Genomic DNA, 144,179 nt, shown 5'->3' with positions numbered 1-144,179 from the left:
ACGAATACAGATTAATAGGTATATTTTCTATGTATCAGGAATCAAAAAACAAATAAAAACCGAAAAAGTATGTATATTCTACTAGTTGGAAGTTTTTAAACCTATCCTGTGAGTTTGATTACAAGAAATATACAAATATTGAAACCAAATATTGAGAACAAGGGCCTATGCTATCTAATTACGTAAACAATTAGATGAAAGACGTTGAGATGTTTATAATAAAACCACATAAACATTGACGTGGCAAAGCATTGAAACAACTAGTGATGTTCCATCACTTTTGAAACTTTATCGATAATTGGTCTTTTGTAAGGTATTTAGTATTTGTAAATAAAAATACAATATAATTAAAAAAAGTATATTTATTTACGATGAAACATGTAAATAAAAGAAAAATAAATAAATGCAAAAACATGAAGGCATTTTATTGACAATTTATAATTAAGTTGTTCAGATGTGTACAAAAAACAATAATTCGTCTTTGCTGTTATGGAGAAGGGCGATGAAGTCTTGAGGAGCCTCGTAACTTGGACGCCAAGCTGACATTCTGTAAAACAAAACGGAGAAAATCATACCTTTCGACACACTTATCTATTCGAAACATTTTATTACTATAAGTAATTAAAAAAATATAACAACATACAATCATCACTAACAAATAAAAATAAATACTATATTACTATAATACGAAAACGTAAATTATTATGAGAAGGTAATAAATAAAAATAAAATAATTAATTAAAATTTTTCAAACTCATTACAATATATAATCATAACTATCGATAAAAAATACTATCTATTCAAAACGTAATATTATCATAAGTAATAAAAATAATTAATTAAAATTATATTAAAGCATTACAATTTTCAATCGACACTATCGATTAAAAAAAAATATCGTACATTTATCGACACACTTCATTCCCTAAGAAAAAAATAAAAAAAATAAACAAAAAAAAATTCACTCGGATTTAGACTTTATAACTAACGGGATAAAGACGAAAATCGACGGGCTGAACATTTGTCAACAAACCGCCATTTTTATATTTTTTTTTTATAAATAACAACAAATTTAAGCTTACTATTATTTTACAAAAAATGGATAAATACATTAATAAATCGCCGTGAAACCTTGCACAAATTACTAAATAGCATATAAATAATGCATTTTACTGTATTTACTAAACAAAATCACAATAAATCACTCGGAATTCCTAAACATTCTAACGGATTTTATCTGGCTTTATCTAATTGTTATAACAATGTATTTCTTACAACTAATTACCTAAATAGCATAATTATAAACAAAATAATCACATTAGTAAGAAAAAACAGCACTAACCTCAGACAAATTTGTGAAATCCGCAAAAAACAACACTGCACCACACTGCGCAACGGCCCGCGCAAATGACAAATGTCTTGATCAAATTTTAAATAATGGCGCGTAGATTACGTTTCGTTTTTGGTTCACGACATAGAAAATGTCACTAACGACACATGTCACTCAACTTCTTTATACAAAAGTAGTTTGTAAACAGTGATTTCAAGTGTTAAAGTCGAGTGGACAGGTGCGGTGCCCGGGCACCGCGCGGGCTATAGGGAAAAGTCGCGTTATGTCAAACGCGGTGCCCGGGCACCGCGCGGGGCTTTATGGATTAAAATCCTTGCGTTTTGCATAATGTCCTAGGTTTTTAGAATATACCGAGTTGAATTTAGTGTATGTTATGTAACCATTGTTTGCTCTAACAGGGATTATAGGACTTTAAAGTTTCACTAATTTATATTAATCAATTGTTTTTATATCTTTTTGGTATCTAATGGTATCCTATTAAGTCAAATTTTCTTCATCCATTTAAATTTTACTAGAACGGCAAAAAGTGTTAATTTTTGGTATCAATGACATAAAAGGGACAAAATTATGAAGGGAAGTGAACGCCATGAGACTGAATTAATGATAAATGCGACAATGAACGGCAACATGGAGAGTCCCGTGGTACAAACATATGCGAACATACTTTTCGATGTAGCACGTAGCGAACTCCCAAAATGCTAATAACATCTACATACCAAGCATTTCTTTTTCAGTCTATGAATATTATAATATTGAAAAATATTTAAGCAATGAATATTTTTTTTATATTAAACAGGTACTTTCCAGTCTAAAGAAATTTGAAATTATTAAATATCGAAGTCAAGGAACCTTTTAACCTTGAGACTTTAAAGGTATTCACACATCGTCTGTCTGTTAGTTCTCTGGGGTCTTACCACCACCGAGGAGGTTTACCACGACATTCTAATGCAAGGCCTGATATAGTACCGCTTAAAGGGGTAGTGAGTAGTAAGTGGTAGACTTGCATTGTTCCAATTGTTCTGTTGTCAAAGATAGACAGAACAGTACAAAACGTAGCGCAAGTCTTTCTTTCTTGCACCCAAATAACTTACTTTAAAAATACTGATGGTAGGCCAAGGTATCTTAACATTATAAGTATACGCGCTGTGGCCAGCGGCTTTGACCGCTACAAAAATGATCCCACGGGAACATAAAATCGGGATAAAACTCACCTATATGTCAAACCTGGGTTAAATTTTGTGTACCAAATACTGAACGAATTTGGACATTTGGTTCTGGCGTGAAAGAGTACCAAACATCCATCCTCACAAACTTGCGCGTTTATATTAGCAGGATACCAATCCACAGGGCATCGTTTAAGAAAAACTTTCGTGAACTTCGTGACAGGCGATCGTGACGGCGACGATACTGCCTCAAATCACGACAGAAATCAGTTAATGAAATATTTATGGCATATCTCCAGTCTGTGTAAATATTAACGGATAAACATCGTGAACATTCCGTGACTGAAAATGTTCACAACTTTATGGAATATTACGTTTTTATTCAAGTTTTTATTGCGTTTTTTTAGAATATGGCCGCTCAATTTGTACGGCTGTAAACTTTAGCAATTAAAGGGTTATTTATTGATGTCCCTTTTTATACAACGTGCGTTTTATGTTTGAGAGCTTTTTAAATGTGTCGCGTTTTTACTTTTTATTTGATAACAGGTTGCTCTAGTATCAAACATTAACAGATGACTTAAACAAAAAAAAAAACAAATTTTTCGTCTACTGCATGCTACAATAGAATATCCAGATCATTTGACAGTCAAACGTACACCGTTCCAAAAAATCCTACTTGAACAAAAATAAATGTCCTTGTCAATTTTCATCACCATCAAATCGACCGCACCAATGCGACTTAACAGCTCTCAAACCAAGCCCGGTTCTTCGGTCACGTAGCGACTCCAACATAAATTGCTAGCAAATAACCCTTCAATCTTATTTTATGATCCAAGGTGATATACGTAAAAGGATCAAAGTGTCAAATAATGTAGTGAGATAGGGTGGCAACACCGGAGTTCCAGCGCATACCAAATTAAATTTGGAACAAATTTGTAGCCGCATTTGTGGAGGTAGATTCCGATCTGGATTTAAATTTTCGTAAAGAGAACGTCATCATTTTTCTGGATTTGAATTTATTTAATGGGTTTTAGTTCTTCCAGAGTTAATTTTCAAGTGATATGATATATTTCCTATCGGAATGTGCAGCGTACAGTCCTCCTGTAATTGTGATAGTTGGCTGAGCAGTATGAAAGGTGGATTAAAGATAACTTTTTATAATGTTTATCGCTTTTTACACGTACATACCTACGTAACATAGTTGGTATGATATAATATAATGAGGACTTAAAACTAATTGACGTTTTAGTATTCGGTCATAAATCTTAACATACAACAACAACTGCACTTTACGTTGTTTCAGCACAGAGCAATAATATCAAGCGGTGCAATAAAAAGGTAGCTATCGTAAAAAGTAAAGACAGTGGCGAAGCTTCTTGTACTTAGAAAATCTCTTTGAAGTATTGTGCTAAAGGTTAGATAATAAAACCTTAGAATGCAGAGGAATGTTTGTGCAAAGAATAAAAACAAAAGAAAGAATACAACGAGAAACAAGTTTACATGCTTAAACTGTTCTGTTCGAAACCAGAGGGTTTGCCGACACGTTTAAAAAAAAATGTTATGGTTGTAGAAGAGTGACAGCGCAATGTAAGGCGTAGAGGGGCATCTCTCTTCCACACTCGCAATAATTATAGGTAGCTAAGGACGTGGTGACATACCTTATGCAGACAAGTTCTCAAAGACGACAGACATTTCTCCAAAGGCAGACAAATCATTCAATTTAATTGAACTGACAAGTCAAAGTCGCGTCGATTCGCAAAAAGAGAGTAATCGTAAATTTGTAGGTTCCTGCTCTGAAGAAATATCAAAACCATTAAGCTTATTCCGTTTACGCAACGTTCACTTGTTTCTTTATTGCCATTCATCCCATTATACCGATCGGATATTAAAAATCTATGGGAACAAGAGTAATTTAAAATTCCAGACATGGCGTGCGTATATTTTGCGCAGTAAAAGGGTTAAAATTGGCAGACATTGCATTTCGCGGGGAGTGGGTGGCGACTGCATGATTTGCGGGGCGCACCAAATTGAGTTTGATCCTAATATAATTTTCCGAACCATTGCAGGGGCCGAATACTGATCGGGTTTTGAACTTTAATAGAGGTGGTACATGGATGTGACTTTATTTTGAATGCTTGTTGGATATATATCTGGGGTATGAATGTTCCGAACTTTTGTATGGATGTCACGGGTTTGGTATCATAGGTATTCGGTCGGCGAGAGTATGATGCTTGGTAAAAGTATTTTCAGATCAGTTTCGCGTAGTATTGTTTTATTGAAATGAAAAAATATCAATCCTAGACCTTTAAGGCAGGAACGAATTCTATTAATACCTGGATTAAAGATCTAAATTTTTTATATATTTTAATTGGGGTTTCCATTAAGATATCTTCAGTGAACTTTTTATTGAATAGCTTTGTTCATATTTGATTCTGCTTTATCACACTACTAGCTGTTGCTCGCGACTTCGTCCCCGTGGGTAGAAGATATAAGTTATGATTGATCCCTGCCCTGTTTTTTTCTCATTTTACATTGTACCTTCGCTCCTATTAGTCGCAGCGTGATGGTTTCAACACAAAAAGAATTTTTCAATTTGGACCAGTAGTTCCTGAGATTAGCGCGTTCATACAAACAAACTCTTCAGCTTTATATATTAGTATAGATATTATACTTAGAACACCTAACTGTACTATAAAGTTCGATTTTCTTTCTGATTCGTGTATCTCAAGGTTACCCAAGTAATAGGTTCCAAATAGTCAGTCAGTGAGTTTCTGCGGGCCGTGACTGCGCGATTTGCGGCGCGCACCAAATTGGTTTGATACGAATTCTCCGAGCGTCTGCAGTCGAACGATTGGTTCATACTAATGGTTCTCGAACCATTCTCTAAAATGAAAAAATGCTCATAAATAATGTTTTTAACCGTGAACTACTACCTAATTGACATTCCCACAGTTGTCCGTAAATAAAAGTATATCAAATGCGTTGAAATGACATTTTGTTTCCTATAACTTCACAATCTGTCCACCATACGCTTTCTATCAACGTCATTGGTTCCCAAAATATTACTTGACTAGAGAGATACGTGATTTTAATTTTAATTTTGGACATAGGTAATGACAAAAACATAGACAATACATAAAAAAGTGCATTTTTTTGACGTGACAGGTATAAGCATAATGTATGATGTTTCCTTGATCGACAAAAAATATATTACAATCCTCCATAGTCAAAAAATAACTACCTATGTGGATAGTAAAATATCAGAACCCCGCACCAGACCCAGACGTATCCTTCACCTTACCATTCCTAATATCAACAAATACATATCATGAAACCATATCGATCAGTTCCTGAAAAATGAGAATCAATAGTATAAGTGATTTTAGAAAGTGAAACCTAAGGGCCGTTACACGATGACTGGCGTTAACTCGGGATCTCCGCTATGTAGGGAACTCTAAAACGTTAACCGTATAGATTGGCAACATTTTTCAAATTCCTCGAGAGATTGGAAGGAGGACGTCGGGAACAAGGTCGTATGTCGCGCTGCCCTTCAAATTGAGGGCTTAATTGGAAATGTTCCTTTTGATTGCTGTTTTTATTAGATTCTACGACTACTTAGTATGTTACTGGAGAAATGTAATTCGGGGCTCTATTTTTGGTCATATTAGAAATTCTTCAATCAAGATTTTTTTTGATGGACCTGTCAGAAAGAGACTCGCTTTTCTTTAGCCTTATATGATAGAGTAGTTTTATTACAGTATAGGCAGGCACAGAGTTAATATTAATCTAGTTAATGGGTTGAGTACTGTTCTCCTAGATAGGCTACAGAATAGCCTGTGTTTAGGAAAGACAGTTCTGGTCCCCAATCTTAGTAGAAGACAAAATTGTTGCACGTGTTATGATTACAAAATAACATATTAAGGATTGTAATAATTAAAATGTACTGCCGGTAATTGTAACAATAGGATACTTTTCTTAATTCTAGCCGGTGTTAAACTAAAGAAAAATAAAATAAAATGAAAAGTGTGCAGTGTTATTATGTAGTGTGCATGTGAGTGTGTGTGTGTGATGTCTGTTTGATATTGTATTTGGTGTGTGATTATTTTATTTGTGTGTTGTGTTTGTTTTGGTGTGTGTTGTGATAGGTATGTGACAATAGGTAGTAAAATCATTTATTCAGGAACACTTCACTTTCGTGATAGTTAAGTTTTTGTAGGTGCGTGCGAACAATCTTTTTGCAGTGTCGCGATACCGACCCACACGTTTTTCTTAACTTGCAAATTTCTAAATAAAACAATTCTAACGTAGACGTACTCGTAGCAAATTGCCAACATACCACAATGTTATTATGTGAGGACATCTCAGAATAGTAAAGTGAAGAGTAATGAAATGAATGTGTTAGAGCTCCTTGTAAACAAGACTGTATGTTATTTAAATTGTTTTGTAGAACTTGTGCTAGCCTTAATTGAATGTTCTTAGAAAGGGTTCAATGGGTACTTGACTCTTTCAATCATTATAAGAGAGTAAGAGAAATGAATTAAATGTTTAAACGATGTTTTAGAGGGACATTTTTTTTCAGCCTATGAATATTCAGATATGATATTCCTACATCTTGGACAGTCGTTACAGGTAGTCAGAAGCTTGAAAAGTTTGAGAACCAGTCTAACCAAGGGGTATCGTGTTGCACAGGTAACTACGTTGAGGGGTCAGATAGGCAGTAGTTCCTTGTAAAACACTGGTACTTAGCTGTAACCGGTTAGCCTGGAAGTCGACCCCAACATAGTTAGGAAAAGACTAGGCCAATTATGATGATGTATGTTACCTCAGAACTCCGGATTCGATGAAAGATTCTGTTGATTCTTGTTTAATTTAACGTATCTACAATAGCTGTATTTTGGTGTCATTAAAATTACATTATACTTTTGGTGTTGTGACCTAGCGGCATTTTTTACAAATATGCAAGAGAATCACCATAAGAACTCAGGTCCCCAGTGCTATTCTTATTTTTGTTCATAAACGCAAAGCTCTTGGATCCAAAAAGCAAGCAAGAGTCGTAAAATTATACCTTTACAAGTAAAATACACAAGGCCTAGATAATTCATTACGACTATATTAAGCAGATAATAGAACTAGAATGAAATATATGATACGTAAGACAGGGGTTATTGCTAGACGTAATATGCCGCCGAACAAAATGAAGTCTCGACGTAATATGCCAATTGTCTGTGACCCAGACGGCACGTAGTCTCGAGTGTTCTGTTTTCTTTAACGTTTATAGAGTCCTGTACTCAAAGGGTAAAAATGGAACCCTGTTGTTTCGCTGGCTCTCTGTTCGATTGACACCAGGCTGTATGTCATGAATCGTGGTAGGTAGACAGTTGAAATGCTCGTATTTAATGTTTATCCGTTGTTATAAATTTGTTGGGAATACCTAAAACTTTATATATTACCGAAACGATTTGGTTTTTTTTTCGTTCTTTTCTACAAAACCCTCAGTGTCCATCCGACTCACGCTTGACCGTTTTTTTTAAAGACTGAATGTTGTATTTTTATATAACTTGTCAAGAATTTTTTTTTATTAGTTTTATATTGAGATTTAAGTACAGCTACGTAATTGGATACCTGAACATTACCTTAATATTATTGGAACAAAAAATTATGTACAGTACCTAATATATTTATTTGTTAAAAAACACCGTAAAGTTTTCCAAGTTAAAAGGGTCACTAATCTTATTTTTTTTTACATAACATCATAAAAATATTTGAAAATACTTACATATATTAGTTTTAAATGTCGAATTACAACAACAAATTTAATAATTACAAAGCTGATGTATAATTTTGTAATTTTCTTTTCATTTTAATTATAATCAGTCAGCATTTTACAAGCATAGAGTTAAAACAAACAAAAAGGCAGGTGTCACTGGCTGCAGTCGGCAGATAGTCGGAACACCGTCGCCTCTCCTAGTTATGAGATTGCCTGCATTTGCATAGCGTCTGCACGAAGCGGGCTCAGACCTAACGAATAGGTGCTCTATTTAGCCATTCTCCTTTCTATTGTTTTATTTTTGAGATTCGAATCTCTTTTCGTCTAATTTCGTATTCTTTTGGTTTTTTGCAACGTCTTTGTTTTATCTTCTATGAAGTGGGATATTTTATAGGCTGGTAGGTTTTTTCTTTATATTACTGGACTTCGACGAAGGAATGGCTATGTTTTTTTTTTTATCTAATTAACTGTTAACTAAGTGAATTCTTGTTTGAAGATAATATATTCTTATATAACATACAATTTATGTGACCCTTTTATAATGTTTTAAACTCTACAACTTTTGTTTTTATAAATAAATAATAAATATTAGACCATATTGCAAGTCTGCTCAAATATTGAATCAAGTTTGCAATCAGGTTTGTCAGGTCTTATACTTGATTAGCTGCTGGCGTTATCAAATTACCAACACCGATCAGGTGTAGCCACATGGTTTCAATTCTTAACATACCCGACAAAATATTTTGCTCGTTTTTTGAAACATAAGCAGATGTTGTTTCGTGTGCTAAATTGAAATTGAAATTTAAACCTCTTTTGTGGAATTGGATTTGGAAGCCGTTAAGATATTTAAATGAAGAACGGAATTAGTTTTGTCTTTTTATTGTGTTTTATTAGGATAAAATTTTAGATAGAAATTTTGTGCCTGTGGTGCCTTAGCAGAAACGCCGATAGATTGCCGAAATGTGATAAGTCAAAATCACGACATTTGTAGAAAAGAAGTCAACCCTGGGCAATTACAAGCTTATATTCTAATGCAATATAACTTTCTATGCATAGTCTATTTACATTAGTAGTCATATTGTAAAGAGCCACTAAGACAATTTTAAGTTATCGAATATTTAACAAACCATTTTAACTAACTGAAAAAATAATCTAACATATTTAAGTCTATCCAAAAAGTAGGCATTTTCATATTTCCTTTAATTATACAAAAATCACAAATGACTCTACAAGGACATTAGTTAAAAATAGACGCGTCAGCGCTTACCAAAAATACATATTTAATATACGTAGTATGTGGGAAGGTACACAGAAACCTTGAACCCACGCATATCGCCGTCGTTTCGTTGAAAACTGTTCGTGTGGGTTGGAGAACCTTTATTTGTGCACTTACATAATGTTTAAAGTTATTTTAAACGCTTTTTAATTTGATGGTAAGTGATTGGTGCTATTTTAAGGTGTTTTATTAAAGTAATAGGCATTTTCAATAAATATGAAAAGAAATCAAATTATGAGAAATAAATATTCTAGAAAAGGAAAGCTGCTGTGGTGAATACCTGGCCTTATTGAATGCGTGTCCTGAGTCTGGGTGTCTTTGTGTATGTAAATTCAATATGTATAATCTCTTCGCTACACAAGGATTGATTCTTGATGCGGCAATAGTTTAAGAAAAGACGAAACTAATTCGTGATCGAAGTGACTCAAAAGCATTTGAAGAAATGTCACTTGTCTAGGATACTCAATATGAAACATTGTGTTTAATCTTGATAATGGTATCCTCATATGCAATAAATATGAAGGTCATATCAAGAAAATTGAAACAAAGGATGCACGCTAAAATATGTAGCAATTGTTTTTGTTCACAATGCCCCTTTATAATAAATGCGTGGATAGAATATTTTTCATGTAAACTACATGTCTTGTAGGCCACCTAACATGATTATTTGGTAGAATAATAAAATGAATTAATAATATTTATTTCTTCAGTGATAAACTTCAGTTACAAAAAAAAACCTAGTTTTTCCAACTAGATAGAAAAAGATAATTTACTAATACGATTATCTAATGGTCACTACACATACTATATTTTATTTTTTAATATGTAAGAGAATAAAATAATTTAAATTTTATGCTGATCCCTGTATTCATTAAATAAAGCAGTTGTATATTGTTTGTTTGATTTATTACAAAAGAAATAATTAATTCCGCAATATTGATTCTAAGGCCCGTCGCACATTAAACGGGGTGAATAGATTTTCAAGGTATGATTAAAAAATTGTGTTTGTATGCAAAAATGCTTAAACACTTTTATTTTATGAAACTATTGATATTTTTTTTATAATCTTTATATTTTGTGTTGTTAAGATCCAAATCTTAATACTATTCCCAAATCTTTAAACTATGTTTCTATACCCTAAAAATACCTCTATTCACTCCGGTTTACCGTACCCGATAACTTTGACTTGAAACTACGTGTGCCTGTAACTAGAGCGGGTATCTGTGACTTGCATTATTCGTTACCTCATGTACAAAAGGGTTTAAGTCCCCACAAAATCTGGAAAGCCACTTATAACAAGCAACCCTTCCGAGTAACGATAATTTTTCTTTTGTTCGTGTATTCTGTCCAGGGTTATATAATACCAGTCTAATATAAATTAATAGTGAAGGTAGGATCTCACGGTTGCCTAGCAACGCTAATTGAATGTACCGGGACTTCCTTATTTACTCTCAGCGTTTGTTCAGAAACAGTTAATTCAATAGAGCTTAAATATGACTAATGACGTAACGTATTTTGTTTGTTTCGTTATGAAATGTCATTCGACTATTGTTGTGGATTTTTCATTTCTATTTCCTTTGCGAATATTTAATATTTTTGACTAGGATAACCAGTTTTTAAATTCCTAAGTAAATTATTTAGAATAAACTGTTACGCCAAAATTATCATAACAGTTATGATATTTGGCTTGGAATCTATTAAATAACGATATGAAAAAAAATAACGATTAAATATTTGTAAGCCGGTCTGGCAATCGAAAATATGTCAAAAATTAGCACATAATATTAAATCAAGAGAAAATACTCCCTTCAAACCCGTACCACACGCATTGTTCTACTCTAATTTCAAAATACAAAAAAAGAATAGCTGAAGACGTCACTAATCCAATCCTGGCCGTCTGCGGTGCAAATGAGATTCTATCCCGAGCCGAGAGCCGCGAGCCTCGCCCATCACTCTCCACTCTATGAAAAGCGGAGGCTTCGCAAATTGAATATGCAACACGACATGTCGATGATGCGCTCTAATTTTGAATTTCATAGAGTTTTTTTTTACCTTATGTTCTATTTATAGTTTGGCTATCTGGACATTTTAACGCTCTCTGACCGAAAATTATGTACCTACTGACTGACAAATTTGCTAAGATGTACGTAGGTATGTACTGATGGATGAAAGTTTTTTAGACTTTTTATTAAGCTAGCACATTTTGACAATTGGCTATTCAGAGTGTGCGCTCAAGGTGAGCCTAATATGAAGTAACGCTAAAAAGCTTAATTTGATATTATCTTCTCTTTCTCTCAGTTTATTAACATCTTCTAAACGATATGTGCCTCTTACAATGTTTCTTCCTGAGCTTTCGATATGTTGCGTCTCTCGTCCAAGTCGATCTTGCCGAATTACGTTTTATGAGTCTTGATTTCATAATTAGATACCATTTTCTATTCCCCGTCAATTCGTAGCACATTTGATTCATAATGAAATTCGAAAAGTAAATTCAATCCACAACCCGAAGTTTGTACACCGCGCTCTTTAATGTATTCTAATTTTAAATTTTATGGGTAAACTTTTTCGTCGATGGTGTTTTCAAAACTTTGGAACGCTATTAGCGTTCGAAAATCGAACGTCAATCTTCATCCAATTCGAAAATAGAGCAACAATATTTTGCTTGCAATGAAAGTACTCATATAAACAGGGTTATGGTGAAAACATTACTCTAGAAGATGCTTGCATTAAAACACCGTACTTCTAGCAACAGATTGATTCGATGTTGCTTTTTTGTGACCATCTAAATGTTTTGATCAGATTTTATTGATGAACTAAATCTGTAATGTTGCATGTCCCAGATATTTGCTACTATTTTAGTCACAATTATCGATGAGTAACAACTAACCTATATTTACTAAGTATACGGATGGATGTATTGGACCATTCAGAATCCACGCGCGGTGACCTGCTCTGAAACTTCTAAGAAGGTAATAAAATAAATAGTAATTGTCGGCCTAACTGGCGCTGTGACAAACATAATAAACTCTTTTGTGTATTTAGAACAAGGTACGTATACATTGAACAGTGCACTCATTACTCATGATCATAACTAATAGCCCATTAACAGCTATTGCATCCAATAGTCATATGTATAATTATTTGTATTTATTTTATTGGATCCGGTCAGATCCGAAACATTTGTGTGATCCACGAATGCTTGTTCTGAGTCAGGGTATCTCTGTGCATGTGACTTGAATGTTTATGAGACCCCCCGCGACAAAAGGATGAAAAAACTTATTGCGAGAATTGTAATTTTTATCGCAAAATATTTTCTTTATTCTGCAAAATAAATAGTAATATATAAATATAATAGTAAAACATTTTTTTTAGATTTTATTAAACAGTATCTTCAGAACAAATTAAAATACGTCTAAATAATTAAAATATGACTATTAAGTACGTATTAAATACATGCTCTCCTTTTAAATTTTAACCGATAAATCTACATATTTTGAAAGCACATTTAACCGCGGTGTTAAGTTAGCGATTACGAAGTTTCTTAGCATCCTAACTTACAAAGAGGTCGTTAATTATTAAAACTTTACACCAAAGACTTAGAGCATACGAGACGAAGTTAGGCTCAGTTAGTGTTTGAAGCGCTATCCATTACTATTTATGTAAGTTGGGGGCTCGTTACACGAAGAACAGTTGCAGCAATGGAAACTGTTTTTGTGAATTCAGCGAAAATTGTTGCATACTAGTTGCTTATTATATTAGTTACATAGCTTAGCCTACATTTACCAGTATTGACGGGCCTGTTGGTCTAGTGGTTAGTGACCCTGACTGCTATACCGGAGGTCGTGGGTTCGATTCCCGCCCAGGACAAATGTTGTGTGATGAGCATGATCATTTGTTCTGGTGTCTGGGTGTAATTTATCTATAATATGTATCTATTTAGAAATATATAAGTAAGTTTATCAGTTGTCTGGTTACCATAACACAAGCTCTGCTTAGTTTGGGATCAGATAACCGTGTGTGAGTTGTCCCAAGATATATATACAAGATATATATATATTAAAACTCGTATTAAAACTAAAGAAAATTAAGTCACGTAAGTTAAAATTCTCTGAAAGATTAGTCGAAAGATCTTAATGTTAAAGACACGCGCATACAAATATATGAGGAAATAAGTTCTAATTAATGAAATAATATATGTAAAGTAATCGGAGTAGTCTGGATAATCGGTCATTAAACAAAAAGAATTGAGTTTCGATGAATTAAAAAAAGTATTGAATGCGTTAATACATACACGTGTTTTTTTCCTCGAAGAGTGTTACATAGGCACTCACAGCACCAGCAATGAATTATTTTGTTTACACAATTAGTGGCCATTTCAAATGACCTTTTGCTTCTCTGAAATGACATTAAACGTTCCGGTTACAGTCGTCCGTTACCCAGAAACTGAGCGATGACGTCACGTTTAACTATATAAACAAAAGGCTATCGCGATCGTTCAGTCATTTAATTAGTTATTTTATATTGACTGATAGTAATTAAATTAGTGATCCTTGTTTACTGTAGTAGTCACGTAGTTTTTGTTAAGAAAATTGGTCGATAAGTACTTTTATGTCACAGTCAAAAAATTGCCGTATTTTATGAGCTATTCTCATTCATATTTATTTATAAGTTACCCTTAACTTTGTAATTCACTATCGCTCCGTCAATATTTCATGTAATCCAGTTTGTAAGAAATATGATAAAGATGAAACAGAATATTTCTTTCTCAAAGTATGAAAGTAGGTAGGTATCAACTAATTGTCATGCTAAATAAGATCCTCCAATTGTATAAGGTAGCTACTTATGAACTAACTTTGACTTTCATCAATAATTTAATTCCCAAAAGACTTACTTAACTTAAAATCTTCACTCAAACATAATGAATCGAATGACGGTAATTTGTCCGTCGTCCAACCTGTAGCGGCGAAAATCCTCCTATTACTTAAAACAGCGCCATCTAGCGACGTTCCACTTCACTTCAACGCCATTTACTAATTAATTAGCAAATTAATTGTTTCATTTTCGGACGGTTGCAAGGAATAAGGTGTTCATTATTGTTTAAAAGGTGGGGGATGTCCCAATGGGGTGATATTGGAGAAGGGAGATTTAAGCTGGAGGTTTCCTTGTCTTGTCTTTGGGGTGAATAGAAAAAAAACAAAAGATGTTAGAGTGAGCAAGAATATCTTGTTTTTAACTCTTCAGGTTTGATTGTAAATATTTTGTTCACGATTTTATGGAAATGAAGATGAAACCACTGTTAATTATATTGATGTTTCTGTTACTTCCTCACGCCTGAACTAGCTAAACCGATTTCGATGAAATTTAGTTTGAAGGTGGCTGTAACCATGGATTAATGTATAGACTACTTTTATTTTATTTGACTTCTACACTGGAATGAGGGCGGGCGAAGCCGCAGGAAAAAAGAGGACCTCCAAATTGAATTAGATAACAAAATAGTAACTAAACAGTGTATTCATGCTTTATTAATATATTTGGTACCTAACCACAATATTAAATTTATATTCATATTAACATAGTTTAGTAATTAAGTTGCCTACTACCACAAGCCATGTATCATCGAAAAATATAACATTGTAAGCTGTCTTACAAGCTAAATTCTCTACATTTACAGTTTTCGAAACTATGTGTATATTTCAGGCAGAGTCTCATTAATGAACACTAGTCCTAAACTTAGAACAAGATATTTAAGTTAGTACGGCGTTTTATAGTACCTACCTATCAACGTCTTGAAACCTTACTCTAAGCTCTTTTATAAGGAATATGACAGACTAAAATGAAACGTCATATGCCACAATTAGTGACATTGGGAATGCATTTCAGAATCAAAGCGAACTTTGAAATTTTTTTTTTTTGAAATTTTCAGATATGTAACTAAAAATATTAAACCATGGATTGTCGTACGAAAAGTGCTAAATAGACTGTTAAGACTTTTATTTCACCCAGGTAACTCCAGTGCAATCTAGCATCAAGTCAAGAATATAAAATCAGTATGTATCCATAAACAAATAATAGTATTCGTTGCCTGAAACCGCATTACGCCTCATACCAGGTAATATTTTTTTGGACAACCGCCTATGTCAATCAAACCGCTGTAATGTATGAAAATGACATTTCCATTCTCATAAGTCATGTGACTATGACCTGTATTCCCGAATCTCCATAAACTTGAGCATTTTTATAGACTTTATCGATTGTAGTAATGTCACTTGAATAGGCTAATAATATTACAGGCACAAAACAAAATTATTTGTTCAACAATCAATATACACTATAATAAAATCAACGCGAAATTAAAACAAAAGAACATCAAACTTCCAATGTTCTATTCAACCGAAATGAATTCATAAAATACAAAAACAATTATTTGTTCCGGAACACCAGTATTGTTGAAACAGAACGGTAATTCCTGCAAAATAGTACTTTATAGGGAACTACGGAAGTTTCACTATTTATAATTCATAACGAGTTTTACGAAGTTCCGATGTGCCGTGATGCTATTTTAAAGTCAATCATGCAAAAACTGTTCGGGATCGGTATTAGTACAGTGAGATACAAAATTGTTACATTTTTACTAATTCCCACTTTTTTATACACTCACTATCTTGTTTGTTTGTCGCTTTGGTTAGATTTTTGTAATTCAATGTTGAGGCACTTCCCGATAAGCTGGCAGGCTAAAATTTTCAGGGTAGCCTCAAACCGGATGACAATATAATTTATAATTATAAAACGGCTGGACCGATTCTAATAAAATTAGAATGGACTGATATTTAACTATTTTTTTTGTAAACCGCTGGTAGTTTTTTGTTTAAAAAAAAAAGCTGATTTATACCTACCTATTATTTATATTAACTACACAAAAAGAAACATAAACAAAAACTACATAAATTATTAAAAGACATTGTTAAAAACAGCGACAAAATTCTTCTTTAACGAACAAACGAACTTCAAATATTGTACTAGCAATTTACATTCGCCTTTCCACAAAATTCCTAGAGAACGGGACATAAAACCCATCATACTAATTCCCACATTTGTAGGGCGTCTGGACTCGACTGTACGTATTCAACGGCAGATTTCCCCAAGGAGTTGAGTACAGACATCAACAAAGTGCAACAACTTGTCGGCATGTATCTGTGCTACGTTTTTGCTCGAGTTTTATTTGACCGGATTAAGGAACATTTTGAATGTACTTCTATTATAATTTTGAATTGATTCGATTTCGTGTTCCTTCTTTCGAATGAATCGTTATTTATGTTTTATTTTTAAACACGTTATTTAAATATAAGTTTGTTTCTTTTTTAATGAAACTTAAATATGCTTTTTTTTAATTGAATACTGGTATCAACAACAGTTTGACCTTCTTATAATAGGTACAGGTAGATATATAATTGTGTGATATATAATTGACCACTCTAAATGTGATATTTTTAATAATCTCTTTTATCAGTGATTTCATTACAACAAGATTAATCAGAATCAATTGTGTATTAATCAGTGCGTAGTTAATTAAACTAGGCTTATTATTAACTAGCTGTTGCCCGCGACTTCGTCCACGTGGTTAGAAGATATAAGTTATGATTTATACCTGCCCTGTTTTTCCACATTTTCCATTGTTTCTTCGCTCCTATTAGTCGCAGCGTGATGTTATATAGCCTAAAACCTTCCTCGATGAATGGTCTATTCAATACAAAAAGAAACCAATTTTAACCAGTAGTTCCTGATATTAGTCATTCAAACAAACAATCAAACAAACAAACTCTTCAGCCTTATATATTAGTATAGATTGGATATCCAGGTCCCAATTCTGAAGTTGTAAAGAATAAGAAATAAAGCTTTGAGGCATTTTGAAATATGAAGGACTCATTTAGATGGATAACTTACGGTTGACATTAGAAATTTACCGCTTTTGTGCTTGAAAACTATTGGCTTGTGCATGGAAACTAGTAAATGCTTAAACATTTGTAGTGATTGACCACATTTTCTTTCAGTACAGTCATACTTTTTCTAAGCAGTCTATCTGTATTTAAGACCCAAGAAAAGGTTTTCAACGTACATTCAACCTTCTTTGAAACACGTTGCTGAATAATGAAATCATATATTTTGATGGAAAACAGAAAAACGAAAAGCTTATCAAAATTGACAAGTCCTGATATACAAATTTCGAAGTCATCTGAACGTTAGGTTCGAACTGGGTGAGTAACTAATAACATAAATATAAAGAGATTACAATTAATTCTTAATACAGTCTTGCGTAATGCATGAGTATAGGAAACGGGATTATAATTACTGATCAACATTAATACAATACGCCTACATTATACGGAACAAGAACATAATCTCTCTTTCAATTAATTATAGAATTACGAGTAATAAGTTCTTACTGGTGTTTTTTTTTATACGAATCTCGCTCTAAGGAATTGAATCCTTGTATCCTGGGGAGTCCTCGTATTAAAGTCATATACCTAAATTTGTATTTAAAATTGAATTGAAATATTGACTTAAAAAAAATTGCAGTAAGAAAATAAGAACTATTCATTATTTGCAGAGGGTCAAACATATTTTAGTTATTTAAATATAAGCTAAAGATCTAATACAAAAAAAATATGTCAAAATGGGAAATATATTTGTAAATTTTTTGATAGTAACTATCGTGAGAATAATTAATTATTAAATGATGTAACGGTTTACTCACGCGTATTTATCGAGGTAGCGGCGGGATCGCGAGTCGAACTGATCCCGCCGCTACTGCTCATGATTAAGGACTCCGGTTGGGTCCGAAACTAGTCGGGCTACCCCGATAAATACGCGTGAGTAAACCGTTACATCATTTAATAATATTTGACAATGGAAACAAAAGACCACTTAAAACATCGATTTTGAATGTCTACAAATACTTCATCACAGGTGTGAACGAGAAACAACACTATATGCCAAACATCACGCTGTCAAACATCCACATCTGCAACACTACTTAAAGAGCTGACAGTAAGCTCTCTGAAAATCCATTCACCGTCCCATTTATTAAAAAACCGGATTCTCTCAAACGTCGACGATAATGACTTTATTCAATAAATCAATTACGGGTACAATAACCGGGCATTACTGTTGCCTTTGGGACAAAAGCTGTGCAAGTTAGTATAATGCCCAGGACAGGCATTGTTACGACGCATTACATTTTTACACGCAATTTTGATACAATGGAGGCACGAAACACCGTGTTTTGAATTGAAGTACAGCATTGTCCATATTCGTTTATTTGGATTAATTGCGTGCATTCCTTTCTATTGAACTTTTTTGTTGTAGGTGTGTCTGTCGGTCTGTTGCATCATAGCTTATGAAAGGATTGAGCGATTTCGGTTTAGTTTGTTCTGAATAACAGGTTAAACATGTAGTTTGATTAAAATCGGTCGAGTCGTTTAAAGCTGTTGGGGGAGAAAGTTTTATCTTTACATTTTCTTAATTTTTACAGCAAAAGTAAATACAATTGTATAATTTGCGTCATTCCTATCAAAATCTAGAGCGTTATATTTCATATTATTTATTTATTTCTTACATTTCATGCATGTTGTTTTCAACTGCATGATTACTGACTCAAAGATTCAGGAGTAATTAATTGTGAAAATGAGTATTAGCGCATTTCTGTCTTGTTTTCTAGAAAACCAATTTATACCACGCAGTATATACGAAGGAGTTTCTTAGTTTTTATTTATTTATTTTAGTTAACCATAATATTGATCAAAGAAGCCAAAAAGGTTTTATTTTCAGAATATGTTGCATTCACTGAAGTGAATAGAACTAGGTCGGAGCATGGTTTAGGACCCTTTAATTCTCGAAGACCTATGTATCCAAATTGTGATGATTTTAACTCATTTATTAGAAGATCATGAAGTAATGTTTTCTTTTCATAGACTCCGCACCGTTAGATCAACAAGTTTTTAAGCAATAAGCAATTTTTTTTAAATTTATTTATGTTTAGATGTAAAATATCAGATTTATTTTTTTCTACTTAGATGTTAAAATTAAAAAAAGGTAGTCCAAAACTAATAAAAACAAATCTACATTCAAAACTGCTTACAAAGCTCGCAATTATAACAACCCGCTATAAACGAAATTCGCAAAGTGTTATAAACAATATAATTACTCTAGGGCCATGAAAAAGAGCATAAATTAGCATCGAAAAGGTCAGATAACATGGACCATTTCATTTTCGTTTGGGACATAGAATTTTGACGCACGCAATAAAAATTCGGGCACGTACCACGTTGTATTAATATGTATGAATTTGTGAAGGCTACATAAAAGATTGTGTAATTGTAGAAATACTTTAGATATAATGTAGGTGTGTAGGTATTACGAGTAATCCAGTTGTGGGTTAACGTCGAAACTGTTTAGGCGTTTTTGAGTATGTGATTGATTTTTGTGTGATGATTTGATTATTAATTTTCGAAATAAATTTAGCTTAAATGCTCACACGCACTGTTCTTGTCGCGGGATCGATCTCCGCATAGGACAAATATTTGCGTGATCCATGAACTTCTGTCTTTGTGCATGTGACCTAAATGTTCGTGAAATGCGATACATTTCAATTCCTTACGAAGGACGAAAGGCGTTTTTTGTATAAAATCAAATAGTGTAAACCTTGTGGCCTTTGCCGAGGTGCGGGATAGCAAATTTAGACAAAAACTGAAGTTAAAACTCATGAAGCAACCAATATTTAATGCATCATTTTCTGTCTTCTTATAAAGCTCATATTATGATTCCAAAAAGTCCTTAAAGTCTTAAAGTCCACCCAAACATACAACCTGAAAAACATTTCACACTAAAATGTATTGATTTAATTTAGTATGTTGAACAAATATTAGTTAACTTTGCCAGTCCCAAATATTTACGGAAGTTGCCTCATTATAATTTGAAGGACACCGATAATTTATAACACATTCATTACTCCACACTTGAACATTAGTTTGATCATTTAACAATTTACGTGCAATCAAATTAAATGACGCTCATAGAAAGTTCGTTGGATCTTTCACTCAGACACTCTAAAGTAAGACTCTTACCGCTGTGAAAGAGAGACGGTAATATGCGCAGGGTAGCGTTGTCTCTTTTCAACTATGGTAAGAGTCATGTTTAAAGAGTGCTTGGTACAGGGTCTGGTCACAAACGGTGATAAATTTGAAACAATTGCTTTGGGAATGGTTTCTGTGACTTGATATAAATAGACTACGTGAGAAGCATCAAGTTACCTCATTTAGTTTTTAATGTCCTTACGTTCCTTGATTAGATTTTGTGTTTATTGCGTTTTGTGCACAGAGATACGATTAACGAAAGGACAGTTTAATGAGCAATTACTCAATGCTGCGAACGTTAATGTCAATAACTTTTGTAAGGTGTAATTTTATTTCGTCTCATGCTTACTGTTTCTAGAAAAGTTCTGAAAAGTGATAGATAAAGCTTAACCTTTTAAATTGTATGCATATTAGATTGATGCGTATGTATGGTATACACGTTATGTTATGGTAAGTACAAATTTGAGGGCCCGGTCAAAAAAAGATAAAATTTTAACGCTTGAATGTTAATAGTAGGATCCGTTTTTTTTTAATAAGAAATAAAAACCATTGAAATGAAACTACTTTTACGGATTTTATCGCGGTTTAATTTTAGATTTTAGTTCCCGGGCGGTTGACGGGCAGACCATGATACCTGCAAAGGTTTCGAACGTCGGGAACTAAAATCTAAAATTAAACCGCGATAAAATCCGTAAAAGTAGTTTCATTTCAATGTCTAACATTCGCGTAAACCTAAAAAATAAAAACTAGTCAAGTGCGAGTACTGTAGTACCAAACCACAAATTTTATATTAAGTAATTGTTGTTTTCACTGCTATCGCTGTTCATGTAATACAGACTGGTAAACAGACGGACAGCAGTGCCATAATAATTATGTTCCGAATGTACGCTTAGAGTACGAAACCCTGAACACATAAATATAAGATACTAAACCAGAATCTTATACTTGAATAATACCCCTGAAATTAACACATGTACTTTAACGTCACTTTCTTAACTCGTAACCTCACCTTTGTATTGAACCTCCATCGATCGGTTAGGTAAGATATTCTGAGACGGGTATAACTGACCGTTCTATCGCAGATCATGGGATATTTATGCAGTTGCGGGATGGTGTTAAACGAACGATGCCCACCCCTGAACATGGCGAGACGCTATCAATATTTATCGAGCTACTTTAGAAATTCTTCCGTTCACAATGTGTAAGTAAAGAAGGAATGCGGTTTTTGAAGTTGGAAGTCTTGTCACGATTTAAAGAAACAAAAAAGAATTCGTGTTAATGTAGATAATTAAGATATCACATAGATTCATAAATAGTACAAGAGAATTAATGAGATGGCGAAACGACAGAGTGGAAGAATGGAAAAGAAACCTTTGGCCTAGGAATAATGGTCAATGAAAATATAACAAAAAGAAGGATTATTTTAATATTTCTAGTCATGCTATATCTGTTCTATAAGTCAAAAGAACAAAATCTATTCACAAGCGTGAAGACATTAAAAATGTACAGACAATTCGTTTTACCATGTCATGCTGCATTATCTTGTAAAATTAGATTGTTACGCCGAATTTCATAAAAATTGATCCCTTGGACAATTGGTGAGAGGAGGAAAACGTAGTTTTGTTATAAACCACGTGACTCTACAATCGTAATAGTAATTTAGTAATTTAATAATAGTATTCCCACAATAAAAGTATATATTTTATACAACAGCTCACTAGAGAACTAATTAGCAAATTAAAATAATTTAACTAATCTGTGAAATTAAGGCTTTAAAAAGGTCAGGTTTAATGAAGCCAAAAATTAATAGTAAAAATAGTCTGCAATGATACTGTGCTATGAAATAAAAAGTTATAGATGCTTAGTGGACTAATAAAAATATTAAAAGGTACTTCATTTCAGATAAGAGAGAACATTGAAATCAATGGACTGTAACACAAGTTAAGGTATAGTTTGGCTTACATTTCGTGATCAATTTAGCTCTATCTACTTAATGACTGATACTGAACTACTGAATGATGTACGAGGGTACGTTTTAAACAAGCAAGCAATAGGGGAGGCCTATTTTTAGCTGCAGAGGATGAATATGACTATGGATGATGATAATGAAACACACTTATTTTTCATAGAAATTTCGTGAAGATTTCTTCATGTTTCATATTTAAATAATACACGGTTTACTCACGCGGTTTATGGAGAACGCTCAACTAGTCTCGGAACCAACCGGAGTCCTTGAATAAGCTTAGGTTGAGTTTCAGGCGATTCACAGCAGTATCAATTATATTTAGAAGTCTTCAATGGACTGTAATTATGACGATGATGAGAGTAAAAATGAAAAGGGGTTTTAATAATTTTGAGATTCGTAGCTCAGCTCCAGACAACGAATTAAAAAAAGCTTTAAAATGCTATTCTATTTGCCTTATATTAAAAGTTTTAAAACTGAACTGGTTGTAATCGATATGTCAATCACACACTTTCAATTTTATACAAAGATTAAAAATCACCTTACTAAAAGCTTTTTTCGTATATAAGCATAAAGCAAAACAAATTATATTTTTGACAGACTGTTAGTACGTGCAACATCTTGATTTTTAAATTAGATTCCACAACAGCTGAGGTAACTTAAATCTTTTAAATTTATGTTGTTTGATAATTTGAATTGATAATTTTGTTTTGTTAAAATTTCATTAGTATTTGTGTCAATTTAAATAATATGTACAGCAACAAAAACAATGGAGCAATATGGGTTATGATTACCTGAAATAAATGTATTTTATTTTATTTATTTATTTAGTATCAACTTAATCTTAGAATTCTGCTATTATGAAAAATTCAGCATTTATTAAATATATTTTTTTACAATATTTTGTAGAGTCGTTATTTCATATTTGATATTGTCTGACCTTTTACTTACTAACCTAACACGTTCAATTCTTATTCCATGCACATTATAAGCATTGTTTTTTATCAGTTACAGGAAATTAGATTGTAAAGTGTGAGTCCCATACAACATTAACGAAAATATTGCATGACACTCAGTTTGTAGAGAGAAAATAAATTCCTACTAGTTCAAACTTAAAATTAAAAAAAAACTAGCCGTCAAGCCGAAATGATATTATCACTACACATAAATTAACAGAAGTATCATTTAATACGATCATATATCTGACAATATAATTGAAAGTTGTAAAAATAAGAGCGCGGCGTCGCGTCGGTTTCCTATCCTATTTATTTTATGCATTCCGCCCGACTGATTCTGGGTCGAGTTAATTTACTGGCCATTATATTAATGTTTGGACCTTAGACCGTCCCCATCGCCCTTTGTATTAAAATCGAATTTCTTTTATTGAATTCGTTGACTTAGCTACAGGTCTTCAAATTTCGGAGGTGACACCTTTTTGTTGGAATAAATCAAGAGCGGCTCTATTTGAATAATTCTTTGTTTTGTTTGATGTTTTAATGTGGAATTGAAATCGAGTTAGATTTATTTGTAGAGTTTCTGAATCGCAACGTGTGCTAAATAAGATATAAAGAAAAACATTCATGGGCTTTTTAAAAAATAGGTCACATTTTATAGTCCCTAAGTTATATTATCACGTGTCAGAAAAACGTAAAAGGCGTTCTCAAAAAATATTGTGATAATATAAGATTGTAACCGTGACCCACGTATCGTGAACAAGTAATCTTGAGAGGCTCGAACACTTGAAACTAGAAAGCACGCACGAGCTTCTGTTATCCCATTACCAGTAGCCCAAATAAACATCTAATTCTTTCCTGCGCGCACCTCTGCATGCTTCCCCATCCCTCTCCCGCAAATGATTCCCTCTCCCTCCTACACAGTTCGGGCTTGGAGCGTTTCGCTGTGAGCTCCTAGTTTCGTCCGCGGGCTCGCGGTGTGAGGACGTGTCCCTGCTAGCCGGTCTCCCGTCGATACGATACAGGCGTGTTTTCACCGGGATATTAATGAAAATTTGATGAAAACTCCGTTTTAACGGCACCGTACATCGTTATACGGGCATAGACTGTGTATCTAATTAAACTTTATGTGGAACAAGGATTTGAGTGTATAATGTAACCGTAACAAACACGGTGAGTGCAACGTTTTCAGTGCCAATTTCAGGTAGATAACGTGGCTGAAAATTGTCTTTCGTCGTTCGTACGTCGAAGACGATTATTCGGTTTCGTTCGTATTCATTAATTTGCTTTGAGTTGTTCTTTTTATGTTTTATATTTAGTTTAGTAGAGCTCTTAGTGTTAACCTACCTGTTGTAGTATAATGCAGGTAGTGCTATCACGCCCGGTACTTTTAATGTCCATTTTAATACATTAAACTTAGAGTATTTTGCCATTTGACGATTGCAAACTGAAACATTTGTTTATCATGCAAATTAATTATTATGTCTCTATTCGTCTGGTTTTACACTCAAGAGCTTTCAACCATATTATTATTTTAGTAACAGATAACATCTTCATTTAGTGCTATTCGTAGAGATCTAGAATAATTTGATTATTTTGATCTAATATCGTTTGATATTATCCTAAACTAGACAAACATTCAATCATTAAACCACTCTACAAGATTCGGACATTGCAGTATGTAGAGATTTGCTCTTCAGTAATTGAGTAGTAAAATCTTTATGAAATTCATAGAAATCTGTTGCAGTTATAAAAGGTTTAATGACATTTGATCATATCTAAATGTTTAGTTCGTTTGTAGTTAGTTAGCTTTTGTAGAGTTTGCCGATAGCAGGATTCTAAGAACATGTTATAAACGAGAAAATTGTGTATCAAATGCGACGACGTTTCTCAAGTCCAAGATCGAAAGATACGTTTGTGTAATTTTGTTCTTATCATTACTAATATTCATCTTACGTGACCATTTTAAGACTTTGTACTGAGTACCAGTTTATTAACCTAATCCAGACTCATATATATTATCTAGATTCACAAAATTATTACGCCCTAAGGAAGAACACAAAATCTTACCAGCTTTATCCAAAATACAATTCAGCCATTCTTTACAATAATACTTACCTTTCCATTCCTCAAAGTCTCTTAAGGACTCGTTTTTCCTGAATCTTCAAAGTAGCCGGTAACAATGTTACATTTTATGTTATCTTTTACAAATTTCATTTCAAAAGGAACAGATGGAATTCAGTTTTATTAAATAAACCTGCGCGTACCTCCAAAGGCTCTTTACCTAAGCCTACAAATTTCCGTAGCACTTGTTTATTCTACGACGCTACGCCGTAACGCGTCGCTACGCCGGAATCTATTATTATTATAGACCTCTACCCTTTTCGTATTGTGTCATATCTCACATTGCTACGCTTTATTTTGTTTATATAAGGTCGTTATACGTATGTGAATAGTTCGTTTTCATGATATGAGATATTCGTATGTATTTATGAGATGTCTAGCTCTGACGTTCGTGTGGTTCCCCGATGACTGCGGGACAATCCATTTTGTTTTATTCCAATCTCGATGTATTCTTGAGAACTATGCATTCAAACAATATGGAGATACGAGAAAACCATTCAATCAATTTTACATCTGCTTTTGCTTTTAGAGTTCTTTTGAAATTATTTGCAATGGTACAAAAATAATGCTTTCTAGTAAATTAAATACCTATTAATCTTTAATATTTCTAACTCGAAATCATTATAAATGTACGAGTATCAGTGAGTGTCCCATTTAGTTCTCAGGTAAACAAACGCAATTCACACGAGAGTGGTATTGTGGTTTCCTCAAACAGAATATTGTTTAAAATGGTTTGTAGTATATTATATGGAATAGACCACACGTTCAAACGTGCGTATTTCAAAAATGAACCTTATATTAATACGGATATAGTATTAATTTTAAAATACTTTTCAGAAGCTCGTGAAGAATGTATTTATTGTTGTACGTATATATAACTCATTTTCATTTGTGAAAATAATTATAGTTTCGGGTGAAATATGTCTAGCATTTCTAGATGCTTTTGTTAAAATATTATGTATTTGTTTGTTTTATTTTATATACCGCAATATAAAATTGCAATTTGGACAGCCAAAGCAAGCAAGCTGGAAATTAAACGCATGTTTGTATTGCCATTCGGTCTAGCTATCATTTGATGATGATGATTGATTGATGACCGAAAATGGATCGCACAGTATCTTTATTAAAGCAGGCACTTTTTTCTTCTAAACCATGTGACAAAAGATTATTTGTTGGCTAAACTCTAAAACCATAATTTGCAGAGGAATGTTCCATAACTTTGTGAAACAACAAAAATGCATACTTTTATCTGCACTAACAAAGATGACTACGTTATAATTATTGTATTGATATGATGCTGACATTATATTCTCGTGTCGCGGTGTTTTAGTTAAACTACTACGAAACGGCTTGACCAATTCTCATAAAATATTGTATGCATATCGTAAAAGTCTAAGAATCTGACAAAGTGTATTTTTTATCCCCCTAAGTTATTTTTTTCGGTCGTATTAAATGTTTTTACTGCATCATTGCATAACAACGTTTGCTTATTCACCTAGTAATAAATATAAACTTTAATAGGGTTAAATAGATTATTGAGTTAATCGGACTGTGAAATGAACCAATTTAATTCAGTTGTCTAACTAGTATCGCATTGCGTATTTCCAATATTATGCCAAATCAAATCGTAGTAAGAGCATAATTAATTTGGTTGGCGGACTTTGAATGCTCTAATATGCTTACTATGTATATTGTATTTATATTAAATGTTGTTAATTAGGGTGATTGGAAAGACTTATTAGATAGATATTATTTGGTAGTTGCTAAAGTTCGGTGGAGGTAGTCTTATGATTTAAGTAGATAACATTGTCTTAAACATATGATAAGTAGTAATGTTATTCTTATCCATTAATGAGGCAACAGTTTTAGAATTTAGACATCAAAATTATTATTAAATGATATAACGGTTTACTCACGCGTATTTATCGGGGGTGCCCGACTAGTTTCGGACCCAACCGGAGTCCTTAATCATGATCAGACGCGGCGGGATCGCGAGTCGAACTTACATAATTTAATAATGAATCATTCTCACGATAGTTACTATCAAAATTATTAGATTGATACGTTTATAAATTGAATAATTATATTAGTAGGACAACTTTTGTACTAGCCGAACCCCGTATTTTTCTCTAAATCTTACATAACACCTTACAATCATATTTAGTCGTCAGTTCAATCTCAATCAATTTTTTTTTTCAGATTTCTTGATATCCATTGTAAGTTATCCTTCATAGCCTAAATGGCCATTATAGTTAACGCCTGTTTGCGCCTGCACAGATATCCCAATGGTTCAGCTCACCATGCCAAACCCACAGAGCCTGACGTGTCGCGGGTTTGATCCCCACGTTAGTCAATCATTTCTGTAATCTGATTCTTTAAGAATAAAGGGTGTATGATGAAGAGTGTCTTTGTGACTTGAATGTTTTTCCAACCTATCGCCTTTTTTAAGTTCTTTTAGTCAATTCGAAGGCAACACATGAAAGCTTCAGAAAATAATTTTACTAAAAAGTTATTTTTTTTATCTTAAAAACCTTTAGAGTCAAAACTCAAATAACTACGTCATTTACCAGATAACCGCAAGGAGAAAGCTATGCTCGAACAATTTAATGTAATAAACGTGAATCGCAGCAATTAGGGAACTGTGAGGAAGCGAATAATTTGTCCGTAATGTTGATGCTTGCCTCTAGAATATATTCTTTTAACGTTCGTCTCATCTGAGAAAGTAATCTGCGTTTTAAGATGAATTACGAACGCTCTTCGTTCTATTGTTAGTAGAGTGTGGAACCTTAGTTTAATGTTCTGGAAATAACGATATTTACGACATTTTATTTACGTAATTTTTTTTTTAAAGAGAGCTGTTTAAGATTAGTATATTCATACATTTTATTGTAGCTGATTTGCAATGCACTAAATATATTTTTTAACATAAATATTATTCTTGCTTTAAAAATTGTACCTATAATGATTGTATCATTTCGACACCCAGTTCGCTTTATTCGAAACTAGCTGTTGCCCGCGACTTCGTCTGCGTGGTTAGAAGATATAAGTTATGACTTTTTCTTCGCTCCTATTGGTCGCAGCGTGATGATATACATAAAGCCTAAAACCTCCCTCGATTAATGGTATATTCAACACAAAAATATTTTTTCAATTTGAACCAGTAGTTTCTGAGATTAGCGCTTTCAAACAAACAATTAGTATATACATAGTACATACATAGTATATACATAGTAATTAGTATATGTATAGTACAATTAGTATATAGATGCCAACGATATCTTCGTTACGTTTCATCGATTTTTAATTTCTCGCGCGGAGATTTTAATATTACGATAACTCATTACCTATTTACGTTTTTGGCGTAGTGTAAAAGGCAATTTGTTCTATATTACATGCATAATATATCTAACTTATTTATTTGGATAAGGATTACTACTGTATTGTTAAAAAGAGGTTCGTAAGTAACCAATAATTTTACTGTATTAAGAAAACACATAAAAATGGTTATTGTGGGTTATCCTTGGAAGATAGACATATACCACCGCGGACTTTTTTGTAGATCTATTAAAGAGGTACAAACTTGCCATACATTGTTTTGTTGTAACTCGAAAGGTTTTGGCAGCGTTCTCGATGAAAGCTCTCGAATGGCTTAATTTTTTCCGACATGTTTAACTAATATCGCTGTAATATCGTCAGTTTACACAAAACCTAAACTTATTATACACTAAAACCTTCCTCAAGAATTGCTCTATCAATCGTTGAAAACCGCATAAAAATCCGTTCAGTACTTTTCTAGTTTATCGCGAACAGACAGACAGACAGACGCGGCGAGGGACTTTGTTTTATAATATGTAAGGAAGGATAAGGATGTAAGGATAGCTGTTGCCCGCGACTTCGTCTGCGTGGTTAGAAGATATAAGTTATGACTTTTTCTTCGCTCCTATTGGTCGCAGCGTGATGATATACATAAAGCCTAAAACCTCCCTCGATTAATGGTATATTCAACACAAAAATATTTTTTCAATTTGAACCAGTAGTTTCTGAGATTAGCGCTTTCAAACAAACAATTAGTATAAACATAGTACATACATAGTATATACATAGTAATTAGTATATATATAGTACAATTAGTATATAGATGCCAACGATATCTTCGTTACGTTTCATCGATTTTTAATTTCTCGCGCGGAGATTTTAATATTACGATAACTCATTACCTATTTACGTTTTTGGCGTAGTGTAAAAGGCAATTTGTTCTATATTACATGCATAATATATCTAACTTATTTATTTGGATAAGGATTAATACTGTATTGTTAAAAAGAGGTTCGTAAGTAACCAATAATTTTACTGTATTAAGAAAACACATAAAAATGGTTATTGTGGGTTATCCTTGGAAGATAGACATATACCACCGCGGACTTTTTTGTAGATCTATTAAAGAGGTACAAACTTGCCATACATTGTTTTGTTGTAACTCGAAAGGTTTTGGCAGCGTTCTCGATGAAAGCTCTCGAATGGCTTAATTTTTTCTGACATGTTTAACTAATATCGCTGTAATATCGTCAGTTTACACAAAACCTAAACTTATTATACACTAAAACCTTCCTCAAGAATTGCTCTATCAATCGTTGAAAACCGCATAAAAATCCGTTCAGTACTTTTCTAGTTTATCGCGAACAGACAGACAGACAGACGCGGCGAGGGACTTTGTTTTATAATATGTAAGGATAAGGATTACCAGTACCTAATCATGATAACTTTCATGTATGTGCCAATGTCATGAATATTCAAGATATCAAATAAAACAAATGACGAGCATATTCGGAAGTTTCCGAATAAAAAAAGTCAAATTATAATGTAATTTGTAAATGTAAATTTATTAAGGCTGTCGTAACACAAGGTAATGCACAACACACGACGGGTTCTGGTAACAATAAGGTTCTATGAGTTTTTATGTACAAAAGGAATGTAAATTTGTTAATTTAATCAATTAATTATGGATAAAATTTTACAAAATGTAATTCATGAGAATTATGGAAGAAATACCAAAGTAGGTTTCAGCCTCGTAACAGATTATGTAACAATTTAATGATTCCAGACGAATTTATCAATACGTTCTCCCTTTAAAAGCTGAATAAATCTTGATAGCTGATGAATATGTATGTTGATGTCAATGACACTGATATGAACGTCATAACCTTTGTTTTAAAATTATCATAACATTGTGTATTTTAATTATATTCAGTTTCAATTGCGTAGATGAATTCGTATTGAGTACAGTTAGCTACAGAAATCAGTTAAAACCATTTGATTTTTGTATATTTGGACACAATGAAATTTAATGACTTGCTGATGTGATATTAGATCCAATTGCGGATAGCCGAGTGGTTGAGGTCGCCATCCAAATCCAAGTCACCACGCTGGTGCGATCCTAGTCACGGGTATGATCCACGAATGCATGTACCAAGTCTGGTTGCATTGTGCATGTGACTTGAAAGTTTGTGATTGCCTCTGCGATACAAGGATTCATTTCTTAGTGAGAGACTAGCTTCCATCTTTAAAAAAAGGTTATCAAAATAGGCTTGACATCCAGTAGTATATTCCAAACATTACTATACTAAATACCAATTATTACATCATTGAAAATTAATAACACTTCTTCAATAAGCTTGTGTGAACCGATTTCTGTTTGAGACTGTACGGGTTGGATTCTCAGAAAGGGTGGGCAGTGGTTCAAACACCCACGTTTTACCAAAGTCATGTAAACTCTACGTAATTGAGTAGTTTTAAACCACTACCCCTCAAATTTTACTATCATTTCTCAGAAAATCTAATTTGAATATCTATTTTCATAATAGGGCAGGCATAATAGGTGTATTAACATTTCGACAGCATATATTCAGTTGTATGTATGTAAGTGCTATCTAATAACAATTTCGATTTTGGCTGAAAAAGGAGATTGTTTGTCCAGTATCTGAAGTGTTATTTATCAAAATTGGTCTAGGAATTTGCGCGGCACTATGTTACGTTCATAAATTGTCGCTTTGCGAAAGTTGAATTCTAAACATTTAAATCTGAAATAAATAAATAATAATAAATAAATGAGGACAACATCACATACATTGTTCTGAACCCAAAGTAAGTTGCTAAAGCACTTGTGTTATGGAATTCAGATACAACGAAGGTACCACAAACACCCAGACCCGAGGCAATGTAGAAATGTGTTTTTTTTTACATTGACCCGACCGGGGATCGAACCCGGGACCTCAGAGCTAGCGACACCTTGAAACCGGTGCGTACGCCACTCGACCGCGGAGGTCGTCAAAATGCCATATGTCAAAATGCTCAATACTCAGGATAACGGTATCAGTCTTCCATATTCAGCCGATACGTTCCCAATATATGTATATTATGTTTATTTTATTACTAAGATCCGAACAGAGTTTTATTGATATTTACTAAGTCAATATATATAACTATAATTTGTAAGTTTACTTCATGGTTCGGTTGTTTATTAATTCGATTCTCTCACAGTAATACGATTATTTATAATTAGTTTTAATGAAGTTAATGTTTATTCAGTTTCATGTTCAGTAGACACGCCTTTTGAGAGTTCAATTATATTTGCATAATTACTTATGTTATAATTAAATTGTAGTAGAAGTACATTATAAAAGAGATTATTAAAAAATCATAATGTTATTATTTCAAGTAGTCAGGTTTTTGGGTATGTACTTTTAAAACTTTGCAATATTGACTGTAAGTACACCATTCCAAAATGGCATTCGTATAGAGAATGACAGCAACGAACTTCATAAGCTACTCTCTAAAATCTATAACCAAATTGTCAATAAGCGCAAATCATGCGCCACCTTTTTTAGATTTTCCAAAGAGTTTTCATTACATTTTTCAAATTTCCCATTCACTTACATACGTTGAACAACGAAAGTTTTATTGTAACGTCAAAACTTAAAGCAATTATGTTCAAAATTGTAACAGTTTTAAAAATGGAGCGCTCTCGTGACTCGTATAATTCAAATCAAGTGAACGTTCGTCGCAAAGGCCTTACCTACGCAATCTAATTTGCGAAAGTCATAAAAAATAAAGCGAAAACTTTTACTCCACGTTTACATCTAGGTAACATCTGTCCAAGAAAAAAGTGAAATAACTTGGAAAGATTAAGAAATTTTATATATCAAACTCATTGAACTTTAGACTATATTTGCCTGACACAAAGTTGAAAATCGCGTGTCATCGGGATTAGGAAATCAGTAAATCTCACGCGCCTTGTACAAGTACATAGATACTAGATAGAGACAAGTTGAAGCTTTCTCTCCTGAGGTTTTATGCCCGTCACGCTTCCACCAAGCTATAAAGCGCTTTACGTTGAAAATTGAAAGTGACTTTAGCTGTAAAACGTACCGGGGAATGTTAAGAGCGCGAGGTAAATATCAATTTAGGGTTTCAGCGGCCGCAGCGCTTTTTTATATACGGGATATATAAGGGAGTAGCCCTTAAGTTTTGTAGAGTTCCAAGTTATAAGTAGTTTCCGATAGCAAGTGTTTAGTAGGTTAATCGAAAGTGAAAAGAGGTTTTATCTAATGCTGAGTTGGGAAAGATTTTATAATAGAAAATGTAGGCGTCTAATACAATCTAAACATGAAGGAGTTTGGCATACGAGTGGGTGTCTCTACCCACCATAATGTTTGATAGGTATTGCTTGAAAACAAAAGGAAATTATTTCAGTATATTTGAATATCTGAGATATAATATTATTATAAGAGATATTTGTATATTTTGGTTTCTTCTCTACAGTGTTTAGTTTATTAGTTCTTTTAAAAGATTACCCTATTTATTTGTAGAAATCATACTCTATAATAGTATTCTAGCATTGTTTAATCGGTTCAAGCTCGTCTGGTGATGGTAATAATAGTTTGTTGTTTGGACATAACTGTATTTAGATCTTGAAATGGAATCTTCAGTGGAGAGGTTTCAAAGCAGGCTTCAGATGGCAAACAGGCTATCGCTAGAAGGGGTAACGAGCAAAACTTGTATTAACCAATCTAGCGTTAAAATAAAGTGATATAATCATACTAGCTAATGTTAGAATATTGCGATTTCACAGAAGGAAAATAGTAATACATTTTAACCAGATGATTAGGTAAAGCATACTCAGTCTGTAAACAATCATTCATTGTGAATGAGGCAAATACAGACGCAACAAAACATGCGGGAGTCGAACGCATTGCACAGCACACACAACTGTCATCAACGTAGTTTCCACTCTGCCTTAGGAATAGTCAAATAAACTTCTCAAACCGAAACTCAAATTGTCTGAAAACGATTCCCCAATGTATTATTATCTCCTCTTTATTCAATGGTCGGAAAAGTTTCCCTAAAATATGACGATATAGTGACAATGTATTCAGAGGTAGGAAATGGGCACAAAAGCCTTTAGAGCACCAAATTCAAGCTACATTTAACGCCAAACACTAGGCCTCTTAATCCCAAAATGGCCTAAAATTCACGAACCGTGAATTACTTGACGGTCGAACGATTTTATTTTCACATAAATAACAAAGAACCCTTTTGGCTACCTCTACAGGCAAACTGCGATCGGAGATGAGATCTTATCTGTCACATAATGGATTGGATGACCAGAATATTGAATATGTTCTCCGTAAGCCTTTGGGCAATTCGAAACATAATCCGCTGCTGATGCATGTATTATGAGGTACTTGGACGAAATTGTTCAGAGGTATTATTCTTTAAGAAGCTTTTTGTCCCGGGTTTTCATAAAATCTATATGTTTATAAACAAAAATTAAGGTTTTTTCTTGGTGGCTTTACAAAGCCAATACTTTCTCGTATGGTACTTTTAGCACCTCTCTCCAGAGTTTAAACATTCGGTACAACATATTTATACAGAAATATTCTCAGCTCTGGAAAATATGTACTCGCTGCCATTTGTGGAAGCAATCTTAGACTTCACTCTTCAATTGGACTACCTCGGTTTTTGAATGAAAATATACAATACCAGTCGATTCATCCTTTCGAAAGCACAAACAGAGACACTCATCTACGTAAAACTTATAAAACGCCATAGTTATTTTTGGGTCAGGCGTTAAAAAATACAACACCAGAACAAAGATAAATCTACAAAGCTTTAACACATCCAGCAAACAACACCGAAACTCACATCAACCTTTTTATACAAAACGATAAAATAATATAAAATTCCAATTATTCGGGCAGGTCAGGCACACTTAAACCGAAAAATTTCCCGCCAAAACTGCGGTTCAGTTGTTAACCTATTTCATGTGGCACTCCATATTTCTGCAGTTATAACTCAGCGGTGAATTTAAATCGGTGATATTTAACTGCGCGCACCGGAACGGAGTAAAACGGAACGTGATTTTCACGCAGTTTTGGACAAATCTTTTTGCTTCTTAGTTTGTTGTGTATGTACCTCAGACTTATTGGGATAGGGAAGAGGCTAAAGTGTTTATTTATTAGTTTGGAATTCATTTCTGTGGGTCAAAGTTGTCTAAAATTGAATTATTGTGTAGTCATTTTAAGTAGTCTATAGGAACTTCATGTATAGGTATTTCTGTAATCAATGTGTATCAGGTAAGTATAAGGCACTTTTTTGTGTAGTCATATTATGCTAGTACCAGTTACGCTATGTAAAAATATACATTCTTTTTTGAAATGGGTTAAAAAACTACAACACTAAAGAACTTTTTGAATACAAAAAGATTTCTCTTTTTTATTCACTACTCTCAAACTCCACAATCCAACATCATAATAAATATATCATTTCAATAATACAATATCTTGCTCCTCTCTTGATATGAGAATAAACTGCTTGGTAACATAAAAACACGTAAGTACTCAATTATTGATGTTACACTCTTTGACATCATGAATAAATCGGATTTGATTTATTCGTTTCAATATAATCCTTTCGCGGGAACCGTGTTCGATAGATACAGGTGACTGATACATATACAACCTACTTGGGCACATAAAGTATCGATTCTGAGTGCTTACCATGTCATTTTGACAGACTGTATACAGTTAAATACGAAATTTGTAATATACGTGTTATGTAATCTGTAATGTGTTATAATATATAACGCAGTTTAATTTATTTTTGTCCTTTTACTCACCCACACTTCATAAAAGAATTTCGCGGGGTATCTCACAGTCATTCAAGTCACATGCACTAGGATACCCAGACTAAGGACAAGAATGCGTGGATCACGTGTCCCGTGCAAGGACAGAACCTGTGACACTACGATTCGGTGTGGTAACCGTTACGATATATGTGCAGATTCAGATTGCGTATTGCGTTAATAAAAGATTGTAGTAATTATTTCTTCAACATATTTTAACCGAAATTAATTAAACTACTAATCAAATGTGACTACTTGTTCGGTTTTCTCATTAAATTTTATAACCTTTTACTGTTGTCAATTTAAAATTAAACTTTTGCATATTTTCCTTACTGTTTTATCTACTAACACAATATTCTAGAACTCAGGTAGGAAAGCAGTTAATGTTTCACAACCCACTGGGACCATTACTCCTTATAACAGACATTAAAGTTAACTTCTTGCTATTATTTATAAACTAAGAAAACTTTAAAATTGTAAAAGAAAGTGCATGTAATGTGAGCACATTTTCTAGAACAAATTAGCTTTAGTCAAAATATTATAAACTGTATTATATCTAATGCGATCGTAGAGTAGCATGTTTAGTCTAAAAATGGGATACTAAGTTTATTTATCAATTGATTATAGGGCATTGAAAAAAAATCTAGAAATAGACACATTCGTTAGTTTGATTATCTATGATTCAATTATTAAATACATCTGTTCTAAAATAAATTGAGCATATACTCATAAACTTTAAGAACAGCGCTGGTTTTTCACGAATCACAAAAAAAAACATCTCAAGAAATTCAAGGAAAAAACGCACAAAATAAAATAATACAAAACAAAAAAACATCGTAGTACTATTTCTACGTCAAATTATTTTTTCCCGGCAACAGCGTACGACATTTTCAAGAATGGAACAGATAAAAAAACGTCTAAACATCGCGTGTGTCACACAACTTTTTCAGGCAGAGGATACTTCACTTGCAGCCAAGTGATCGCTCGATATTCGTGCTCACACCGAAATAGACTTAAAATAGGTCATCGAACGTTGACAACTGGCGATCGCGACCGTTTCTAAACCTCAAAGATAAATTTATCACTCGACGAATTGAATTCCAGTCAATGTTTCGTGTTCCGAACTAAAATTGGATTAGTCTTGATTTTGTGAGGTGCAACGTCATTTTGTTATTTGATTACGATCTTGACGTTTGAGCGCCGGCGTCGGTTCAGAACGATGCTATTAATGTTCGATAATTTGACTTTGGATTCCCGGCTTTAATTACATTTTTATTTTCATTGTTTGAAAAAGCCTTTAATATTCGTAAAACTGAATGAGTAATTCGGGTATAATTTATTGTAGTTTAAAATTTAAATTATACCACATTACGTGAAAAAGTGCAAAATGATATCTCATAAATACCAAAACATACGACACATTTGTACAATAAAACATGATACCAATTAACATAATATACCAAATACAATATAACCGCAACGCAGGCTCAGTAAATTACCGCCGGTAATACTTTCAGGTGTAATATTTTTTACCCACAAAAGCACGTGTAGGGTTAAAAATAAATACGCAGCAGTAATCCGGCGGTTACGTGGCACGTAATAATTATGTTTGCCGGGACATTCGCGTCTGAAATAAACGCTGGAGTTTGTGTGTCACTGGGTTAAAACTGTTCAACAAGGTCGGATGACAATTTTTTTCTTAAATAGTCTTTTGTTCTTCCTACGTTGTTATGTTTACTTATTCAAGCACTTTTTTGAATAGTCAAACTTTTATTGCGGTACTTCAAAAAACATACTGAGGAAATATTTTTCTCATATTTATAAAAAATTAAATAGCTGTCACACAAAGGAGTTTCTATACCAGCGTATTTCGATACAAATAACTTACAAAAAAAATCCTGGCAACCAATAACTCGCAAAATAACAAACACATACCGAAAAAAAAGTTGTCATTCAAAAAAAGAATCTTATCGAATATGGCGGGCATCAATATGGTACTCTCAGCGTTCGCCGTTCAACTGGTGTTATAATTTATTCATGAGCCCACTTTCCACTGAATGAATAGCTGTAACGCGTGGGTGTGCCTTTGACGTTACGTTTGTAAATAGAAGGGACTCAGTTATACGTTCGCTTGTCTAGTATTGTTTGGCTAGTTTCGTTTTTTATTGATTGAGGATTGCCGGTGAGGATTTATTTCGTGGGTTCGGTGCCTAATTGTTTGGCCAACTGTGGAAACTTTTTAGGTTAGAAAATAATGTAGGTACTCACCTAGTTACCTGTCTTCAATAACCGGCTTATTTAATGTTTCTTTTTGTTTTATTTGAACTAAATCTCTTCACAAGAACAAAATATTGTTACTTACAGAGAAAGCCCGAAAGAGAAAGCTTAAAAATTAATCATAAGCTGATAATATTTACTTCTCCAGAGATCGATTTAAGACCGAGAATAATGAATTATTTTAATATAAATAGAACATTTGAGAGTTTGTGATTGATTTGTCACTCACGCGTCATGGGGAACTTAGAGTGCGTCATTATATTGATAAATCAAGCCCAAAATACTGCTAAAGCTGAGTGTAGTAGGTCTATCTTATTACCTCTTGAAGGTCGAACGGTTTGACTGATTAAGATGTAATTTGATAAGGAGTTAGCCTTGCGCTATCACATAGATCCCTTGTTACTCAACTGTGTCAAGAAGGAAGGCTGACGCTTTCGGAAACGCAAGAGTAAATTCAAAGTATAATCCCTACTAATATTATAAATGTGAAAGTATCTCTGTCTGTCTGTTACGCTTTCACATCTAAACCACTGAACTGATTTTAATGAAATTTGGTATAGAGATAGAGTTGACCTTGAGAAACAACATAGGATAGTTTTTATCCCAGACCTCTTCTTGGAAACGCGTTATAACCGACATCGACGCGGGCGAAGCCGCGAGCGAAAAGCTAGTAATTAATAAAATAATCCACTCACTCAAACATAAACCTTTCGCCCGTTCGATTGAATTCCTGTTTATTATTAATATTTAGTACGTTAACTGCTCTGTTAATAATATTGATAAAGTAAATTACTGGATAACTAAATTATTCATTTCGTAACACGGCCTGACTACCTGAACTCCTTTGGGGAATCAGATTATCTTCGTCAAACGAACATGACGTTGCTTTTATCATTGACAGCTTGTGTACCATGGATTAATAATTTGGTAAGATATTCGGTTTGGCGAAGGGTGATTCTAGTTTTGGTTCGTTTAAAAGTCGGTGTGGTTCAGTTGAAGTAACAGTTAATTGATTTGTTGAATAAAAATAGGAATGTTTTCAATTCCAAAAAATCTGCCTCTCATTAAGTGGTCAAAGGAAAAAGTCACAGAAAAAGCGGGTTTGTTTTATAATATGTAGTGATAAGATTTGTCAATAATATCAGTACAAAGATCTTTTGATTGATGTAAGGTGTCAAACCTGTGGTGTTTTAAGAGAAAGTTATGATGCCTGTTATATCACATAAAAACTACTTACAAAGTAACATTGTTTAAAAAGTGTAAAAAATACGGAAGAAATTCGTCACCTCAAACCTCGTTCTTATGACAAATGCGAGTTCCGAACTAAACCGAACATTTGCCTCATCGACTACAATTAACATTTTAAAGAGACCACGAGTTGACTTGAGCAAGTTAACAAGCTAACAGTTTTCGAAGACTCTGAATTATTAAAACTTCATTAAGAGCAGGGTGGTTTTGAAATTTTGCAGCATAACTTTAGTCGCTTATTATATGTATAGCCTGTGTTCCTTGAGAGAGCCTCTTAGCGAGTGCCAATGTTTCGGCTGGTTTAGTTTCGAATTATTTGGTTTTGTCGTAAGTTACGGCACTTTAAAGTAAATGAGGTTTTAGTCGGATACTTGCATCCTTGTTTGGTGATTATGCAAACAATTTTCGTACTTGTTCGATGTGGTTTTTACTAACACATATTCTTGGCTTCTGTGAAGTTGATATTTTTTATGCAATTATCGATTAACGAATAGGTAAATATTTAGAAATGATGTTTCTTCTATATTAATTAAGTGTTAGAGGATGTACATGTACCTACATATAGATTACTAGCTTTTCGCCTGCGGCTTCGCCGGCGTCGAGGTCGGTTATATCACGTTTCCAAGAGAAATTTTCAAAAGTCCAGGATAAAAACTATCCTATGTTCTTTCTCAAGGTCAACTCTATCTCTGTACCAAATTTCATTACAATCAGTCAGTGCTTTAGAGGTGAAAGCGTAACAGACAGACAGACAGAGTTACTTTCGCATTTATAATATTAGTAGGGATTATTCCAAAGAGTGCTAGTAGAAAGTTTTTTTATAGTTTACTCAATACTCAATACTCAATCATTTATTGCATTCCATATGTTACAGAGATGGTAGAAAATAAATAGTAGTTCAATATGGACCCTGTTGGGCACGCAAAAAAATATAGGAGAGAGGAAAAAATATAGTTTATCAGCTAGTCTAGTATAATGACGTTACGTTTTAAATTTTATCGTGCTTTCGTTTATAACCTCTGTATAAAATAATTGCGTTTATGTATATTAACGGTTAATTATCGCCAAGGTTTGTACACAAAGTATGCGTGTTACCTTTCAATTAAGCGTTTAGTTACGTGACATTTATGAAGTGTAAATAGAGCTTTAATTTTCGTTTGGAATGTTAGTAAATCAAAACAATAGAATACATGAGTTTCTTTTATCTTTTTTAAAAGACCTGTTTTAGATATTTGTATGAAAGGAATAACGCTAAAAAAGGATTTTAAAATATTTTCCGTGTTGTATCCGATCTTCTTTTTCATCTCATGTATTAAGTGGCTTTCTGGCGAGCAATTCCCATCCTGCATCACTTCAAAAACCTCAAAATCGAATAATCTGTTGTTTTCCTTGAAATTTCATATATTTCTTTTTAGAGCACTTGACTTTTGACTTGTTTTTTTTTTAATATGATGTATTGTATTTTTACGACACCGCACAGTTTTATTGCAATATCCAGGGCTCAACAACATAAAACAATAACATAATCAAATTACATATCCCCCGGGGTCTGTACGTTGAAAAACAACAGAAGGGGAAGTTCGACCAACTTGGACAAATTCAGGGTACGCTGGGGTAAAACGGGATTATTATAAACTGACGAATTAAAATTATGTTATGGGATAATGTAATGGGTATTAACAGGGTAGATTGGGATTAGCTATGGTTATTAAAATTGAGGTGATTGGTGATAATTTGTTGAGGAAGCCATTTTGAGTTGGTACTTGGTATGCTCCTGTTTTAGGTAGAAATATTATTTATCCTTAGTTTGTCTTTGCAAAACATCACGGAATTTAAAAGATTTGATTCATAAACGACAATAAATTAAATTTAAAAAAAATGATGGATAATGTGTTCAACATCTGTAATAAGTTCTAATTTAATATATATTTTCAATTAGGCAACTGTTTATTTTCATGCAAAAAGTCAATTATTTGAAAAAAAAAGACATGACCCCAGTAAATAATATGTACCCGCACGTAACACGAGTACCTAACACGAATTTCCTTATTCGTTCAAAATTTAAATCCGAAACTTCCGAATACAATTAAGCTCTTAATTTAGTTGGTCAAGTAATAAGCTCCTAAATTGAATTCAATAAAACGCCCATATATTACTGGCCGCTAAATTTATTCGAATCACGCACGTTAATTCCTTTGAAACTGCTAACGTTCGCTGAATGCTGCCGACTATAAAATGTATTGAGAGGTCATTATTATTATATGGACTGCTTTTATAGACGTAGTTCAATTTGTTCCATAAAATTGCTGTTTGTTGGACGGTTTTAAATTAAGTTTTTAGACAACATTGACACGCTTTTGTACTCTCATGGCCCGGTGAAGCTCTAGTCCAGAAATAACTGCTTAACCGTTTAAAAAATTTAAACGTCCTTATGAAATACCTTATATTATAATAATCTTCGAATGATAAACATCGAAGCTCTAGAATTGGAGTTTCATTTTTACCCTATAGATTCAGAACCATAAAAAACGGTATCTAAAGTTAAGTCATCGCAACCTAATTCCTCTTTTAGGACCTCAAATACCTTAAAACGTGTACCAGTACATTATCGACGAACTAATCGTATTAACTCCTCCTGAACTTAGCAGTTTGTACGTGGCGCTCTACAAAACGTCAGCCCAATATAAACTCCATTGAATTTTATGTTATACTGAAAGGATTAATATTAAAAGTTCCATTTAGCTGTAGCAACTTTTGCTGGTTGATTTTCGAAATGTTGGATTGGATTACGTGAGAGCTGTAACAGTTTTATATACTTTTGTACTACATTTAGTTCGATCATTCAGTAAACCTTTTAAGGGGAAATGGTTATGAAAATACATTCAGTGTTATAGTACTTCAATGAGGATCAGTCATCGGCTCTGTGATTCAAGAAATGTTAAGGCGAAATATGTCTAAGTGCCTGTTAAGTAAAAGAAGGAGGTTTTACCTAACTATCCGCTTCATTAGAGCATCGACAACATAAAAAGTAACTATGAAAGTCCGCGTGGTTAGAAGATATAAGTTATGATTTATATCTACCCTGTTTTTTCCACATTTTCCATTGTATCTTCGCTAATATTAGACGCAGCGTGAAGGTTTATAGCCTAAAACCTTCCTTGATGAATGATCTATTGAACACAAAAATGATTTTTTTATTTAAACCAGTGGTTCCTGAGATTAGCGCGTTCAAACAAAAAAACAAACAATCAAACAAACTCTTCAGCTTTATATATTAGTATAGATATTCTACAAATAATTTCTAAATTTATAAAAATTATAGATAAATTACACTTAGATCGTGCCCATCTCACAAACTAGTGTCTTGGATGGGGATCGTACCCACAAACTCCCGATCAAGTCAGGGCCTGTAACCACTACATCAATTGTCAAACAAATAACTTGCTATATTTTAACACTAATATTACTTTAAACATAGCGCACATAACAAACCCCTGATCGGAATAAAGCGCCGTGCTGACGTCAGCATACTCTTTTGAAATATTGGCAAAATATTGGCAGAAAGAGCCTGACGCCCCTCATGACCACGGTCCCACGAGCCAGCGAATATTTATGATCGCTCAATATGATAACTGAGGACGAAATTTTTGCCAAATTCTGAATCTCGGGCGGTATTTTAGGGTTGACAAATTGTTTGTTTAGGTTGTTTGAGACGAGATTGAAGGTCGGGATCATGAGATTTTCGGTAGTTTTTTTGGGATATAAACTGATTTTGGATGGGTTTTAGAATTTTGATCCGTCCATCTCTGCCAGTCTTACAGTTCTATTGATAAAGCACAGCCAATCAAATGGCCAAACAGCCAATGTTCAGGGACGATTCCGCAAATATAAAAAGTTTTGTAAAACTAGTTCGAACAAAGCATGAAAACGAAACAAGTTGTTCCAATACTATAGAGTTTAAATTAACTGAACTGCCAGTTACCGCAGTTTACACAGTTATGGAACCTATAGTGACCGAACGAATATTCTTTTGTTTTTTTTTTGTTTCGGATCGAACATGTGTGGCAGAGTTTTCATTACAAGTCTTTTTATTATATATTTTTTTATTTCTTCCTTTTTTTAAATTCTGGTTGAATTACGTAATCACAATTAGAAAGTCAAATATGAGTTTAAGATACATTTTTAGTCTATAAATTTTCTACTTTTGGACAAACGCCGTTACTCATATAAAAATGACATTATGGTGTAGATAGCTACAAATCATCATCATCATCATCATTCCCCTGCTCTTATCCCAATTATTTTATTTGGGGTCGGCGCAACATGTATTCATCTTCCATGACTTTCTATCTGCCGTCATCTCACTAGACAGCTACAAATATTAAAAAAAAAATCTCGTAAGGTAGTAGACAGGGATTGAAAAACGAGAGCTGAAGATCAAGCTCAGTGGCATGCCATGAGCAGAGCCTATTTCCAATAATGAACTGAGACGGGCTGATGATGATGACGATGATTCATAACCCTTGTCAATACACCTCTTCTTAATCATTTGCTTAAATTCAATCTAAGTACTTGTGCCTTCAAAAGTCAATAGAACAACTTTACAACTCAACTAATACCACTTTAACGTCTCCAACTTCTAAGAAAAAGGTACCTAAGTTAAAAAGATAAATTCCTTTAATACTCACGTCAAAATATCCGTCGAGATTCATCCATATCTCACCTCCGAGGACAGAAATAGACAGGTCATTCACCCTGGACAGGAGAATACTGTATCGTAGTATTCATTCATTGGGAAGACGTTAAGAGTAGGTGTGGTTTAGAAAGAGGATTCAATAGTTAAAAAAAGATTTATGTTTGTTAAAGTATTGGGTAATTTTTGTTGAGAAAACTTAAATAACTTTATGAAGAAGAGTATTTATAATGTATGACATATTGGTAAAAACTTATGTTTTATATCGTAATCGATTTAGGAGAGGTTACAAAGTATGGTAAATAATACCTTGCTAATGATGACAAAAACACGAAATAAAGATACAGTTAGTTAGATTCCCTCTGTATTATGGAATAAAAATGCAATATGTAACGAAATTAATGACAATAATTAATCAAGTATTCATAACGAATTGTATTTACCTATTTTATTGTATGCTAAACAAAAATATTTCTTTTCAGGTACAAAAGTGAAATGTTGTGACATCAACCGCAATGCCATAGTGTTGTGACAGTGTCGATATCCGGTATCGATATGGCCCGGTTACTAGTGTTGTTGCTGGCGCTGGCCGCGGCGGCCGCCGGTGACCCGGACGTGTGTAACCCGGATAAGATGACTGTGTATAAGATGGTCTTGCACACATATTGGACCAGGGAGAAGTTTCCGAAGCATTACCCGGATTGGAGACCGCCGGCGCAGTGGTCGAAAGTGTATGGTAAGTTGAGATATTAACTATTTTTTAATCGCCCTTTGAAAAGTTACTAGAAAACATTTTATATAGAACTGTGTTAACCTTTTTAGGTACTATTTGTGATTAATTTCGTTACGGGATCCAAGATCGTTTTCGAGATCGTTTTTATTTCTTGTTAGAATGGCAGCAGAAATACGTTATCTGTTAAAAAATAAACTATTTAGATATCTCGGTTCTTGAGGTAAGGGTACGGCATATTTAATAGTAATATTTTCGTGAAATTAGCAAAGAACAGAGTGTCTGATAAACCACGGGAAAGATCGCAAGACACACCTTGTTATTAAAATTTCACAGAACTATTCCTTCATATTAAATTATCTAAACTAAGTCAATCTAAGTAATTAAAACTTGAAAACAATGATTAAGAAACTAGATTAGAATAATTAATTAAAACATGTTTTCATTCTAATCATCTCATGAAACTTCAATTACAAAGTTTAAGATTGAAATACTAAGAATGCTTCTAATTAATTAATTAAATATTTGCTTGACTACTAAAATTCTCAAGAAGATTCCTTGAAATAGCAACTTGTATTACAAATAGAAGTAAAAAACATCGAAAATATTTCACTAATTGTTTGCCAGTTTCTTTTCAATACTTTTATCAACTGCTACACAAAACAAAGCTATCGAATGATTGAACATCTGTCCAATAAAAGTCACAAAAGGCGCGAAAAATAATTGCAATCACTTCACTGGGTCTCCGAAGTTGGTGTCAGACGAATAAATTCCAACCATTGTGTGAATTTGTTCGTGAAAACCGACAATGAATAAAGTATGCTTTCATAAATTTATTTTCTTAGACGACTTGAATAGTTACAGTAATGGCCGAAGTTTTCATGTAAGTGCGTCGAAAAATGTAAAGATACCTGCTAATGTTTGTGGCTCAGTCAAAAACTTATTTCTGATGTATTCATTTTATAGACGTTTGATTTTGTTTCTCGTTTTTTTGGCTTATCCGTTATTCTATCTGTTTTTTGCCAGGCAATAAGAACCGGGATTGTTAAGCAGTTGAAATTGACAAAAGTGATTTGATAATTTTCAGATCAAAAAAAAAACGAAGCTAAACAGCGATAGCCATACATGACCATAACCATATAATTATTATACTACTTTAAGGTGAATATATAAAATATAAATAAATCTTTATATTTTAAAAAGCCCCCAAACTGCTGTTTAAAACTTAAATAACAATAGTCTTCATTTCTATTGATTGGCCCTAATGGAGGCAACATTCCGAGAATCAGAACTGGCCACCGTTGAACAAACAAATGACATTCAGTGAATCATTCGCTCGATAACGTGCAAAACAATACTGACTTAAAACTAAATTGTTTAAAATATTGTGTTGGACTAAAAAATATTATTATTTAATATTTCTTTTTACCTATGTTAAGGATCTCTTGAATCAACCAAGTCAACTGAAGAAGAAAAAAACTAATTACAGCAAAGTTTTTTTTTATAATTACCGAAGAATGTGCCAAGACTTAAAATTTAAAAAGTTATGTCATTACAATACTATTTAATTTCAGCTGGCGCCAATTATGTCTGGATTTCATAATTTATAATTTAGACAGTTTTATAGTTTTTGGCAAATCAAAAATACGAAAATAATTTTAGGGCAACCCTATTTACTCTAATGAGAAATTAAAATAGTCTGCAAGAATAATATAATTTATTACACAGCTTTCCAAAACATGTTTTATCCATTTGGAATATAGAACATACGATTTGTGGACAACCAAATTACGTTCCAACAAAATGGCTGCTTAGCATACGAAAACAATAAACCATTTTAATAATTCATGTCACTCATTCATCGTGACACATTACCGAAAACTAAAAAAGTAAAACAGCTCATTTTACTACAAATAGAAACCTAGTTGATGCTCATTCCCCTGAAGGAGGCATAAATATAGTGAAGTATTTAATTGACATAAAAACACGACACGATTAATACAACCCATTTATTATTATGACACGAGAATTATATAAATTACAAAGGGACCATTCATTTTGACACGAACTCGAGTTTGGCGTTGTGCCAAAAAAATATCCGTTGGGCACATATCGACAGTTTCAGGAAGTGTTGTGGGGACAACACTATTATATTACGTAAACCGCTTATTGACGGATGTGGTGGATATATTTACGATGTCTCTCTAACCGGGTGTTAGTTTCCTTTTTTATGTGGTTAAATAGCTTTAGCTCTGTCCGGAGACCACACACATGTTATTTTATATTTGGCATCACAAAATTGTCTTTGATTTATTTTCTTCATGTTTTCTTTTTGCATTTAATACCAAGGTAAGCTTTCAGCCTAATTATATTTTCTTTTAAATAATCTCAGTCCATATTAGCTAATCTATAACATATTTTTTTTGATCATTCAATTTTAGTTATAAGCCACTGTATAAGGCGCTGTGTTCCTTTTAATTTACGCCACCTCCAACCCCATAAGAGAAGTTGAGAACTGAAACAAACTTTCACTTGATCATAATATTAAATTATCTTTAGGTATAAGCCTATTAACTTTAGTTTAATTACAACAACTATGTAATGCTCAACTCGCTCCAACATTTAATTTTAATTAAAATCAAATTAGCAAAATACTTGTTTAAACTTGCGGAATCGACATAAAAGATGAATCTCTGATCCGGTTTGTTGGGAATCTCATAAAATAAAATAGCTTTGATGTTCGTGATGAGATTCCCTAATTACACCGAGTAATTTCCTTCTAACGGCCTTAAAAGGACTGAATGTAGAGTATTTTAATATTTTAATACTAGCCAAACATTTGTGTTGAAATGTTTTGTTCTCTGTACTGTTATAATAATACCTGTCTATATACATCTCCTGGCACAGGTCTCTTTCCGTATAGGAAAGGTTTAGGCATTGATCACTACGCTAGCTCACTGCAGGTTCGCGATTTTAGATTAGATTATTCGTAATCCAGGTTTCCTCGCGATGTTTTCCTTCAACGTTTGTCAGTCTTAGTAAAATTAAGAAAGAACATATAACTAAGAAAGAGTCCCTGAACTCCTTACTGCTACACAGGACATTTCAATTAATATTTCTGCATTATCAGTACCGACGGATACATTAGTCTAGAACTTTTTCTGTCTCTTCCATTACGCTGAGCCAGTCAGGTGCTCATTATCGTAAATAATGAAACGCATCAGCCATTAATCCGGCTTGCGTGAGATTACGCCGGCCAGGCAACCACGCTCAACGTCAGCTATTACTTAACCAACATCTTTCATAACCTGCATGATTTATTAGCCACAGTCTTCGACCTTTCACTTTCCACAATCATGAAAAGAAGGCTCCTATATACGAGGTAACAGACACAGTTTGCGCGTAAGCCCCGAACGTATTTCATTTACACTCGCTAAATAATTCATTCGTTTATCCTCAGTACCCTCTCATCTAGTCTTTTTGTAATTCCGACCTCTTTTTGGGTAAAAGCATTATTTTATTAAATAAGCCGGGTCGGCCCTCAGCTTTGGCCGCGGCTAACTTTCATACTAATAAAATAATTAGAGACCCACATATGAGGTTTTGTGCTAATATCTCGAATAAGATTTTTAATGGGATAAAAGAGCTCCGTAATGTATGAGAACATTAATTTAGCGTTTGTGACAGGTCTGTTGAATAAATTGTACCTAATGTTAGATGTTATCGCTGGACACGTGGAGCTATTACATTTTTTATCTTTTGGACTAATAATTACTAGATTTTTTTCTAAGTATCCAACAAAATTCAAAAATAAAATAGGAACTGTTTATCTGAAAATGAAAAAAGCTTTCGATAAATAGTCGCTAACTTTCTATCTTGAATAGGGCATAAATTGCCTGAAGTTTGGGAGTGCTACGACGCACCCTTGTGGGATACCAACATAGTTACTATACGCAATAAGCGAGAAAACGATATCTAATCTATTCAATACGAAAATGTGAATGTAAATAAAAGTCACATAATATTCTGCTAATAACATTGACAAGGCTAATTTATGGCTCACGAAATTCATAACAATGCAGTTGTTCAAATAATACTATTATATAAACATTTATACAATTGCTAACATTCCTTTAATCACTTTATCAACAACACCCATAATATTAACATGAACAAATACTACATACTTCGTATTCACACAATTTTATTAGCTATTTTTATTAATTGTTCGAAAATTAACAAAACAAGAAATAATCCTCTTTTGTTTCATAACTATACGTAAATTATAAATGCATGTACGTCATCTCTAGTTTTATTCTATCTCAATTTTAATAGCAAGTATAGCAACCTCCCTGCTTTATACCTCCTTTCACCAAGTAGTATTGATACCTACCAAAAAGTATTGATATTATACGAAACTCATGAAAGCAGTTGACACGTGTAGCAGTATTGAGCGGTAAATCGTTCCGAATGAGTAACTATATCACCCCAAACACACAGACTAACTCATACAAACACTGAACATTGGATTCTGAACTGTAACGGGATTGGATAAGGTTCAAAATCGTGTGATTTCAGATTAGTGAAACGTGTTTTGGATCCTAGAATTTAGTATAGTGACACTGAGATCCTAGCGACTGCTTTAATCCTCTTATTTAGAGTTTTGGCCTCCTTTGAAGAAAAGCTTAAGAAACTTATTTGTTTTAATACAAGAGAGTTGTTTTATACGTTCTTTCAGCTCAATAGCTATTAGTATTGTTTTTACATAAATTTTGTAGTAAACCTGACATTACTCGAAACTTTGCTTTTGTGTGTATCAGAACAATGTAACTTAAAATAAATTGAATACATATTGTAAGTTACATTCACATTACAGTCATATCATACTTATACTTACATTTTATCTGTGTTTCGGTAACTTAAATGGCAGTAGGTAGCGGTATTAATGAAGTATGAAATTAACACACTACGCAAAAATATAAGCTTAATTGAAATTAAAACAGACGTTTCAGACGAACTAAATCTTATCTTTAGCCAGAAATATCATAAAAGAGGTTACAAACATAGTTCGCTGAAAACAGTTCTTAATTCAAATTACCTCTTCCCTTTAATTAACAGACGTTGACGAAGGTTATTCTTATCTATGTCATAGGCAAACCGCCTGTCGCCACAGATAAAATACGTAAACGTTCCCCTTAATCCAGGCGACCGCGACGCCTGGCCGAAATAATTCCGCAAAGAAAAAATAAATCACATTTGATTTATAAGTGTTACGCACAATTTAATGTCGCTAAGAGGGAGATATCGAAGGGCCGTTATTCTTTTAGATTTTATTTTTCATTTTCACGGATTACGTGGCTTTTCGTTTGATATGATAAATAGATAGGTTTAAGTGACCCAGAAAGTTCAAATAAATAAACGATTTCGAATAAATTTTTTTTGCGTTTTGTTTATTAAATAATGAAATGTTTTTGGGCGTAGTTATGTTTTGTTTACGAAGAACAATGAAGTATTTAAAGCCATCTATTATTGGTACGCTCATGCATACATTATGCAACAACAGTTAGTGCTTTTAGAGTTGTGTTGCATTCAAATTTTTGAATGATTGATCATATACCACCTGTTGCTTCCGAACCTTTGATTGATGACAATAGTCTTGCACACATACGGATGAAAGCAGAATCGCAGTGAACGAGAAATTTAGTGACTTTTACACAAACATTGTACAAGCTTACCCTGTTCCCAGTCAGGTATTGGCTGAGTGGTTCCAAATAGGTTTTTGGAAATACCTTTTCCATGGAAGTGGTGTAAAGTTAGTGTATAGTGACGTACATACAAAGGTGAAATTAATTATGTCATTGTCACTGACATAAACATTTCACGTACCTATCTACACCCATTTAACAATAAGTGGTGATACAATACGTAAGTACTTAAATGATACAGCCGTTTACTCATGCGTATTTATGCGGATCACCCAAGTAGTTTAAAACCAACCGGAGTCCTTAATCATGAGTTGCCGCGGCGGTGAAACGCGTATCTTCATTAAGGACAAGTCGAAAGAACTTTCATTTCGTTTCTTTAGAACTTTCATCAATCATTACAATAAGTAATCGACTACAATTTTATCGACCAACCAAAGTACCAGACAATTTACTAAAACTGAATACGCAATCATTTATAGTTTTTAATTAAAATATGCAATTAACAAATCCCAACCCTAACTCTCCCACTAGTACACTTCACTTCGTACAAATCCGTCGACACCATCGTAGTCTGCTCGAGAGCTCAATAATATACCAGAAATAACAATCTACGAGTTGTGAGATATTGTTCTATATCCATAATATAACATTCATTACTGCGTATTGCTCGACGCGAGTTATTTAAACAGAACGTAACACGCATTGTTTGCCTCTCGCTTTGAATGAGACTGGTTATTAGAGTGGGTGTCTGTAGGCTGTATTTTGTGTAGCTAATATTATTGTAAACTCTGTACCATTACAAACTCTTCACTTTTTTCATTTGATAAAGCATTTACTTTTACGAGTAGCTGTTCTCCAGTTGCATTAAGGTCGACTTTCAGTACACTGGATTGATTCGTTAGCTGAATAGTACTAAATACTGTATCTTACTTTACATTGCATAGATTCGGACTCGTTATTCTAAGGGTTCTCTACAAATAGGCTGAGGAAAAAATATTTTTTTTGTAATTAATTGGTCAAACATCAAAATTTTTGTCCATACTAGTCATTGCTTACATGTATCTATAGCCATATCTACATATATTAGTCTATGTACGTGTTAGCTAAAAATCCACTCTGCGAATTAGTTTCAGAACTTCATCTATTTAGATAATTTTTGGGTTCCTTCTTACCGTTTGGATTAGTTACCTTAAAAATCAAAAGTGTAGGTATATAGGTTATACTCGTAGCATGTCGGAATGTCGTACAACTGAAAATAATGCCGCTTTATAAAGCACTTTGAAAACTAAACGCCTACTTAAAAGTAGAGTTACTTTCAATTTTTTTTTATTGCTTTCCTCATTCCTCCGCTCATCTTACACATCCTCGTTCATTTCTCGCTCAGCTTCCAAAGCCATACCGTTACCACTACACACGTTGATGAGTTCTATAGATCAAAGGTTTCAAAACTCCAAGACATTTCGTAATAGGGAACACGAATTATGGTTTGTTTTGAAATAAGAGAGCCATGTTGTAACCGAACGCTGTTTTTCCTTCGTCTTATTTATAATACTACGGCTTTATTGTGATGAATGTTTTAACTACTTTTCAGCTGTGAGCTGTGGGTAGGGACACCGGTAATAGCTAAGTATTTGCGGTATCTTGAAATTGTGAAATGAACTTTTACGATATTTTAGTAACTACTTACACATGAAATTTTATTTTGCACTTTAAATTTAACTGGTGTTTTGTAAATTAAATTACGTTAAACAATTTTTGTTGCGGAACAAGTTGACTATGCAATCGAATCAAATTTATAAATATTATGAATATTGCAAAAAAGGAGCCGATACATATATTTGTCAAAAAAAAAATGCACAGAATTTATAAAGAGCGAGTTAAAAAAATGTTCAGCAAATACATTTTTGTTGGCCCAATTAAACAATATACGATGTACGACAATTTTTACACCGGAAAATTAAAGGATAAACGAGAGTGTGCCCGTTGGCGTCTTTAATCGATCGCGTGCGTGTAATGGCTTTATCCGACATCATCCAGCAATATAGTAATTAAATTAAATGGAGAAAGAAAATTGAAACAAATTATGTACCTCTATGTCGATAATGGCTCGTGGCTCTTATTGTTATTTCCCCATCCTTGATAGTCGTTACGGGAAGTCAGAAACTAGAAAGCCTGACTATCAGTCTGATTCAGGGGTATTCTGTTGCCCTGGTAACTGGGTTGAGGTAAGATACACAGTCACTCCCTGTTAAAAATTTTGTCCTTATTTGCAACTGGTAAGACTGGAAGCCATCCCAAACGGAACGTTAGGAAAAGGCTAGAATAATGATGATGGTGATATCGATATTTCCTGTCAAAATGACTTTGCAAATAATTGAACCTATTCCTCAAAACGAAGTCATAAAAATAAAATAAACCTAAACAAATTCCATTCAACATATTTCCTTTGGTTTCACACAAAAACACGTCACGAAAACGAAATAGAAAACAAGACTATTTTTCAACATGCTTCGTCTTAAATAACTCGAGATATTTCGGCGCGAAGACGTTGGCGCCATTACTCATGGTTGGCACAGCCCTGCAGGTGACTATTCGCAAATAATTGAAGTGAATCTCCGAGACAAATTGACAAACGTACAAGCACGTAACGACGTCTCCTATTCTGGTACGAGTGGACAGATATTGGCTAACAATAGCTGTCTATTTGTGTTTTGTCTGTATAAGCTTAGCTAGAAATATTCTGATGCAAAATTTCAACTATTGCCTCAGAACATTTTTGGTGTGCTAGAGGATGAGGGAGAAAAAAAAATTAAAAATAGATTCACCTAGGGTGACGAGATTTGATATTGTTTTTCTTTTCTTAACCATCCCCGCACTAAGTAAATTAATCCTTGTGTCACGACGGTTTTTACAAACATACAAGTCACATGCGCTGAGACTCCCAGATTCAGGACAAGCATTTGAGGATCACACAAAACTTTTGGCGTACTGAACTTACCATCAATAGACCGTCACAAATAAAATCATTGCTTTTCTTTTCTTTCTGCAAAAAAGAACTGCTAAATGTTAAACAACTTGTATAAATCCAACCACAAACAAAACCACAATAAATAATAATAACAACTCTAATCAATGAGGTACACATTTATCCTTTTACAATCCTCCTACACATTAGATTATTTGACCGCACAACTGCCACGTGACGTCACGACCACAAAAGGTCCTTGCTATCGGGAATCATGTTTATTTAGGTCAATAATATACAATCACGGGCAAATTCCTCGAATTAGTGGGTAGAAAATGATTGTTATGAATTTTGATTAATTTTGTCGCTTATAATTATTTTACCAAGTTGTAGTGGATATACACTGGAAAATTTTCTTGAGATTTTTTATGTAACTTAAAGTTAGTAAGAATATTCGGCATGATCATCATCGGCCTAGCCTTTTCCCAACTATGTCGGGGTCGGCTACCAGTCCAACCGGTTTCAGCTAAGTACCAGTGTTTTACAAGGAGCGATTGCCTATCTGACCTCCTCAACCCAGTTACCTGGGCAACACGATACCCCTTGGTTAGACTGGCTGTCAGACTTTTTTCAGATTCTGACTATCTGTAACGACTGTCAAAGATGTAAGAATAAGAGCCGGGACCCACAATTTAATGTGCCTTCCGAAACACGGAGGAACTCTTTATGACAAAGATGGTCACCCATCCACGGACCAACCGCGTCAAGCATAGCTTAACCTGTGATCGAATCACTTATGCGGTTATAGCTTAGCCACGAGCTCCTCAATATTCGGCATGATGAGTATATCAATTGCGCTTTTACCTGATCTTATGAATAGAAACTTTCTATGCGACTACAACAAGGTTGTGTTAAACGTTTAACGCTACAATGGAGGGAGTTTGTAATATTCAACGCATCTCGTAATAGAAAGAGACAGAGCAGATGTGAATTAGAAAGTTTGACTTCTTCCATGGTTCCAGCCATAAACGTCACGGCATGTCACCGATAAAAAACTAAACAGCATTCTAATCGGTTAATCAATTTACTAGTTACGCTAAATAAGTATCGCTAAGATACTCTAGAGTGTTACAGTGCCTCAGACAAACACACATAGTTTTTCTTTATAACACTCTTCTTTATGAGCTTCCAGTTAAAAACGGCGAGCGAGCTTCACGTTCGACTCGTAAGAGTGTTATAAACTAGAAAATTTCATTAAGCGGCTGGTTTATCTTCTAGGAGTAAAGACTCCCGTGGAGTTTCTTGCCGGTTCTTGAAAATCATTAATTTTTTTGGATAATTGAATTCTCAAAAGTTCTTGTAAGAACATTATTATCGTTAAAGCAGTTTAGGCTTTGATTGTTAGTAATTAGATTTTTAGGCTTCATTTTTTTTCGATGGTAGTTAAAAGTTCCGATATAATTTTATGGTTATAAATTTAAGTTTACTGCTTTGTTATATAACGGTTAGTATGAAGACTCTTAATGACCTGTTTTTAGATATTTTTTGTAGTTATATAATTATAACATTCTGGAAAGACATCATAATCGCAATGATTTTCATAAAAAAATTGTTTATGTTTGAGTCAGACTTGTCAATTGACAACTTGTCGATCGTACCAAACGTTGCTACTCCTCTTTATTTTTCTAATATCTGTGAACATTTCAAGTGTAAAGTAATATGTATTACGGTTCATGATTTAAACTATGGTTCTCGGACATACAGCTAAGCCTAAAATTGTATACCCCTTGCATAACGAACCACTGAGGTACCATAAGAAATTTTCATTAACCCTTTAAAGTTGATCACATTCTTCCTTTAACCATACTGACTTTATACCAATTCGGAGATAAGTTTAAAAAAATCTAACCGTCTTTTAATCAACTTTTCTCCCAATTAATATTCGAAATATCAAGAGAGAGATTGCAAGCATGAATATCCACAAATATAATTCAGGTTTAATTTCCCTAGACTGCCAAACGGGATCCTAACTCATGATAATCACATCTGACAGGTGCATTTGTGGTCGCCTGTTATTACCAAGTAATGCTGAGCACCTGTGTCTGCGTATTATTACACAAAGCGTCCCGTGACAGATAACTACGAGTCTCTATCTTAATCTGTATTCATTTATCTAGTTGGTTTGTTTATCTAATAGTTAAGGTTTTGACAGAGTATTTGACTAAAAAAACCAGTTAGGTGGAAAACTTTGTGAAAAAAAAAAACCGGTAACTTCATTTCATTTAATCAATATTAAACACGACCAGAAGACACTTTAAAGGTGACGGAACGTATTAGGAGCACTTGTCGTTAAAAATGTCTGATAATAATCAACAAGAGTTCGACTTTCTGTATTCAGATTAAGACACCTAAGGGATGATGCTTGTTTAATTCTCAAATATGGTGTTAATCTATTGAAGAAGACTGATCGAACAACCTTTTAGGCCTTATACAGATTTAATACTGCTATACCTTTAATTCCCCATCTTCTGTTCAAAACATTACGAGTTTCACGACAGTGTATCGTTACGGACCGATTGAGCATAACATGATAATAATTGTATCTAAGTATTATAATTTAATATCGAATTACTCACTTGTATTCATCGAGATCTCGTTACTAGTTTCCGACCTAACCGAAGTCCACAATCATGATTCCACGGCCAATTTTATTCGTAGTTTTCATTTCACGAAAATTTTCAAGACGTCTGTGATATATACACAAGTACCTAGTAATATACTGGATCTAATATGCTCCGTGCTTTATTCCTAGGCTAGTAATAAAAAATAGAATGTTAATAAAGCTTTGTCGTTCATCGGCTGTGCACAAGCACGCTCAATTTGCTTGCTCGCTTCGTGGGCTTTTGTTACGAGTAATCTAATATTTTCCATCTCACTTGGCTTATCTGTAATATCTTAATATTGTATTTACCTCGTCTGTTCGAGTACAATATAGATAGAGGTATGAAATAATACATTTCTGATGTTATTAGTTGATAATAAATGTCGTTTTTATTTATTACTAGCTGTTGCCCGCGACTTCGTCTGCGTGATTTTCAAGATGTGAAAAACTATGAAGTTTAATAATAACGATCATCGCAAAAATGTAATACAATATTGAAAATGAAACACTTTTTTTACATTCTAAGCTTGCTTTTTTTTCTAAATTATAATGAATCTTGAGCGGCCCAAAGACTATCAAATGTTTGAATCAAACACATTTCATCGTTTACGATACTATCCTGGTGTCAAATATTTCACAGCTGTTTTAATTACTTTTTCTTATTTAATCCCAAAAAGAGAGGCTTATAACTTTGACATATCTGCCTGCCTGCCCGTCTGTCTGTGACATCATAGCTTCCGAACGAATTGTACAATTTTTTAATTTAAACGTGAATTATGTGCGAGTGTTCGTTAAGACATGTTTGATTAATCGAGCCGTTTAAAAATGGGGGGTGGGGGGGTGCAAGTATAAAAAATAACAGTAGGTAAAACTCAGTCTTAGCACTTCTGCTAAAAATGTTTTACTTTCGAGGGTTTCCATTTTCTAATTGGGTGGGTTATGATTTTCGAGCACGTCTGTTCTTTGGTCGGCCTACACCTGAAATTGTTAGACGGATTATGATAGTGATTATGAGGTATCATAAAATTATTATTGTACTGTAACCAAAGAGGTAAACCAGAACCATATTACTGAGGCCCCGGTGTCCGTTCGTCTGTCTGTCACCTGGCTGTTTCTCAGGAACAGTGATAGCCAGACAGTTGTTATTTTCACACACGATGTTTTCTGACGATATAAATAAGATGTCAAATTATTTTTGTGGACGGAGCTGGTGAAGTGAGAGTCGGGCTCGGTAACTGTGGATGTTACATAGTGTCATAAGATATAAGATTTTGCAAAATTGCGCCCAGATAAACGGTTTCCTGAAACACGTTATGTTTGATTGTCCTCTTAATATTAAAACTGATCTTTCTCACAAACTTTTGGAACATTTCCAAAATAAAAAAGTTGGTAAACGTGTTATCTTGCCCCCCTGGTGTTTTGATCATGATTTGCCTTTAAATTGCTGATAAGTAAATAAAGAGCGTGAAAAAAAATATCAGACAACCCTTTTTTCAAATTGACAATGACAAAAATGTAAAGTATAGGATATGTCTAATTTGTGATGTTACGACAAAGCAAAATATGAACATAAAAGTGACTTCATGCGCATGAGTTCTATTTACTGTACCAATTTACAAAGAAAAGATACGTATTTTATTCGTTTACCTACCTGACGATCATTGAAGTAAAATACTGCATAAATGGAACTTAAATAAAGACTACATGAGGTTGGTTATGAGGTTATGCTGTCGATACCGACAGCCAAAATGAATCTTCCAGTCATTGTATGACGGATGTAAGTGCTGATAGCTACACGCTATTATCAGCCTTATTGGAGAAATTTCCAAAAATATGTTTCTAATCCTCGTCGGCTTAGCTTTGGGATCTCAGATACTCATTCAGTCTCGTTCCTTCGCCTGTTTTTACAAGGCTACGAAAGAAGAAAATTTTAAATAAGTAGAGATTACAATAAATTGTTAAAGGAATCTTTGGAAAGGCCACGTGTGCGTTCTCTGTAATGGCGGATGTAGACCAATCAAATCGTTAAAATATTGAAAAATCCCAGGTATCGGTAGACATTGTTCTATCAATAGATACGTAATGTCAAAAACCTTCTAGCGTACGCTCTTATTCATTGATAGCTTTGGTCTCATAGATCTTTCACATTGCATACCTATTATAAAGTTTTTATGCAAGTTTTCTGGGCTTTTCTATCCGAAATACTTTTGGCCTATGTAATGTTGCAAATTTAAGAAAACATTATTTCATTGTTTGAAAGGCTTTTTTTTGTTTGAAAGTTTACATTTTTGTAGCTAGTTGTTACATATGAACCAAGGTAATATAATTAACTGTGTCGTTCAGTAATTTATTGTTATGCATAATTATAGATGAGATCAATGTGAACTACACGCACTACTACTTTATTTTGAAGTAGCATCGCCAACATTACCGAGCTAAAAACATAGGTATATACACCTATCGTAAATAAACACAAAATCATATTACGGCATTCCACATTTGAACTTGAGTAATTTTAGTACTCCAATAAAAATAAAAATAATTTAAGTTCCTTTGTTTCAAGAATGTACCGATTACGAAGTAACATTTGCATCAAAAGAATAATAATAAAAGTATTAATAGTTTATGTTTCTCTTATTTTAATCATTGTCGCGCTAGGTCTACATTAGACTTGAAACAGAATAAAATGACTGATTTTGTGAAATTGATTTACTTTCGAAAAAATATATTATTGCTCTGCCAAAAGTCTTAAGATAAATAGCGTGATGTTTTTTGAGTAAATTGATGACCGTGCTGTCTACTACTCAATGGGGTGAAAATACACTTCATAATTGTATTACACGATGTTACGGGTGAGTCCAAAAATTTAAAACTTTACTGCTCATGCCCCCTACATAGTAGCATTATGGTTTTTGTATATTTGTTGTATCATGTGTACGATAAGGTTCATGCAAAATTTGAACGAAATATATTCAGTAGTTTATGAGATAATTTGATATTTGTGTACAGATATAAAAGGCTCCTGCTCACCTCCTGTAACGAAATGCGAGATAATAAGTAAAAAGTATGTTGACCTGACCTCTTGTTGATATTCTCTGAAAATTTGAATCAAATCTATCCAGTACTTTCCGAGATCTTTCCGGACATACATACAGACAAACAGACAAACAGACAAACAGACAAAAATTCTAAAAATCATATTTTCGGCATCGGAATCGTTCGTAGACCACCCTGCAATTATTCTTTTTTAAAAATATTCAATGTACAGTTTTCACTTTTCTACAATTTTATTATATGTATAGATAATGTTTTGTGTTTCTTTCTATATGTGTTTCTCATGGCTTTCATTTGTTTTTTTCTCTAGATTAATAAATGGAACGAAATGAATGATTGAATTATATTAAAAAATGGCGTAGCTTTTTTTCTTTATAACGCCTTAACTACGCAATTGTAACACACTGTACTGATTATGTACATACCATACTTGTACTTATATTTTGCATTGTATGCTACGACATACAATGCAAAATGAAATGCTTTGATTGCTTTTTTTGCAAACACATACAGACGTGAAAAAAAATCACGCTCAGCAATAATAAGCGATATACTATTTACGTGAGTTTATTACCAAATTTATTTGACCACAATAAATTACCTCCATACAGTTATTCTCCACGACATAAATAAACCAAAACTAAATTAATACTATCATTAAAAGACTAGTATTTATTTGAAGCAAAGAAAAAGTATTCGTTGTAGACCATGAGGTCAGGCAAAACAAGACCATTACTTAGAACGCCTTACCCTTAATTGCGATCGTTAGCTTGAATATATTGTATGTTTAGATAGAAGTTTCTTTAACTAAGTTATACAATAGAATTGTTTCGAAGCTTCAATTTCTTTATGTAAAGGTGTAAAGAAATATAATATTGATTTAGATTAAAAACTACCACTACTACTTGAAAAGTTGACAACCAGTCTAACCAAGGGGTATCGTGTTACCCAGGCAACTGGGTTGAGAAGGTCAGGTAGGCAGTCGCTCCTTGTAAAACACTGGTACTCAGCTGAAACCGGTTAGACTGGAAGCCGCCCCCAACATAGTTGGGAAAAGGCTACGCCGATTCAGAACTACGAGTATATTGGCTTATTAAAATTGTATTCAGTCAAGAGCAAAAACGCGCACAACCAGTCGTGATGACTAGTACAGTTCGCTTATTCGTGCAGTCAAAAATATTCATTTATAGGTAAAAAGTTCAACCCAAATGATCAGGTTTACTTTAAGGTCGATCAATGACGGAGCATTAATATAATGCTAACCGACAGTCAATTCCAATTTGTTTTTTTTTTTGAAGACGCTCATATTTAGTACAGTCAAAATGAGTTTTCATTTCCTTAAATAATCCTAGTATTACTACTCCTCGATTAGATTGATTACCAAAAAACAATTGAAAACCATCTAAACATTGACTATCTTGTAAATTCATATCACACATCGCTCTATCAAATCACAAACAACAGCATACATCGCTGACTCATTCAATCGCCCAGAAATACACATATCTCCGAGACAGTATTACAATCACATAATATATAGCAACATATAATTATATGTGTTGGAGTGTTTATCAAATCTGCGCGCGTGCCAACTGGCAAGTTCACTATTCTGATATCTCTGTATGAATCACCCCACAAGCTTTACAATTGTAGTTCCGTACGTTGTTTTTGTTAATTAGTTTACGCAAACTGTCAACTGTTTTCGAAATGATTTATAAAATAATTTTCTCATGTGTCAAACAAAAAAACAAAAACGTCTTTGACTTAATTCTAGTAGTAGCAGGGCTTTCATAAACATTAAAGGTTGAAAACAAGCTTTCATTTATTACATAATTGCTTTTCCTAAGCGGGTATTGAACCTGCGATATGTCGCAATCAGTGGGATTGGCGTTTGACCACTCTTCTATCCGTGAAATTGATATTTCAAATTGTAATATTATATTATATTTTATAAATTATAGTATTTCGATTACATGTCGCTGTAAATTGGAATGTGGAAATGAAACGTTTAGATTATTTTAAATAAGAGTGTGTAATGCCATTCGCGTGTCCGCATACTTTCCCAGTAGGCTGAAAACAAAACTATTAACTGCCCCGTGATCACATAGTTTAGATGTATTTTAACCTTATGGCTAGATAAAGTGTGTCCTTGCAACAAAGTATTAATAAGCGTCTTGAATTTTATAACTTCTACACAACCCAACGTGATGAACATAAAGATAATAAAAGAAATCTCGTTACACTACATTTCATTTTTAATATCTTATGACGTTTAGACGTATGAAACCATCCTATTTCATGTTAAGATTATTTTAAAAGATATGAAATTACTGTCACAAAAAAATCTCTAAATTATGATTATTGTTTTTGCCAAAACGCCTCATTTCGCGTATATGCGTAGATATATGATTACACCGGCGTACTCGGATGAGGTAAGTAGAGGTGTAAATAAAACGCTTTTCACGAAATACACGTGAAATTTTCCTTTGAAAAAAGTCTTCATTAAAGTTTATCGTGTATTATTAAATGCAATATGTAATATTGGGCCTGTATTATGAAGCTTTAAAAGCAGAACCTCACCATTGTAGAAGCGTATCGGAGCTCTACATTGCAAATATAGATGTCTCTCTTCACGATTAAATAAGGCCTACTGCTGAAAGTCTCATGGCAATCATGCAGGTTATTTATAAAAACAAAAGAATAGCGTACCATCCCATTTCTCCTCATATTATTTTTATTTTTAAAAGCAACATCATCGTTCAATATTATTCCACCTTCAAAATTAGGTTAAGGTGGTCTCATTGTATTTTTTACCCCGAATATACGTGAATCATTATTAAATATTGCAATGTTATTTTAAGTGCTGTTTAATGGCTCTTAAAAAGGTGAATTGGATTTAAAGAAATCGACTCTCATAATTCTTTTTGAAAACAGATTGCAGTAATTTATTTTGATGTTCTGATTCTCGTAAGATGTGGGTTATAAACAATTGATTTAATTGTCTCGTGGGTGTAAAATAACGTTTGCAGGAGAGCATAATGCAACTTTAGTGATTTAATAAATTTATCTCTAATGCGACAACGAGCACGTACGTTATCAATTTATCACGGGACTGTATAAGCCAACTCTTTTAAGTTTATTTATTAAATTTCTCAACTAGACAAGTTAATCTTACTAAACACCTTTTAGGCTCTCGTTTTAAAAACAAACTTAGCTCTACAAATTTGACAGAACAATTTAAGCATATATATCCAAAAAAGAAACAGCTTTTTAAGTATCACAATTTCACTAATAACGAAATATCACCTTTAGACCAATATCTACGGCATAGAGTGATAATGGTGGTAATATCAAGCCAACCGCTGCGCTCTCACAACACGAGCGCTAATAAACCGCTCATAAAACGATCAGCTGTGAGAGAATATTGCTTTGATCACGATAGCTAATCCGATTGTGACGGTATTGTCGCATATCGCATATTATGATTTGGTGTAGAAAATAAAGTCCCAAATAATATATCAAGAACAGAGAATGCCGATTTTCAGAATAGAGCACAAAATAGGTGCCCAATTTTGACAAGGCTGCATTTCTTGTTTTTACTTTCTTTCTTTGCAGTAAAGAAATTGTAGCTATTTTATTCTTGCTGATAGGTGAGAAATAAAAGCTCAAAAATGTTTGTTTCGCTTCAAATCGTAACGTTGCTCAAAATTTTTCAAAAAAAGTAGCCAGGTCTCCTTATTGTTGGATACTACAAAAAAAAGCAGATTCGCCCATTTCATTAATTTAAAATATTACTTCAACGTAATAAACGGTAAGAGTGCAGACACTCAATTCAAGTTATCGTATCTCCAAGTACGCAAAATTAAAAGATTAAACACGTAAATTAAAATAAATTATCCTTTACGAAAAATGTAGAGCGTTCCGAGTGCCGACAAAGATTCACGAACAACGCTCCGTAATATTTTCACAAGACGATGTTTCGAAGTAATTTGTTACCCCTTTTTGTGGCCCTTCGCAGTTTATCCGAGATTTAATAAAAGTTCATTAAGTATACGGTTCCGGTGAAATACTGGCTATCGTAAATATTTGCGGAATAAATTTTAATTTTTATATTTCATACTTTGAACTTCAGTTTTATAAAACGTGTAACATTAATACCTGGGGGCTTGTTTCCGTAAAGGAAAGAATATTTAATCTGAAAAAGAATTTAGAAATGGTGATAGAGTGAAAATGTTAAGAGAAATTCTAAATCTAGTTCTAATGACACTGTCCATTAATGTATCTGCTTTCCAATCTAGGCCAATAAGTTAGCCTGTCTGCGACTGACCTATAACAGTCTTTTTGCGTCCTAATTCCAGAAATAATGAATATCGATAGCTTTGCATTTAGTTTTTCTAAGCTAAGTAGTATTCCACATTTTGAAAGCAATATGTTAAGTACCTTTTACGTCTCTTATCAAATATTTAAAAGGAAATATAGTATTCGATACTCGACAAAATCGTTACCTTTGTTCGATTCTAACGAAATAGATATAGTAAAATCATAGAAAACTGAAAGCAGTCTATAGAATAAATAAAATGTAAGAATTCTTGCTGCATGGTCTTAGAACTATAAGAAAGCTAAGAACATGGTTTTTAATTGATTTCTCTGTCTGTTTAAACTTTTTTGTGCAAGCTTGTTTCAAAGAGGGCTCAATCATTCAATTTACGTTTACTGAAAACTTCCGAAAAGTCACTATCACCACAAGAGCGAAGTCGCAGGCACAGTACATTGATATGGGAACGTCATATAAAGACAAAAATCAATGGTTATTGTAGATTTTAAGACTTGCTAGATGCATAGCTACCATCATAATCCTGAATCACTACCAGGAACGTTAAATTACGTTCCTAAGGCTAAAACATTTTCATTTACATTTTACGTTACTCCTGTCAACTTATTATTCACAGAATGACATGACTAACATGTCATCTCCTACTAACCACAATAGCTTTGTCAGACAACGCCCTAACGACATATTTACCAAGAACGCCTAGAACTATCTATAATACCTATCTATATGGTCTAGATTAATTGTGTTGTCGTTGACAGCTCTGTGCGAACCTATAATATTAGTAATGTCATTATTCTCTGTAATTACTGAAGTAAATACGTGATAAATTAGATCTCAGAAGCGTAGATTGTATTAGCAATGATATTTTTCTCCTGAATATTCGTAGAACCTGCCCCTGGAGACATTCTTAGAATATTTTCTAGACAAGGCGTTTTATTCGCCTTGCCTATGCTAATGTAATGTGAAGGCTTGTGTTTTATTCTAATAAACGAAACAGCTTTATTTATATTAATAATTATTCGATAACATCCATTCTCTTGTTATAGGGAAAACATAATTTGTCTTATCAGTACTTTATAATAACTTTATAATTTTCTAAAAATAAGTAAAATAAGCAAGTGAAACATAATATATTATGCCTATTTGATCTTGTGAACAGTCGGACGCTTTCGCCTATCGTGGCTAAGGCTCTCTTTAGTTACGAAGACTAGTCGAGTTTGGTCTAGTGGCTTCAACCACCCTTCTATCCGTACCGTCAATTAAAACATACCTACAGTCTAATTCTTCTATTTGCCCACAGGTGTATCACACGACAGATCCTACGTATTGTTCAGGCTGGGCCGACGAGTGCCGGCCAGTATCCGTCAGTTTGCCGAAAGCGGGCGCTCGGACGCGCTCGGCTCCGGCCCCGGGACGCTGGACGTGTTTGGAGCACCCGCCGTTGGGCAGGGAGCTGGACGGACTGAAGCTGAGTTCTTCGTCGATGGAAACCATTCTAGGGTAAGTTATAAGCTTTGGATTATTGTAATGATAAAAGGAAGGAGTAATAATTCATCATCGGCCTAGCCTTTTCCCAACTATGTTGGGGTCGGCTTAATAATTAAGGTTTAATAATTTTTGACGACCTCCGTGGTCGAGTGGCGTACACACCGGTTTCAAGGTGTCGCTAGCTCTGAGGTCCCGGGTTCGATCCCCGGTTGGGTCAATGTAAAAATTCACATTTCTACATTGTCTCGGGTCTGGGTGTTTGAGGTACCTTCGTTGTATCTGAATTCCATAACACAAGTGCTTAAGCAACTTACTTTGGGTTCAGAACAATGTATGTGATGTTGTCCGCATTTTATTATTTATAATTATAGGAACGAGTAATAATTATAGACTAAAAGTAAGAAAATAATACTTCATTTTAACCGATTTAAAACGATTGTATAGGCTAATGATAAATGCAAATATAAATTTTAGTAAAGTTAGTTCGTGAAAGTAGTCATGCCAAAACGATATGCCAACCTACGAATGTGTGAATTAACCTTAACAAGCTAAATAACCAGAAAAACCAAACACACCTGCATAATATGTATCGTGTCTGACTAAAAACTATTTCTTCACAAACACCACCAAAACATATCAGTCGTAGCGAAGCAGAAAATGGTCATTATCAGTGTCCAATCTTAGGTCTGAGAGACGTCGAACGCGTGCTCAGACATTATTGGAACCAATATTGTACGCACTAATAGAACCTTATTCGTACGTCTGTCGATAAACATCTACCCAATTACATGTATTCACAATATTGCTACCAAAATATAAAGCAATAAACAGCTAATTTGATAGCAACAGCTAAATACGTTACTTATTGTACGACTAACCGATTAAATATCAGCTTAATCGAAAACAATTTGATGCCAACATTCATAAATGTCAATTGTCTGATTTTATTAGTGGTATTATTTTTGCTGTTACACTGCAGTTATAATCGAATGCAATAAAGATGGGACTCATTTAAAAGCAGCAATGGACAGCAGGATGTTGCGATAAGGACAATGTTACATTTACGTGTTACGTAGCCAGCGATGGACGTAATACAGGCAATGAGCGTCATTTACGTTAATGACGAGTTTTACGAAAGGTTAAGCAATTATGGAAATGATTTCGCTTTTGTTTTCGATTTTTATTTGAGTAAACATAGCCATAGTAAACATATATTTCGGTATTCAAGGATGAATATTTATGCAAGATTTAAAATAAATATGTAGAGCAAAGAACACAAATTAAGTGATTGGGAAAAAAATGTTTAGATAGTTCAAGTTAACAAGATTTGTAACAAATGTATCGATTGCAGTTCTTTCCATATTGTAAAAAAGGTATGCAGGTTTTGTGTTGCAACGTTCCTTTAAAAAGTAACCATAACTAAATAGTATAATACCAGACTACTTACAATCTTTATGTAAAACACCACCCTATTTATAAAACGCCTTTCCGTATTTGATGAAATATGAGGAATAAGTCTCATAACGAACAAACAGAAAGCACTCATTGAATACTCGAGACTTTGAAAGAGTGAATGCAGATCCTTAGCTGGTGTTGAACCACTTATCCTTCAAATCATCTCTTTAAAGTGAAAGACGATATCATTTGAAATTTTGCTTCGCTCTTAGCTTATGAGATTCTTTGATGAATAAAATTGAAGACTAAGGTATCTTACGAACTTAGTATATTTACTTGATACGCCAGTTTTTGTCTTGGTGATGTAGCTTTCAATATTACGATCACAGATTTTTGCGTTTTGTCATAACCATTCAGTTCAGACCATCTCATTGTGTCCCGAAAATTGTACAGTGAACTTAAAAAAACAGGTTTTTCAAGAGTTAAATACAATAGAAAAATGTATACTGTGTGTGTCGACGATTTAATTTCAGCTAAAGTCATGCTCAAAATACAATAGTGTCTGCTATTTCACCCTAAACGATTTACTGAAAATGAAGAATCATAAAAATCATTCGTGAACTAGCTCTGAATGGAACACTAAAACAAAACACACACTTCATACAAATCAATAATCTAAACAAAACTAATTCGCCCCGAAGACCAAACCCCATACAATACAAACCCATTGTAAGTACAATTGCACTCACAGCCCTCAACAAACAATGCCCAAAAATATCGTATTTCATCACTAATTAATGCTTCCCGAGCAAACACCAATTACGATACGAACAAATAAAAGAACCGAATCGATTCCATCGAGTAATATAGGGGAGTTTTATCGAATCGAAAATCGTGTTTGTTGTACTGCCAGTAAAGCCAGTTAAGCCTAATTTCGATTCTTTACTCGTTAATCGGCTTGAGTGGAATCGATTTTCGAGTTAATTTGTTTGTGATGATCATTGTGAATTGGTATGGGATTATGTCATTATTATATGGAAATAGGTACTTGCAATATAAGTGCGTATGATTCTAGGATGAATATTTTGTTTTCCTAGCATGTTACTTTTTTTAATTTTACGTATGGTTGGTGTGTAACGTGGTGTCGGAGTTTAAACCGCCTTTGACGTGGCTTGCTTCTTGACACACTCTTGAAAGTCTCAGGTGTGCTGGCTTTCTCGCGATGTTTTCCTTTATTGTTTTAGTAAGTAATAATTGTTTTGCACATTGTGATGTAATTTAAGAAGACATTGGTGTGTGTCGTGAGTCAAACTGTGCAAGTGTAACCGTAAAAATTATACAATTCATGAATTGAACAATTACTTGGGAAATAAATTAGGTACTTTAGCTGATTTTAATAATAAATGATTAAAGCATATTTCGTTTTATAAATAAATAATAATTAATAACTATTTATTCAAATTAAAATAGTGAAATATTTAATTCAATATTTACTCTTAACAAATATTGTGCGCAAATATTAAACGTTAACCAACTTACTTATAAAACTGTTGACAATTTAAATGCAGATGTCATTTCATTTAAGTTTTACAGCTGAATGGCCTCATTACGTCGTCACTAAGACTGGGGTTTTTATCATCGTTCATAAGTACGCGGACCCCTAAGTAATAGGCACCGAGCACGCTTTGATAAAGAAGTAACTTAATGTAATATGAATGAAATTAATTCATTACGGAAATAAACGTCGACATAGTACGTGAGATAATTACGTTCCAGTGCTCCATTCAGACCGCGCCAGTACTTGAGGCGAGTGGCAAGTAAATTAAGAAGTAAATTCTCATACAAAGTTTAATAGGGGAACAGTTATAACTGTGAGCTTTAAGCTGTGGGTTTGTAATAGTTATTGCAGGTTTGTACGTGTATTGCTCTTTTGATCGTTTGACGCGAGTAAGGTTAGGAACGCTTTTGTTTAACTTCGCTGCATAATATTCAAGTCTGTAAGTTTTCTCAATGGCTTTACTTGTATCTGACTGGCCTTCTAATTAAGAATAGACGTGAATGGGGCACATTTAAGTACTTTAGAGAAATGGGAGACAGTATGAAATCTAAGTTACAAACTTTGATTACTTTGTCATGCGGAGCATTTTCATAATATTATGGTATAAATTATAACATATTTTTATAATAACTATCGTGAGACTGATTCATTATTAAATGATGTAACGGTTTACTCACGCGTATTTAACGGGGTAGCCCGACTAGTTTCGGACCCAACCGGAGTCCTTAATCATGAGCAGACGCGGCGGGATCGCGAGTCGAACTCGAAACTAGTCGGGCTACCCCGATAAATACGCGTGAGTAAACCGTTACATCATATAATAAATTATAACATATGTTTATAAATAAGTATCACTATAACGATGATATTGTAATAATCTTTCGATCTTTATTTTTAGGAATTGTTTTAGCAACAGCAATATAATCTTCGGTCAAAGTTTAACTGTTTATTTATTCATGAGGTACAACTTGATAAAAAAGGACAAAGAGCTGAGTATCAGTAATAGACATTGTTGCTTTGCCTACGAAACCCAAGAAATCGGACAATATTTAAGGGGAAAATTTTTGAATCCCAACTTACTTCACTTAACGTTTTATTTTCTACTTTAATATAATAATTATTACATGCTACTATTCTTAATTTGGCTAAAATATCGCCTTAGACCAATTCTTTAGACAAATTCCTTTCCGAAGATAACCTTATTACGTTTCTATTTTAGTAGGACTATTTTTAGAAATCCGATGTCTGTCATTAATTATAATTACATTGTTCATAAAATTGGTAACATTATTGTCCTGTTTATTTTTAGTCTACTAATTGATACAGCTTTTAGTGTTTCTATTTTCGGTTTTGTTTATTATGTGATGAAATGGTAGGAGTTGCGGAGGTAGTGATGAAGTTTTACTTAAGTGAAACTTAACACAGGCTGTCTTTAATAGAACCTAGCACAAAATGAAAATACCTAAATCGTGAAATTTGAAATAAGACACAATTGTCAAGCCAAAATGAACTTACAAGAAATGTTTTATATTCAGACTTCCTTCAATATTTTTCGTAGCTAAAGTTTTAAGCTCCCGTAATTTTCTTTGGGAGATGCCCTAAGCAACGGTAACTTGGCAACTGACAAATCATTGAACGAATAAATTGGATTGTTACCGTTTCTTTTTCTAACCAGTGGTCTGTAATGGTTGTGTTCAGTTTACTCGGATACTTTACTGTATTTATGTCCGAATGGCTACAAAAGATAAAAATATTATTTCTTTTTTTTAATGTCCATTGTTTAGTTTTTCTTTTAGGTCTTTGTTATTGTCGTGGCGCAAATTGAATGCAAGACAGCGTAGTGTTAAAGGATAGGAACTTTGACAAAATTGAGTAAAAGTTATTTGTTTTTAATCCTTACATATTATAAAACAAAGTCCCTCGCCGCGTCTGTCTGTCTGTCTGTTCGCGATAAACTAGAAAAGTACTGAACGGATTTTTATGCGGTTTTCAACGATTGATAGAGCAATTCTTGAGGAAGGTTTTAGTGTATAATAAGTTTAGGTTTTGTGTAAACTGACGATATTACAGCGATATTAGTTAAACATGTCGGAAAAAATTAAGCCATTCGAGAGCTTTCATCGAGAACGCTGCCAAAACCTTTCGAGTTACAACAAAACAATGTATGGCAAGTTTGTACCTTTTTAATAGATCTACAAAAAAGTCCGCGGTGGTATATGTCTATCTTCCAAGGATAACCCACAATAACCATTTTTATGTGTTTTCTTAATACAGTAAAATTATTGGTTACTTACGAACCTCTTTTTAACAATACAGTAGTAATCCTTATCCAAATAAATAAGTTAGATATATTATGCATGTAATATAGAACAAATTGCCTTTTACACTACGCCAAAAACGTAAATAGGTAATGAGTTATCGTAATATTAAAATGTCCGCGCGAGAAATTAAAAATCGATGAAACGTAACGAAGATATCGTTGGCATCTATATACTAATTGTACTATATATATACTAATTACTATGTATATACTATGTATGTACTATGTTTATACTAATTGTTTGTTTGAAAGCGCTAATCTCAGAAACTACTGGTTCAAATTGAAAAAATATTTTTGTGTTGAATATACCATTAATCGAGGGAGGTTTTAGGCTTTATGTATATCATCACGCTGCGACCAATAGGAGCGAAGAAAAAGTCATAACTTATATCTTCTAACCACGCAGACGAAGTCGCGGGCAACAGCTATCCTTACATCCTTATCCTTATCCTTACATATTATAAAACAAAGTCCCCCGCCGCGTCTGTCTGTCTGTCTGTTCGCGATAAACTAGAAAAGTACTGAACGGATTTTTATGCGGTTTTCAACGATTGATAGAGCAATTCTTGAGGAAGGTTTTAGTGTATAATAAGTTTAGGTTTTGTGTAAACTGACGATATTACAGCGATATTAGTTAAACATGTCGGAAAAAATTAAGCCATTCGAGAGCTTTCATCGAGAACGCTGCCAAAACCTTTCGAGTTACAACAAAACAATGTATGGCAAGTTTGTACCTCTTTAATAGATCTACAAAAAAGTCCGCGGTGGTATATGTCTATCTTCCAAGGATAACCCACAATAACCATTTTTATGTGTTTTCTTAATACAGTAAAATTATTGGTTACTTACGAACCTCTTTTTAACAATACAGTATTAATCCTTATCCAACTAAATAAGTTAGATATATTATGCATGTAATATAGAACAAATTGCCTTTTACACTACGCCAAAAACGTAAATAGGTAATGAGTTATCGTAATATTAAAATCTCCGCGCGAGAAATTAAAAATCGATGAAACGTAGCAAAGATATCGTTGGCATCTATATACTAATTGTACTATATATATACTAATTACTATGTATATACTATGTATGTACTATGTTTATACTAATTGTTTGTTTGATTGTTTGTTTGAAAGCGCTAATCTCAGAAACTACTGGTTCAAATTGAAAATATTTTTGTGTTGAATATACCATTAATGGAGGGAGGTTTTAGGCTATATGTATATCATCACGCTGCGACCAATAGGAGCGAAGAAAAAGTCATAACTTATATCTTCTAACCACGCAGACGAAGTCGCGGGCAACAGCTATCCTTATCCTTACATCCTTACATATTATAAAACAAAGTCCCTCGCCGCGTCTGTCTGTCTGTCTGTTCGCGATAAACTAGAAAAGTACTGAACGGATTTTTATGCGGTTTTCAACGATTGATAGAGCAATTCTTGAGGAAGGTTTTAGTGTATAATAAGTTTAGGTTTTGTGTAAACTGACGATATTACAGCGATATTAGTTAAACATGTCGGAAAAAATTAAGCCATTCGAGAGCTTTCATCGAGAACGCTGCCAAAACCTTTTGAGTTACAACAAAACAATGTATGGCGGGTTTGTACCTCTTTAATAAATCTACAAAAAAGTCCGCGGTGGTATATGTCTATCTTCCAAGGATAACCCACAATAACCATTTTTATGTGTTTTCTTAATACAGTAAAATTATTGGTTACTTACGAACCTCTTTTTAACAATACAGTATTAATCCTTATCCAACTAAATAAGTTAGATATATTATGCATGTAATATAGAACAAATTGCCTTTTACACTACGCCAAAAACGTAAATAGGTAATGAGTTATCGTAATATTAAAATCTCCGCGCGAGAAATTAAAAATCGATGAAACGTAGCGAAGATATCGTTGGCATCTATATACTAATTGTCCTATATATATACTAATTACTATGTATATACTATGTTTGTACTATGTATATACTAATTGTTTGTTTGATTGTTTGTTTGAAAGCGCTAATCTCAGAAACTACTGGTTCAAATTGAAAATATTTTTGTGTTGAATATACCATTAATGGAGGGAGGTTTTAGGCTATATGTATATCATCACGCTGCGACCAATAGGAGCGAAGAAAAAGTCATAACTTATATCTTCTAACCACGCAGACGAAGTCGCGGGCAACAGCTATCCTTATCCTTACATCCTTACATATTATAAAACAAAGTCCCTCGCCGCGTCTGTCTGTCTGTCTGTTCGCGATAAACTAGAAAAGTACTGAACGGATTTTTATGCGGTTTTCAACGATTGATAGAGCAATTCTTGAGGAAGGTTTTAGTGTATAATAAGTTTAGGTTTTGTGTAAACTGACGATATTACAGCGATATTAGTTAAACATGTCGGAAAAAATTAAGCCATTCGAGAGCTTTCATCGAGAACGCTGCCAAAACCTTTCGAGTTACAACAAAACAATGTATGGCAAGTTTGTACCTCTTTAATAGATCTACAAAAAAGTCCGCGGTGGTATATGTCTATCTTCCAAGGATAACCCACAATAACCATTTTTATGTGTTTTCTTAATACAGTAAAATTATTGGTTACTTACGAACCTCTTTTTAACAATACAGTATTAATCCTTATCCAACTAAATAAGTTAGATATATTATGCATGTAATATAGAACAAATTGCCTTTTACACTACGCCAAAAACGTAAATAGGTAATGAGTTATCGTAATATTAAAATCTCCGCGCGAGAAATTAAAAATCGATGAAACGTAGCAAAGATATCGTTGGCATCTATATACTAATTGTACTATATATATACTAATTACTATGTATATACTATGTATGTACTATGTTTATACTAATTGTTTGTTTGAAAGCGCTAATCTCAGAAACTACTGGTTCAAATTGAAAAAATATTTTTGTGTTGAATATACCATTAATCGAGGGAGGTTTTAGGCTTTATGTATATCATCACGCTGCGACCAATAGTGTAGGAGGTTTTGGAAAAAAGCACTGATATTAGTACTTAAGTTACTGTATTGAAAAATAATAATTGTACAAGAAGTTAATTACAAAACATCTTAGTGGTTAGACATTACACACGAGAAGCAGAAGTGGCGCCGTGAAGCGGCAATAAATGGAACTACTCCGATTGCGTTCCAATTCTACCTATAATTCTTACATCCTCCCTGGAACGCAATCCCATATTAGTTACACAATACATATGCTTTTCTACAGTAGTTCCCTTGGTTAAGATATCTGATACATTTTCACAACCCTTAACATAACAAAACTTTAAGTTATTATTTATTACATGATCTTTAATAAAGTGGTAACGAATATCTATATGCTTTGAGCGAGGTAAGTAACAATCATTCGCCGATAACTTGATGGCGCTCTGGTTGTCGCAGTATATGAGCAGGGTGTCGGAGCCGCGACCAACTTCAGCCTGCAGCTGCCGTAGCCAGAGAGCTTCCTGCGCCGCGCTCCCCATGGCCATGTATTCCGCTTCTGCTGTGGACAAGGCGATAGTCTGCTGTTTGCGGGAACACCACGATATAGCGCTACCCTGAAACAGAAAAATATAACCGGTGCACGATTTCCGGTCTCGAGCATCACTTGCCCAGTCTGCGTCACAGTAGCCCGTGATTTTTCTGTTACCACTCTTGGTATATGTAAGTTTGTAGTCTTTAGTCCCTTGCAGGTACCTCATGACTCTTTTTATTGCACTCCAGTGCTCAGACCTCGGTTCTTTATTGAATCTGCTTAGAGCATTGACAACATATGATATGTCAGGTCTGGTTCCTTGAGCAACGTAAAGAAGACTTCCAATAGCCTGTTGGTACGGGCAGTCCATTTCAACTTCAGTATTTTCATTAAATTTTTGTCCAACTTCTACAGGTGTCTTGATAGATTTGCATTCAGACATATTAAATTTTATTAATATTTCTTTGATATATTTTTCTTGATCCAGCATTATGGAATCCTTTGATCGGGTAATATTGAGACCCAAACATTGGCTCACCTCTCCTAGATCCTTCATATTTAATTTCTGCTGTAGTTTTTCCTTTATATTATTAATCGTACTTCTTTGTGAACAGAATAATAAAATATCATCAACCCAGATGGCAATGTAAACTCCAATGTTGATGTTAAAGTAAATACAAGGGTCAGTTTTAGATTGTTGAATGCCCATTTCCTTTAAGACTGTGCTTAACTTTGTATTCCACAATCTACTCGCCTGTTTCAAACCATATATTGATTTATTTAAATGACATACCTCATCACCCTTTTTATACATTTCGGGCTGTACCATGTAAATATCTGTGTCTATAGATCCTTGTAGGAATGCAGAAACTGCGTCCATCTGGTATATATACAGGTCTTGCTGTGCAGCTAGAGCAAACAAATATCTAATGGATGTCCATCTTACCACAGGAGAGTATACCTCTTGGAAGTCCACACCCTTCTTTTGTGCATAACCCTTTATGACTAATCTAGCTTTATACTGCATAACTTCACCTTGTTGGTTGGTTTTCCTTTTGAACACCCACTTGTTGGGTAAAGCAATTTTCCCAGGGGGCAGTTTCACCAGATTCCAGGTCTCATTTTCCATTAAAGAATTCATCTCAGCATCCATGGCTTGTTTCCATTCTTTAACTTCTGTGGAAGACAATGCCTCTTCTACTGTCTGAGGATCAGATAAACCAGTATATAAACAGAGCATGCCTTTCTTATCTTTGTTACGTGGTCTCAATGTGATGTTACGAGTTCCTTGTTCCTGAACTGTAATATGCTTCGGTGGGTAATATGTCTCATCAGCATTAGGATCATCAGCTGTGTCAGTCTCATATTCACTACTACTGTCGTTCTCAGCTTCTTCTAAGCTATGCTTATAGTCCACAGGTTGAGAGGAAGAAGCAGCTTCTAACTCCTTTGACTGGTCATCAGGCTTTGACCCCTCTGACGATCCCAACCTGTCTTCTTCAGTTGAACGAGCTGAAATCAGAAATTCATCACACAGACCAGGTTTTTCAAAAAATATAACATCTCTACTCTTCATTATCTGATGTGTTTTAGGATGCATGACACGGTATCCCTTTGTTCTCTCACAATAACCTACAAATATCATTTTTTCCGATTTCTTGTCCCACTTTTGTCTTCTCTCCTTAGGTACATGCACCATTGTTTCGGAACCAAATATTCTCATATGAGATAATTCTGGTTTGCGACCTGTCCACATTTGGTACGGAGTGGTATTGTCAAGTGCTTTGGTGGGGGACCGATTTATGATATATGCAGCTGTGGCAACGGCTTCAGCCCAAACAGGTTTCTCTAAATTTGCGTTAGATATCATACATCTAGCCTTTTCCACAAGTGTCCTGTTCATTCTTTCTGACAATCCATTCTGCTGCGGGGTATATGGTGCTGATGTCTGATGTGTAATTCCACAATTAGCTAAGTATCTCTCGAAATTGCCGTTGCAGTATTCTTTTCCATTGTCTGTCCTTAACATTTTAATTTTTGAATCAAGCTGGTTCTCTACATATCTTTTATAATCTTTAAATATTTCTAAAATACTTAGCTTATCCTTTGTGAAATATACATGCACCATCCTGGTATAATCATCTATGAAATTAATAAAGTATCGCATACCTCCATACGATGCATTCTCCATTGGTCCACACAGGTCCGAGTGTATTAATTCCAATGGTTTTGTTGCTCTGGTGCCAACTTGCTTAAAAGGCAACCTTGCCTGCTTTCCCTCACAGCAGCTTGAACATTGCAACCTTACTTGTTTATTTTGATCTAGCACCACCCCGTCAGCATAATTTGGTAACTTTTGTAGATCTGTAACATTTAAATGTGCCATCCGAAGATGCCACAGTCTTATATTATTAGAACTTACAAGACTGGAAGCCAAATGAACAGTTTCCTCCTTTGACTGCATATCCAAAACATAAAGTTTATTATTCAGTGTAGCTGAGCATATGAACTTTCCATTTGCATCATTGACATTGCAACCCTTTTCATTGAAGATCACTCTGTACCCACTCTTTGTAATAGTGCTCACTGACATCAAATTGGCTGCAAGTCCAGGTACATATAACACATTTTTCAGCTGTATTGTACCTCCTTGTAAAATGTTCAGATTTATTTCACCGGTACCTTCTACGGACAGCGGCTCACTGTTAGCAACTGTTATACTCTTGACAGATGGCGCTCTTAGATTGTACATCCATTCTTTATTGCCACACATATGCATGGATGCTCCGGAATCTACATACCATTGTTTCTTAATTTCGCCGGCAGTTGCTGAAAATGCCGCAGCAAAACTGGAATTCTCTTGCTTATGTGACTCTCTTTTTCCTTTTCCTGTACAGTATTTTGCTAAATGCCCATAGCCATTGCAGTTGTAACACCGGGGACCCTTGGTTGGCTTCGACTTATGTGCATTAAACTTTCCCTTCTTAGTATGTGAGTAAAGTGCATTATTTGTATCTGAAGAAACTATCTCTTGTAAAAGCTTGGTCTTAATAAGGTCTGCGCTGATTGTGACTCCTGAATTTTCGAGTCCCATGATCATAGGTTTGTACCGATCAGGTAGACCGGCCAACATTAAAGTACCCAGCCACTCGTCATTAACGTCAAAATCTATGTTGCGTAATTTATGTGCTGCGTTCATAATTTTACTCACATATTCCTCGATGCCACTGCTAGACTCTAGCGATGTGTTAATAAGTTCTTTGAGTAAACCCACTTTTCTGGTGAGTCCGTTATCATCGAATGCTTTGTGTAGATTGGTCCATACCTCTGTCGCGGTCTTACAATCCTGTATGTGTACGTAATTTTGAGAATTTACTAATAGGATCAGTTTGGACTTGGCCAAGATATCCTTTGCCGGCTCAACTACTTGTCCTTTCTTGGGTTCTACACAATTCCATAAGCCCTCGTGTTCGAGATACGTTCTTGCGGTGAACTTCCAGGTGGCAAAATTGTCGCGGCCGTTCAATTTTTCCAGATTGAACATGTGCGAATGTGAATTCATCATGACCACGTTTTTCTGTTCAACTTAACCTCACAATATTTAACACGTTTTCTACCGGAGAAACTTCGTACTTTCTGATATTACTTTATTTCCGAACCACGCTCTGCTACCATGTAGGAGGTTTTGGAAAAAAGCACTGATATTAGTACTTAAGTTACTGTATTGAAAAATAATAATTGTACAAGAAGTTAATTACAAAACATCTTAGTGGTTAGACATTACACACGAGAAGCAGAAGTGGCGCCGTGAAGCGGCAATAAATGGAACTACTCCGATTGCGTTCCAATTCTACCTATAATTCTTACAAATAGGAGCGAAGAAAAAGTCATAACTTATATCTTCTAACCACGCAGACGAAGTCGCGGGCAACAGCTATCCTTACATCCTTATCCTTACATATTATAAAACAAAGTCCCTCGCCGCGTCTGTCTGTCTGTCTGTTCGCGATAAACTAGAAAAGTACTGAACGGATTTTTATGCGGTTTTCAACGATTGATAGAGCAATTCTTGAGGAAGGTTTTAGTGTATAATAAGTTTAGGTTTTGTGTAAACTGACGATATTACAGCGATATTAGTTAAACATGTCGGAAAAAATTAAGCCATTCGAGAGCTTTCATCGAGAACGCTGCCAAAACCTTTCGAGTTACAACAAAACAATGTATGGCAAGTTTGTACCTCTTTAATAGATCTACAAAAAAGTCCGCGGTGGTATATGTCTATCTTCCAAGGATAACCCACAATAACCATTTTTATGTGTTTTCTTAATACAGTAAAATTATTGGTTACTTACGAACCTCTTTTTAACAATACAGTATTAATCCTTATCCAAATAAATAAGTTAGATATATTATGCATGTAATATAGAACAAATTGCCTTTTACACTACGCCAAAAACGTAAATAGGTAATGAGTTATCGTAATATTAAAATCTCCGCGCGAGAAATTAAAAATCGATGAAACGTAGCGAAGATATCGTTGGCATCTATATACTAATTGTACTATATATTTACTAATTACTATGTATATACTATGTATGTACTATGTATATACTAATTGTTTGTTTGAAAGCGCTAATCTCAGAAACTACTGGTTCAAATTGAAAAAATATTTTTGTGTTGAATATACCATTAATCGAGGGAGGTTTTAGGCTTTATGTATATCATCACGCTGCGACCAATAGGAGCGAAGAAAAAGTCATAACTTATATCTTCTAACCACGCAGACGAAGTCGCGGGCAACAGTTAGTTTTATACAAATGAAAGTCAAAATCTAAGATTTTTTGACATTTTGTCGACGTCAACACCTTTTTTTATCCATGCGGCTCCTGGACAATGTATTGCTCTTGTATCATATGGCGATATACCCCTTTTATTATTAAAGTTTTTACAATCAGTGACGATTGGAGTTTCTTGCCGGTTCTTCTCCATAAGAATGACACTTTGGAACCGTGCAACTAGAGTCAGTAATATAACGTTTTAAAAGTGCCTGAGATACGGCCTATTTGAAATAAAAACTTTTTGATTTTGATTTTGATGAATATATGATCTGGTATAAAATATATGATAGGAAATCCCCAAGCCTTTTGTCTTATGGATTTAGATACAAACCTATGCATGTATTAGTGTTATATTATGGTTGTGACAAATTTGTATTTGTGTAATTTTGTCACAGGTGTCAGTGATGGCTCGAATGATCCCGTCTCCGGATTGGTTCATAGGAGTCGACAGTTTCGATCTGTGTGTGGATGGCAATTGGCTTGACAGCATCACAATTGAGGTAAGTGTATACATTACAATAAACTGAAAATATTGTTAAGATATAGCATTATTATAGCGTACCCACACAACTCTACAATATGTAGATGTATTATAAAAGAGCTTTTATGGTTGTCTATTATAATGTATTGTATTTTGTATGTCTTAGGCAACTTTTCACTCTGAAAAGCGACCAGTTTAGTAGTCACAGCTCGACCTTAAGATTACCCCATACAGTTGTTAGGTGGACAAGCAAAAAAGTTGTCAAAAAATTGATATCTATTTTTAATCAGTTAATAAAAACGACTCCTGCAATAAGGAATTTAAACCTTGTGTCGCGGGGATACAAACATACAAATCACATGCATCGTGGATTACACAAACGCTTGTCCTACGCGGGAATCGAACCCGCGACACGACGCGCACAGTGGGTTTGGTGTGGTGGCCTCAACCACTCGGTTATCAGTGCAGTCAATCTATCGACAAGAGTTACAACTAACCTTTTTTGCAGGTGGATCCCTTAGACGCTGGCACAGACAATGGGTTCACATTCACCGCACCAAACTGGCCCACTGCACCGCAGGGGGTGGCGTACCGCATCACCTCCAAGTACCCCTCGCATCCAGCAGGATCGTTCTTCTACCCGCATTTAAGGAGACTACCGCCGATAGCGACTTTCCAATTTATAAAGGTATTCGTGCTATTTTCTGATATTCGAAGTCTACTACCGTCTCTCATAGTCAGATTGTGGCAGATGTTTCATTGCAACCAGCTAGTTTTTCTAAGATGCGGCGATAACTACACAGCTTATTAGGGTGTTCAATAAAGATTGTAATGGTTTACTGACTTGTAGGTATTTATGGGGATAGCTTCGGAACCAACCGGAGACCTATGTCATGAGCTGATGCGATGGAGGGGTCGCGAATCGAATTGGCTCAATAAATAGTTTAAATTCCATTCATTAAGAGCATTACCGATTTTATAAATCACACATACCTCAACACCTTTCTTTCCCTTTTAAATAAAAGTGGTTTTCCCTACACCTATCAATTTTTAACAGTTACGAGAATACGAGCTATCTGAAGTGTTCCACCGCAACACTGACGATAGGAGATACGACGTCTTACAACTGGACAAGATGAATCACAACAGTATTGATGTGCTGGACGGCAACAGAGCGCTGTCCATCGCTGAGGAGGTGGAGAGGGCAGAGCAAGCGCCCAGGATATACTCCGAAGGGTCCGTGACAACACCTGATGGGGCTTATTCGTATTATTCTTTGTAAGTCATGCTATTACATTCGTTATTTTGAATACTGTTTTCAAACATCTTAAAAAGGCGTAGGTTCAATTCGTCAGTTTTTATTTTTGCGTCTGGTCTTTGGACTGGTCGAACAGATTTTGTTGATGCTTCTTTTATTTAACTTGAAAAAATGTGTCATTGGGTTTCATAAAAATACTATCAAGTTTGAATCAGTAGTTTTATTCGAAGTGAAAAACACAAATTTTTCGTTTTTTTTTTAATATTTTTTTTTCACAGCTGATAGAAAAGTTGAAAAAAGAAAAATAGTTAAACCTGACTTAAAAATCCTTTCTCATTTTTAAAGTCTTCTTGGTACATTTGAATCGTTTTGTCAATTTTGTCTCTTCTTCATGACTCTTTTTTTAGCGCCTTTTTTCTCTTAGTAAATGCAACCTAATATTAATATTTCGACTAACTGAATGAGCTGTTCCAATTGAATAGCACGTTTAGTTCGTTAGAACACGTTTTGAACTCGGACGAAATATATTATGTGGTCCAATTTATTTTGGTCATGCACGTCGCTACAGGAACATTTTGCACGTCCCTAAATAATTTAAATTATTGTTTGACAGTTGACTCAACACATTCACATGGCGCATAAACAACCTTGTTTTTATACACTAAGGTTTAAATTCGCTTGCCAAGTTTTTCTGTATTTAAACCGACATTCTACGTGTTTGACAAAAAAGAACATTTTGCAATCTAAGTATTAAAAAGCTTTAACGAATGTGAAAAAATCAGCAATACTCCAACTTCTAAAAGTATTTTCTTTTTCATTCTTACACAATACAGTTGGTTATGCACCTCAATTTACTCTATTTGCATCCGCAATGAATGAATCTGAATTTGTAAAAATAGTGGATTCGATGTTTCACAATATGAAACACAAAGTGTATTTATTCGGATTTTTCAGTTTCTGAAACTTCATTTGTACGGTTTATCAAAATACGCTTTTCATTTATAAAATTCCACTGCATTGTATTTTCTGGAAAATCAACAAGCTTAACGAACTAAACTGGGCATAAGAAATAGTACCTATATAATACATACATTTCTATTCACTATCAACAGCTCTTAACCTCCCAAATTCAACGTTCTACTTTGTTTTCCAAAACCCTCGTTCCCAAAACTTAAAAAAAACACCTCAAATTCGTTCATCATACCCAAGAAAACCACTCAACTTTAACACCAACCGTTCTTCACAATACATTCTAACACTCATTTGTTCAGGACGAACACCACATCCAGTACGACTGAGGAGCCTCGTTCAGCCAATGAGCTACCGACGTCAGGTCCTGCAGCCAGCGAGAGGTCTGCTCTCCGGAGCTTGGCTCGCAGGTACAGGGCGCGGCGTCGACGCAAGCTGCGCGCTGACAACACTGACCCGGCCGAGAGGAGGAAGCGGAAAAGAGCTAGTAAGTGTTGGTTGGAACAGATGTATCTGATCAGGGATCAGGTTATTTTATGCTCAAGCTGAATGCAGACCCTCAGGTTTGGTTTCAAGGAACAGTAGGTGATGAAGTGTGACCTGGAAAATATAATGATTAGAAATAATTTTTGACTAGAGAATCTTATTATTCCGTCTGATAAATTAATGTTTTTTTATTTATTTAATAAGATAAAGAAGATTCAATTTTTTAAATCAACCCGATGGACTTTTAAGATTTTACTGAAATACCCTATTTCAAACCCTGATGTAGTAGAGATGGGTACTCATAAGAAAATGATGATGTGAAAGCAGTAAAAAACTAAGTACGTATAAAATTGGTAAATACATATATCCCAAAAGCCTTCTGAGAAGGTTAGATAGGTTTCATAAATTCATCAGGGGTAGTCTCTACTTTCATGACGCAGAAAAGTTGTTGAATGTAAGTGAGGTTAATATGACCTACTTGTTGATCTTTGAAAAATGACTAAATAATATCGGTCTTTTTCACTTAATATTTTGTAGTTTTTTCACAAGGTTTTGAGTTTCTTAATATCTCAGGTATCAACATTAGAAGTAGTTCGATACCTGAATGATAAGGAATTTTAAAATTTAAATCAGAAAAAATATTGCGTAGTATTGCGCAATACCTTCATTGCTATAAAGGTCCATTGAAGTTTCGTTAAGACATTTTTATTGTTACCCAGGACTGTTAGACTGCCGAGTCTCAGAATGGGGTGAATGGAGCCCATGTCGCAGCGATGGTGGCTGCGTAGGCTCAGCAGTTCGCACACGCAGGATAATCCACCGCCAGAGACCGGGCGGCGCGCCTTGCCCCCCCACCGCGCTCTCCCGGTGGTGCGCGACCAACTGCACCGCGCAGCAGACGCGCGAAGACTGGCGGAATAACCTTACGTAATATGGAAATTCCGTTTCTTAATTTGAATTTAGTTTTTTTTATTGGTGTCATGCGTTGGAGTTAACTTTGCATTTTCTTTATGACCTTTTTTTGATTAATAAATGATTTTTAAATATTTTGTTTAGAGTATATTTGGGTATTTTCTCTCATTAAATTTTGATTATGACCTATCAATACAATTTTTTTTTCCTTTTCCAAAAGGTTATTCCAATGCATGTCGTCTGATATTATTCGTGAGGCACAATTCTTTATTAGTGGCCAGATATAAATTAAACACAATTATTTAATCCTTTACACTATTTATAATGACTGTTTATTATTTATTTTGAATAGCGTCTGTGTCTGTCCGTCCAGTATATTTTTTTCGATTCCATATCATTTCGCATTTGGATTTCATTTCGAGGTAAAGTGGCGTGTAAAAATTAAAAAAAATGTATAAAATAAAAATAGTAAGAGATGACTGTCGATGTTGGAAAATAATAGATAGAATTCGGTTTATTGTCGCTGTACCAAATACGCTTCTTACAATTTTGTTTGTTGGTCAATTACTGTTAGAAGTGACTAAGATTAGGGTAAGAGGAGTCACGAGACGCCATTTGTATCTGAATTTATAATTTAAAAAGCTTCTGCGTGTAGTCAAATAATAAAAAAAAAACATAGTATTTTCTTCCAACATGTATTAGGAATCACGCTTCACAATCTATAACCATATTACAAAAAACTATTTTTAAAATAATATCTATTACAGATTTTTGCTCTAGTACAAAATGATATTGTGTCTTAAGCTATTGACGGAGTGGAGAAATAATATTAACGTTTCTTTTTTACCAGTTATCCGAAACAATTTTCAATATTTCTATTCATAGTTCCCTGACAATACTTCGGGAGTTAATAATAGTTAAAAATACATATCGTTTACTTAAGTGTTTAACCTTGTGACAGTAATTCAATAAAATGTAGCGATTATTTTAGTGTTAATGGATCCAAAGATGCAGCTTTTATTTTTCATACAAATAAGTGTAAAACTTTAATGTAAAATAAAAATGGATACCCTCGAGTTTCTAGTTTCGAGATCATGTTTATTTTTATCAGCTAATAAGTATTAAAGTAAGTCTAAACTTAGGTAAGTTTATATTAGATAATCACAAAGCCTTCTGTGAGACTATGAAGTTCATTTGAAAATGTAATTAATTTAATACTCATTAAAGTTGAAAATACAATGCTTAGTAGATGTTGTATAGTGCCATTCATAGATGCGAAGACAAAGTGTAATCGATTCTGACCTATCCGAGTTTTAACGATGTATCGATTTCAATGCTCTCATTAATAATCGGATTATTAGAAATTCGAATGTAATAGCTGTTTAGTTACGTCAATATAATCGAGGTTCAAATCTTAGAAACTCTTTAGCATCATGCTTTCTATGCCAAAGAAGTAAGTAAGACTTATCGAAGAAATGAAATCACACATTTTTATTTGCATTTAACCCAGCTTTTAATAACAACACTATTATATTGTGTCCAAAAGTATTTATTTATGAAAGTGAAACTGAAATTATAATTTACAGTTGAGTGTGTGAATTGGTCTTATTAGACAAACATTACTTGTCAAAACATCTAGTTAGTAACGAAAGCTATAGTTTAAATGTAAAATAGAGCCAAAAATTAAGCTGGAAATGTTAAACTTAGCATAATACTCGGAGTGTGTGTATTTTTTACAATGTAAATTATTCTGATTTCAGTAATAAAACATCTTGAATAAAAAGTGGGTCTTGTTTTATTTTCATTGTTGCCTTTGTCAGAAAGATGGTGGGTTTAAATAGGTCAATCTCTTGACTTATGGACACGATTTTAAAGGCAGCGTTTTCTCGTATTTCGTCGTAGTAAGCGCTCGTAAAATAACGTCGAGAGCTTCCATTGACGGAACAGACAACGAAGTTATATATTTACAGTTGTTGTGAAATGTTGACTACAATATTTGAAATTTAGTTTAGATAAGTTTACTTACTAAGACATTAATTTTTTTTCAATGATTATATCTAAGTAATTTACGTGTAGGACTATAATTGATATTACAGATGAAGTGTACCAATAAAGAGAGTACGTAGTATAAAGAGAAAGCACGTAGATATGTGTCTTTTTTTTTAATTTCCTATTGTTCGAAATAAAAAAAGCCGGATAATGCCGACGCTAACATATTTGGGAAAAGGCTATCCCGATGATGACTCGAAATAAAAGGATTTTTACTTCTTATACCAAGTCATTGTTTGAAACAGATAAGTGAAGAATTATGAACAAAAAATAACCCACGTACCTAAGTATGTGAAAATCAAAACACTCATTAAAGAAAGTGAATTAAGTAAGAAGTTTGTATGCGGAACAAAATTTGAAACAACTTTCGAAACATGTTGTTGTTGAAACAATGTTTGAAATTATTAATTGGATTCGAGACATCATTTAATGTATGTTCCTCATTACAGTTTATTTATAAACTACGTACGAGTTGCCTATACAAGTTATTTTTATACATAAAATATTCACAGACATAATCAAGTATTTTCTGAACAGTTTACGTTTTTTGAACTTTCTAAATATCAACTCTCCTTCAGTTTTGCAATCTTGACAGTTGAGTAGGTAATAGTCCATATTTTGTCAAGCCAACCCAGATAACTAAGCAATCAGTTGAAAATCAAAAATCAAAAATCCATTTATTCAAAATAGGCTACAAGGTAGCACTTATTGAACGTCAAAATATACAGACAGCTCCCCGTATCGCCCACCCTTCACCGCTTCCTAAGTGATCTAGCTGTAAAGAAGAAACGGCGCAACAAACTCCACAACATAGCACGCTGTCGCTGTTGACTTCATTGTCAAATAAAAAATGATTTGAAGATAATATTCCTTATCTCTCACCTAGCGCCATCTACTTGCAGTATCAAACTAAGGAAAGGTATATATAAAATACGTAATGTATGACGTTTTTATGTAAAGGATAAATAACATCCAGATAAAGACCAAAATGCATGCTCATCACACAAATATTTGTCATGTGTAGGTATCATAAACGAGTATAGCTATAATAGCTACTACCCAATGAAGCAAGGCCTGTCAATATCACATATGAAGCATGGCAAGTATTCTTTTAACTACAGTCTAAAAATCGGTAAAGTTCGAAATTGAGAGTTCTATTGGTACCGACAGGCTTAAGAAAATGAAATCAGTTGAGTGGAAAAGAAAATTTTTTCGTCATCTACCAGAAAATTTATGATCCCCACAACGTTGCTTAACCTAGCTTTTGGTATTTTTTATTACAGCAGCAACAGAAATACAGCACGTCTGGAAATATCAACTGTCAAGCTATCATGGTTTATAAGATCCAGTCTATAGACAGACAGACCGATAGACAGTTATGCCTCAGTAATAGCGTTCATCTTGAAGACTGAAAAGGCAAATATCTTAAGAGAGAATACCATGAAACATTGTCTGTAAAACGCTACATAAAACTGAAAATGCGAAGGAAAACATAGTTCATTAAAAATATAAAACAAACTATAATATTATTCTCGCTGTAAAAGAATGGGAGCGTAAATGCACTTAAAGAAAGTAATATAAAAATGAAAAATAGAGGCAGACAGTAAAGAAAATAGGTCACAGCTGTTGCAAAGAGATCTCGTTACCTGTTACTTTTGTTAAATTTCTAACTGATAGAAAGGCTTTGATATTTTTCTTAAAGTCGACGTTATTTTTCCGTCGCACGATTAGATGTTGGAAGTAGATTTAAAACTTGCAAGTTGCTAACAAGAGAACGAATGAGTGTTTAGGTATGGTGACTGCGGATATGTACCTCAACGCCAGATCAGGACCAAGAGTTAGCCGTAAGGCGCGTTTGTGTAACGTGCGTGCCTCAACGAGGTGTCAGGGCAGTGTAGGGTAATATCAGCATTAGGGCTGAATCTGATCCAGTGTGCGGGAATGTCCGAAAGGGTTACCGTGGGTCCAGTACACAAAAACCAAAGGAAAGAAGGAACATGGGTGGTTTTCAGACAGTGAAGTCTGACAATCCCTACTGCTCAAAGCAGAAGTCAGTTGATACCTAGAAAAAAATATAGTAGAATTCTAGATTCAAAATTTTGAGATTTTAACTTTCCTCTTTTCATCATGAATGCATTTTCAATTTAGTCCGATAGTGTATTATTAAAATATTGGACATGGACTTTTTTATTTTTGTCAAAATGATATCGAGCATAACGACATTCATTAAACGTCGCATAATACTGAGCGACAAAGGAGACCTCACAATGATTTCAGTCACCTATTAAGCTTGATAGCCAACATTTTCCCCGGGCCATCCCCAGAATGACCTTTACAAAAAAGAAGTAAAACAATTACGTCTTCTGCATAAAATGTCTTGGAACTTTACCTGAATGGCTGGAATCCGCGATATGAATTATACTGATCCTTATAAAAGAGTCTTTTAAAAAGAGTATCTTCATTTGTGAGGGATAATTGCCCCATTCTAACACAACATTAACCTTCCAACTTTTAATAGGCTTCTCACTCCCTCAGATAAACGTAACGTATTTTTGTAACATTTTTCAGTGTTTTTTTTTTTCGTTGAAGGTTAATTTGCTTGAGTTTTTATATGAAAAGTTTTCGTGCATATTTCGTAAGGTACTCGGTATTTTAAGCGAAAAAGTTAATTGGGCATTCTAATTTTTTATCATCTGTCTCTCGAAAAGGGAACGTGTTAATTTTACGTGTGTAATGTAGAAATTCAATCTTACAACACATTTTGTACGATAAAAGAAGTGACAAAAATTAGGCTTTAAGCTTACCTACATGACTACTTTACGGACACCCGACAGTTTTATGCAACTTTCGTGAAGATGATTCACACTTCTTTACACATGCGTATTTATTAGGATTGTCCGACTGGTTTCGGATCCAACAGGCAGGGTTCAAGATCGACTCACGTCTCCAACTCTGCGACGTATCATTTACGAAGTTTTTTGGGCTAGAAACAAATTCAAAAGAAGAAAAAGTTCCTAGAGTTCTTGCCATCAAAAGTTATTATTGGAAAACCTAGAAAAAACTTCTAAATAGATTACTACACATTGTCGATACATTAACGAAATTAGAAGGCACCGAGCTTGTTGCTAGAATTTTCCACAGCGTGCCCGCAGTTAATTTAATTAAAACACCTAAGTATGTTACTGTAATATTTAATGTTTTTAGCTAGAGTAGTTTCAGTTGCACGTTCCTGCCTACACTTTATATTATGATTCATGCATTTTGTTGAAAAACAGTATTTTTTGGTTTTCGCTTCGAGTATGAGAATAAGTAGTTAAAAAGTTAAGATAAGATATGGAGACAATACATAGCTGATTTAATGACGAAAAGTAGGACAAGTACCTACATGGCTAGAAGGCCTAAGATGATTCAGTACTTCTTCAGTAAGTCTTCAGTACTTGGAAAATATCTTGTGTTTTGTTCACGGTAATTTTGTCAGCCAAAAACAAATAAGACCAGCCAAACAGATTTGAACCTTAAAGACACTGCACAATGCACAAAATTAGATCGAAATCAAATATCTGGTTGCACCTTTGAGTTCGGAACTAAGATTAATACTTGAGCTTCTGCTCACGTCACAAAGGTAATAGAGTATGAAGATACGACAGATGGAATGAATCAATTCACACTGAACGTTATGAAGTCAGTAACTGTGATCTCCAGATATCAGTGGTTCCAACAATGTCTGATTTATACTCCAAGATATCTTCGCTAGTTCATAAAAGTTCGGGAAATGTTGAAATTGAACCTCAGCTCGCAGGATGAAACCACAGACTGTCGGTTTTTAAATTTGAATCGATTTATTTTTAAGCCATATTTGACGATTGATTTAAATGATATTATTTTGTACTTTAAGCATACAATATGTTTTTTTTCTGACAGAGATAAATTAATATTCAGTAATTTTACAACGCGAAAATCTTTAAAATACTTTCAACCAGTTTTCGCAAAGTGATACTAGTCGTTGCAAAAAAATAATATATATCTGCCGAAAAATATTGTCAAAGAGCAAATAATATTTAAGTATAGGAAAGAGGAACCAACACTAATAGCTCCAGCCCAAGTTTTTACAAGCAAACGCATTCATACAATTTTACAATCACCTTGCTCAATAAAACACACAATAATAACTTCTAAAACAATAGGATGAGGTTCAATTTTGATTGTTGCAACCTCATACCAAGTTTTGTTCTGTTTAATACTATTTTCAAGACGAGTTCGTTACGCAGATAGAATCTTTAATTTCCTACGTTGGCACCAGTGTCAGGAGTTTTACAAAAGGTCTCTGTATCGAGTGTCGTTCGAATTGTGAATAAATTAACTTGTGAAAGGGTTACCCTCTTTTGTTTTGAGTTGGATTAAAGATCAAAAGAAATGGGTTTTGGATGGCGTGATTAATGTATGGGAGAGAAGACGGTGGAGTGACTTCTTCACAAAGTGGATGGAGAGTAAGTCTAGTTAGATTAATTTGAGTGATTGGAGATGTTGAGTTTGTATGAGAATACTGAAACACATGTTTTCGATATAGCTAATCAAAGTTATGGGTATGGGCATCATTTACCGATACACTTTGTTTGGTTTATACCATCGGCTAGTGATTTATTAGGTTCTGGTAGTTTAACTCTAGCTTTAAAGAAAGGCCACTTCATTCAAATTGTATCAAAATCGGTCTAACCGTTTTTAAAGTTGCAAATTGCATTGTCAACGGGTTTGAAGCTATGCTGAAAATTTCAGCCTGCTAGCTTATCGGGAAGTGACTCAATTTGAGTTGTAAAAATACAATCAGAATGACAAACAAATAAGAAAATGAGTGTATAAAAACGTGGGAAATCAGTTACTTTAAAAAAAAAGATGTATAAATGTGGTGATCATCACCACAAGAATATACTTGAATTTTAAATGAATATTTCATTTGTAAAACCTGCCTTTTTTATTATAGGTATGGAAAGAAATATGAAATACCTGACTATTTAATAAACGTGAAACGTTAATAAAGGCAGCATAATATTTGTTAAGTGTACATCGTCTGGTTCTATAAACATACTTCTGACGTCACGCCTTCAATAAAGGCTTATAAAAATAGACGATTGTTGAACGATACTTAATTGACTTGAAATCAATAAAGTTGAATAGAGGTCATAGTAACCTACGAGAAAAAAAACGTTTGATTGCAGACTATTAGGAGATTGGAGAAATTTGAATTGGTAAATAAAATTGGAAAATGTTTTACGATTAGCAAGCAAATTTGTTAAGAAAACTGCCTTTATATTAACACCTAATTCACTGAAAAACACAGCGTCACCTAACCGCATCGTAACAAGGCCATTCAAATTGGTGGTTAAGTAACCTGTGAGTAACTAACAAACGTTCACTATAATATATTATACATAATTATAGAGATTTGTAGAAAAAATATATTATGTTACTATTTTATTCTAGTAGATTCGTATTTAAATGAAAATATAGACAGTAAAACAGATTTGATGCGACAGACCTTGTGTAAGGTAACACACAAGGTTTTTTTACGAAAGGTGTACTTAAGCCTTATTAGTTGCCAATAGTGAACCCAGTGCAATACACGGGTAAAGCAATCAAAGCCTAGGGCTAATTTAAAAGTTCAATAAAAATATCATCAATGATCAAGAACGTTTTCTACTCAATACAGTCAAAGTATGAATAGATTAATGAAAAGACGAAAATCTTAATAAAATCGTAAGATGAACAGCCAAGTTCTATTTGTTGGACACAATCAAATACCCTTCTAGTTCCAAGAATACTTTGATTACATTGACATTTCGTACTTTTGAATCGCTTTCGAAGTTTACAATGAGGATGACGAAGTCCAAATGACAAACTCATTACATGAACGGCGGTCTTTTGCGGTGAAACTTCATATTGAAATGACTTACTCTGTATTACCTAACCTACAAATGTCAATAGTTTTATTTTATTTAGTTTTATTAGAAAAAAATCTGTATTAGGAGGGTTACTTTTTGTAAAGGTAATTAATATTTGATATTGGAACCGAGAGCAGGAGTTTTAATATTATTAAACAGAAAATAATTTCTGTTAAAGATTTTAAATTGTACAATTTTCATTAAAAACTGTCTCGTAAAAGCAAATGAAAATAATAATTCGGTTTCAAACAAATTACAAGCAAACGTTCTTATAAAAATAAATTAAATCACATTATCACTTAAAATAACCCAAACCTGATCAAGAGCTAACTAAAAATGAAACAAACCCCAAAAATAAAGGCACAAAATCGACTGCGAGGCTTAAAATTTCACAACGATCAAAAAGTTTGTCTTGCCAATTCAAAAAGATGAGGGCCGATACAAGACCGGAAGGTGCTTCCTGTGACCGATCGAACGTTATTCATAGCTTGGACGAAGAATAAAACTTCCACCGAGGAACATGACGAAAACTTCTCAGAAATTGTCTGGACTTTGTAGTGTAGCCATGATTTTTTGTTGCATTGGGATTGTTTATTTTATTGGAGAATATTGGTCAAGTAAAGTTTGGGAAAGCTGGAAAATTCTCGATCGCATGCATGCTACTGCGCATACATGTGCGTGATGTCAATGTGTACGTGTGATGTATTGAGAGTTCCATAAAAATTAGTAAAACAAAATCCAATCAGTTGAATTAACAAAAACAACATCTAAAAATAAGGGCAATGTTGTAACATACAAATTTGATACCGTAACATCCGTTGTTTAAATTCGATTTTTGTTATTTTTATTGATTGTTATAGCAGCAACAGAAGAAAGACATAATTTATGAAAATTTCAGCTCTCTCGCTATCGCAGTTCTGAAGATACAGACAGGCGGACGGACAGCGGTTTCTTTGTAATAGGGTTCCTTTTTACCCTCTGCAATTAACAAGGGACTGTCTCTCCATAAATCATAGCCACTCTACACATAAGAATACAAAATACGAATAAGAGTTACTTCAAAGGCACTATTCGGAATTAATTGAGAGAAAACATTCCGATGAATTGATTGTTATCTCGTTATAAGGATGCTTTTACCAACAGGATGAAACTTGGCTGTCATACAAATGATTCAAGATATCCTGTAGGTACACTGAAGTATCGGAATTGTGTTTAGTAACGTTTTTTAATCGACTACTAAACGAGATTCTGATTTGTTTTAAGTGGAAGTTATGTATTTGTCAGTTCATGGAATCCTTTCAACGGATGTGATATTTTATCTGCTATTTTATTTTTTTCGGTTTATTAAGAACTAAACCGGATAGCGACAATATGACTGCAGCAATTTTGAAAAAGAGTAATAATTGAATATATTGTTATGATATCTTTTCTTGTTCAGCAATAAGGGGTAAACTAAGAACTTTTTAAAATTAAACCTTTATAGAGACCTTATCTTGGAGATTCACATTTTGTTTTAGGTAATAACAAAACTAAATTTATACCTAGCATTTGAAATGACGTTTAAAAATATACTTTCATAAAAATAAAATAAATACTATAAAAATCTTAATAAAAACAGATCAAAACAAAAGTAAATCGATAGTCCATATCAAACTGTATTAAAAGCATGCTAGCGTGGACACAATAAACTGTCATCTGCTTTTATTCGAAATTCAAAATGCTACAGAGTGAAGTTGCCATGTTTTAAAACTACTTTTTGTGCGCGGTATCTGTTGCGTGTTACGTTTGGCAACACAATATTTACATGTGAACTTACGAGGTTTATAAATTTGATGCCTTGGGGCGAACCGTCGTGCGGGGCACAATGTACGAGTAGGACCGTCCTTGTTTTTCTTGTTCGATTGGGAATGCGGTTTCTATGAGATTATTTATTTTACACTGGGAAGTTTTTGTGTGACTTTTCCTAAGCCATGTGAAAGACCGACTTTCAGTATTACCAATTTCAGCCGGTTATCGTACCTACTTCAAGAGGTTGTCTCCGTATCCATCATTTTTGCCAATAGTAACAGTAACTATTTTTTTTTTTCAATCGTTTTTATCCTCAGTAAATGAGGATGTGGTTTGACGTCTTAGCTTTACATTAACCGAAATTTATTAGTATGAGAAATTAAATGAAATCATATTTATGTATGTAGGACTTTATGAGGAAAATAAACATAACATATAACATATGGATATTGATCCGCGATACAGGAAAACTATGATTTATAGAGAGTAAGGGAATTGCTACAGTTTTTGTTTCACTAAATTTTACTGCAGCTGTAAGTTTTTGCTGTATTGCAAAAGTATACATAGTATTTTTTGATTTCATGATCACAATATTTAGGTTTCCACACGCTGATTTGCCTTGCATTGCCTCATGATACTCATCCTTAATTTCCTGAACCAAGATATATATACTAATTGTGTAACTACCTCTCAAAGTCCATATACTAATTTTAGTATATAAGTTCCTACATAACACTTGCAACACAATATTTAGCTGAACAACCAATACTGCCTTAGGCATTGGAAGTAACAAACAGACAGGATTTACATACAAATTAACTATTGTGCCCGCGGCTTCGTCCGTGTGAGGTGATCTAAGTTTACCGGGATCGTATCGGTTTTAATCCTGGGTTGATCAAATTTAGTTTGTTTGGCTGACAACTCTATATCAGTCTCAAGGAATTCAATAAAGCTGGTAACGGAAGGGGTAAATTAATTAACAATGTGGAAATATCATGGAAGATGACAGTAGCTTGATAAATATGGGGAAAATAATAAATGTAAAGTTAAAATAATTCGGTAAGACAGCATATTTATCAGAATCAAAACAATTTTGCTAAGCACGTCTTATATGTGACACCACAGATTTTTAACAACCACTATTCATATAACAAAGCCAGAAAATGATCTGATGAATAAATTCTGGATAAAAATCATAACGCTTGACATAAAAAAAATACAAGTCTGAATACCAATTTTCTAATTTTGTTTCATGAGTCTATTAAAACTTTATCATTGAGAAGTTCATTCGTGACTGAAAAACACAACGATCACGTTCACACACAAACACGCCTTTTTGTTCACCTCAAAGAAACAATAAACATTTAAAATGCAAATATAATACGTCATGTATATCCGTCATAAGACCCTGCATGTCACAGAATACGTCTTAGATAAGAAATGCAAATCCTCTTATGAATTCAGAGGGTGTTATCTATGCCCAATTTGAGGGGAGGTAGTACCTAATGCAATAATACAACGGAAGGAGGCAATCGTAAGGGGAACTTATATGAATTATGGCGAATATGTTTGTGAGCTAGTTGCATGTGGATCCGTACTAATCTTATAGGTGTAGGTGAAGCAAGCAACCTTAAGTAACACTTAAGTGGACTCGAAAGGTGCCTGTGGAAGATTAAAGGACTGTTGGTCTAGTGGTTAGTGGGCCTGACTACTATACCGGAGGTTGTGGGTTCGATTCCAACCCAGGACAAAATTTGTGATGTATCTAGTTACATAATGTATGTATTTAGTAGTTAGTACTAGTTGTCTCTATAAATAGTTGACATTTTGAGAAACGTTATTAGTCAACGCTGACCCAATGCTCAAGTATTTGAAAATGTCAAGTTACTCTGAAATATTTTGTTTTGGTACTAATAAACCAGTGTAAACGGTATATGTAGAAATCAAATTAAATCTTCTTCTTGCGATAAATTTATTTTATAAAAGATATAAATCCACCTTCCCTAATCAATTTTTAACTCCAAACCCGTGTGTTGCAACCCAAATCAGTTCCAAAACTTTCCTTAAAATCATAAATTAACTCACCCCTTTCTGCCCTAATCCGAGAACCCGTTCATCAGCAGAACAATACACATTTACCTTCACTTCAATACAACTGCCAATGTTTTTGACAACCATTGAATACAATACTACAAAAGGGGTTCTAATTAAATAACTGTTATGTATCTGACTTATACGAGCCAAAGAGTAAATAAGTCACAGAGGGAATAGTTTGTAAGATCAGGTAGAGTATAAAGCAATTAAACGAAATCAATCATACCACGTCACGCTGAGACGTTTCAGCTTATTTAAAACTAGCTTTTGCCCGCGACTTCGTCCCCGTGGGTAGAAGATATAAGTTATGATTTATACCTGCCCTATTTTTACACATTTTCCTTTCTATCTTCGCTCCTATTAGTCGCAGCGTGATGGTTAAAAATTAAAGCCCTCCTCGATGAATGGTCTATTCAACACAAAAAGAATTTTTCAATTTGGACCAGTAGTTCCTGAGATTAGCGCGTTCAAACAAACAAACTCTTCAGCTTTATATATTAGTATAGATAAATATGAGTAAATTACTTGTTCCAGCAAAAATTACAAATAGTCTACAGAAAAAGAATTTTGCAATATAAACTAGTCACCCATGTTTAATCGTTGCTTTACCTCGATGTTTATTCTACTATTTCTAGATACACCCGAATGACAGACGAATATACAGCTAACCTTAGGATTCGATTTTTACCCTTAGACTCTAAAAAATATGCAAAATTGTGTATTTACCTATTGGTACCTCTGTAAGATGCTTATTCTGTGCCGGAAACGTAGGTTGATTAATTTAAGGAAACCCCTTATCAGGAAGACAGCTGATACAGGATAGTTGCGAGTGATATGGATATATCGTAATTATACGATCTGCGATCTCGCGCGATAGTGTTACAGGTTAGATGGATTGACGTACTATACATATTCCAGGTAGGTATCTATGTGGGACAGGTGAAGATGAAGTGGATAAAAGTAACTTAAAATAAACCATTTTGATATTATAATCAGTGATGCAGCACCTTAAATTTACGCTTTATTTATTTATTTTTGGTCTCATGTTACTAACGGTTCCGTACAAACAGGCTTACACACAAAAACTACTTTTGAAGATATTGCTGAACCTCATTCGCTTTTATTATTTGTTGATATGGTAGAAAAAAACATAATTAACAAGCTATTACACTTCTCAACATACTGCCTGTGATAGTCGGAGGGACAGACCGAAGTGCCTTAGTATTAGCCGTTTTTGCCTTTGGGTAAGCACTCAGGGGACCCAATAAATAAGATTTGCTTGTTATGTGGTTGACACAGTCAATTGTAAAGGATTACTGTTCGCAAGGTATCCTCAAAAAACATTTCAATGAGGGCAATACCGATTGTGAAGAAGCAGTATCACTTCGAAACACTTCTCATTTTAAAGTACTCCCTCCCGCTACTCCTTTCAACAGTTAAATGTTTCTCAACTAATAAAAGTGAACAATTACAGCTCAAACGGTCAGTTAACTCGTACAATCCTCACTAATTAGCCGCTTGATTCTCAGACACTAATTGTTTGATCGTTTGTCACGATTCGATCCACAGCTGAGTGGTGACCCAGTTTGCCAAATTCCTCTCTTTATTTATTACTGCAGTGTTTTTTTTTTGTTTTCTATTATGAAAATATTTTGTATTCTGTTGACTGCCATTATCAGTGACTTCTTCTATTGCGGGTTTGCTGGTATGATTTGATGGTATAAGCAGATCGATTCCTTTTTTTTACGATTTATGTGCACACAAAATATTAAAAATGAAAATTAGTGGTGTAACTAGAATATGAAATGGGCTTAATACTTTCTTCTTTGTCACAATCTTAAATACTTAATACTGGGAAGCGGTGGCGAGACGATCTCAGCGATTACTGCGCGGGTTGGTTCCATGTAGACCAGAACAGAGAATCGTTGAAGGATTTCGAGGAGGCCTTTGCCCAGCAGTGGGACACTGTGGGCTAGATAAAAAAAAACTGGGAAAGATCAGCAACAGGCATTTTAGTACCTTGGACAAAAGAGACAGAGCAATGTAGGATTTAATGTTTAGGGTTCATTACCCTAAAGGTAAATACGGAATGTTGTTACGGTTATGGATTTGATGGGTGAACAACCCAACCAAATTAGTTTTCCTTTAGTCTATTTATACGAAACCTACAGTGTCCGTTCTTTTACAATATAGCTAAATACTACCTTAAATCATGTAAATAAACAAAACTAAACACCGAATTATATTATAAATTATCTTACATCAAAACCCTTCCATTACATTTCGCAGACATTAATCTAACGTCGAATGTACTATAGCAACAAAAACAATACTCAATAAACAACTGTATGACAGACAAACGTGCAGGTAAGTCCGGAAAGGGGAAACAAAATTACTTTCACCTCCACTTCAAGACCTCAAACCCTTATTTTCTGAGCAGTAAGAGTCAGAATGGTTTTCTTCAGGTGGTTGTATAAGTTTGTTTTTACAAAGGTACGTAAGCCGCTTTTGATTTGTGGGCAAGAATGACACAACGTTGTTTATGATTTCCTTTAGAATAAAGTATAATGTTTTCCGCTGTGAAATGTAAAGAGTTTAATGTCGCTTTTGTTTTGTTGCAGGCCACCTGGACTCGGCTTCTTTGTTTGAATTTAAACATATTCTAGAGTTATATTTATGGTCGCTTGTGATTTTTAGTTTTATAATAAAGTATGTAATGTTGTTGGTTTGCAAAAACAATGCTTTTTTTAAATAAAATTAATTGGATTAATTGTTTAAGAGTGCTCACATCTTCGCCCCCTTTTTTCTGCTCTGCTCTTAATAATCATAGCGTGATGGTAAGGTATGGGATAAATTCTCCAGGTTTTTTTAATAAATGAGCTATCTGTCTCTGCAAGATTTTTGTATTGGACCTAGATTCTTTGAAAATCCTCTTCAACTATAATGTCCTGTGCACAAGTTATTTTTTTTTCAATCGCCCAAATTACTCACGCGACACTAGTCGAAATGACACTTATTCGAATTTTCAACGTTTTCTGTTCGAATTTGTTGTAACATTGTCTAGGAACTCTGATGTTCATACACACCCGTATCTACCGTCCTTGGGGATTGCCGTAATTATACGTATGTATGTCGTTCAGTTAACCCCAAAACATTCTAAGCACGAATTAATATTTGCTCATGCAAATGTTCATTAGTGTCTTAGTACACTTGTGCTATCTAAATATTTGATGTCGTATAATACTGATAGAGTGTTCTTACCACAAGTTACGAGATTTACGGCGAAATCCTTTGTTATCAATGAACTGATTTAGGTTGACCTACTGGGAATGAACGAATGTAGTACAGCCAGTTGAATTATGAAGTTCAATTTAAATTAGCCTTCGTAATATCCCCAATATTGGGCAAAGGATGCATTTTTTTATTTTTAGCACGTGCGCAATGCGTATGTTTCACAGGTTAACAAAAATATTTAATTTCTAATTATTCAACATTTTTCAAGTCTTTTTTGTACATTTCGCAAGTACAACACTTGCTGAGATCTTAAAAAGTCGAAGGTCCTATCTCTCAAAACTATTTGCAGGCAGAATTAAAAATTAAAAAAAAACATATTTTATTTGAGATCCATTCAAACGTACTACCACCTATACATTAATTTGTTAAGGCACATACAAATTCAAATTTAACTCGTCCATCGACTAAAAAAAAAACCTTAAGGCACAGTCACACAAAACACAGTCACACAAATCCAGTCTTGTAAACCCCACACGTGCAAACACGGCTGTATCCAGGGAATCGTGTTCATTATCATTTGTATTCAAGGGTACTGGGGGGCGACCCGGAGATTTATGGTCACCCTGTAAAACTGAACAAAACTTCACTTTTGTATGGAAATGTACTTTGACGGGCTTTTAAGAATGCTATTTAGGATTATCAGTGTTTTCGATGATGAATGTTTTTGTGTGTAATTTAAACTGTAATTTTTGGTTTAATATAGACTAGTGTATGTTATACATATATCATTATTTTATTTTGTGACGTCACTAACAGTATAATGTCAACTACGACATATCTATTGTTCAATTCATATTGCAGCTTTCATGAAAGAAATTTAATCCGATTAAAAAAAGTTTAAAAAATCAAGAAAATTATTTTGCTAAGTTAATTTTTAAAACCCTTCCGAGCAACTTAAAATTAGAAACCAAAAATGAACACACAAAACCTGTTTCAACTTCAACCTTTTATATGAAAACAATGAAATCGCTACATAATCAAAGCATTGTCTGCGATTCGGTCTCATCCCCATTAACTATAATTGATCAATGACAACGCATGACGCACATATCTGTACTTGATTGATTACAGTCCCATGTATCGATATTAATACTGATTATCGTTTAATTAAAATCTGTTCAGACAACAAAGGATGGCCACAGTTATACTAAGATAATGCTACGTGTAAATGAAAAGTGTAAACACATTGACACAATGCTTGTCTAGAAGTGTGAAGCAACTGGTACTGTGATAGACTAGTAGTTCGATCCCAAGGCACTATCAACTTTTCGAATGTTGCGTGCGTTTTTGGAATAAATATCACACTTTCGTCTTTCCGAAGGCACGTGAAACAATGGGTCCTGCGCTTGATCTCTCTCCGATGTTTTTAGATTACCGTCCCATGGCATCAGGCTACGAGAGTAGGGGAACAAAGATTGCACATGTGTTGATGGACACGTTTGTGGACTATAATATGTACCACGCAGCTGGCTTGTGTCTTTAATGTTCGTTTATATCATGTGGTTACTATGGTTACTGGAAAAAATCTAAAGACTTCTTGTTCTTATTTTTTTTTTTTGCAATTGAGTACGGTCTGGATCTTTCGATAATGCAATAGTTACTAGAAACATATCAACCAAAAATTTTGAGCTTTGCTTGTTTACAAATCGTTTTGATATAGAACCTAATGTTAGTACAAAAATATTAACTAAAGTAAAACTGAAATGGGAAATGTATCCTTCAACAACTGTTCACCAAATCCAAGTATGGCACCCAGATTTGAATCGCGCACTAATTTTAAGTGGGGTTATTAACCCATTGTCTGCCACTATTGTACCGCAACCCTCTCCTGCCAATCAATTCACACGCGCATACACAAAAGGATCATTATAACAGTTGCCATTGCGACATGCCAGATATTGCCAGATTTATATGAACACACAAAATGTCAGCATCAAAAACTGTTTTAATTCATTCGTATTCAACATCCAAAGAGATGACATCTATACAGGAAACTGAAAGGAGTTCATTATCATTTCTTTTCACCGTAAACACCTGAGATTTTCAATACACATTTGTTGAAAAATAAGCCTTATTTACTTTCGGATAGAGTCTTTGCTTGCTTGAATGGTGGTTAATGATGAAGTCGAGTTTTTCTGTCGGTTGTCAGAGGGAATAAAAAATTGGTTGAAGCGAGTGTGAAATCAATGGGGATTTGTGTGTCCGTTCTCAGGTATTCATAGTGGCATCGTTACGAAAGTTTCAGGCAGTTGTGAAATGTGAAGGATTCATTCGTTATTCAGAAATACCAATGTCCAATATTTACGGGCAGCGGACGGATTTATTTTGTGTGTATTTTTGTTTCGGATGGAGCGAGCACTCGTTTTAAAACTCAGCCACCCTGACACTAAATCTCTTCCAACAAAAATTAAAGTGTAGAGAAATAGCAACAAGCTGTGTAATTAGCAAAAGGCTTTCCCTTTTTAGTTTCAAATATCTGTTCATTGCATTTTCGAGCCACGTGCGCTTCGCATATAAGACAAAATCATCACATTAATTTTCCTGAGGAGCTTTCTACCTATGAAATTGTCACCATTTGTCACCAACATTCTCTATGAGCCAGCAAAAAACAATTAACACGCGAATGAAGCACTTTAAATCATACTTTACATGGAATTTATAACGCCGAGAAAGGCGGAATAATAAATTTTAATGATGATAAATGACGTCAAGAAACGCGTTAAATCTAAAGGGTTGTAACCAAAGTGTTAGTAAATTACCGGAGGGGTCGGTAATCGTACGTACAAGTGGGTGACGATCGGATTTTGATGATGGTACGTACGAGCTTATAGTTGTGGCAGTAAAGCAATTTAATGACCGAAATCCCATGCTGTTCATTAAAGCGATTATCGGCAAGAGAAATTATGTGGTTCATTTTATCCAAATACTTTGAAAAGAAATTACATTAAATTTTCTGCTCTTCTTCCAATTATGCATAATAATGAAACGATAAATTAAAATTGATCACAATAAATGACATCCGAAATATTCATAAGCAACAATATTTCTTGTCTCTTATCCCTTAAAAACATCTTCTCAAAACACCTTACCAATCAGCTTACCTCAAAAGAATCAAAATACAATAATACCAAAGAGTAATAGAAACTATTTCAAGCCCAACGCGCTCTATCCATTAATATTTCACCGAGTCACGTGATAGTCTCATTAATATGAATATTTAATTCCCTCTGTCTAGCTGAAAGGTTCAGCCGAATAGTACCGGGGTAAGGCAATAATCCGTTTAGGCCATAAGCTGTTATTATGCTTGTAGGACCTATGAGTATTAATTTTATTTACTGGTAGAGATTCCTGGTAAGTTCCCGGTGTCGTAAGGTTTTGAATGGATTTGATATTGTTCTGGTTCCAAATATTTAGGTCACAATTATTTATTATTTTTGAAAGTGTATGAGACTTGTGGAGTTTCTTTCGAATTCTTCTCCATGGGAATTTGTTATTTGCCTATTTTAGGTCTACTGGAAATAAAATGATTTCAATTTCGATGTTTGATTTTGGAGGATAATTCACTTTTTGTGTGTAAGAATAAAGATTTTGGAACTTAAAATATTTTGTACAAATATACATGGTTTTTCTGCAGTGGATGCTGACGTCTCACACATGCAGGTTTTGTTTGAAGCACAACTGCGGAAGGCCGACTAAACAAACAGCAACCGCGCCCGTGACGGAAAAGCCGTCAAAAGCTCTTCAAACCATATATTTTGATCAATGGACGTTTGGATGGATCAATACGAACTTATCATACACAAAATACATGCAGTCATTTGGAATCGAGTCACCGACTTTAAATCTTCCTTTCCATTGAAAACGTCACAAAAATCTATCGACTACGTACGTCGTATATGGACGAAATAAATATTAACCAAACTACGTTCCATTTCCGTTGGCGATAAATGTGTAAACCGACAAAATGTGATATACCAACGAGTGAAATATGCAATATCCTAAACGTGTACATTTCAATATATACGTGTTATCTAGTTTCAAATCGGGGCTGCGTTGACTGATGGCTTGCAGCACACACCGCGCTGATAGATGGCGTAGTGGCGCCCGACGTGGGACCGGGAGCAAGGGTGCCAAATTATTATAATAATATTTGTTGTTATAAGTGACTGACTTGTATAAAATTTATTAAAAATAAATTAAAATGTAAGACACTGATTTTTTTTAAATAAATTTATTATATGTTACGCTCGTTCGTATGTTAACTTAATCAACGGCGAAGCAAGTTTTTTTATAGAAAACATGTTTCTTTTAAAATAAACTCTTGGAAGATTGTGAAACTGTTTAAAGCGTCGTAAAGAACTCTATAATATTTTAAATCTCTGCTGAGAATCTACTAGCAGTGACAATACAAAGATCACAATACAATATACAGTACGTAATCCTCTTATAACTTCTTGTGATACTCTATACAGAACGGATCACTCACACAAACCAACTTAACTTTACTGTTTTGATTTCAATTCTTAAGTCAAGATATAAAATACTAGTTCCATTTTCTAATAATTCTAAACGTTTTTTTCTGTGAACTAGGTATTTTGATGAAAACAAAAAAAACATGCTCGAAATTATTTAATAGTAATCCAAAAAATAAACAAAACCCCTACTCCCGGTCTAACAAAATAGGGAGGGGAAACCAACGAACTACGAAACACCCGAATGCTCATTTATCCGAAAGTGATAAATAGGCTTGTATGAATTTCGCGGAGACAGGCCCACCCCTAGCGACCGATAATGAATATATAATGAACAAATCTTTACCTGACTCTAAGTGAAACCGAGTGTGTATAAAGTATGAACCTGAGTAGGGGGATTTTGAACGGGCGACGGAAAAATTTGAACAGCGGTATAATTGAATTTGAAGTTTTATTTGGTGGTAGGATGAACGTTTTGAATACTATTGTTTATATAAAGGGTTATTAATGTAAACTTTACTATGGGTGTAGGGGATATTTATATGACGCTCTTTGTTCAAACTAATTATATATGATGCTTAGAAAGATCTATTTACCTTTTGCTAGCGTTTGATAGGATTTGGTGTGAAAGTATGCGTCAAGAGTTGATATTTTGAAAACAAGGTAAGTTTAAAGGACAAAATAATCAAAATTGCAATTGGTAACAAAAGTATTACCAACGCAAAGCATTTTGGTATTTGTACCTAATTCAATATTTCGCTTTAGACGCTAAATGTACAAAAAGATAGCGAAGCCAAACTTAATGATCTGGAACATTTGAAGTTGCTGATGTTATGCTCAATCAATGCACTATATTCAATTTTGTTCATTAGGCTTGTAAAGGTTTGCAGTAAAACTATATTCACACTGTACAACTTTAAAATCCGCCACAACAAATTAATTAGTTTAATTAATCTACGAAAGGATGGCCCCAGAAATTGGAAAAATGGCAATACGTATAGAAGAAGTTTCATAAAAAATGCATTGGAAGCATAATATAGGTATCTACAATACTTAAAGAAATATTATCTCTTTTTTTTATCGTCGTCATTAATTTTTACATAATAATGAAAGCCGACTTTTTCCCAACAGATATCATTAAATCGAACGTGCTCGAGCAACTTTTACACTATTAAAAGTTACGGATACGTTTTTAAACTTAGTAACATCGATAATTCGTTCGACATACTTTTCTAGAAAGTTCTCCGTTGGACCGACACAGTTAGGTAACAACTGCGCTCATTAAGTGTCGCTCGCCTAGTTGCATCGGGACACGAACGTATCTAGTTGCTAGTAACTTTATATCAGGGTTAAGGATTGGGGAATGTTAGATTTTGAGGTAACGATTACTTGGAAGAAACATTGAAATAGGTACGATGAAATGTAAAATGTCTTCAGACTGTAAAATCTGTTTTTTTTTTTAATTCTATTGATATTTGGTTATTCTTTTCCATTTTCAGACTCGCTTTTAACCCAACCGATTTTTATGAAACATCTCTAAGAACGCTCGCACATAACTCAGCTTCATCCGTTCGAGAGCAATGATGCCGTAGACAGACAGGCAGACACTTGTAACATAGCACCCCTCATTTTGCGCAGGGGTTTCCTTATGAAGCCCGGACATGTTAAATGTCATTTTTGAAAATATTTAAACATGTATAATGCATTTCAGTGTATTATTTTCTGACTTTTAGTGTAGCCAGCGAGTGGACTGTATTTGTGGTTGGTCCGTTGGGTTCGGACCGGGCACTGGCGGGATACAAAGAAGCAGGGGTTCAACGCAGTAAAAGATAATTGTGCAGTACTTACATAGTTCTTTATTCTCCCCAGTATTTCTAGGCTTCCTAGTCTTCCTAGTCTTCCAAGGTTCCTTTCCGGATGCTCACTGGATGTGGAATGCCTAACCGCCGGGAAGGCCCTCTATTTATAGTGACTGCCGACCAATCACGGGGGCGCGTATTTGGCGCCAGCCAATCATGGCGTGCCGCGTTCCCGCGCTGGCCGGCAAGAAACCCTTCCAGAGGCTTATCCCGGCAGTTAGGCGTCCCTTACAAATGTTCTAGACCTTTTTACCCTATTTAACCCTATCCTTATACCTTTATTTACATAAAATAATGTCTTAAAATAAAGATAATTGCAAAAACCCGCACCTTAATCATGACAACAACATGGTGCTGCCCCCTGTGACAGAATCGGTAACTAAAAAGTGAATTTTATGTAGGTACTTTTAAAACTAATCTACGTGCGTCGCCACCTACCGAGAGTTAGTTACAACAAATTCTAAATAATTGCGGGTACTTATGAAACAACTCCTGACAATGATTGTTTCTAAGTAAAACCTATTTCTAGGTTTTTCAGGGTTAAATAGTATATGGACAACACTTAGGTAACTAAATCTTAGTTCTTAACCATAGTCTAAGTCCCTAGCACACATCATATAGTCCTAAACATTTGCAAACAAACCTTAACATAACATAAACAATGTTTCAATATATACCTACGTACACCTATAACTGATTGCAAACGTAAACAAACTCATTAACTTTAAGAAACTTGAAACGTTAATCAAACAAAACTATAACATACGTAATTTAGGTGTACGTAGTTGTCATCGTCGCTAACATTCTCCCCCGCGGTGCGTAGCACGCCGTCCTCTGGATGCGACGATGCTGCTGCAGGCACGAGCACGACGACCCTTCTGGTTGGCCGGCGCAGCACTCCTCCTGATGTCCGCACGTCCAGTACTCTCGTTCTTCCATCTGGCCCGGGGTAGACTTTGATAACTTCACCTCGAGGCCACGAGTTGCGGGGTAGCGCGGCGTCGACTATCAATACGACGTCGCCTTCTTTGGGGTCGACGGTTGTTCGCCCGTCGATTTTCCGCGGCATGAGGAGCGGCAGGTACTCTTTCACCCACCGTCTCCAAAAGTGGTCGGCGAGCCTTTGCGCTGTTCTCCAGGTTGCTTTGCCGACCAGCTCGGTGTCCTCAAACTCTCCCGGCGCCATTGCTCCGCACGATCTCCCCAGCAGGAAGTGATTTGGGGTCAAACTTTCTGCATTGTTGGGGTCCATGCTGACTGGGGTGAGAGGTCTAGAGTGCACGATGTGTTCGACCTCAGTCACCAGCGTGTGGAGCACCTCTTCTGGTGGGCTCCTTTCGTTGAGCACCACCGCCAACGCCGTCTTCACGGTGCGCACGAGCCTCTCCCAGGGGCCTCCCATGTTTGGGCTGCCCGGGGGAATAAACTTCCACTTGATTCCCTTTTCAAGTGCGGCCGCCTCCAATTCTTTGTTCGCCCCGACGAAGTTCGTGCCGTTGTCGCTGAACAACGTTCTTGGAGTCCCTCTTCTTGCCGCCATCCGTCGCAGGGCCATAATCATGGAGCTGGCACTGAGAGATGGCGCCAACTCCAGGTGAACAGCCCTGGTGGTGAGGCAGGTGAACAATGCCACCCACCGCTTCTCGACTCTCCTGCCGATCGTTACTTGCATCGGCCCGAAATAGTCGAGTGCCGTACAAGCGAACGGGAACTGATGATGTTGCAGCCGCTCGCTCGGCAGGTCGCCCGCCGGCGGTATGGCGGGTGTACTCTTCCTTAGTTTGCACCATTGGCAGCCGTGTGCTACTGCCTTCAATGTTGCCCTTAAACCGAGAATCCAATACTTCTGTCGGACCTCGTTCATCACGGTCGCTGTGTTACCGTGTAGAAACTTCTCATGATAGCTTCTTATGATAGTTTGCGCGATTCTCTGCCTTCCGTCTAAGATGACAGGGTTCATTTTTCTTACTCCTCCGTCGCGAAACTTCATAGTTCTACTTCGTAGCTTTATGATTCCTTCGTCATCGATGTACACGTCTATTTTCTTCAATTTACTTGCACTTTCAAGGGGAGTTCTTGCCTTTAGCCTTTTTATTTCAGGCGCGAAGCTTTCACTTTGACTTATTTTTATAAGTAATGCTTCGGCCCTCTTCAGATGGTCATCTTGTATGGGTAAGTACAATCTTCTCTGTGCCTCCTTGCTAGGCGGTGGACTGGCGGCTTGAGTCTTCTTTCGGGCTCTTCTTTGAGGTCGCCAAGGCTGGTCGTCTCGGCGCACGGCGGTAGCGGCTGCCTTGCGGGTCCTCTTCAATAAGAGGCATGCAAAAGCAACCACCCTGGCCGTAACACGGAGTAGTCGCTCCCAGCTTGAGAACCTCTTAACATCGATGAATGACTCGTCTTCACCCTTTGCTGCCATCACCTGCTGCCCGCCCTTTTCTTCTGGTAAGCTACCCATTATTCTGAATTCTTGTACAGGCCATTCTTCTTCTGGTTGACGAAGAAACGACGGACCTTGAAACCATCTTGAGTGGTGACTGAATTCAACCGGCGTCCCTCTTGTGGCGTCGTCTGCTGGGTTTTCTTTGGTCGGTACCCATCTCCAGTCCCTTGGCCTTGTTGTGTCTTCGATTTCAGCAAGTCGGTTGGCTACGAACGTCTTGAACTTTCTTGGCTCCGCCTTGATCCACTGCAGTACTGTACTAGAGTCGGTCCAGTATGTTTTCTTTGATTCTTCGAGTTCCATCTCTTCTTCAATCGTGTTCGTCAGCCTGCTGCCAAGTAGCGCTGCTTGCAGCTCCAGTCGTGGGATAGAGACTGGTTTCGTCGGCGTCACTCTTGCTTTACCGGCGATCATAGAGATGTGAACGTTTCCCCCTGGCTCGATTGTCCTCCAGTAGACGACTGCGGCGTAAGCCTCTTCACTTGCATCGGTGAACGTGTGTAATTCCCCTCTCCTATTACGAGGTGAAAAACATCGAGGAATCCTAAGTTTCGTCAGAGCCGATGTCTCCCTTAGATACTTCATCCAAGCTTCCCTTTGTTCATCGTTGATTGCCTCATCCCAGCCTATTTTAGTTCGCCAAATGCCTTGAATAAGTTTCTTCCCTTGTATCAAGACCGGCGCCGCAAAGCCCATTGGGTCGAATGTTGACATCACGGCGCTTGTCACTTCACGCTTAGTTGGCGCTCTTCTGTCTTCCAATAACTCCATTGGTGTATTGCGAAGACCGATGTTAAATGCTAGGCTATCTTCTTTGACGAGCCATCTTAGACCCAGAGTTTTCTCTTCCTTTGTAAGCTGCAGAGAGTCTTCCTTTGTAGTATCTTCAACTTCTGACAGCACTCTTGAGTCGTTACTGGCCCATCCCTTCAGGTGAAAGCTTGCCTTTGAATGAATTTCTTTAACTTCTCTTGAAATTTTCTTTGCTTCGGCGGTTGACGAGAAACTTTGAAGATAATCATCCATGTAATGATTTCTTCTTATTGCCTTCACAGCTTCAGGGTGCGTGATCTTGAAGTCTTCTGCGTTCTTATTCATCACGTATATAGCTGTCGCAGGTGATGAAGCTGCTCCAAATATTATCGACGACATCCTGTACTCTTCCGGTTTGCCTGTTCTTCTGCTTCCCCTCCAGAGGAACCTTAAACAATCCCGGTCATCTTCCTTAACTTTGACACGAAGAAACATATCTTGTATGTCAGCCATGACTGCCACTGGGCCTTCTCTAAAGCGCAGTAGCACCCCAAATAGCGACTGCAGCAAGTCAGGTCCTGCTAGCAATGCGTCGTTGAGGCTTCTTCCTTCATACTTGGCTGCTGCGTCGAAAACAATTCTTGGCTTCCTCTTGACCGGGTGTACGACGGCGAAGTGAGGTAAGTAGAATGTTTTCCCCTTAGTGGTGGTTACAGGGGCCTTCTCGGCGTAACCATTTTCTATTAATGTCTGGATCTGCTTCTCATAATATTCCTTGACATCTTCTTCACGATCCAGCTTCTTCTCTATGTTGACCAGGCGACGAAACGCTTGATTGTAGTTGTTGGGTAGGGTCTCGCCTTCCTTCTTCCACAAGAGGCCTGCTTCGAATTGACCGCTTGGTAGTCGCTTCGTTGTTTTCTCTAAGGTTTCCAATGCTCTTCTATCGCTGTCGTTTGATGGCAGTCGATTTTGAATCCCCAGAGACTCTAACTGAAAATGTTCCCGGACGACTTCTTCAATGTCTTCGCATTCTGACGTTGCCCTGCCGTAGTGCGTGAAGTTGACTTCGGCGTTCGATCCGGTTTCACACCCATGTAGCACCCACCCTAAGTGTGTGAGTGAGGCTACGGGTTCAGTTGGCTTGCCCTTCTTCAGTCTTCTTGTGACTATGAGTCCCCAATTATCTTGCCCAATCAGCAACTTCGGTCGCTCTGCGTCGTAGAGCAACTGCCTTTCAATTGCCTTCAAGTGTAGGCAATTCTTTACAGTGCTCCTGTTGACCCTTTGTTCAGATAGCTTCAGATCGTCGATGGTTCTAACAGTGATAGTCTTCTTATCCCTTCTGTGAACCCCCTTAATCTTCAAGTTGATCTTCTGTGAGCTATCTTTCCTTATGACCTTCCCGCCGACGGTTTCGATTGTGAGTGCTTCGCGACTTCCTGCAGCTCCAATCTTCTCGGCTATCGACGCGTCTAAGAGAGTGACGGTCGACCCTTCGTCCAACAACGCGAGCACACGAACTTGTCCCTTGGGCCCGTAGAGTTGCACCGGAACAATCTTCAAATATGCTCTGTCTTCATCCTTATTGTTGTGGACTGAGGCGACTTTCTCTTCTGATGCGCCTTCCTTATTGCTTGACTTCTGTACTTCTGGCTTGTCCGAGTGTAAGATAGTGTGATGCCATCTTCGACACTTCCTACAGACAGGCGCTTTACAGTTGCTTCTTAAGTGCTTGAAGCGAAGACACTTGAAACAAATCTTCGCTTTCTTGATGATGTCCCATTTCTTATCAATCGACGCTTCTTTGAACTTCTTGCACTCTGTTGCAAAATGTTCCTCTTCACAAACGGGACACGACTTCTTAAACTTCTTATCTTGAGACTCTTCTTGTACAGTGTGTACAGGTCTTCTTGAACTCTTCTTATCAGATGGAACTTCAGGTGGGGCAAAGTCCCCACACATGTCGGCTTCAATATCCAGGAATTCTTCAATGAGTATAAGTTCCTGGATGTCTTCATCTCTCCGACCCCTATGATATGCGAACCAACGAAACTTCATGGTAGATGGCATCTTGTCTACAGTAGCCTTCAATGTTTCAGGCGAGCTGAGGTACTGAGGTTTCTTCAATGCCTTGATTGTTTCGATGGCGTTCTTGACTCGACTTGCAAACACGCAGATCTCGCCAGGACTTTCGCTCACTTTCGACAAGTTCTTCAGTTTTTCCAACTCAGCTAAAGCCAGTGCACCAGGTCTTCCAAATCTTGATTCCAATCCCTTGATTACTTCATGTGGCTTCTCAGCGGTAAACAGTAAACTCTGAACTGCTTCTTTCGCTTTCCCCTGTACGGCTCTTCTGAGGCGAGCCAGGTTCTGTGCGGCGCTGAAGGAGGCAGCCGTATCTTCATACGTCCTTCTGAACGCCAACCATTCTTCACAGGCTCCATTGAAGTAAGGAAGTTCGATGTACTTCGGCGCGATGACGTCACGCGAATTCCCTGACAGCTTGCCTATTGCTTCTGCCAGCTTCTGAATGTCGCTCTTCTTATCTTGTGACTCGACCGGCCTCTGTTCCTTGCTTGACCCGGCGCTGGTTTGGATGAACCACTGTTCCACTTCATGAGTTCGCTCGTATATTTCTTCACCAGCTCCATCTTCATCTTCCGACTCAGCGGCGACAAGCTCTAGTTGTGCTTGCGCCACCCTTAGTCGTGCTTCCGCCATTTCTTGCTCCCGTAACGCCACAGTCAATCTTGCTTGCGCTTCTGCTCTCTTCCTATGCGAAGAGCGAGCAGACATTGTGTCCCTGTCCCGGGCCGGGTTCCCAGGATCAAGCTGCTGCAGAGTCCCTTCTCTCGACGACGTCCTGATTCCAACGCTTCGATTTGGATTCTGCAGCGTAGTATGACTGCCTTCTCGACGTGCGGGGTTCGAATCTTCAACCTCTTTCGCGGCGGCGTGTGTCAGGGGGGCGGGGCGCACCGCCTCTGCTGACGTTGATTCCCTCCTGGTGGCGTCCTTGGACTGGGGTACGGGGGCCCGGCTTCCTTTCGGACTTGTTGTCGGCGCTCTCTTCGTGAGCGTCGACATACTTGCGATACTCGTAGCGGCGGAGCTTGCAGTATCGCTCGGAGTGTGCATACTCCAATCCGACGACGAACTATTTCCTGCAGTCTTAGACTGCGTCGAACCCGATCTTGTAGTTGGCATCTTCGTATTATAACCCAATCCGGCTCGACAAAGGACCAAAAATGTTACAGCGAGTGGACTGTATTTATTGGGTGGTCCGTTGGTCCAATGGGTTCGGACCGGGCACTGGCGGGATACAAAGAAGCAGGGGTTCAACGCAGTAAAAGAAATTGTGCAGTACTTACATAGTTCTTTATTCTCCCCAGTATTTCTAGGCTTCCTAGTCTTCCTAGTCTTCCAAGGTTCCTTTCCGGATGCTCACTGGATGTGGAATGCCTAACCGCCGGGAAGGCCCTCTATTTATAGTGACTGCCGACCAATCACGGGGGCGCGTATTTGGCGCCAGCCAATCATGGCGTGCCGCGTTCCCGCGCTGGCCGGCAAGAAACCCTTCCAGAGGCTTATCCCGGCAGTTAGGCGTCCCTTACAAATGTTCTAGACCTTTTTACCCTATTTAACCCTATCCTTATACCTTTATTTACATAAAATAATGTCTTAAAATAAAGATAATTGCAAAAACCCGCACCTTAATCATGACAACAACATGGTGCTGCCCCCTGTGACAGAATCGGTAACTAAAAAGTGAATTTTATGTAGGTACTTTTAAAACTAATCTACGTGCGTCGCCACCTACCGAGAGTTAGTTACAACAAATTCTAAATAATTGCGGGTACTTATGAAACAACTCCTGACAATGATTGTTTCTAAGTAAAACCTATTTCTAGGTTTTTCAGGGTTAAATAGTATATGGACAACACTTAGGTAACTAAATCTTAGTTCTTAACCATAGTCTAAGTCCCTAGCACACATCATATAGTCCTAAACATTTGCAAACAAACCTTAACATAACATAAACAATGTTTCAATATATACCTACGTACACCTATAACTGATTGCAAACGTAAACAAACTCATTAACTTTAAGAAACTTGAAACGTTAATCAAACAAAACTATAACATACGTAATTTAGGTGTACGTAGTTGTCATCGTCGCTAACATTTATTTTCTTCTTTTATTTTATTTCTTAATATTATGACAATCACGTATCTAAAAAACTACTACACGCTGTACTGCGTTATTGTGGGGAATCGGCGTCTTCCTTCCACAACGACCAAAATCTTTTGTTAAAATCTCATAGTACAGGCTCTGGTTGTGGATACGTCTCTCTGAGTTTATCTCACACAACTTTTAATAAGCGGAGTTGTGAACGAGTGTATCTTACTTTATACGCACGGTTTCCGTCGTAAACATGATATTTGTATTACACACCGTATTTATAGTACAAATATTATATTTACAAGGAATGTGTAATGATTATATCCACAGAGATATGAGAATGTATATTAAACGGTATTGTTCAAGATCTTATTCCAAGATTGACAGCTATTGTAATCATTGTGTTCATATTTTAATTGTGTCATATTAAAAAGTAAGTAAAGTAGTTCGTGTTGTGCAGTTTGTTGCAGTGTTTCTTATACTTAGTCAGAGCAATTAAAAAACGGTGAAGAGTGAAGGAATAAGGGTCCGGTACAGTGACGTTTTTTACATTTATAAACTACTAGCTGTTGCCCGCGACTTCGTCCCCGTGGGTAGAAGATATAAATTATGATTTATACCTGCCCAATTTTTTCACATTTTCCATTGTATCTTCGCTCCTATTAGTCGCAGCGTGATGGTTTATAGCCTAAAGCCTTCCTCGATGAATGGTCTATTCAACACAAAAAGACAATTTGGACCAGTAGTTCCTGATATTAGCGCGTTCAAACAAACAAACAAACAAATTAGTATATTAGTATAGATTACTCTGTACCCTACCGTCAACTCCTTCAATGCAGCTTGTATCTTAAGTAACTTCTTTTTGTAACTGCATAACGACAAACAGCTACAAATAATCTTTCCAAAGGGGTGTTTTTACTACAAGATTATTTTCGCTCGAAACGAAACCTCAGATAGGGAGCCTTTTTGTTAAAAAAAGTAAAAGAAGTTGTAAAAAAAACAAAACAAAAACCTTTTCGTGCTTTTGATACAATGCCTACAAGATAAGGTTTCACTAAAAAAAGTACAAAAGCGAGGTTAACTCAAGGCTGAGTTTTCTCCATTCATCATTGTTCTTTCATGAATTCTAAAGAACTAATTCGCAAGGAAAACTATTGTAGTCGTTAGTACAAAACATGCTCCGCTTAACTCGACAATGGAGCTTCGGAACTTGAGTCTCGCAAAGTCTATAAAATCGGGCCCTTCATTAGTACTTTCGCACAATTTTATTCCCTTGTAACTGACTTTCAATTAAGTTAATAGGCATGTGCCAGTCACAATTGTTAGCCAATTAACTAATGAAGTTGAGCAAACCCGTGTTGTAGGGACAACAGAAGATCCAATTTTAGAAGGCGTTAATAAGTAATAGGCTTAAAAATAAAATGAAAACTTCAATTTGTATGCTTATTTAAAAATTCGGTGGATGACACGGAGACAATCAAATTTTAGACAAAAAAGGGTTATATTTGAGCACAAAACGTGCAAAACTTCATACTGTGGTCGCGATGCCGCGCTATCGATCTGTCAGCGAATGAATATATTATATTCACGACTAGCTAATCCGGCGAACTTCATACCGCCAGACTGATTTGTGAACCTAAACTAACCAGGGTGCCACGTAAAACGCGAAAAAAAATATAAATCGGTCCAGCCGTTTAAGAGGCACACCCACGTATGTAACAGTAGAATAACATCTATTTATAAATAATTTAGTCTTCCAACGTTGTACAAAGTTGAACTTCTACATCATTTACAATACCACAGAGATTTCAGTGTCGACAGATTTGTATGACGAGTTCCCACCTCGTTTTAAAAAGGGGATTTAAAGTGGGACACGACAGTTCATTATATTACTTCAAATTGTGGGCTTTGGGACCGGATTTGAGTTCACTACTGTGTTGTGTTTGGCGGCATATTGTGCATGTCAGATTGATCGAGTAGCCTATGTTGGGGGAAGGCTGTTAATTATGAAATGCATAACTGGTTTCCTATATTATTTTGTTTGCAGGGAGAGCGAGTTGGAATTGCGAGTACAAATAGCCAAGACATATGAATTGGCAAAAGAAAATGGTAGCTCATCAAATTTATAATCGTACAAATGTTTGGTTAACCGCTATTTCCGTAGTACTGATAAGGGACATCGCGTGTGATTTCGAATGACTGAATGATCTACATTTTGTTTACGTTTGTTAAATGTCCTTACTGTTGGAGAAGGTTTTTAGTTAGCCACTTTCTTTTTCTCCCTGCACAACAGAACTATGCATTCACATGCTGCCTTATAAGACGTCGCAGATGTGACATGGGTCGGCAAAAACAAGCGGAACTAGTAAAAAGCCTCTCACAGCTAACCTTGACCTAATCATCTGTTCGTAACTTTCAGAAGTCCTACCACTACCCCAAAAAGTCCTCTTGTTGCTATTGTGGAAGAGAGATGCCGCTATAGACCTTGTAGAGCGTTATCACGCTTGAACTACTGCAACAACACTAGGCTTCTTAATTATAATCGTCTGTCTCGAAATTATTTTGGACGCCCTTGACATGACACTAGTTGAGAAAGTTCTTTGAAAATTGGAGTAAAGGAAGCGATAAAACCTAGTAAACTTCTAGAGAACGTGTCAAAGATTTGTTAAGCTTTCAAGAAATGTTAAAGTTTCACTATTAACTATAAAAATATTGTTATTTCTGCCGACTAGTGCCAATTGTGTAACTAAACTTTGAACTAGAAAAAATATTTTTTATAAATAAGTAAATACGAAACTACAAACCGCTAAGAGAAAACTGTGTTTTTGACAGAAATAATATAGTCTAAAGAAAAAACTAACAAAACGGCCTGAATCAACAAGAAAATACAGAAGAATTAATTAAGTCTTTGTTCTTAGCTTACAATATTCAAGGGCTAACGGAGTCCTTAAATAATCGCTCGTAATCAAATCAACAGGAGCTCCCCGTTGGTTCCTTAATATAATTGGGAGTGTTCTTGCGATAGTGCTTAAATATCCCTTGACAAGAACACAGGGCCGGACTCAGTGGGTACCTAGTGTTTCATGTAGAATTGTAGATCATACCTTTGCGCGTGCATGGAACATAAGCGCAATTCAGCAATAGACTTTAACAGAAAAGCTGAAGCAGTATATATACAATATTCCGTGTCGTGTTGTAATTTGAAAGGCACGTTAAACTGTGGGTCCCAGCTGTTATGTGCACACATTTTACAGTCGTTACGGGAAGTCAGAAGCTTGAAAATCTGGCAATCAATTTGACCAAAGGAGTAGGGTAGGTAACTGGGTTGAGGAGGTGTGATAAGCAGTCTCTACTTGTATAACACTGGTGCTTGCTGCACTTAGATCACCTGGAAGCCGACACCAACTTAGTTGGGAAAAGTCAAGGATTTGATGATCTATAGAATGTTTACACGATACAATAGAACAGAACTCCAAATAACTACTATCTTTAATGATACGAATTCACACAATTACGTGTTTCAAAAACTACCACTTTCAGCCAAACTAAACCTAAACAAAACAGAAGTGCGTCAGTTGGCCAAAAGCTGTCAAAAAACTGTTAGTCACGTTCGAAAACATTGAATTGTTTCCAATAGTTGTGCGACCAACACTTCGTTATTTGTGAATGATTAAATGTCGATCCCACTTTGCTTGAATTAACGAATTTTCACTGCGTCAGTGTTTTTGTATTAATTATTAACAGTTCATTTTCATACTTACCTGCATTATTTGCTGATGATTGTGCCAATAGTTAAACCAATTAACCTGGTTTTTGAGAAATGCACGCGTAGCATATTGTAGGAACTTTGTAAATTGCATTTTTGTAACATATATTATCTTGTAATCATATTAATTTGGTTTTATTTTAGGTACTAACTATATAGGTATATAACATTATTGTAATAGAATTATGCTTTGAATTCCTTTTGTTGAGAATTCAAGACACGCCATTATCCGTCGTCAAAGATTTTTAGGTTCACAATTATTGGACCTCAAGTCAGTGTCTGTTCATTAAAGCCCATGGGATTTCTCTCACAATAAACTTGTGATAGGCTTTGTTAGTATTTCGTTATCAACCGCTATCAGATGTCGAAATTTGGCGAGTTTCGCGAACGCTAACGATTCCTCGAAACGTGCCCATTTCATTTCGTGAAGAGAAAATATTTGCACAATTCTGAGTACTGGATATCATGTTTATTAGCATTTATTTATATTGAACATATACGCGGCACAATATTCGTTTACTTCTTTATTAATAACTTTTTCTTGTGAATTTTTCCGTGAAGTTTTAAAGAAATGAAGCTAAATAATTATGATAACTGCAAGATCCAACGTCCAGTTTTTCCTAAAATAATTTCTGTGCTACTAACGTTTCTATACATTCTCTTAATTTTTGTAGGTAAATGTCCCCCTTGGTTCTGTTTGTATGGTTGCAAGATCGACCCAAATGTAGTACCAATGTGACTTTTAAAATTACAAATATATACTTTCTTATTTCTTCTACGACACTGCTGACAAAGGAAGAAGGAAAACGTTGTGGGGAGGCCTTGGTTTCAAATATTGGAATCCACTATCGCCTGCAGTGTGGTGATCAATGATTAAGTCCTTCCAATATTTGTTAGAATATAATAGGTGCAATGTCAAAATATTATAAGTTTTATTTTCTACTATTTCTGGTGTACAAATATCAAACTTAATCTAATATTTCACTTTGTAATACTTACTATGACATAATAATTTTAAATAACTACATTAGTTTAAGTTTTTTTTAATAACGGAATTCAAGTTGATATTATTATATATTTTTTGTCATTCAATTAATCTATGATCAATCTTCTAATAGCTTCGAACAATAGCCAAGAATATATTCTAACTCCAAGACAAAACAATTCAATAAAACGCGTATCTTTGATACGAAACTAAATGGACCACGATATTGCTATTATATCTAAGGGAGTTTATTGTTCTTTTTATAGAAAACCTATCTGGCCGTCTATCGTAGCAATCAATCATTAGAAATGAAGCTTATCCGATAAACTGACCAACGTGTATAGCTATGTATGTAGGTATGTGTTTGTAACACGATAGTTCTTATTATAGCTATGTTATTTGTAAAAGAGGTTGTTTTCTGTTTTGTTAAATTGTTTTGAGCAAAGCAATGCAGACACAATATTATTGAATCGAAGTAATTTTGAATTCATAGTCCTAGGTCGTTTCGATACAATGTATAATTTTTTTATTTCTTGTTAAGTTAGGCTTAAAAGAGACCCCTAACCTTGTGTCGACGTTTCTTCTCAGAGTAGTCAGGTGTTAAATGACGACCAAAACGTTCTCAAAAAAGACATTAAAGTGATTACATGTCCCACTCACAGAGTAAATGATTAAAATAGAGTAAAAACTATAATCTTCTTAAAAAATACATCTTGCCAGTAAACAATTTCAACCCTAACTCAATTAAATATCACACACATTAGCAATAAGCATAGCACATTCACACTTTCGAGTTTCAACCCCTGACACTAGAGTTTAGACCCCTCGGTATCAAGGGTTCAGTACCTGTATGGTCCTCAAAGACCTGTTGTGTTCTTCACCGACTTTTAAGCCGAAGATAAGGACTTTCGAGGAGGCATTACATCTGTCTGCGTTTAAAAGGGGATGATCACCCGACTTTTTAAGCGTTTTTCAACTTTTAGGGATAATCTAGAAAACGTAGACTAAATTTTATTTAAATGAGAGGATTTTTTTATAATACTTTGATCTTCGGTCGATGTCTTTGTTCGTAATTTCTGGCGAACATTAAGAAGAAAAATATAGTTTTTTTTATGTTCTTAACTCTGGAACCCGCCAAGAGCACTGGCTGGTACAAAGGTCCCGAATGGTACCGTACAAATTATACGGCATGAACTTCGCTACGAGTAAAGAGCGACCATCTAGTTTGTAAGCATTTGCGACTACTGAAAGTACCTAATGTAATTCTATACCTTACAAGGTCTGTGAAAGACTCAAAGCAAGTGACATCTATTCAATTTGGTTAAAAGCCAACCAATTAGTTTTTGAATAAAATAAGAGGGTACTGAACTTTTTATATCAAACAGCAGCTGTTTATTACACCTTTAGAAATAAAGGCTTTTCTTTGAATCCTATTGAAATATTCAGCACTAAAGGCTATTTACGTATTGCAATCAGTCTACATGAAACAAATAGAATAGAATAGAATAAATTTATTTGTTTAAACATAGGTAACACATATAAAAGATCTTAATAAAATAAAAAAAAGTCTCACTATGTTTAAATATTTAAAGATTGAATAAGTGTAAGTAATTGTTGTTTATATTTACAAAAATAATATAAATTTAAAAAACGTTTTACATATTGTTATTTTTGTGCCTGGATTTGAACCATAACAATTTCAAATCCAGGCAAGTATTATCTTTTCGTAATCATGTGCGTATTACAAACTAATTACCGCCTGCTAAAAACGGCGAAGGATCTTAAATTCTGTGAATCTTGAGGAAACTGGCTTACCTGAGATTTTTAAGGGTGTGTAAAGCCATGTCAGAAACTTAAACTCAACCACCAGGTAAGGCAACAATCATATGAAAATACGAAAAGAGAGTCTTAATTAAATAAAATCACACAGCATATTTGCTAACTATCATTAAGGAAAAACCGAACTACACTTTTTTTACTACAGAAGAAACCGAAGCATTTGACAGACCGTTGAAGATAATCTTTTGTTTTATTTTCCCAACGGTGTAGCCGACCTAAATCCTGTGTACAAAGCGTTAGGTGGCATCTTCCTCAGTGCATAATGTATTATCACGTGGTTCGTTAATTGTTCACCGAAACGGAACAAATGCTGGGGTCCTTCAGGGGACGCTAATTGGGCCCATTGAGAGTGGGCAACGTGACCATGTCACGTGGGAGGCAATTTTTATGGTTTGCAAGATAAATAGGTTAAGGCTGTTCAAAGGAAATGAACTTATGTAGGTTGTTTTATTTTAAGTGTTGTTTTTAAACATGAACATGAAAATGCTCGTGACAATTTCATTATTGGTTAAAGAGATACTACTAGATTACTCATGCCTACCTGTAAGTCATCACTATTCCAAAATAATTGTTATGTGATGTGTATTAAAGTATTTAATAAAGTGCCAAAATCTATCCGAAAGTTACCACTACTTAAAATGAAAAGAGCACTAAAATTATGGCTAACGGAACACACATTCTATAGTATTAGAGAATTTTTTGGATTGTAATCTTTTAGAAGGTATTGATTTTTTCTCTCTTTTTGCCATGTATAAATTAGGCATAGTATTTAAGTTTCTGCATGGTTACATTAAAATAAAATTGGTTATAATATTATTTACTGTATTTTGCATACCGGAATGGTGAAATGTGCTGCACTGAAATTATATTTGTAACACCTTATTTTATCCACATTTCATGCAAATAAATGTTTCTTTCTTTCTTTCTTTTACTACTCGCTACTCGCTTTTCGCTCAATTATCGGCTTAACAGAAGATTATGGGAAAAATATGAAATTATTTAAAAATTAAAACCCATATTCTCGCGACTGCGCCCTCTAGGATATTGGTTATAGCTGCAAAACGTAGTTGAATTAAAGCCGCCCTTATGTTAATCCAACATGTCATACAAAATTTTAGCGATATCGGTTCCGCCGTTTGGAAGGAGAGAGATAGGAAAGAAAGCCATACACACACTCACACATAAGCGAACACATTCACATTATTTCGCATTTATTATATTACTGCGTAAATAAAAACTGTTTAAAACAAGATTTTAGCAAAATGAAGAAACGGATATAAAACGAAACGGATCGAAAAATATTCATTAATACGGCGAAACGCTGACACAATACAGAAAATTGTAATAAGCAAATTCATTGAATCAAACCACATTTCCATACTACGTATTAAATAAAATAAGCAAATTCTCAATTCGAACGAAATTTCTTTCTAGTTGTTCGACAATCCTGGGATATTTTTATTTCCTATGACGTTTTCACAAATAGAATCTTTATTTCCGCGAAAGGTTTTAAAGCAATAAATTCACGCTGTCGTCGATATTCAAGCAAACGTGAGATAAGTAGGAATTTTGACATTTGAAAATTGCTTTTATGGGAACTATGTAGATAGAAACTGATTTTAATGGGCAATGAGAAGTGAATAGGGATTTCGTTCACGGCGTATGACTATGTAAGAGGCGGTACTCTGCACACAGTAAGCAATATTAGACATAAAAAAATATTTGATGAAACGGACCAATAAATCGGAGACGGTCCCGAGTACACAGCACCCTGCACTGATGGTACATACACCATAGGCATCGACGCCAATCCAACAAGAGTCTCCCGTCGTGTGAGATGGCCGTCCCATAGGGTTATGAGAGTATAGTAACAGAGAGTTCACATGTTTTGAGTCAAATGATTGAGCAGTGTCGCCAGCTAGGCGAGATATAATATCTCGCCTAGCTGGCGACACTGGCCGCCGCGGCCAACATCGGTCAGTACATGTCTAATGTATTCTAAGCAACAGTTTTGCAAAAATTGTATCAAGAGTATTTCAAGTATCTATATTTTTCAATTAATCTGAAATGTTTACGTCCATCTAATCAAGGTTTAATTAAATTTATTTTAAGCCAAAGCAACTCAATAAACTTGAAATGAACAAAACTATTGTTAATTGATTCGTCTTCAATGAGAATCTAATTAAGCATTGCCCAAACAATATACAAAGGCAATCCGGATTATCTCGCTGTTAATTATTTTGTTCAACTAATTGTATTCTGTGCAATTAATCTTGTAATTTTCTTAGTCTAGTCCGAGGATAATTCATAATTAATGTGAGATTTTAAGGAGTACTTAGCTTGATAAAGTTTAATTAGTTTTTCATCAAGAACTAAACAGAGTTACGTAGGTATACTATTAGGTACTTTATAATTAGAAAAAAAATGAAGATTAAGATTCCCTTACCAAGAGGCACATGAAGTAAAACACACTTATACAATGCTATTTTCTGTGAATCACTTTACAGATTGTTCCTCAAATACATAACACGGCGCTAACTTCTCTCTTACGTACTTTCTTGCACCAAAACAAAACTTAATATTACAATACTAATGCACTGTTTTCTTTGACAAAGTTCCATCAAAGCATGAATAGTAAGAAAAGTGAGCTGTGTGTAAGTTAACATCGTACTAAGTATGTTTGTTGTCTACGGAAAATGTTTTCGCTTTGACAATCTGCTTACTCGTATTTTAGTTTTCAGAAGAAAGGAGCATTATGTTCGTTTTTACAGTAAATTCTTTGTGATGGCTGCATTGCTTTTCTTCGTCTTGAAGGACTTTAATTAAGTGTTTCATAGTATTGTAGTTTTTATTTTATAAATAAAAATAGAGAGAGTTGAAATAAAAACGGTTTATTTCAACTCCTGTAAGCCAGGATCTGCAACGGTTGACTGTTTTGGAGCCCGCAACGAAATTAATCAGAAATAATTAAAAGAAAAATATGTATAGAACAACCTATATTAGTCTAATGAGTTAACAAATGAGCAAAACAATCCGTGATTTAAGTAAGTAATAAGCACGCGAAATTGCGACTGACATTGAGTAGATTGGCGAGTTTACAAGTAACAAACCAACTCTCTAAAAAATTTGCTCGGAATCCTCGGAAGGAGTCGTAAGTTAGAGGTGTAGCTGGAACAAACCGTTGCGCTGAGATCTTTACGGTTATGGGCAGGCGTGTTAGCGTTCCTACAATCGTTGTTGATGCCGAAACAACTGAGAACCTAGCACCACAATTTAAAGTAATATCAAAGCACGTGCGGGAAAGAGATGCCGCTCTATGACGTGTATTACGCTGTCCTGCTTCCTCAATTCCAATAATAGAACTTTTCGCGATGGTAGTAGAGGTGTTGGTACGAGGGGAAGTTTCAGCTTAAACTATGTTTATTGCACCGCATAACATGAACGTATATTGCGAATAAGATTTTTAAACTTCCAAACTACAAGCTCTTGTTCTTGTTTGCGTAGCGCTAAAGTTTACTTTATTTTTATTAAACGCATTTGAAAATGTTTCGGTGTATTGTTCGCGAATTATTCGGATTTTGGGTGTTTGTTTTGTTGGCTCTGGTTTGTGTTTAGACAGTTTGGTTTGAGTATTTGAAACCTAACTTATGACTGGTACTTCTATCTTTCTTTGCTATTATCATTTTTTCATTTGCCTAGCCTTGTCCCAACTATGTTGGGGTCGGCTACCAGTGAAACCGGTTTCAGCTAAGTACCAGTGTTTTACAAGGAGCGACTGCCTATCTGACCTCCTTAACCCAGTTACCTGGGCAACACGATACCCCTTGGTTAGACTGGCTGTCAGACTTTTTCAAGCTTCTGACTACCTGTAAGGACTGTCAAAGATGTAGGAATAACAGCCGGGACCCACAATTTTACGTGCCTAAAGTGCCAAACACGGAGGAACTCGTTATGACAAAGATGGTCACCCATCTACGGACCAACCGCGTCAAGCATAGCTTAACCTGTGATCGTATCACTTATGCGGTTATATCCATGCCATTGATCATTACCTATAGCAATCGTAAACCACCAAAAATATTCATCTATTTATAAAAGAACACTTAATCCTTCAACCTAACCAAAAATTAACGTTGGGATATTTATGACGCAATCAAATTTTACTCAACGTCTTCCAACGTCTTCCAAATGTTTATATAGATTTATTTTAGAAGGAAACCCCCTTACCTTCTTTTACGGTTCCCGTAAACACGTGACTCACGTTATCTTGAACGTGAACGTGTTACGGTGTGGAGAAGGCAAGCCGTAGAAAGTTACAATGAAAATTTATTTTCGTAATGTTTTGAAATATTCTTGAGATAACGCCTTATCAGTGCTGTTTTTATAGGAAGGAAATTTGTGATGAATAATATACCTAGTAAACATAGCTTTGTTAAACTTAATTATATTTAAATAGTGTATATTGAATATATACACTAGTTCAGTATTCACTATAGTATATTGAAATAAAATTGGTAAAAAGATTCAGGTTTATTTAAGTAATAAAATTTGACATGTGTTTTTGCAACAAAGCAAGGTAAATATTGCTCATCAAAGTCACTCAAAAGTCACTTCTTTTAATACAACTAATTATACCTGTTGCCACTATAAAAACATAATTTTGAGAATTTTGTAACCAGCTAAAATTTACCAGAAAACAGTTTCTACTCCATAAAAAAACTATTTTCATAGTTTCGTACATCCGAAAGATCTTACAAAAAGAACATTAGGCATGCACCCCAAGAACCATAGGCTTTTGGAATTAGGCAGCATTTGTAAGGGAGATGTGAATTTTATACTAGATACTGCAATCAGCTAAGTGCATTTGTGAAACAAACTTTCAGACTTGGAACTTACCGCGGTTTTGTTCAGAAACTGCAGGTCTCTGAATATTAGATTCTGAAGTCCAAAGAACTTCAAATTAGTGAAGTTCATAGAATTTGACTTGTAGGAGGTTTTAGTTTTGTGAGCATGATGTAACGGTTTGGTAGTTTTAATTAAATTGATGTTATCAATTTAATTGATTTCGATGTTGATTTTATTTTAGCTCAAATAATGTAAAGAACCTTAGAGAAAGACTATGACGTTTTACAGTTTGTTGCCAGCCACGATGTTGTGTTTTTTGATTTGTAGAATTGTCTAAATATCATTCGCATTAAATTGATCTTTATCTACTTTCATTTTGAAGAAATTGTTATAGGTATGTTTATAATTTTAAATATTGCGACATTACACTTCACTCTTTATTAACAAAATCAAAAACCTAAATCTCAAACTCTAGAAAAAAAAACAACATAAATTATTCTAAAGCCCTTCAACTTGTAGTCAAAAACAGGCGGACGATAAACAAAAAATAATCGCTCTTTACAAAAAGACGGTATAACGGGGAGCCGCAAATCAGGGCTCGCCACAAGGATTATAACTCAAGAATGTCGTTTTAACAGCTTTATTTTTATTAAAGCCTTTTTATAAAAACCTTTTCACTCTTCGTAATGTGGTAACGGAAATGGATGGATATGTACTTATACTATTTAAAGGTTTGAAGTCATAAAGATTTTTTACAAGAAAAGGTTTTTTAATTTGTTTTTATTTTAATTATTTTTGGGATGTATTAATTTGTATTGTGCATAATATAAGAACCATAAAGAAAATATGTAATTTGTGACTGTACCTACTAAATTGTAAAATTGGTGAGATTTTTAAGGCCTCTTTAGCTTTTGGCTGCGAATACCCGTTTTGATGTATGTGGCATCGATAAAATGTTATTATCGCAAGCAACAGATGCCCGCTACATCATACACTGATACATACACTGATTTGATTAAATAATGAATTATTTTTATCATGAAAAACCTGTTTTTTAAACGTCTCCCGTACCATGAAAATAATAACAGTGACGCGCTTGTTTCACAAAAATTCAAGACACATGTACAAAATCATCACATCGGATCACACGAACGCTTGTTCTACCCGGGGATCGAACCCACGACACGTCGCGCCACTGTGGATTTGGTAAACCTAAAACACTCGGCTATTCGTGCAGTCAAGTCAAGTTCATTGTGGTAGTATGTGTTCACATTAATGTTGCTACCATGTAAAAAGTGTCGCGTATTATGCGTACGGGGCAAAACTCAATCTCCGTGTTCGACTGATTAAATCAAGGGTGGATTCATCAAGAGGGTGACATATTCATTTTCATTAACTTAGGGTTGACTATCAAATTTTTATGAGCCCTAATATGCTTTTTTGAAGATATTTTTTTTCAATTCCACAATGTTTAGTAGTAGTAGATTGGAAAATCTCATTTTTTATCGACGGCTACATTTTCAAAATTCATGGAAACAACTTGTTGCAATAATTATATTTAGGTTCAGCTCACACCACCTACCAATAAAAGATCTGGACCGGACCTTGAGTTTGCCAAAGAACAAACAACATTATTCTGTCGCGCAAACCAAAAAGAATCATTACGTAGAATTGCCCCCTTGAGGACGACACCCCATCAAGGACTACGCACTAGGCCCTAACCGGTGGCCCTAACGTCTAAAAGTAATTACATTTGCCTACGTATTTAAGCACGCTCCAGGAAAACGTGCAAACGTCTCCTCTAATTTTGTACCAACTCCTCAAGGAGGACTATTTAAATAACCTTAAATTGGATTCCGAATCAACCAGCGTCCTTACCACGAGCTACAAAACCATGATTTTTGCTATCGTGCAAGTAAGACGAAGCTACTGACAATGTAGTGCACCGTCTCGTTTCTACAATAACGATAATCCTCCTTTATTTGTTCGTGGTACGGGGGCAGGACTCGCTGAATAAATTCATTGGCTGAATATTAATTTGTTGATCTTTGTAACGTAACATCGTATTGATCTGATTGGCGTGTTGACGCAAGAAAAAATACTTTTTCAACTTTATTTTAGATTTGATTCGAATGTTCGAGTCTTTGGCCTACTTTGTCGAAAATTGGATTTGGTAATTTGTTTGTACTAGTCGAATATTTTTTTTACATTTTAATTTAAAGTTCGTGAAGATTCGTGTAAATATTTTTACTACTCCTAATTTAAAAATAATATTAATTTAGGTTAAGTTTTTTTTTTTATTTGTAATTACTATTGTATGGAAAAGTAATAACAGCCAGTAACTGGGCAACATCTAATCATGTACTTGTAAAGAGTATCTATGGGATAAAATATTATCTGAATAAAGACTAGGTCGAATGAAAAACACCGTCCGTGCGTGACGAACAATATGTAAAGTCTGATTGAAGTTAAAGGGTATATTAAAAATACAGCGTATTGTTGAGAAAATATTTTTGATAATCTCGTATTTGGTATTCATTCTGACAGTACAATATCGGAGTCATAATACTGAGGGTTACGTACAAATAAAGCTTAAAAGAAGCAAATAATCAACAAAAAATGATCGCCGATCCTTGTGATTGAATCGACCATTGTTGAGTCCGATTTTTATTATGTGTGATTGTATTGCTAAAAGAAATAAATCAGTGTATTTTGACCGACTAGTAATAACGAAGTTAAAGGAACAGAGTTCCGATTTATCCTTTGGGTATTAAAACCGAAAAATTTATCAACAAATATCACGTAGACAAACTTACATACAGTGTCAAGCAGCCTTACAAACTTTATATCTAAAGTCACAAACTTTTCTGACACCAAAATTATTCAAGAACATCTCCATCTTTTTAATATTCTTCAGCGTAAGTCAATATTAACATGACCTAGAGCAATAAACTCGCGGAGCAGTCATTTCATCCAGAAAATGCGTACGTGTCTGCTCTCGACGAGGCGAGCAAACTACGTAATTACAAGACAAGCAAAGTGCAAGGCACTCCATAACATACGAGTAGAGTCAGCAAAAAAACGAAACTAATTTCCTGTTTTACAAATATTTCAAAACAAAATATATCTTCAAATTGTGGATAGAATCATTGAACGAATAAATTCAAAATATTGCAGTTTTTTAAACGTGGATATTTGTTGTGTTGTTTTTTCTGACGGTACCTTCAAGATTAAACTCGGGACTGCAATGTCAATGTTGTGCCATTCTTTGGAGAATTGTGTCAGGACGTCCTACATTCAAAACTTTCTGTTTAATTTGACGAATGTGTGATGAGTCTGCTTGGATTAAATGAGTTTCAGAACATTGCATTCTTTAGTGAGGCAATCGAGGGTCAAGATTATAGACTGGGATAGATTTAGTCGTACACTATAACTGATTTAGATGACCCTAAAAATATTAAGCAAGATTCTAAATATTTGATATCAGAGCTGTCGTGTCCGCAATGTATTACATGCATAATTTGCACGATAATTTTGCTTTGCCTTAAAGAACACTTAAACTTGTGAAAATTATATAAAACAGAACTCTTACTGATGTGTATAACATCAATGCATAATCAAATTACTTTGATAATATTTTTACACTTACCTAACCAAAGCAAAATGAATACCTAATCCTTTTAAAAATACCTATATATTAAGATAAGAACATTCAATTACAATATTCTAAGAGAATCGAAAGCTTTAAAATTTCAATACATCCAAGATATCACGGCAAAGACACATTATATTACATTCAACGAATAATAGGACCCATTAGTGGTCCCGAATTGAGCTCTTGTACGTAATAACCTCTTTTATAATGAAGTACTTTAATTAACTGAATATTCAGAACCAATTGTATTGAGACCTGTTGAATAATGGGGATATAATTGAAGTTGGTAGTTTAAAGATTGTTTCGCGTGTTCTGCTCCTACCAGAGCGCCTCTTAAAGTATTTTACGTATTTCACAAGGTGTAGAGCAATATTTCTGTCTTGCACTGTCATTTAGACTAATGACAGTAGAAAAAGAGATGCTCCATCATCCTAGCCTCTTCCAAACGATGTTCAGGTCGGTTTCCAGTCTAATCGGATGCAGCTAAGTAAGCATTTACAAGGATCGTCTGCCTATCTGGTCTCCTCAACCCAGTTACCTAGGCAACACGATACGCCTTGGCTTTTAGCTTGTAACTACCCGTACCAACTGTAAAAATATGCAAATGGTCACCTATCCAAGAATCGACCGATTCAAGTGTAGCTTAACCTTAAATCCATCAACGTGTGCAGTTATAGTTTTAGCCAATAGCTTCTCTATCTCGCAACTAAAATAGTCATAATTCAACAGATGATAGTGGAATCCATGTTTTTCGAAAATTCGTGATGTTTTTAAATGAAGACTGAGATCATTGTGGGAGCGAGACACCGCTGTGTGGTATAGCGCGCTATCTCACGTTCATAATGTTGGAATATTTAAGAGCTCATAGTACAGGCAATGTTATTGAAGTTGTAAAGTTCGATTGTCTGGAAATAAGTAGCGAATTTCAGTTAATTAGGAACTACAGTAGTAGGTATTAATTACTTGTTGTTTTATGCTGGTTTTATTTGCAATACGGATTATTGAGCAAGTCGTTGTACAGTCTTTATAGCATGAGTGAGCGTATGAAGTACTTCAAAAATTAAGAGCCGTATCTCTGAAAAGTGGCGTAGAAAATTACGTTAGTATTTTTGCAAATGACAGTAGCTTAGAAAAATTCTACGTAAAAACTATTAGGCCACTTACAAAAGAATCTTAAATAAAATTTAAATAACTGGTTGATTGACTGTTTAAAAACCCTAACCTAACACATCAACGAATACAGAAACTATTAAATTAAAAGTAAAAATTAAGTAATAAGCTGAGTTACAAAATGCTCCCCAAAACATTCGTCGCCTAATTTCGTTGAATCACAAAACTGGAATCCTACGAATAAATCCCGAGTGCCTCCAAATCTGTGACGTAACTTAAAAGGTCTTCGTGAAGTTCCAAATCCATAAACGAAGGTATGTCGAACAAACGGTTTAAGTTTTCAAACGAAATTCGGGTCTCTTTTGTCGGTATCAAGGTCCACTAATTTAGGTTAAATCTGGGCCTTGTAATCGCAGACAAACAGTGTGTACTGTTTTGTGAGACACTGTACTATGCCATAAGAATAACGTGTACCTGTTATAACTGAATCCTTACATATTATAAAACAAAGTCCCCCGCCGCGTCTGTCTGTCTGTCTGTCTGTCTGTCTGTTCGCGATAAACTAGAAAAGTACTGAACGGATTTTTATGCGGTTTTCAACGATTGATAGAGCAATTCTTGAGGAAGGTTTTAGTGTATAATAAGTTTAGGTTTTGTGTAAACTGACGATATTACAGCGATATTAGTTAAACATGTCGGAAAAAATTAAGCCATTCGAGAGCTTTCATCGAGAACGCTGCCAAAACCTTTCGAGTTACAACAAAACAATGTATGGCAAGTTTGTACCTATTTAATAGATCTACAAAAAAGTCCGCGGTGGTATATGTCTATCTTCCAAGGATAACCCACAATAACCATTTTTATGTGTTTTCTTAATACAGTAAAATTATTGGTTACTTACGAACCTCTTTTTAACAATACAGTAGTAATCCTTATCCAAATAAATAAGTTAGATATATTATGCATGTAATATAGAACAAATTGCCTTTTACACTACGCCAAAAACGTAAATAGGTAATGAGTTATCGTAATATTAAAATCTCCGCGCGAGAAATTAAAAATCGATGAAACGTAGCGAAGATATCGTTGGCATCTATATACTAATTGTACTATATATATACTAATTACTATGTATATACTATGTATGTACTATGTATATACTAATTGTTTGTTTGAAAGCGCTAATCTCAGAAACTACTGGTTCAAATTGAAAAAATATTTTTGTGTTGAATATACCATTAATCGAGGGAGGTTTTAGGCTTTATGTATATCATCACGCTGCGACCAATAGGAGCGAAGAAAAAGTCATAACTTATATCTTCTAACCACGCAGACGAAGTCGCGGGCAACAGCTATCCTTATCCTTACATATTATAAAACAAAGTCCCTCGCCGCGTCTGTCTGTCTGTCTGTTCGCGATAAACTAGAAAAGTACTGAACGGATTTTTATGCGGTTTTCAACGATTGATAGAGCAATTCTTGAGGAAGGTTTTAGTGTATAATAAGTTTAGGTTTTGTGTAAACTGACGATATTACAGCGATATTAGTTAAACATGTCGGAAAAAATTAAGCCATTCGAGAGCTTTCATCGAGAACGCTGCCAAAACCTTTCGAGTTACAACAAAACAATGTATGGCAAGTTTGTACCTCTTTAATAGATCTACAAAAAAGTCCGCGGTGGTATATGTCTATCTTCCAAGGATAACCCACAATAACCATTTTTATGTGTTTTCTTAATACAGTAAAATTATTGGTTACTTACGAACCTCTTTTTAACAATACAGTATTAATCCTTATCCAAATAAATAAGTTAGATATATTATGCATGTAATATAGAACAAAATTGCCTTTTACACTACGCCAAAAATGTTAATAGGTAATGAGTTATCGTAACATTAAAATCTCCGCGCGAGAAATTAAAAATCGATGAAACGTAGCGAAGATATCGTTGGCATCTATATACTAATTGTACTATATATATACTAATTACTATGTATATACTATGTATGTACTATGTATATACTAATTGTTTGTTTGAACGCGCTAATCTGAGAAACTACTGGTTCAAATTGAAAAAATATTTTTGTGTTGAATATACCATTAATGGAGGGAGGTTTTAGGCTATATGTATATCATCACGCTGCGGCCAATAGGAGCGAAGAAAAAGTCATAACTTATATCTTCTAACCACGCAGATGAAGTCGCGGGCAACAGCTATCCTTATCCTTACATATTATAAAACAAAGTCCCCCGCCGCGTCTGTCTGTCTGTCTGTCTGTCTGTCTGTTCGCGATAAACTAGAAAAGTACTGAACGGATTTTTATGCGGTTTTCAACGATAGATAGAGCAATTCTTGAGGAAGGTTTTAGTGTATAATAAGTTTAGGTTTTGTGTAAACTGACGATATTACAGCGATATTAGTTAAACAAGTCGGAAAAAATTAAGCCATTCGAGAGCTTTCATCGAGAACGCTGCCAAAACCTTTCGAGTTACAACAAAACAATGTATGGCAAGTTTGTACCTATTTAATAGATCTACAAAAAAGTCCGCGGTGGTATATGTCTATCTTCCAAGGATAACCCACAATAACCATTTTTATGTGTTTTCTTAATACAGTAAAATTATCGGTTACTTACGAACCTCTTTTTAACAATACAGTATTAATCCTTATCCAAATGAATAATCCTTACATATTATAAAACAAAGTCCCCCACCGCGTCTGTCTGTCTGTCTGTCTGTCTGTCTGTTCGCGATAAACTAGAAAAGTACTGAACGGATTATTATGCGGTTTTCAACGATAGATAGAGCAATTCTTGAGGAAGGTTTTAGTGTATAATAAGTTTAGGTTTTGTGTAAACTGACGATATTACAGCGATATTAGTTAAACATGTCGGAAAAAATTAAGCCATTCGAGAGCTTTCATCGAGAACGCTGCCAAAACCTTTTGAGTTACAACAAAACAATGTATGGCGGGTGTGTACCTCTTTAATAGATCTACAAAAAATTCCGCGGTGGTATATGTCTATCTTCCAAGGATAACCAACAATAACCATTTTTATGTGTTTTCTTAATACAGTAAAATTATTGGTGACTTACGAACCTCTTTTTAACAATACAGTATTAATCCTTATCCAAATAAATAAGTTACATATATTATGCATGTAATGTAGAACAAAATTGCCTTTTACACTACGCCAAAAATGGTAATAGGTAATGAGTTATCGTAATATGAAAATCTCCGCGCGAGAAATTAAAAATCGATGAAACGTAGCGAAGATATCGTTGGCATCTATATACTAATTGTACTATATATATACTAATTACTGTGTATATACTATGTATGTACTAATTGTTTGTTTGAACGCGCTAATCTCAGAAACTACTGGTTCAAATTGAAAAAATATTTTTGTGTTGAATATACCATTAATCGAGGGAGGTTTTAGGCTATATGTATATCATCACGCTGCGACCAATAGGAGCGAAGAAAAAGTCATAACTTATATCTTCTAACCACGCAGACGAAGTCGCGGGCAACAGCTATCCTTATCCTTATCCTTATCCTTACATATTATAAAACAAAGTCCCCCGCCGCGTCTGTCTGTCTGTCTGTTCGCGATAAACTAGAAAAGTACTGAACGGATTTTTATGCGGTTTTCAACGATAGATAGAGCAATTCTTGAGGAAGGTTTTAGTGTATAATAAGTTTAGGTTTTGTGTAAACTGACGATATTACAGCGATATTAGTTAAACATGTCGGAAAAAATTAAGCCATTCGAGAGCTTTCATCGAGAACGCTGCCAAAACCTTTTGAGTTACAACAAAACAATGTATGGCGGGTGTGTACCTCTTTAATAGATCTACAAAAAAGTCCGCGGTAGTATATGTCTATCTTCCAAGGATAACCCACAATAACCATTTTTATGTGTTTTCTTAATACAGTAAAATTATTGGTTACTTACGAACCTCTTTTTAACAATACAGTATTAATCCTTATCCAAATAAATAAGTTAGATATATTATGCATGTAATATAGAACAAATTGCCTTTTACACTACGCCAAAAATGTTAATAGGTAATGAGTTATCGTAATATTAAAATCTCCGCGCGAGAAATTAAAAATCGATGAAACGTAGCGAAGATATCGTTGGCATCTATATACTAATTGTACTATATATATACTAATTACTATGTATATACTATGTATGTACTATGTATATACTAATTGTTTGTTTGATTGTTTGTTTGAACGCGCTAATCTCAGAAACTACTGGTTCAAATTGAAAAAATATTTTTGTGTTGAATATACCATTAATCGAGGGAGGTTTAAGGCTATATGTATATCATCACGCTGCGACCAATAGGAGCGAAGAAAAAGTCATAACTTATATCTTCTAACCACGCTGACGAAGTCGCGGGCAACAGCTAGTAAATAAATAAATAAAAAATAATAATGGAAAATCGTTGGTCTAGAAAGCTTGGGATTGAATCACGCAATTGTTTCAATCATTGTAAACCACGGTTACAAATTACGGCGACGACTGTTGTTTATTTAATCAGTTTATTTGTAAAAGGAGCATACACGAAAACTCTTTTTGCTTTTTATTATTTAAAGGAATTTAAGGCTTGTGACATTTTGGGTTTCACAAATGCACAAGTCTATTTCCGCAGTGATCGAAAGATTTAACGAAAGTACTATGGCGGTTACGATGTCGTTTATTTTGTATAGTTGTCTCTCTATTCTTATTAAGTGAATATTAAAAAAACACACAAAACACCTGCTTTACCTTTATTGTTGACTCTATGTAATTACTTATTCTAATACATAAGTAAGTATATAATTTAATAGACGACATTTTACAAAAAAAAGTAACGCAAAATGTGCAAACAAAATCCCCTGAATCAGTTCAAACAAACCATATTTGTATAGTCCGACACAATTTAATCACCTACAGAAAGCAAACCAAGCGAAACCCTAAAATGATTTTTCATAACGGTCACTCGTGATCCTAAGTAGCTGTAGTAAATTTTATAAGCGTTCAAATACGAACCTTTTGACTCACCAACCGTCTTTAGGGATGTCCCAAACAAACATCAAAGGCCGAACAAATATCGTAGCGGAGACAACTCAAGCGTTTAATGAACAAATGTTTTCACCGTTTTACAATCAGTGCTAAAACGACTCCGGTCATTTTTCATCATAAAATCTGGCGAGGCATGCCCTAGGGGAACTCTTTACTGTGGGGATCAAAAAACCGGTGCAGACAAAGTTTGACTGCTCTTTATAAAGCTAGGCCTTCGGGCTTTTGATCTGTTGTAGAAAGGGATTGGTGACATTTTTTAATTCGGAATATTTCTTTAGATTTTAATTTGATTATAAACGTGCATACCTATTTTCTAATACGGCGGGGTAAATAAAGTTAAGAGTGTGAATTATATACAAAGCACAATTTTATACAAGGACTTTTTAGAAAAAAAAAACATTTTTGGGATAGTTGGGGCTCTATTTTAATCCTGGAATTAAAAGTAAATTCTATATAAAAGCGCACATTTTTATGGCCAAATTAAAAGAGTTATCGCGTAAATTAATGTCGGCTACCGCTTCCCGGGCCACAGCAGTCCTACCCTCATCTTTCGTTCAGCCCATTTTATTTAAAGAAGCGAACAAAGTTCGGAAGCGGGTGCAGCCACGCGTAAACATTTACTTGAAAGGTTTATTGATGTTGGTGACCGTAGTTTGGTTTTACAGCCAAAGAAAGACTCTTCCCCCCTTTTCAGAGAATTTGTGAATTTCCTGTCGGATTATTTCGATAAGACTTCGAGATGTTTACATTGATAAAGTGTTTTTTGAAATGAGCTTACAAATATCTCCTTTTTTATCTCATCTCCACTTGGGCAACCATTACTTGTACGATTAGACGTAATTGGAAATCAGATTTAAAATCTGGCTTAAAATATTCACTAATAGTTCAGTATTTTTCAGTTCATTCACACTTAGTGTGAAAATTATTCTTAAACCCATGAGATGTATTTTGTTTCATACTTAGAATTTGAAATTATCCTTCCATAAACTGTATCTACTTTATTAAATAAACGTACTACAAGCTACGTCTAAGTTAACTTGGGTAATTTGGCACCAGACCCGGTTACCCCCAGTTGCGAGTGTCTGACAATTTTAGTGAACTCTCGAACCCAGCTGTATAAGCTGTTACTGTATTGTATTACATAAGGCGAAACATTGTTTTGTAATTTTCATAAAGTTCACTAACCAAAGTATTAAAGATTTTTGGAATTTTCTTCATTTGGTTTCTTCTACAGTCACTTCAGATATTGTTATTTTATTCTAAAGTATCTATATTTAAAATGTTTTGTATTTTTCAGTCAAGTAATTCACATCCAAATGTCGTCAGTCACGACTAATATATAACAGCAATTTCTGGACTTTCTAACAAAGTTTAATCATTCCAAAAGAATACCCTTTTATTACATTCCTTTTTAATTTGTCTCTGAAAAGAAACAATCGCGACTGTTTCCAACCAATCAAAATATCCTTCAATAACACCATCCGTTTGTTCGAAAACTTCGATCAACGTCAATCACATCAGCGTCAGCCCGAACGTAATCATGCAAATAATAATTTCGGGCATCATAAGAACCTGTTTCCTTTGAGACGGAGCCACATTTACATTCATTGCATGCCGTTAGTCGTGTTCCCGTGTGACTCTCAATTTGCATGCATAGCCGCCATTCGCATGAGAATCTGAATACAACAAGCGTATTAATATTGTATTTTTTAATCAAAATATGCACGGCTTCTTTGGAATTTTAAAATAGTGCATCTGTAGAGCTGAGTCTTGAAAACAAATGTTTGGTTTTCTGCTGTTTATGAATTTAGTTTACTATAATATTATATGTAACTATAATTTAATTTCCATTATTAGATTTTACATATACGTACTTACCTATTATTTTTTGAAATACTCATTTGAAACATGCCAAAAATATTGAGATAAATGTTCATATAAACTCAAACCGTTTTATAAATACAAACTGTCCACAATAACATTTTAATAAAAGCCAAAAAAATTAAAAGATTTCAAAATTTCGCAACATATGAATTACGTAAAGCATACTCTAATTCGGTACGGACGAGCTGCCTTCATTTGCGAGGCATTGTGTTGCTGGATTATATCCCCCATTCACAATCGTCGATCCCTCTCCGTAATGAGAGGAATTAGGTATGACTTTTTTGTCCGAATCGTTCTTGAGCCGTATTTAGGGAGAATTTTGAGCCGTAGTTCGATGTTGATTGTAGGATTAAGGTTGTAAGTTTAGGGGCGAGTAATAAGGCGTGTAAGGGCCCTCGGGGAAGATAAAATTGGGATTAGATGGGTAAGATGGAATCAATAAAATGTATTCGTAATTTGATTGGGAGATTTTAAATTGCACTTCATAAAATATTTTTTTTAAGGTTTTTAAATTCGAGGGTCGAAGTTAATTCTCCGTCCTAATTAAAGTTATTAAAATCACAAATATAATGTTAATTAAACCCATATACAAATATATTCATGCTAAAATGAATATTCCGTAAAAGTACGTTGCCAAAAACATGCGCTGTATTTTGGCTCTCAACGCCAATCCTCTAGAGTAATAAGTGAATTAATTATTTTAATACCAGCAGAGTTTTCGGAATATTGAATATGACACAGTATCTTAATGACTAAGGTATTAACACTTATATTAAGACTATACTTTACCTATAATAGGTAGACTATAACAGTATTTACTGGTACGCGTGTATTGGCATATGATAATTTGAGTAACCATCCACTTAGTGCTTTGGTTAGGAACTCTTATGTACTTCAGTATATAGTATTATATAGATTAATGTGTAACCCTCTTCTGACTTATGTAACAAAGTCATTTTCGTAAAAAGAAACGGTTTACTAATCACCCTAATACTTGAAAATGTAACAAAGAGCCATCGATCCACATTCCGCCTCGTTATAACCGTCAAGTGGTACAAAAATAAAAATCTATTAAAACCAAATAAAAACTCATCAAAGACGCCCCTCATTTTAATCGTAACCGAGAGATTGAAAGATGTCCACTAAGTTTGTTGGAACTTTGTCATTTCTTTCATGCAAAATTACATTTGGGAAGCCCCCTTACGAATAGGAAATTTTTAGGGTCGAGATCACATTGAGCGTGGAGAATATTAAAAAAGTTTTCGACGTCAAACTTGGATTGTCTTTTTTCAAAGGCTGTTTACTCCTTGAGTTGAGAGGCTTTATTTACTTAGTTTTTGTTCCGTTTGAGTTTGGTTTTGGCCTAGTTTTCGGCTTTATTGTATTTGTTTACACTATTGTTTATAAATTCAATTTAAAGTGTTTTGTTTTTGCGTCGCATTTTGGGTGGTATTAAACTTTGTTGGTGATTTCAAAAGTTGGTTGGTTTTGCAACTATTTACTGTCACGACTCAGACGACTTTTACTTTTGAATTTAAGGTTTTAAAGCCCCGATAAGTAGATTGCTCTCTGGTGAAATTAAATTTATGAGTGAGTAATTTGCCCACATTCACAATTACTCCAAAAATATTCCTTTTATCCTGATTGGCTTTTCGTGTCCCATATACCCTCTACTACACCACTCTACATAATAAAAACATAGCTACAAAAGTAAAGTAACATTCAGCAGTGACCGAAATCCAAGACAAAATGCTACCTCATTTAGGCAGAAACCATTTAGTTTATTCAAACGGGTCTGATGTTGATTCAATGGCTAATGATCTCCTATTTAAAATCACAGTCACTTGTTCTGCGACCACTGGAAACATTGGGTTTTTTGTTTAGCCCGGGGGATTAACTGTTATTATGTTAGCCTTTATGGAAATGTCGGAACTACGTTTATTTTTGTGTTCGGTCCGTGTTGATTTTGAGTTCGTTTTGTTTGTGGGATTATTTTAGATGGACTAGGGTTAAATAATCATGTCGAAAAGGTTTTTTTTTCAGTACAAGTTTTTTCTCCATTGGGGATATTATCAGAATTTCGATCTGGGATGTCAAGATGTAACATAAGTCATAATTCTGAAGTCTCTGAACACAATCACTTTGGCTTATTGGTTCATATTGTTATCGCACTGTAACATTACGCTATCTCCATGTCCAAAAGTAAGTTGTTCATAATCCTTGCCACACGGGGATACTTTCTAATTGCTCCGAAAGAAATGTAATGTAAAAAAAAATGAAAATGTTAATTAAATGTAATAAATTTAATTCGACATCTATTTTCTAATATTTACGGAATCAATTATGCCTTATAAATAGGGGGAAAAGAAATCGGATTTGTCATGTTCTTCTAATGAGTGACACAAATCCAAGGGGCAGGAAAATGGAATCACGAAGTCGCACGTATCTTGAATCAATTCTCTTTTGTTTCCAAAATTAATTTCCCATTTGTAGAATAAACATAACGAACAAACACATTTGTTAAAGCTGTATTACATTGTGATTCTTCAATCAAACAATTTTCATTTCAAATTGAACTGATATGCCTAAAAGGTATTTAATTAATTGAACATTCACGGGTTATTGTACTTTTCCCTGTTTGATGGTATCACAAGTTCGACTGTGAAATCCGAAATTAGCCGCATTGTTACTACTGGAATTAAAATCACTTCTAATATATTTTTGCGCTTGATAGAGTCGGCAAGTACTAGTAGTTTATGAGAAAAGACCATTTTCTGTACGTAATATTATGTAATTTAATGTATGTAAAGACACTATGTGTATTCCTAACCGAAATTTGTAAAAAAATGTTTGCTTGAGCTTACTTAAAAATGTATAAGTTTTATGTCATAATGACACTACTAACAACCTAAACGCAATTGTAAGTCCAATTAATAATTAAACTTGTCCTATATATTTTATTACTGTATGAATTCCCACCAAAATATACGCGGGGTGTTAATTACTCTAAAAACCTGAAAGAGGAAAGGAAATCCACTCCACGCAATTTGAATTGAAATTGGCAAACGCCACGCCAAAGTACGAGTACCGTGGTATAGAGTGAAAGTCCTGGAAGTGTCATAAAAATACCCATACCTGAAAATACACCTACGTTGAGAAAACCTCTTCATGCGGGATATTAGTTCGGTAAAATAAATAGGTCAATTTTAATAAATGACGTTTGTTACGATTAAATTTGAATTGTCTTTTTTTGGACGATTTTATAAGCGTCATAATTCAAGAAATGACATTTATATAAAAAGTACATTATATCAAACAAAGTTTGTATCTGTATTATAAAGGTGTATACACTAGGTTAACAGACAATACTAAAATCAAAGACCATAAAATAAATTGTAACACAACAAAACACGCAGCCATTACTCCCACACGAACATACCGCCCCTACAATCAGACTACACGTGTCCAAAAACTCCAATAACAATTTACAACGTTGAAAGACGTACTCCATACATATTTAAGGCGTGCCTTCCATTGCCTCTACATCCTACGGGCCGATGTGATCGATGTCCGCAAATTAGCCACGACACCCCGGCCGCAGTGAGACCGGTGATTTTTCACACCGAACTTTTAAAAGGTTTCGCGTAGCTAAACATTTATCATCGTGTTATGTGTTTCTGTCCAAATGAGATATACACCTATTTATGTATGTTTTTATTTTTGGTTATGAGACGATGAAATATAAAAATAAATACTTTTTTATCTTACATTTCTCATCCCCTTTTAGGAAAATTTTAATTCAGATGAGTAGTTCAAATTTTTTATTTTTTTTATTTATGTCTTCTCAAAAGTCCACATAGGAGTTTTGGGATAAAAAGTGTTCTTTTTTACAATGTCACATTCCACATATTTTTATTCAGACTCGAAATCGACCCACGGCCTAGAAATAGTAAAAATAGAGGCACTTCAAATAGGCACCTTGAAGCATAAAGGTGAACTTACCATCAGTCACAGTTCACTGAAAGAGTCGCTGCGTGAATAAACAGAGGCCTTGGGGCAACTAGCCTGTTTCTTTTGATGCCCTTTCAAACTTTGGATTGCAAGCAACTCATGAAGAGAAAATGTATGGAAAATGAACGAGGCATTTTGTTTCGGGAAATGTGTTACTACCTGGATTTAAGCTCTTAAGTTACGTTGAAAGTTAGGTGTGACTTTGCACTTAGTCTCGAAGTTTTGAAGGCTTCGTACCCAAAGAGTAAAAATGGAATCTAAGTACACTGAGGCACTGCTTTCTGCCTTTTTGTCTGTTTGTAACCAGGCTGTATCTCAAGAACCATAATTTGCTAGACACTTAAAATTTACACGGATTGTACTTCTGCTACTAACAGAAAACAACTAAAAATTGTGAAACTGCAGGCTGAAGTTGTGACACAGGAATGGAAATAAATTCATAGGGTTTGTCAATACTTTTCTTTGTCATCTTTCTTTAAAATTATTAATTCAATATTCATACAGTGTATTGTCATGTGTAGTAAGAGAAGGGAGGGATAAGCTACCTACTAGAAGGTTAACTACAATATAATAATATACCTTATTAATAAAATATACAATAAATACACCACACAATGCGACAAAAACCATTCTCTTGAAAAAAAAAAATTAGAACTAATGAACTTTGACAATTTCTATTAACATTAATAATATCGCTCGTAAAGACAATTTATTTCATCTTTTCTTCTAAAAAAAATTCACCAAACTACCCTAAAATCACCTGATTAGTGATTTTAGGGTAAGGATATAATAATCCTTACCCTTACTTACTTAGGTAAAGTTTTCTCGAACAGTGTCACAATTAGGTAGCTTCGTACCCGTGGCTTTCCGACATTAGGGATTGGGTGAAAGTTACACGTAGTTAGCGGGATGTCCGTCCGAAACGGGTGGGAGGTTGCCTCAATTTCTTGTGGGGCCCGTCAGCCATGTGTCGGTGCAAGTTACAGAATTACAGCGGGTAGCGGGTACGATTAGCGTTAATATTAGATCAAGTTTAAAATAACGAATATAATATACAAGCTTAAATCAATCGTTTTTAACTGCGTATATGTAAAAACGAAATTAAAGTAAGTTTTGAACTTAATTGTCTTCTTGTTAATGTATGTGAAACCCCCGCGAAACAAGCATCAAATTCGTCAATGCAGTCGTTATTTCAAATGTGAATAGGATAAAAAAACATCAATTTAATTAAAATCGTACTATTCAAATAAACTTACAGTTGAATTAGTACCATTACTTAGAACATTTTTTTTATATTCAATTAATATTGTTTTAACGGAAAAAATATACATAAGTATACTGGATTTGGCTAGTAAATAAACCCAATAATTTTTTAGCAACATAATTGTATTTCCTTATAACATTTTAAACCGTTTATCGCTCATAACTTGTCCAGAAGCATCACTAAGCGCAACGGAAGTGAGCGCACAGTCGCGGAAATTGGCCGACTTGGCGTATTAAAGCGATAGCCCAGCGCTGGCCGTCCACAATTACCTGTGTAAGGTACAGCGCAATTATGCTTATGATGCAATTAGAGGTTGCTCTGTTATTTTGTTAGTCTGGTCGGTATTTACAGACATTAACATAAAATGGTAAGTACTGAAACTAAGTTGGTCAATTTAAGTAACATGAAATTTCGAAAATGGGAATACATGTTTTTCTTAAATTGCTCTGTCCTACTGATTACGTGGTTTTATTTGAGCATTGTTTGATCTTGTTTTATTTATTTAATTGCAACGGTAAAAAACCAATTACAGCAATAAAAATATTCATTATACAAATTAAAACATTAAACAAATTAGAATATATTAAAAAAACATTAAAACAAAACACTTCAGTACTTCTGGCATACCGACAAAATCTTCGGCCATCCATCCGCAAACAGATCAGCTGTTGGATCAAGAGACCGTTGAGCACAGGCAGGCACGGCAAAGAGTCTGTGTTTTTTGCCTCTGTGGTATTTATCTGTTGCATTTATTTAATGCTATGATAAAAAATAATAGACCAGTACCTTAAGTAAAGAACCATGTATCAAAAGATATACCTAAGTGTCTTAAATTTGGCTAAAAATTACACACCAGTCACCGTCCACTCTAATTATCCGATTCTTTTCACGAAATATACGTAGGCACTAACACAGCAACGTTCTAACCAATAAAATATTCTACTGTACTGTGAACTGTCAGCAATAAAATGAACAAAAGCGAGTACACGCAAAGGTAACTGCCATAGTGCCAATTCGTATAACTGATACAGACATTACAAAGCCACTTATCGGACTCACAAGTGTGAAGAGACATTTTTTGTACGATGTTCTTTTCTAGAGAAAGATTCGATGAGTAAAGTCAAGTAATGCAATGCACAGAGAATAGAAGAGGGAAAATTTTAATAGCGAGTTAGGTACGATGATATCTTGAACAATATTACAGAAAACTCAAAGAGAAAATGAAGTGAGGAAGACCAAGAATAACGATCCAAATAGTATCTGGTAAAAGAAAGGGTAACGCTTTTAAAAATGAAATAAATTAATTATATCAAAAATGACAAAATTCATCATCTTGTTCACACTATGTTGGGGTCTGCTGATAAGCTGACTGTAAGGACCGCTTATAAAAAGTTAACCCTACGAATATGACATTAATTGTATTCATGAAACCTCAAACAATAAAGTTCAGCTTTCATTTGTCTTTATAAAAATCCAAACCGCGTTCAATTTTTTATCCGTGCAATCTTTGAAGGATCACTAAAACTTCGATTGTTACATTAATGCGAGAGATCGTATCACGAGACTGATCAATTGCTCAAATTGAGCCGTTTTCAAATTACGACTAGAGTGATAAGTTTAACTACAGGCTTTGTAGCGGGCCGCTAAAATGCTGCTTAGAGATGATCAGCTTTAATTTATTGTTTCTAGGGAAACACGCGTGCTAAGGTTGTGTTAACGTAGATCAATTTTGAATAGGGTTTCATACCTAAAGGGTATAAACGAATCTCTACTGAGCTCCTTAGTTTGTCTGTCACCAGATTGTATCTAATGAACAACAACAAAGATAAATAGTTACTTTTGTTTAGATTATGTATTTCTCTTGTCTCTAGATTTTCTCTCCGGTTTTCTTTAATGACCAGACCATATATTAAGGCGAAACCGGCTCTATGGCAAAATTTCATTAAAAAGATATGATAAAAAAGCCTAACCTATTCACTACACCTACGTCAAATGATTACAAAATCCAATATAATACTCAGCTACATTAAACTGCACCTTGTGACTCACTTAAGCTCAGCGCAATTTTATGAACAAACATCGTAAAACGGGGAGAGGTCTTGAATGGAGAGCGCCCCTTCATTGTTATGTATCAGATAACTGCTTTATATCGTCGCCTGAGCCTCGGCACAAATCTATCACTCCTAACTTAGACGGGTTTGAGATTGAAAAGTCAGAGTATTTATTGGAGATTCTTATAGGATCTTAGTAGGTATTTCGTTTGGATTTTGTCAGCTGTAACAAAAGATCTTGAAGTTCAAGAAGATTTTTTTCTTAGAATTTACATTGATTAGGTTATTAGATTCCAAACAAATGTATTTGTAACGTAAAAAATTTGCTTTAATGGCAATTATTCTAAAATACCAAAAATTTATAGGTATATATCTACATCGTAGGCGTTTGCCATGAAAACGTAAAATAACCTTGAAAATATTGTTGTGTTGTTATTGTGTTGTTCAACTTTATTATGCATATACTATACATACCTAAATATCTTACTCTTGAATCACTCTAACTATAACACAAACCGCATCACCTTTATAGATTGAAGCACATACCTACAGGCAGAGACAGATAACGGGACTAACTTTGTTTTATAAAATGTAGTGATAACACTTACAACTTTGCAATTGCAAAACAACAATTTGTGAAAAAGCGTCATTTTAGTATCCAAAAACATATAAAAGACGAAATCACAAATGGAATGAAACCCTCATTGTTATGTATCAGATGATTCAAAAGCCCTGTACGTATCTATCTCCCTCAAGACAGCCACTGAAGGGCTGGAAACCCTTGATAGAAAATTTAAAACCTTTATCTTTTAATTCATACGTCGCTTAGTTTGAAATTTGTTTATCGCTAATAGTTGGAAACTTTGATAGGGGATTTGTGGGGCCTGGGACAGCTTTGCGGTATGTGTAATGTTACTAGTAATTGTACATGAAAACATTTCGCACATTTCAGTCTTTCAGTGAATATTTTTATTCTATGGTTAGCCTTTTTTGATCATCGGTTAAAACGGGATTCCTAATTCTTAGTAACTGTCTGTCTGTCCTACACCAGGCCGTATTTCATGAACCATAGGTTGCTGTTAGAACAAAAAAATAACAAACCATGAAATAAAATAAAAATTTGCCTCTTCAATGGAATTCCGGCTCGCACTTGGCCGATCTTTTATCTTTATAAAAAATATCATAGAAACCGTGCAGTGTATTCATAAATAGTATTCACAGCTAATGACATTTTCAAGCACATTTATTATTTATTTTATAATATTCAACTCAAGTACACAGCTGCAAAATAGCTACTAAAATTATAATTAACCATTAATTTAAAATACAATATTTTCACAACACCATTATACATATTTAAACATACTCGGTACCTATTAATCCCTGCACAAAACAAATTATTCAATACTTTTAAATAAACAAATGAAAGCGTGCGACGTGTCGATAATTCAAAGTGATCGGGATTCCGTGTGACTGTATTCACGTTTCAGGGAAACCCTTGAAAATCAATAAAACTCGGTTTTCCCCACATTCCAGTAAACAGAGTCTCTTTTGATTATTGCATGGATATTGGTTAAATATTTTCATTTTGGATTTTTTTGTTTATTTGCAATTTTGCGTTCTCTTCGTCTAAATATGTAAATGTATTTAAAAAACATGGAACCCCGTAATACCTAATTTTATCCTTGTGTCGCAGGGGGTTTCTCATACAATCAAGTGACATGCACAAAGATACCCAGATTCAGGACAAGCATTCGTGGATCACACTCAATGCTTGTCCTACGTGGAAATTGAACCCACTATACTTGGTGAGTTCGTGTGGCGTAGTGACCTCTACAAGATGGCTATGCGTGCAGTGAAATGTTTTGTTACGAACACAACGCATGTATTTGCCTCTTGCAGCACACTTAAAATTGGAACAAATATAGCTTACTGCAATTTGTAAAAGCAACTTATAATTATTATTTTCACACGTGCTACAACATTCCCTCCATGCTAAATTTGATCAGCTGTTGTCAATCTTGTAAAGTAATTTTATGGT

General features: G+C 34.8%; 2 protein-coding genes across 4 annotated transcripts; one reads left to right on the top strand and one right to left on the bottom strand.

Annotated features, from left to right (window-relative positions):
- Positions 1 to 24,185: 24,185 nt before the first annotated feature.
- On the top strand, positions 24,186 to 84,559 carry LOC113505812 (spondin-2). 3 transcript variants are annotated; one of them, XM_026888646.1, is made up of 8 exons: positions 24,187 to 24,806; positions 44,607 to 44,860; positions 64,874 to 65,073; positions 79,063 to 79,167; positions 79,657 to 79,836; positions 80,206 to 80,426; positions 81,678 to 81,862; positions 82,581 to 84,559. In XM_026888646.1, the coding sequence occupies exons 2-8, from the start codon at positions 44,680 to 44,682 to the stop codon at positions 82,790 to 82,792; spliced, it is 1,284 nt and encodes a 427-aa protein (XP_026744447.1). In that variant the 5' UTR covers positions 24,187 to 24,806; positions 44,607 to 44,679; the 3' UTR covers positions 82,793 to 84,559. The 3 variants fall into 3 exon arrangements, with proteins under 3 accessions (XP_026744448.1, XP_026744447.1, XP_026744446.1); XM_026888645.1 differs by having other exon boundaries at positions 24,189 to 24,775; XM_026888647.1 differs by lacking the exon at positions 82,581 to 84,559 and having other exon boundaries at positions 24,186 to 24,775; positions 81,678 to 81,974.
- A 19,562-nt stretch (positions 84,560 to 104,121) lies between these two features.
- LOC113505750 lies at positions 104,122 to 110,839 on the bottom strand. The gene is made up of 2 exons (XM_026888555.1): positions 105,039 to 110,839; positions 104,122 to 104,194 (listed from the first exon to the last, which is right to left on the bottom strand). Exons 1-2 carry the CDS (start codon positions 110,669 to 110,671, stop codon positions 104,122 to 104,124), a joined length of 5,706 nt encoding a protein of 1,901 aa, XP_026744356.1. The 5' UTR covers positions 110,672 to 110,839.
- Between the last annotated feature and the right edge of the window lie 33,340 nt (positions 110,840 to 144,179).

This window comes from Trichoplusia ni, chromosome 27 (assembly GCF_003590095.1).
Source record: "Trichoplusia ni isolate ovarian cell line Hi5 chromosome 27, tn1, whole genome shotgun sequence".
NCBI lineage: Eukaryota > Metazoa > Arthropoda > Insecta > Lepidoptera > Noctuidae > Trichoplusia > Trichoplusia ni.
The sequence above is the reverse complement of the archived record's forward strand: the minus strand, read 5'-3'. Positions and strand labels throughout refer to the sequence as shown.

Coding starts and splice junctions, on each gene's coding strand:
- LOC113505750 (XM_026888555.1), bottom strand. CDS start 110,671: ATGCCAACTACAAGATCGGGTTCGACGCAGTCTAAGACTGCAGGAAAT. Junction 104,195..105,038: donor GATGACAACTACGTACACCT/AAATTACGTATG, acceptor GTATCCCGCCAG/TGCCCGGTCCGAACCCAACG.
- LOC113505812 (XM_026888646.1), top strand. CDS start 44,680: ATGGCCCGGTTACTAGTGTTGTTGCTGGCGCTGGCCGCGGCGGCCGCC. Junction 79,837..80,205: donor CGACTTTCCAATTTATAAAG/GTATTCGTGCTA, acceptor AATTTTTAACAG/TTACGAGAATACGAGCTATC. Junction 80,427..81,677: donor GCTTATTCGTATTATTCTTT/GTAAGTCATGCT, acceptor TCATTTGTTCAG/GACGAACACCACATCCAGTA.